This window comes from Aristolochia californica, unplaced genomic scaffold, assembly GCF_029961685.1.
Source record: "Aristolochia californica isolate CCGP_79_NKW_82.1479 unplaced genomic scaffold, dmAriCali1.0.hap1 SCAF_7, whole genome shotgun sequence".
Taxonomy (NCBI): domain Eukaryota; kingdom Viridiplantae; phylum Streptophyta; class Magnoliopsida; order Piperales; family Aristolochiaceae; genus Aristolochia; species Aristolochia californica.
The window spans coordinates 36,499,541-36,607,992 of record NW_027182268.1 but is presented as its reverse complement, the minus strand read 5'-3'; the positions used below and the strand labels follow the sequence as shown (position 1 = coordinate 36,607,992).

The following is a 108,452-nucleotide window of genomic DNA, read 5'->3' as shown; positions in this document are numbered from 1 at the left end:
GGCAGTATCCTCTTTCAATGCAACAGGTACTTCTCAGAGATTCAAAGTTACGGAACACACATTACATATATGGGGTGGTGATTTTCGCTGGTCATGATACAAAGGTGATGCAAAATGCTACAGACCCTCCATCTAAGAGAAGTAAAGTAGAGAAGAAAATGGATAAAATAATCTATGTACTTTTCAGTATCCTGATTACTATTTCTTCTGTGGGATCTGTGGTATTTGGAATCAAAACCCGGGAGGATATACACAAGGGGAAGTTGCGGAGATGGTATCTTAGGCCAAATGATTCCACGATATTCTTTGATCCTAAAAAAGCAGCTTGGGCTGGTTTTTTCCATTTTCTGACGGGCCTTATGTTGTATGGGTATCTGATCCCTATATCCTTATATATATCCATAGAAATTGTAAAGGTACTGCAGAGTATTTTCATTAATCAAGATGTTGACATGTACTATGAGGAAGCAGACAAACCAGCTCGGGCCCGCACTTCCAACCTGAATGAAGAACTTGGCCAGGTTGATACCATACTTTCTGATAAAACTGGTACATTAACATGTAACTCAATGGAATTCTTGAAATGTTCGATTGCTGGAACTGCATATGGCCGTGGGATAACAGAAGTGGAGAGGGCAATGGCTAGGAAAGCAGGGGGTTCAACTCTAAATCCAGAGGATGGCATAAGTAAGTCTGACGGGCAAAGACTACTGGTAAAAGGTTTCAACTTTAGTGATGGTAGGATAATGAATGGACAGTGGGTACATGAACCTCATGCTGATTTCATACAGAAATTCTTTCGTGTCCTTGCTCTTTGCCATACTGTGATTCCTGACGTGGATGAGGAATCAAATTATATCTCTTATGAAGCAGAGTCCCCAGATGAAGCAGCTTTTGTCATAGCAGCAAAAATGCTTGGTTTTGAATTCTACGAAAGAACCCAAACTAGTATTTCATTGCATGAGTTGGACCCAAGGACAGGAAAGAAAGTTGATCGGTGAGCTTTCAGGACCTCTCATCGTGACTTTCACTCTGGGGTTTCTATGATATTCTCCCAGTTCCCTTGTATATGCTGTCCATGACCCCATCCGAATTTCAGGTTCTACAAGCTTCTTCATGTTTTGGAGTTTTCTAGTTCACGTAAGAGAATGTCTGTCATAGTGCAGAATGAGGAGGGCCAGCTGTTGCTCTTGTGCAAGGGTGCAGACAGGTGCCAGTCTCTCTCACTCTTTCTCTCTCTTTCTTTGTGAATGAAAATGAAGACACTTATGGATAACCCTTTTCAAAGAATTACTGAATGGAAGACCTTTAGTTTTGCCTTTAACCAGAGAACCTTTTGAGTACTGTTTGTGATTTTACTAAAAATAAAGGTCAGAACCAAGGGGTAATAGATTTGTTCAATATTAGATGTGAGATTAAGCCTGAACTGGGCTGTCAAATGAAGTTCTTTAACAATATTTGGCAGAAAATTGCTTCTTGCCTGAGAATCAGATTGTAAATTAAGTTTAGATAGGATGCAGAATAGATAGAGAAACAGGTACCAACAGTTGGTGTCAAGAAGAAAGGACATTTGGGCATTGGAGTGACCCTTCCCCCTCTTATATTCATTACTTAAGCGATAATTACAGCCTGAATAAACATGCCTCTGGTGTTAGGCTTATGTTAGGCATTACAGTAAGTTATGTGTCTAAATTGCCCACAATATAAACTCTCCAAACACTCAACCACTCTTAACAATGGTTTTCCGACCTGGTGAGTCGACCCGTAAATCAGCCTGCTCAACTGCGATTCAGGAGATCACAGCTTGGTTTGGGGGCTTGGACTCTCTGTTTCATTATGGGCATGTCCCCCTCGATTTGCTCTCAGCGTTATCAAGTCCAGCTGTTGACCTGATCCGCATCGGATGTCTGACTCAACTTGGGCGGTCCAACCCTGGTTTTCAGTTGCCTGCATCGGTTCTCTAGTCCATGTTGAAATTCCATGCCCTTAACACCCAAATTACATGTATGTCATTACTTGATATTGCTGAGCTCTCTCCCACTCAAGTTTGGACATATATGTCAAACAATCTCAGTTGGTTATAGATATAACTCTTTCTTACTCGACACTTTTGTAAATATATCATCAAGTTGATTATAGGGGGTAGAAATTACACTCATCGCAACACTGCTAATAAATTGAATCAACTTCAATGTGTTTAATTTCTCATAGAGATTGGGTTGTTAGCAAAAAAATGACAACTTGATTGCCAGAAATTCTTACCTCGGGCTTGTCAACAAAAAACCTGAATTCAATTTCTAGAGATTCAACCCACATAAATTCAGGCACACATTGCATGGTATTAGGCTTCAACTCTTGACCTAATGCAAGGTATTAAGCTTCATCACTTGACATAATGCCCTAATCTCGTTTCCTCTTGACCCAACCACTATTTATTCTGCATTATACTGTAATGTATGCTTATTATATGGTATTAGAGCTAACCTAGCCCGTGTTTGTGTTCTATGTGGTCTGTGTGTGTGTTCTCTACAGGCCGAATACATATGTTTTCCACGTCTTGTGTCAGGTTGTTTGGCGTGATTGTCTTCACGGGAAGCTCCCATACAAGTTTTGCTTTAGAAAGGGGGCCTAGACATGTCAATGTAAAATCTGCTAGAAAAGCTTTTGATACTGAGACCTTTTCTCCAGTTCTATTGATATTTGGGTTATTCCTCTTGAAGTAGGACATACTTTTTCCAGGCGACTCTTTGAGATAGTTTTGCTTCTTTGAAGATGGAAAGTCGGGCCATAAAGTGGTTCTATTAGAACCAAAATAAACTTGGATTTGCTACTTCTTTTCCTAAATCCTTTTTTGTTCCTTAAGGTAGGTGATGTACCTTGAAGATAAAGAAAATTAAAGGGATTGCTAAACTTTAGCTAATGATATTATGGAGGCTCGTATATCCCTTTTCTATGTGGTGGCAACTTTTTATGTGTCATGTTTCCAAAATGTTGAAGACCTTAAAAGTTTTCAGTATATTCTTTTAAAGGTTGAACTGGTTTCTCTCTTTCTCTCTCTCTCTCTCTCTCTCTCTCTCTCTCCATGTCCAATGTACTGGACCATATGAAGCCATCAGTGTCTTTGAAAGGAATATGGATGAAAATGATGCTGGTCATTTGACCTGCTGAGTTTAGAAGAATAACATTAAATTTTATACCTTGACTTGAGGCCTCAAGACTTTGAACCCTTAGACAACATGTATTCCTGCACTCTGATAATATTTGCTAGTGATCTTATTTTTACTAAAATTTGTAATACGTGTTAAGCAAAAAAGTATGCCAAAATTGAAGTTCTTATATATTCTTTCCACGGATCCAGCGCAATGTTGGAAAGGCTTGCTGAAGATGGCCATGAGTTTGTTGATCAGACAATTGATCATGTCAAACAGTACGCCGAAGCAGGCCTCCGAACCTTGGTAGTTGCATACAGAGAGATTGCTGAAGAGGAGTATCAAAAATGGCAGAAAGAATTCTTGGAGGCAAAAAATTCTGTAAGTGCCGATCGAGATGCAAAGGTGGATGCAGCTGCTGGTAAAATAGAAAAGAATTTGATCCTTCTCGGTGCTACTGCAGTAGAGGACAAACTTCAGAAAGGGGTGAGTTGCAAATTTTATATTCTAATTGTTTTTCATCTTCCTTTAGAGCAAGCAGGTTATTCACTTAAAAGGTAATCAGACAATTAAAATCTGGTACTGGAGTCCCTTGCTTCGTAGTATTATCTGATTGTCAAAATACGCCTGTTGTTTAGCTGGATATCCTCTATCTAATCATGTTCATATGATGAATTTCTGAATTGTTTTCAAGGTTCCTGAGTGCATTGAAAAGCTGGCACAAGCTGGGATAAATATATGGGTTTTGACAGGCGATAAAATGGAAACTGCAATTAATATTGGGTCAGCTTGCTTAGCTTCCCTGTACCCGAATTTTTATTTTTGGAATAGTATTGACAGACACTAAATCTTGAGTTGTGGTACTGTGTTAGCATTTTAACTTGCTGGGTTCTGACAGCTATGCATGTAGCTTGCTGAGGCAAGGTATGAAGCAGATTGTAATCACACTGGATATCCCTGAAATTGCTGTCTTGGAGAAGCAAGGAAACAAGGAAGCACTGGCAAAGGTACTAAACATTCAAAATGTTCTTTATGAATCAATTTTGCTGTTTAAGAACTACTTTCTGTTAGTATTTGCCTCTTGAAATTATTTGTTCTATTAGGTTTCACATGAAAGTGTAAAAATGCAAATACATGAAGGACAATTTGAGGTTCATGCTGCAAAAGAAACTTCTCTTGTGTGTGCACTGATTATTGATGGTAAATCTTTGGAGTATGCTCTCACAGAAAGTCTGGAGAAACAGTTTCTAGGGCTTGCAATTGATTGTGCATCCGTTATTTGCTGCCGTTCTTCACCTAAGCAAAAGGCGTTGGTGAGTGGTTTATTTGTAATCACCCTCTCCCTTACTCCTTATATTGATTCTTGTGGACAGCTTGACATAAAAAAAAGTTTGATAGAAATGTAAAGTTATGCAGGTTACAAGGATGGTCAAGACTAATACTGGACGGACAACACTAGCAATTGGTGATGGAGCAAATGATGTGGGGATGCTTCAAGAGGCTGATGTTGGAGTTGGCATCAGTGGTGCTGAGGGAATGCAGGTTTAATGTCATCATCCCATAAATAGAGAAATAGAGTGGTCAATAGAATGTAGATAAGCATTTGCATTTTAAGACCCATGAAGTTTAGTTGTACAATTCTTGCCATTGGATACCTTTTTTTTCGAAACATGGATAGAAGTTTAGAAAATTTTGGAGCAGTATAATATAATAGCTATTTCATTAGCTAATTAAAATCTTTGTCTTCATCAATCTTATAAGGTTTTGTTCTTACCCTTGGAAAATAGTAAAATTAATCCAGCTCTATAAAACTGCAAATTATTTTGACTCGCTGATTTGAAACATACTGTAAGAAATATCACCCCAATAAGACTTGGGCACATGCATATGTATCATCAGTCCTAGCTACCTCCAGTAAATGGTGATTCTTACGTTCAACTACTCCATTTTGCTGAGGGGTAAAAACACAAATGTCTGATAAATAATTCCCTGTTCTTGACAAAAGACTTGAAATTTATGGCTCATGAACTTGAGGCCATTATCAGTATGCAAGATATGAAGCGAAACAGCAAACTGATTTTTTATTTTATTGAAGAAAAATTTGAATACATCAAAGGCCTCAAATTTTTCCTTAAGAAGGTAAATCCAAATACACTTACAAAAATCATCGATAAAGAAAATAAAATACCAATGACCAAACAGACTAGTCACAGGACTAGGACCCTAGATGTCTAAGTGTACAATGTCAAATAAATGGCTAGTTCTATGAGACGAGACTGTAAACGAACTTCTATGATGCTTGCCCAATTGACACAACTCACACTGAAAAGAATAAATCGAAGGAAAGTCTGCAAATACAAGTTAGTTTTGCTACAGACGGATGACCTAGCCGCAAGTGCCACTGTAGAGGAGAATTTGCGGTATGTAACACCTGAAGACTATTCTGCTGATGGTTCTCCAGGTAGTATAGCCGATCTCTCTCACGAGCGGAACCAATCGTTTTCCTCATCGCGAGATCCTAAAAACACAATGAGTAGGATAAAATGTGAGAGAATAACTCATTGACTTGGTTAGCTGACTAACCGACAACAAATTTTGAGGAAACTTGGGAACAAAAAATGCTGACTGAGGAGACAAAAAGGAAGCAGGAGTAATATTGCCTACTACTTGAATAGGAGAGGTAGAGCCATCTGTTTTTTTATGGCTCGTCTCTTGGTGACCCTGGGATTTCTGGTTTCGGAGGAGTTATTTCAGATCATTCCAACAATTAGCTTTTCTCTTATGCCGGCCCTCTAGGCATATCCGACTCTACGTCTGCAGAGTTACATAACCTCCTCTCTAGTCTCCGCATCTTCAGAGACAAATGCAGCGGGCCTCTTCATATCGAAGGTGACTCAAAAGTGGTTATAGGATGGTGTGAGAGTGCATCTCCTCCCCCGTGGCGGCATTGGAATACCTTTAGGGAAATTTTAGAAATTACCTCAATTGTTTCTTGTATTCGGACTCACATTCTGAGATCCGCTAATTCGGCAGCAGATGCGCTTGCCAGGCAGGGAGCTACCCTACAATCATTGGTTGTAAGGGACCTGCTCCCCCAAATTTTGTAGTTTCTCTCGTTTTATTAATACATCTTTTTCAAAAAAAAAAAGAAGAGGTAGAGCCATTTGCAAGATTAACATGTTTGACACATAGAGACTCTTTTAAATTGGAAAACAATGACAACATACCTGACATGTGTCTGGAGGCTCTTGAATCAAGAACCAAGGATGGTGATGAATGAACATGATAAACTACCATATTTGAGTCAACACTGGTAGAACAATGGACTGGGATGGAAGCATGAGCTACAGATGCTGAGGTCGAGGCAATAGAGATCTGGACCATGCGCTAAGCAATCTGCTGTTGTTGTTGTATCAATTGTTGCATCTCATTTGGAGCACTCAGAGTAATTTACATATGAGAATCTAAATTCCCACTTCCACTATTAGGAGTAGTAGAATTAGCCCATGCAAGCTTCTCAAACTTAACCTATCATCTGTCAAAATAATGATTATTTTTGCCACAATGAGCGCACTTCCTTTTTGACTTACCATCACCACGTTCTCTACCTTTGCCTGGGCCCTCTCTACCTCGGCCTCTACCTCTACTTTTAGAGGAATTTGTAGGAGTTGATGTAGTATTAGAAGCATTAAAAGCAATGACTTCTATTATCTTACCTCCTTTACCTATTCCAGGATCAATAGTATTCTCAGCCCACATAATCCGATTAAAAGTGGTAGAAAGAGTAGGAATTTCATCTGAAGCTAACACTTGGGCTTTAATAGCATCAAATTCAATACCTAAACCATCCAAATTTTTTGCAACAAGCAGTGGATTTTGTTGTTTGCTCAACTCATTGTCATCTGTAGTAAACAGATGATATATATTGATCTCTTGCCATATGCCAAGGAATGCACTGTAATATTCTGTAACAGTACAATTTCCTCTTTTCAACCCAAAAAAATCTGTATAAAGCTCATAAACTCGAGAGAGATTACTCTCCTATGCACATAAAGATTCTAGAAACAGCCACATAGCCTTTGTTGTCTCACAATTCATCACCTGATTTCTAAGAGTAGAATTAATACTATTAACAATCCAGGTCATAACCTGACTGTCCTCTGCCTCCCAATCATCATCTGGAGGCACAAGGGGATCATCTCGGATAAACTTCAACTTCTTTCTACCCTTAATTTGATTGACTTGGCCCAATTAAGATAATTAGACCTTGTCAATTTTTTCGAAGTAATCATGATGGTATCCTTTCCTTCAAACCCAAAATTTTTTCTAGCCCTGGCTATGAACTTCTCCTGTCTCAGCCATAATACTGATATATAATCACAAAATAACCAATTTAAGCTTCCAGATGATGTCCAAATTTATCACCAATGTCGGCCCCACTCACAAAATTAGTGTTAGGGCATAGAAATAGGATATGCACACGTCATCAATCCAATAACTAGCGATTCACAGCTATTTTTACCAAGATCATGTAAAAGTAGTAGCAATTAGGACTGACGTCATCAATTGGGTGATGATGCAGGCATCCAACACTGGGTTGGGTGACGTAGATCTCAAAAAACCAAATTAGGGCAATCAAAGTGTAGAAAATCCTTCAATGATTCATAAACACCAGTAAGATTAAGGTTATGGCAGAGAAGGAAAAAAAACTTAACTTTGATGAACCAACATAAAACCTTGTAGTTTTTCTCCTTCCAGCAGGTTGTCCTCTTAAAAAATATCAAAAATCTGCAGTAGAATGCTCTCAACAACGATCTATTGCTCTAATACCATACAAGATTTGGGTGAAGGAAGAGGAGAAAATTGAGAGAAAAAGGAAAAAGGAAAAGAAGAACTTTCTGAAGAGCCTGAGATTCTTTGTTTGGAACTGTGCACAAAATCTCAGACTTCTTAATAAGTGTTTTGAGTTACAAATTACAAAAATACCCCTATACACTTAATAAACCTTAATCTTACATCTCCTTATATCTCCCTAACTACACATCCTATGTACATGAAAACTTAACCACTGATATCGTTTAACATGCAGAATAAGATTACATAAAGAAAATTAACCACTGTATTGGTAAAATGACCAAAATACCCCTGGATGTATTTTCTAACTAAGATATTGTTGGATTTGCTGTTTATGTAGCATTCAGAGTTAGTAATTAGTAAATCCCTACGAGTTTTGAGTTTTTAATCCATGATCCCCCATTAAGGCCGTACAGTTTTTTTTCACCTTCTTAGTGTTATATATTACCCATTCAAACTCTTTAATGGCTTCTAAAATTCCTGCTGGTTAGGGTGAGATGTCCGATGGAGGCCATTGTCACTTCAGCTACTGCTCCTCAATATTGATAAGAACATGTATCTTATTCATGAGAATAATTTATTTCTTTTGAGGAATCTGATTTTAGTCGTGATTGGTGCTACATCCTTGTTGATTCAGAGTCATTTCAATCAGAGATATTTCCTGATAGTGATTGACCACATGAATCCTTATTCTGCTAAGTGGTCTTTCATTTGCCAGCTCCATTTGTTGGCTGGCCTTTCTACATATGTACCAGTTATTCCGTTTATTTCTTTTTCTTTCTGGTTCTTAACTGTCCATGATAAACCCTTTTAACTGGTGTACTATAGGATCTCCACTGGACATGCTCTTACTATGTCAATGACTATGATTTTCTCAACTTATAAATACTACTCTTGAGCTGTTCTCTAGTACTTCCATATCTAATTTTGTGAATGTTCACTTCTGCTTTCTCTTCCATGCCAGTCATTGTCGATTGGTTTCAAAATAATCTGATTTTTGTAAAGAGAATGGACAGTTGGCCAATCAAAATCCACCATGAAGACAGATCAAAGTTGTGTGAACTAATTCGACAGTTATTAGCTTCCTATGGTTGTTTGAATGAGTAGCAACCCTAAATGAGTCATCTGTACTGAGCACGTTGTTTATTTTGGTGGTCATTGATGAAAGATTTGTAGAATGTTTGAAGAGTATGAGTGGAGGATGTAGCATATCACTAGATATATTTTCCATTTTTGAAAGGTGTAATCTCGTCCTATTGTGATATATTAGTATCAAACCACCAATATGAAGTATAGACTATAGTGGTGTTTGGGAGAGAACATGAGATGAGTACCTCCTGAAAATCCTGTGTCAGGTCTCTTTAGTCATGCATTTCCTTTTTACTGATTTCACCTGAACATTTGACCTTATTGTTGAATCCTTATTTGACCTGATGTTGAATCCTTGTCATTTCATTGTGATTCATCTTTTTATGTTGTTGTTATATTCATATAAAACAGTTTTTTGCTGCAGGCTGTCATGTCCAGTGATTTTGCAATTGCTCAGTTTCGGTTTTTGGAACGGTTGTTGCTTGTACATGGGCACTGGTGTTATAGAAGAATTGCAATGATGGTACATATTAACGGTCTCGTGAAACTCCTATTTCATTTTTTGGGCATTCATTTGTTATGTTGATGATGAAAAATTAAATTACCACTCACGTAAATGAAAGATATAAAGTATCTTCAGGAACTATCAAATAGTCTGGAAAGAGTGCTTGTTTATTGAGCTTCTTTTAATGAAATAAATAAGATATCTTGAAGAACTATGAAGTAGTCCATTGGTAAGGGAGTCTGTTTATTGAACTTCTTTAGTTACCTCCTTTTCCTTTTCCTGTTATTGACACTTTGGCAGTAATGCATCTGTAGTTGTACTTGTCTATTTGTTCAATGTGGCTATCACTTACGGGGCAAGTACTTGGATGTTCTCAAACTGCTTAGAACTGAAGAAGACTGCTGATGATTTAAAACTTACAAATAAGTTAAGAAGTTGGATGAACATACTGGGTTCATGCTGGGTTCTTAACAAGTAAACTTATCGTGGTTAAATTGCTTTCATGGTGGTTATGAAGTTATTTTGTGCTTATGCAGATTTGCTACTTCTTCTACAAGAACCTGGCATTTGGGTTTACCCTCTTTTGCTTCGAAGCTCATGCATCATTTTCTGGCATGCCTGCTTATAATGATTGGTATATGTCTTCTTATAATGTTTTCTTCACTTCGCTTCCTGTGATAGCTCTTGGTGTTTTTGATCAAGATGTTCCAGCACGGGTTTGTCTTCAGGTATATGGTCTGCACTATTCAGTATCATATTTTGTGTTACTCTGGTTGTGATTGATTTTGTCTCAGATGCACACTACATCATGGAATCATAACACGAACTCAGGACCCAATTTGGCCCTGTGAAATCTAGGTCGGGTTCTTAAGAATTTTGAGTGTCCTGGGGAATTTTAGAGGACTCTTTTACCAGAATTAATGGTGTTTGCCTTTACTTCCTATGACCTCATTATTGTAAAAATGCCAGTACTTGTTGCTAGACATAACGGCTTCAGTTAATTTAAAAGTATTTCTTCAAACTAAAGAGAGGATAGAAGTTTCTCACCAAATTCATCTACTGCTGGGAGAATAATCACATCTACTCTTGGTCCTTTCTCATTGAGCTTGCAAATATGGATTCCTTGTGCTGTTTGAGATTAATGTTGCTTGAAAATATGGATTCCTTGTGCTGTTTGTGATTAAAGTTGTGGGAACTAAATTGGGGGGTGGGGTGGAACCAGATCTAAGGGCCAGGTTGGTTCTTAAGAAGCAGAAATCTACGGCTTTTAATAATTCAGACAACCTTACTGGCTATTGCTGTTTGACCACTCACCTCTTTGACAATCACCTCTGCTTCTTTTCCTTCCCTCCCTATTGTGTCTGCATTTCTTTATTTGGGGGGATGAAAGCTGTCTTTTCGTCTCTCCCTCAAGCCCTATGTGTTCAATTTCCAGAACTTTGCTTCCAGGAATTTCAGTAAAAAAGGTCGATTTTGAGGGTTTCCTTTTGCTGGACATTGGGTTAAATTGGGTCACAGTCACTCCTAAATTTCCCAATTCAACTTGCAAGATTCAAAATTGAGTCCTATGTGACAGTAGCATCAATTAGTATTGTGTGTAATGACAGGTTCTAACAAGAGAAGTTTGAGTGTAAAGAAACAATTGACTTGTGATCAGAGTGAATAGAGTTACCTGAGCATGTATTGACTTTTTTCTAGTGATCAGCTCGTCCATTACCATACTTAGTAATGCCATATTGTTGCTTTCTCGAAATTCATGGGACACTTATCAGGGCACTGTTCACCTCAGGTTTGCAGTTGTTTAGCAGTAGAAGAAGGTCAAAGTGAGGAAAATGGAAGTTGATTAAACAAGGGAAAATTATACATTTCATATTTGACTCATCACACATGATTAAATAAAAAACAACCAAGATCAGTCTAGTGGGGATTTACTGGGTACAATTGGCTTTTCACTGTTTATGGCTTGCTTGTGATTTTTTATCTATTACAATTTTCTGGGAATCACCAAAAGTCAAATTTGAATCCTTCCAGTGAAAAAATAAACAGAAACTAATTGATTGGTCTTTGTTGACTACTCAGTGGTGACTGAGTTTGTTTGTTTACTACATATGCACAAGTGATCTTCCAAAAGCCTGGAAAGCCACTAACTTGCAATGGTGTCATAATGTTGTTGAATTTCATCGAGCTGATTTTCACTTTCTTTTTCAGTACCCTTTGTTGCATCAAGAAGGGGCACGGGACCTCCTCTTCAGTTGGTTTCGTATCCTAGGTTGGATGCTCAATGGAATTATCAGTGCTATAATCATCTACTTCCTTGCCACCAGCTCAATCCTTCACCAAGCCTTCAGGAAAGATGGTCGAGTTGCAGGTTATGAGATTCTTGGTGTAACTATGTACACTTGTGTTGTCTGGACTGTCAATTGCCAAATGGCACTCTTCATCAGCTATTTTACCTGGATCCAGCACTTCTTCATTTGGGGTAGCATAATCTTTTGGTATATCTTCTTAGTCATATATGGGTTGGTCCCACCAAGAATATCAACTTCAGCTTACATGGTATTTGTGGAGACCTGTGCTTCAAGCCCTATGTACTGGCTAGCCGTCCTTTTCGTAGTGGTCTCTGCACTTCTACTGTATATCTCTTTCAAGGCCATACAGATTAAATTTTTCCCGATGCACCACGAAGTAGTTCAGATGAAACTTGCTGAAGGAATACAGGAGACTCCAGTTGGGTGTAGAGCCGGCCCTGAGTTGTCCGGAATTGGGCAACCGAAGTATACTTTAAGCTGAAATAGTGAATACGGCAGGTGTGTATATGTTTTCTAGTCGTTTTCGTTTTTATTAGACGAAGATTCGTGTATTTATGTCATACTACCAAGCTTATAATATATACTACTCTGTATGCTATTGCAGTAGCCTGTCTGGATTTGATTTTTAGCCGAACATTTGAGTGATGAAACAACAACGGTTTGAGCGGTGTTGGCTTATGATGTTGCCCTGCTTTTCTCCCATGAAAATATCAGAGTTGCAGTTCTGGATTCAGTTCCAAATTGCCCAGGCCTCCAATAATTTGTTCTCAATAGGACCTACCAGTGGAAAGAGTTTTTGATTTTATTTCACGCATGTGGGAATCTGATAATTTGCTTATTGAGGATCCTTATAGAAATAAATTATTAAGGTTGAAAGCACAATACCTCCTTCACCCTATATGGCGGATTAGTCTGTAATTTGCCATTGGGAAGTTGGGCCTACTCCTGATGAACCAGTAGAAAAGAGCCACCGCAAGTCACCCCTTTCTGGCTGGTCATTTGAAAATTGAAATCTTTCATGTTTCCATTGGCGAATTGCTTTGCTCACCACGTTGTAAATACGTATGAAGCTGAAACGGCCATGAAACATCTTAAATCTGTCTGTTTTGAGTATACAATAAACTTTTTTTAGGTGTACTTTTCAAATACTTTAAAATCCGTTGAGTAACTTTTAAATGAGTTTTATGCGGATTTTTCATGAAGTGGCTCACAACAAATGAAATATCCGACCTAGTACCTGTAACATAAATTAATTTACCTATCAAATGACAATATTAAGTTTCGTCTTTGAGAGCAAGACCCTATGTGTCATAAGATTATGGTTAATTTCTATGGGAGTGTATCTATGGGTGTAGCACCTAACAAATCATACTCCCGCAGTATATCTAATATATATTTCTTATGGGAAAGAATAATACTTTGTTTGTTGTAGGCAATTTCAATGCCAAGGAAGAACTTGAGGGGGACCCAAATATTTTGTTTGGAAATATGCGGTCAAGTACTTTTTAACTTCGGTAATGCCTTTAAGATCATCACCAAAGAGTATAATATAATCTACATAGACCACCAAAGCAACTACACCAATTGTCCTCTTAAGTATGAACATAGAACGGTCACAATGGCTCAGATGGAACCCAAATTGTATTAGTACAATACTAAATTTCTCAAAGCATGCCCTAAGATTCTGTTTAAGTACTAAAACTCAAAATCTGGTCACTAAATCGTGACTCTGTACTGTTGACTAACCAAGTCATCACTAAATTGTTTTTAGCCACCCAATCCTAACAAGTATAGGGGGATCGTCTATTATGTGTTTGACCATAATTCTGGCCCTCAAATATATCAAAACTGATCGTGACACGTAATACATTCTATTTAAATCATATCGTAGTTATTTGAATGAATTGAGAGAATTTTGCATCAGAGCCCTCATTGGTCCTTTGGACAACAATTTTCATGTTAAGTTAAGTCATTATACACCACAAACTACCACAATTTAGTGCAACAATGTGTCAACCAATCATATGAGAACCTTTTTCCCCATAATTTTATGCGTTTATAGTCAAGTGGGCCCCACATTTAAACCAATTAGGGCCATGCAATAGTAATCCCAATCAATTTCCAATGCATAATAATCTATTTCAACAATCAAAACTAGGAATTGAAGAATAAATAACTCAATTACATGAAATTTGGGTGATGAATGTAAAATCGGTAATGATGCAAGCAAGGTAAAGGGAGACACAAACAGTATTGAAGAAATTTATCAAATTGAGATCATTTAATGACTCAAAACCCCGATAATCTTTCAATTAGAAGTAGTTGCCGTGAACCAAGAGGCTATGAGAGGCAAAAAACGGAAAAAAAGTTTTTATCCTACCGATCTAGAAATTTGGGATGATTTGCCAAAAGGGTTGCTTAAGATTTTGATTCTCAAGGCTGACTATGAACTTGTCCGAAGTGCGACTTTTGATTCTAAAGGCTTACTTTGATTTAGGCATTCAAGACCCGAGTTTCAAATGAGCCGCGTTGAATCTGAATCAGAGTTACCAATCTTATCCTGCAAAAGATTACGCCAGGGGCAGCTCCTTAGCTGCCGTAAGCACCCGCGTCGTCGCCACCTTCCTCCATTCAAACTTCGGACTCTCTTTTAATTTCACGGTTTCGCTTCTGGAGAAATCTGAAAAACAAGAATAGTCGAAGGACGCACGAAGAAGCCTTCCATCCAATTCGACAGTTCCAGCATTTAACCAAAAAACAAACCCCGCGTTATCCTTCGTCAACCTCCAGCTTTTCGTATTGCAGACGATATTGTTTTTATCCTTTTTTATTTTATACTTTTCTAGAACGTCAAATCTGTTTCGTCCACTGCCTTGTTCTATAAAATCCCATTATTCTAATCTCGGCTGTATCTTCTTCCAGTGAAGTCATGGAAGACTTATGGACTACGGTCGGTCTCTGCATGAGCAAACCACCCAGAGAGGGAGAGAGAAAAGAAGGACGGTTTCGGAAGAATGAAGAAAACTGGAACAGAGTGGTTTCCGCATGAGCTAACTTCTTTCTCATCAATTCTTTGTGAACTCATTCATGGCATCGAATTCTCTTTGACGCTTATTTGTAAAGCTTTCTCCATAGCCCTTTGATTATTGCCTGTAATTATAACCCTTTTGCCCAAGACAAAATCATGAACTAAAATAATTATCTTGGAGGTATTGCCTTCAAAACATATTCATGCCTGGTTATATATCGATTTCTCCTACACAGAATCACACAAATCTTTCTTTATGATCCAAGTCACGAGGCACAGTTCATGATTCATCAGAAATGATTTTCTTTTTTTTCTTTTCACAAATTTACATTCCCCATCCTTTCACCTTGTAAAAGAGGTGGACAATTGTGTAAATTTATTATTTTTATTTTAAAAATATAAAAATATATAATTATATACATGTACCTATGAGCAATGTCATTCTAATGTATTAAAATAATATTATAAAATCATTATAAAATATATTCAAATAATAATATTTTATCTCAAATAGCCATTAAATAAAATTTAACTAAAATATTCTTATATATAATAAAGCATTGATTAATCAGGTATGTAATAACTCTTACCCATTTTGTTATCTATTTAATAAATGGGTCAAATTGCTTGAATACCTGATCAATAATATCAATAATATTTTTTAATATTTTTATTCTATTTAATAAGTAATAAACATAAAATTAAATAAACATACAAAATTGACACCGCTATTCAGGGGTTCCAAGCTCAATCTCAAAAGAATAAGATATTTTATATATCAAAGTGGTTCCGTCTACTCTTGTAGGCGGTAACTTTTCGCACCTAACAGATCGGTCTGTTGGTTGTATTGGCTAGCCGCTGTCATGGTATCAGAGCTGGGCATGTCACGTGACGATGGGCGGAGTGGGTGTCAGAGTGGTTTTGTCCACTCTTGTAGGCAAGTAGCGTTTTGCACCTAACAGATCGGTTTGTTAGGTGTATTGGCTAGCCGCTGTCATTATATATCACTTATTTACCTATTTACCATTCAGTAATAGAACAGGTAAATAAAAATAACTTAATTTTTTATAAAACTATAAAATATTAAAAATCGCATTATCAAAAACATATAGGCCTAAAAACAAAGTCATTTTAATATAAAAATAAAATCCTTAAAAGAATATTACAAAAATCATTAAAAAAAATACCTGAATCATGTTTTATCTCAAATATACAGGCAATTTGATAAAATTACCTAATTACATAATCGAGTAAGGATTTGCTTCAATTTTATTAATTTGATGAACGATAGATAAATTAAAAAAAATAGATAAATGGATAAAATTGACACCTTTATCACTATCAGAATCACTTGTTTGCTAGCGTTTAAAGTAGTATGTCCAAATCAACCAACCACCCAAGCTTGTAGATAAGAGGTCGGAGAGATAACTTCTCATTAAATTAAATTATATAATTATCACTCTCCTATCCCTAGTTCATAAAATCTCTAAATTAGGCTTGTTGATCTCTAAATTAGGTTTGAGTCCATATTATATATTAATTACTGTGTGCTCATTAACTGAACAAGTGGTCGACACTATAAAGGCTAATCACGAACCATTTTTCTTCTTCTCTAGCCTCATCATTCAAGTCTTGGTGCAGTTGAATGGACTCAATTCTCGCGTGCTCCTCAGGCTTACCCTTTTTTCTCCTCTCCTAACCCTGACAGATTTTTTCTGACCTTTCAACCCTTGGCATTCAAGCCACCCACACATCTACTCCAACGACCGCGCACTTAACCACGTCAACGGTTTAGCTTCTCGGACTCGGACTCGGACTCGGACTCGGACTTCGACGGACCCCACTTTGGGTAACGTTATCTGCTCCAGAGAAGCTTCTTATTCGAAAAATTAATGCGTCAACGGCTCAAGGCCTTTCCTTCCTCCCTACGCTTCTGTACAAAACATGGTTGTCCTTCTAGAATGTCAATCTCTCCTTAATTATCTCAGAGCCACGAGCCCGTTTGTTCGCACGTACTTAAAACCACGTCACGCGTTTCACCTGGTCACTCCATTGGGTCCCACTCACGTTTACGCACGTGATAGAAATCAGCCGAAACGAACGGGCGAGATCCTGTCCACCCAACTTTCAGATAATTAATAATAGTTTAATATTCGTTAATCCGGCGCATAAATTTCAAAAAACCATGGGTACTTAAGAACCCCACACTTGGACGGAGCAGATCAATTCTGGTCGCAAGCCGTGCATGTGTTTACACGTGGAGGGCCACCCGTCCTCTCGCATACACGTAAGGTCGGTGTAAGAGCTCAACAACCGTAACCGAGAGAAAGCAGAAATTGGATAATACGTGTCGGACGTGGAGGTGATAAGTGTATAACGGTATCAACAGGCTTTTGTTAGGACGACAATGCCCTCCTACGTGTCACGTCTAGTAGGTAAAAATCCTTTGTCAGCTTGAGTGGGGGCAGGGGAGGGGCGTAAACCGTAAAAGTGCTAAAGTGGTTCGAGTTTAGCGACTCGTGTGAGGGAGAAGGGGCTCAGCGTTAGCGAACAGTGAGGACCTTCTAGAAACGGTCCGCGAGCGTGTGGAACCTTGGGTGTCGTGGAATAAGAGCCGTCAAGGCGTCGAGTTCTAAGATTTTTCGCGTCACGCGTGATCGTCGCGCCTCCTTTATTAACGCGGTGGGGTAAAACGAATCCCATTAACCTTTGAGCTAGGAATCCTGGCTTCGACCCCAGCTTTCTCTCACGGATAAATAAGACGAAAGCGGAGTTCTGGAAACCGAAATCCAAGCCCATCTTTCTATCTCTCACAGAAGCCATTGAAGAGTAAAGCGGGAAGTTTTGCTGAAGATGGCCGACAGGCGTGAACGGTTTTCTCATTTATCGAGCTCTCCGAGCTTCAATTCTTACTCGGCTAATAGATTTGAGGAGATTGCAGCTAGGGTAATCAACGAGCTCGCTGCTGAGGAGGAATCGGATGAGTTTGGTGTAATCTCCGCGGATCAAGCTGCTCCTTCTTCTACTACTTCTTCTTCGTCTTCGTCTTGCCATAAAAAAACCGACGCTGCAGTGGAGGAAGAATCCAAAGCGGAGACGCCCGAAGAAGATGGCGAAGACCATGAGAATGACTCAGGTTCTGATGACTTCGAGTTTACCTTTGTTGTTCGGGATCCGGATGCGTCGCCGATCTCCGCCGACGAGATCTTCGCTAATGGTCAAATTCGCCCTATGTTTCCTCTGTTCAACCGTGATGTCTGGTTCGAGGATTCGACCGACGGCAAGGGCGAGAGCTCCGAGCCGCCAACCGCTGCCGTCCGCGTTCCTCTCCGCAAGCTCTTTATAGATGACCGAGAACCGGCGACGTCTTCGTCCGAGGCCGGCGAATTGGAAGCGCTTCCTGCAGGGTCATACTGCGTCTGGACTCCCCGGTCTGTTCCGTCGTCGCCCGATCGCTGCAAGAAGAGCAACTCTACCGGATCGTCTAAACGGTGGAGGTTCAGAGATTTACTTCATCGCAGCAGCAGCGACGGGAAAGAGACCTTTCTCTTCTTGTCGCCGTCGGCAGCCGGGAAAGATGGGAGGGTAGAAGCGGTGAAGGGGAAAAAGGTAGCCGCCGGTGAGGCAAGGAAGGCGAAATCCTCTGACAAGGCCGGGCCGATGGTGTCGGCGCACGAGTTGCATTATGTTAGAAACCGTGCGATCAAGGAGGGAGATCGACGGCGATCGTTTCTGCCGTACAGGCAGGACATTGTGGGCTTTTTCGCGAATGTGAATGGGTTGAGTAGGACCCTCCATCCCTTTTAAATTCCTTCATCAAGGGATGTTTTGCTTTTCTTCTTCCATGTTGTTTTCCCCAAACTGTGTAATTCGGTCCAAAATCAAAACTTGATAGCTAATTTATGGTTAATCTGCATAGTCCATACCTGTAGAAGCAGCTTTCTTTCATTTGTAGATATTTCCGGCTTGTTTAAAACTTCTTTTCTTCCTGTATTATTTAAAGTTTTTTTTAAACTTGTATGTCTTGTAGCATATAAATCGATCAAAGAACTTCAAAAAGTTCAAATCGCCTGTCATCTTCCTTCCAATTGATGCGTGGGTACGCCAGCATGAAGCAGCTTCGCATTGCCGTCCACATAGCGATGACCTGGAACTCATTAATTTGGAAATGTCCATCGTCCTTCTCGTCTTCCTCTCTCTTCCCATTCGTTCATAGTGGGATAAGATGGGTGGAAACTGGAAACTTGAAGTTTCAGTGCTTTTGCCTTTTCCGTCAATCTAATTGCTTTTGTCTTATTAAAGAAATTGCGGACGGAAAAGGGAAAAAGAACAGGAACTGGATCTTCCGCGTATCCGTTTTAACAAATCCTTCCTTCTGCACCTCTGCTGCTTATTTTAAAGCTGTAAAGAGTTCAAATGCGTAGCAGCATTATCCTAGTCTGCATAGGAAAATTCGAAGCCATGAAGCTGATTGTCCAAGTCAAGAGTCTCTCCTAGAATACAAAACTTTTGTCCGTTTGGTGAGCTACAAACGCTCTGAGCCAACTAATCAAATTAGATTGATTACTAATAGAAAACTGGGTTCAGTCTGTTCTTGTTGTATTCTTACCTAACGAAAACGATACTTGCTCCATCTGCCCCCGGTGCCATATCGGCCTCCTAATCACAGAAATGGGTTAAAGAAGTTTCTCAGAATTTGCTCCCTTTTCTGTAAAATCTGAATGCCCAATCTGCGGAATGGAATCGTTCTCTTCTTCCAGGAAGGGGAGAAGGCTCTTCAAGAATCTATGCAACCAGTCAAAAACCAAGAAAAAAAACACTTCGATTTGAATGAGCAGAAAGAGCCGCCGATAGCGCGAAGGAACTTTGCTTTCCGCTTTATTCCTAAGAGAAAGGTACCCACCACCTTTTCTTCAGAAGAAAATAAGGCCATGTTTTTAATTAATTTAACATTAATCTTGTGTCGTCTTGTACATGATTGTATTCTGTTAATCCCAAGCACAGCTCTGTGTGTTTTCTGGCTAATAGGTGTCCATTCAGTTTTCTCTCATCTGGACCACCAAAAAACAGTTTTGTTCTTGATCTCCTGCAATTAATAATGCAGAAAATCAGAGTTAATGGGGAAACTCAAGTTTCTCAGAATTTGCTTGTATTCCCTTTGTTGGGAAAGGGAAAAAGGCTATTAAGGAATCTACGAAACCAAGAGAAAAAAAAAAAAAAATAGAACAGTTTTGATTTGACTGAGCGGTGAGAGCACCTCAGAGCGCGAACCAGCTTGGCTGCTTTTCCAATTTCACTCGGACACAGACACAGTTCAAGAATCTAATGATGAAAACATTAGGGAACCTTTTAAACTAATTTAATAGTATTTTCCGTCGTATTGAAAGTAATTGCATCTGCCTCTTAATCTGGATTCTGAAGAACCATCACTCTACGAATTTGTATGGAAAGTTGAAAAAAAAAAAAAAAACAGAGAAACGTAAGCTGTTCTTCGCTTGTTCCTGTCCGCCTCTCCCTGTTCCCTACCATCTTTCAGTTTCAAACGGAGATTAGTGACAAGTGGAAGTGGGAGACAGAATTTTTTTAATAGACGGGGACTCCGTTTCTCCACATGTCATGTTCGGCCGATTGCAGTACGCGAGGAACGAGCCGTCCCCCACATTGAAATCAAAGTTTCAGAGACCTCCTCGGAAAGAAATGGGAACGATTGTGTGATCATGGCTGTATTACTCAAAAGCAGAAAAAAGGAACCAGTCGACTGGAGAGGTTAGGGATGTCGTTGGGAAATGCGTAAAGCCTAGTATGGGCTTTCAGCTTTCTTTCGCTTTCGGCATCGATTACCGGTCGGCAATGGGATTTGTCCGGGCTGCAGGTGCCGAAAAGCAGCCTCATTCCCTGGTTCCTCTTTATTCTGATTAAAGCTGCCCAGCAAATCTTCTTTTCCCCCCTCCTGCTATTGATTTTCTTATCCGATTTCCCTCCTCTATCGGCTCTTCCGAGTCTGAATATATTCAATTTTCAATACCTGGTTAATTCGAATAACAGATATCTCTCTGCGTCACTGACAGTCCGGTAACACTTTTTACTGATTCCTGGGTCCTTGTGGAACTCAGTCCTTAATTCTTGCAAATGAGACGCTCAGAAATGGAGCAGTTGGGGTCCTCGTTTTCCTTTTCCGAATCCCAAAACCGATAAACAGAGGTCTCAAATGTTGGAAATCTTACATGAAGAGGGCCCGGACTTCAGAGTCTGCCGTCTTTCCACTTTTTCAGAGACAGAGAGAAAGGACAGGTACCGGCAGACGAAGAAATCTCTCGGGCACCAAACAAAATCGATGTGGGCCATTGTACAGGCGGCCAATTCTTTTCCACAAGAAGAGGTGACAGGGAACGATCTCCTTTTCTCCTAATCAACAGAAGGAGAAAAAGAAAGGGTTGATCCGTGACAGTAACGCCGGCGACCACCACCGTCCACCTCGCCGTCAGCCGTTATTACTTCATAAATCGTGAACGGAACAGTTCAGGACCCGTCACCGAATTGGGATCCTGGGAATTAATAATGGTCAGGCAACTGGAGTGGAGCTGTTAATGGATTGACGTTAACCTGAATATCGAGATAGAGATGGGATTGATGTTAACCTGAATATCGAGATAGAGATTCTACTTCAATTATTCTCAGTTAATGGGTAATGGGTTATTCATTTGCTCCATGTCGGGCCTATATAATACGAATCGACCGAACTGGACGATCTCTGCAACTGCCTAATCACATCCAGTCTGGATTAGGGCTCTACACAAATGCATCATTGGATGATCTTTTGACGCTTCTCAAGTGTTGAAATCGATGGGTTGTTGGGAATGATCGGAAGGAAGAGAAGACCAAAAGGAAGTAAACAGATATCTGCAAGTAAGAACAGAATCAATGGCTGAGTACATCCAAAGTGAAAGAAATAGGTACGGTTCATTGCTGAATTCGGTATTTCCAGTTATGAAAGTGATGGGGGCAATTTAATTGAGAGCAGGTTGCACTTGGGAGATTGGTCACGAAGCCCCAATTTGGAATGGTGCATGAATTATTATCATGTTTCTTATCTCATATTTACTAATTATTTTTAAAATAATAATTATTATATTAATCTCACTTAGAAAAACTCAGCACGATCCAGATATCATTAAGTGGGCTTCATGTACTGGACGAGAAAACCCATTTGAACATGAAAGCCCATTTTGTAAAAAACTTCCTGCTCAATACCTCGTAATTGTCTCATATAAGAGAGAAATGGCGAGTTGCACGAGCTGACTCAGTTTTTGAAGAGATCAGTTTGTTCAGGCTCGAGTAATAACTCATAAACACTAGATTAGAATCGATTAGACATGGGTTAAAAAACTTGAGGTTAACTCAGGGAAGTCCCCTTTGGCCTTCAGGCGATTTCGTGGGAGTACAATTCGATGAATCATTTCTGGGTGCTCTTAACTCAGTTCCCGAGTCCCAAAGATCCTGTTCAATAGTGGCCAACTAGTAAATCCAAGTCATCTCCAATCCTTGCATTATCTCAAGTCAAAACCACATCATATAATTGGCATCGTTGATTAGTTCATCCTGCTCTTCCCATTTTGAAACACATTCTTTCTAGTTAACATTTAAATTTCTCCATTCCTATGCCAAGCGATTTTTCATTTACTCCATGTCTTAGCAATAAAAGTCATAAGCTGCCTTTCTCTACTTCATCTCTTATCTCAACACAACTACTTAGAAATTATCTTTTATGATGTCTGGACTTCTCCTGTTTTGTCACACGATGGTTTCAAATACTATGTCATTTTCGTTGATCACTTTACCAAATACATAAGGTTTTACCCACTCAAAAGAAAATTTGAAGTTTATGAAGTTTTTCACCGTTACAAAGCCATTGTAGAAAATTACTTCAAAAGAAAAAGTATCACACTCTATTCAGACAATGGGGGCGAATATATGGGCATCAAATATTACCTCTCTTTAAGGGGGGGTTAGTCTACAATGAACTTAAAATGAAGTGAAGAATTCAATTCATCTTAAATGAATTGATTCAACTTCAACTCATCCTAGGGTGTTTAGTGTAGACGAGTTCAAGTGTACTGGAAAACAGATTCTAGTGTTAGTGTCTCCAAATGAAAAGTAAGATATAAACAAGAGAATAAGTAACTTTTATAATATACTTAAATGGAACATACACCTAAACAAATAATTAACCAAAATAAACATGGTTACTACACTTATAAGTGATTTAATGTGTAGTATTAAAATATATTAATATCCTAATTAATGAAAAACTGTATTATATTACTTAATGATTACAGTTTATTATAAATTAATACAATAATTACCTGTGACTAGAATAAATTATTAAAAATTAATAAAAAAAGTAAAAAATAACATAAGCGAATATAATAAATAAATAAATTATTTTTTAATAACATAAGATACATTTTAACATTAAAACTCACTAATCTAATATAGTAATAAAAAATTAAATATAATAAATAAATAAATATATTAATTTATCAATAAAATAATATATATTTTTATATATTGTTAATTAATAATATATTGACACAAAATATAAAACCATCGGTTTAATTAATTAAATCAACTGGATAATTAAACCAATTAATGATTACAGTTTATTATAAATTAATATACTAATTACGTGTGACGAGAATAAATTATTAAAAATTAGTAAAAAATAAAAAATAACATAAGCGAATACTATAAATAAATAAATTATTTTTTAATAACATAAGATATATTTTAACATTAAAAATCACTAATTTAATACAGTAATAAAAAATATATATAAGAAATAAATAAATATATTAATTTATCAATAACATAATATATATTTTTACGTATTATTAATTAATAATATATTGACACAAAATGTAAAACCATTGGTTTAATTTATTATAGCAATGGAATAATTAAACCTATTAATGATTACAGTTTATTATAAATTAATATACTAATTACGTGTGACAAGAATAAATTATAATTTTTTTTAAAATTAAAAAAAACTAAAGCAAATATAGTTAACGAATAAATTATTTAATCGAACTGAATAAATAAAAAAATATTTTATTAATAACAGAATATGAATTTTTTAACGTAATTAATAATATATTTTTATAAAATAAAAAATGATTAGTTTAAATAATTATAAAAATGAGATAATTAACCCAAAATAATATATTTAAATATTTTAAGTACCAATCTCAAATTTATAATTTAATATATATAATTATTTTATTAATAAAATTGAATAAATTAATTTATATATATATATATATATATATATATATATATATATATATATATATATATATAAAATTAAAAATTTAGAAAAAACATGCTTCAAAATGAACCAAGTTACTCGTAATAATCCACAATTTACAGTATAAAAGCAAACGTTTATGCCTTGGAATATAACAACGAGTTCGTGCATTTAAAATCATCAACTTACTAGTCTAGTACATACGAACGACAATATACATATTCACAAACAATAAAGTACAACCATCAATAATCACTCCACATGCTAGTCGCTATGGCATCTCGAAATTGTGTGGCTCTAGTGGATTTTAATGCACGCCGCCTCCGCATGTTTGTTGATAGGTTGTCTCCAAATGTCATATGATCGAGGAGTTTGTTGTCTTCTTCCAGCCATTTATAATCTATATTTGAGACGGTCCTCATGAAATTTTTTTTTATCAAACAACCATTACCTGTCGTAGTAACTAGGGACACATGAAAACACAAACAACAAAAAACAAAACACCATGTGGTGGATATTTATAACACCCAAATCTCCTCACCACACGACAAGATCATTCTATATCACTTCAAACATATTCAACGACATTCTAAAATATTTCAAAATTATTCAAACTAATTCCATTGCAGATGACTAGAATAATGCAAAACACACTCATCAAGTCCAAATTCAACGAACACCCCTGGTAGAGGCCCATATGACTTCGCAGTCACTACGAACTGTACATCATCAGTGATGGGGGTCTGGTTTCGTTGGCTAATGGATGCCCGTGTAAGCAACTCAACCTTGTTTGAACTAGACTAAACACCCTAAACCTTAAACCCTAAACCCTAATCGAGAACCCTAAAAAATTAAAATGAACCCTAAACCCTAATCAAGTAAACTAAAAAAATAAAATAAACCCTAAACCGTAAACCCTAAGCCCAAAAAACCCTATCACCCAACAAATTGAGAAACCTAAATTTTGTTGAAAAAACCCTAAACCCTAATTCTAGACCTAAAGGCTAAACCCTAGACCTTAAAAACCCTAAAAGGCCCAAACCCTAACTATAATCCCAAAATTAAACCCTATCAAGATGAAATTGAACCCTAAATCCCACAATTAGGCTACAATCAAAACAGATTACGCATCCAAATTAAATCAAATACAACACTAAATCAATTGAAAAAAAATTAGGGTTTCGGCTTACCTTCTAAAATTAGGGGAAAACCATCGCCGAATGGGGAAATTGAAGCCCAATCAAAGAAATTGACGCCTAAATGTCAAAAATCGAAACCGAAATAGGTTAAATCGAAAGAAATCGAGGGGAAGGAAAAAGGAGCGAGAGCGAGAAGGGAGAGGGAGGCTAAGAGTCAAAAGAGAGGGAGGCCGAGAGGGAAAAGAGAGAGGGAGACGAGAAAGGGGGAAGGAAGAGGGAGGCCGAGAGAGACAAGGAGAGGAGATGTGTAGAAGAGAAGAAGGGAGAGGGGAGAGGAGATGCGAAGACGATGAGAAGGGAGTGCGAAGACGAGAGGAGGCAAAAAAAATCTTCGGGAGAGGGAGAGCAGAAGGGAAATGAGGGAATTTTTTTCCTTTGGGGGAGGGGGGGGGGGGGAGAGGGAGAAATGGACACGCGATTCATTAAGATGACTCGCAAAATAGGTATGAATCTGATTTTCCCCATTTTTGCCTGATTGAATTACCTGACGTGATTCAAATGAAGTGGAAATCATTCTACACTAACAACCTAGTCTAATGAACGGAGTAATGTAGGAGTAATTCATGTGCACTTCATTTTGGACTGACCCCCCTAAATGACATATCTCACCTAACCACTCCACCCCATAACCCTGAACACAATGGTTACTTAGAAAGACAACACAGTCACATTGTTATAACTAGTCTCACCCTACTCTCTCATGCCTCCCTTCCAATTACCTTTTGGTCTCATACCTTTTCCACTGTTGTCTATTTAATAAACATGATGCCAACCACCACACTCAATCTATCGACTCCCCATAAACTACTTTTCCAGAAAAGGCCAAATTATGCTAGACTTAAATTTTTTGGTTGTTTATGTTATGTTATCATTGGTTTCGTCCATATATATCTTACAAACTTGACCAAAGGTCTAAACCATGCGTATCTCTTGGATACTCGTTATCTCAAAGTACTTGTGTTTTGAACCATCTACATAAAAAATATTTGTTTTTGTCATGTCCAGTTTGTAGAATCATTATTCCTGTACAAATCACTTAATAGTCATCTTCCTTGTCCCACCTCCACCACTATAGATACTTGGATTTCGCCTGTACTCACTATTTCATCAACTTCGTCACCACAACCGACATCTCACACTCCACCTCAAGGGCGCCCTCCACTCATACTTCATTATGAAGATCATCCACAAACCTCTACTACACCAACACATCAAACTGAAACTGTGTAGCAACCACGACCCATCCAACCATCACCAAATGTTACCCATCAATCCATCGAAACACAATCTACCACCCAACATCGCATGACCACTTGGGCCAAAAACAACATCTACAAACCAATTCAAAAACTCAACCTTCACACTGACCTACTATCCAAAACTGCCCTTGAACCTACTTCCATGACCCATGCCCTCAAATATCATTATTGGCGTTGAACTATGTCTAAAGAATATGATGTTCTTACTCGTAATGGGACATGGGAACTAGTTCCTCCTGATGGTATCACTAATCTTGTTGGTTGTAAGTGGATCTTTTGAATAAAAAAGGTACTCTGATAGATCTATTGACAAATTCAAGGCACGTCATGTGGCCAAAGAATTTCATCAATGACCATGTCTGGATTACCATGAGACTTTTAGCCTGGTTGTTAAGCCTACCACCGTGAGACTTGTACTTAGTATTGCAATCAACAATGGTTTGTCCATTCGTCAACTCTATATCAATAATGTCTTTATTCGAGGCCGACTCTCAGAAAATATTTGTATGACACAACCATCAGGCTTTGTTGAGTCAGAACATCCAACCTACACCTGCAAACATCATAAAGCTATCCATAGTCTCAAACAAGCTCCATGAGTTTGGTATCATGAACTACATCAATTTCTTGTAGATTCAAGTTTCAAGAATTCTCACTTTGATACTTCCCTATGTACTCTCAATACTGGTAAACATGTCATGTTTCTACTGGTGTGTGTCGATGACATTATTATTACTGGTAATAGTAATGACCATTTTTCTCAATTTGTTGATTACCTCATCCATCATTTCTTTTTGAAATATCTTGGCTCTCTCTCTACTTCCCTGTAGTAGAGGTTACTTTCCGTATCAATGACATATTAGTTTCTCTACGCGGATACATCCAAGACTTGCTCAAAATGACTCATATGGAAGATGCTAAACCTATTCTTACTCCATTGTTGACTACCTCTTCATCACTTACCATGACCTCAGGCTCTCCACTGTCTATGGCATCTCAGTCTCGTGAAGTGGTTGGGAACCTACAATATCTCTCTCTCACTTGGCTTGATATTTCCTTTGCCGTCAATAAGATGTCTCATTTTATGCATGAACCGATAGACGAGCACTGGGTACTTGTGAAACAAAATTTTAAGGTATTGATGTGGCACACTAGACAAAAGGCTTCTTCTACACTGTAAGTCTCCCATATCTTTACATGGGTTTTCAAATATCTATTGGGTTGGCAATAAAGATGATTACTGTTTCACTAGTGCCTATTTTATTTATCTTGGGCGTTATCTTATTTCTACGTGTTTAGAAAAACAACACACTGTTGTTTGTTCTTTTACTGAGGTCGAATATTGATCAGTTGCTACTAACGGCTACTGAACTTCGGTGTGTGTGCTCTTTACTTACTGAAGTTGGTGTGACTTTACAATCTTTTCCTATAGTCTATTGTGACGATAATGGAGCCACTCAGTTAAGCTCCAATTCCATGTTCCATGTTTCACTCCATAATGAAACATGTAGCAATCGATTATCACTTCATCAGTGATCAAGTTTAATCTGGACTACTTTTTATTGCTCATATTGCTTTATACTCATTACAAAGTCATTGCCACGGTCACAGTTTCAATTGCCGGTCTTTCTAACCGTAGCCTATCTTGAGGGGGCATGACAAGAACTAACATAATCTTCCATTTGGTTATCTGATAAGATCATGTTTATATTTATTACATGTTGTAATTATCTCTTCGTGTAAAGCTTATGGTTTAATATTGTAAACTGTATAAATATTAGTAGTGTTTTTTGAAAAGTGGGAAGCACGTGGATCACTAAACCGTAATCAGTTCGCCACTAAACAGACACTGTTAGTTTTAATGAAGTAAATAATTATTAACTAAGACGTTAATTCGTTGTAATTTTTAATTATAAAGACCGGCTTGGGATGGTATAAACAGCTTCTATTGCGTCCATAAAACTGCCGATTCCGTTTCTCGTCTTATCTCGCGGGCATTTGTCGTTGCCGTTGCCTACTTATTAACTCCATTCCTCTTTTCTGATCAATTATTTCGGCAGTTTTTTGTCACCGTGAGGAGGAAGAAGACGACATGGCTCTCAAGCTGCACTTGCCTGCGGAAATCGGCGGCGTTTCATTTATGGATTCCGGCAGAGGAAGCCTACAGAAGCTTAAAGGTTGAATTCCTGTTGTTTTTCTCATTCGTGAAGATATTCCTCTTTCTTGTTTTTCGTCAGATCGACGACTTTCGGTAAAGTCGATGTTTTTTTTGGATGGTCATGTTTTTTTATGGTCTCTCGGTTAGCTCTCTTTGTACTCTTTTCTTTGCAACAGCTTCTGTTGCTCTTATAGTTCGGTTTTGCCTCATGCTTGATTTTTTTTTTCTCAGTTTTAGTCGGCGATTTCAACTAATGAGGAAGCTTAGCTGATATATTACCACTGGAGTCTGGAACTTCAGAAGCTTAATTTGCTATTCTTCTTACATGAGTTCTGGTGGAGAAAAATTCGGAGGCGGACTCATCTTTTTACTTCCTTTTTAATGGTTTTCTACTTTTCCTTACAACTAGTGCTTTTTCATAAGGATCCGAAACCTTCTTTTCACGTTTGTGCCTTTTCCTTTTCTATAAATTGATTCGACTATTTATTTGTTGGTGCCTATAGATGAGTGATTTTCTCGGACAGTTTGACTTCGTGAGTTTTCCATCGAATTACCTACATTAGGATGAATAGTTGAAAATGCAAATTTCGTTTGTTTTCCCTTGATCTTTAGTCGATAGTTTACTTGATGGAGAAGGATAGATGCTTTAAGTTTGCTTGGTTTACACTTTCCTATGTAGTAGTTGTGGCGCGTCTATATAATTGGACAATAATTTCCTCATTCTTTTGTTTCGACCTTTACTCTTCTTTCTTGTTTAGGTTATGTAAATTGCTTAGTGCCACTGTCTGCTTGATAATCCTGTCGCAGTTATGTTTGTTGATTGGAGAGAATTTGACGTGCTTTCTCTTACTTGATAGGTGGAATTGGCTTGAAGAAGGAGAATGGAACAGCTCTTGTGAGGAGAGCTCGTTGTTCGGTGCAGACCCCTCCTCCTGCTTGGCCTGGAAGAGCTGTTCCTGAACCAGGCAGGAAGGTGTGGAATGGCCCCAAGCCTATTTCTATTATCGGATCTACTGGTTCCATTGGAACTCAGGTATAGAATCTCCAGAAGCGTGAAAAGATGGTATCCCAGTTTCTTCTCTCGTTATTCTTGGAAACATTTCAAGGAAGCTCCTGTCCTGGATACCATCTGATAGACCAACAAACCTCTGTATAATGCAGTAGATTTAGTACTGTAGTCATTTTTTTAGAACTTCTTCATTATTGTCTCTTTGGGTTGGGCAGTTGTGACTTATGCGTGAGCATATTGTCTGGTCTTAAGTGGACACAAGCTTAACTGAGCTATGGAGTTTTGAATGCTCATCCTGTTTGTAGAATCGACATGCTCACAAATAAAAAGAAAACTTCTTGGAGAAAAATCATTTTGGGGGCTACTAAACTTTGTACCGTATTGGTTATGGTCCATAGATCAGCTTTGAGTTACGTCTATGGATATGATTAACCACTAAACTCTTATTTATTTGTTCATTTACTTGTATATTTATTCCCTTCTGTTGGCGTGAATTGTCTGAGCTTTCTTTCAAATGAGGAAATCCTCCGTAGAATCAAAACGAAAAAGTCATACAAGATGGTAGGATGGTAAATAAAGGGTCATCTCATAGAGATGACATTGATTTAATTAAGTTAAAGGTCTAGGGTTAAAACCTTAAACCCTAAACCCTAAGTTTAGGGGTATTATTGTAATATTGTAGTTTCATAAATCTATAAATAGAGCTTCAGGGGGAGGGTTAGGGATCATCAATTCCATAACCCTTCTTCCTCCTGTTTTCTCCCAATGGGTTTCTTTCCTTTTTTCTCCATGAGTTGAATTCATGGAGTCCTGAAAATCAACATGGTATCAGAGCGGAGACTCCTTCGCTGGCTCTATGAGAATTATACACTCTGTTGGCGCCGTCGAGCTTCCCGATGAAGAGCTATGAGTTGCTGTTTTTCGGAAAGTTGCCGTCGTCGACGTTCTCCTTAATTACCGGTGATGTCTCTTATTTTTTAGCATTTCCGTTTTCGTTTCGCCTTCAAGATCTCTCTGGTTTTTATTCGGAAAATTTCCTCACGAAGATATGGTTCTCTGGTTTTCCGCTCTTTGGTCGGGGAAGAAAGGCACTGTTGTCCTTTTCAAGTTTCCTAAGTTAGGAAACTTGAATTAAATCAGCGTATCCTGTTCTGCCAATTCGGACTTGCCCGAGTCAACTCGGACTAGCGAGCAATGAACCAGTTCCCAGCCGACCACTGTTTCAACACCATTAGACCGAGTCAAACTGACTTGGGCCACTTATTTTCTGCCTCGATAAATGTGCCCAAGATTTCGGCACGACTCACTGGGCCTCATGAACGAGAGCACCAACATGAGGGGGAGTGTTGGAAGATGAAGGCATATTATGCAAAAAAAAATTTTATACATCAGCAAGCTGGGAGTTCATGCGGAGTGTTGGAAGACAGGGCCCAAACCCATAAACCAAGGAAGACCCATGCATCCAAGAGATATAGAAGACGGGCTCAAGGCCCATAGATCAAGGAGCTACATCCAGCATGAGTGAAGGCTGGACTATGGAGCAATGTCTTAGCGGCTAGGAGAAAAACAGAGCAGGTCTGCTCTGTAGTCGTCGTGACAGAAGACGCTTTGTTGTCACCACAAAACCAAATATGCTCTGTCATCACCCGTCACCGAAGACTGTCTCAAATTAATCTCTGGTTCGCCGTGAGAGCACGGTTCAGAAGTGCTCTCGAAGAAGAAGACGACGAGACCAGATTTGACTTGGACCAAACTTGATCGAACCAAATTACCGAACCGGACTAAACTGAACATCCAAATCGGATTGCACAAATAGACTTCCGCTAATCGCACCTGATGGAGCGCTCAAGAAGAGTGGATATATGGCATATTTTGTCTCAAACCAAGCGTAGTATGCAGCAAGAACTTATACAACTCACTCACTTAGCAAGTTGGGCATCCGATATCTGTATGCACCAACTTGAGGGGGAGTGTTGGCGTGAGCTGTCTGAGATTTCTTTTAAATGAGGAAATCCTCCATAGAATCAAAACGAAAAAGTCATACAAGATGGCAGGATAGTAAATAAAGGGTCATCTCATAGATATGGCATTGATGTAATTAAGTTAAAGGTCTAGGGTTAAAACCCTAAACCCTAAGTTCAGGGGTATTATTGTAATATTATAGTTTCATAAATCTATAAATAGAACTTCAGGGGGAAGGCTAGGGATCATCAATTCCATAACCCTTTTTCCTCCTGTTTTCTTCCAATGGGTTTCTTTCCTTTTTTCTCCATGAACTGAATTCATGGAGTCCTGAAAATCAACGCCTTCCTTTTTGTCTTTTGGGGCAAGGAGGGAGAAGATCTTCCATATGCCTCTTTTATGCTTGCAGGGCAATATTTTGTCATTCCTTTTCTCAATTGTATTTGTGTTTCTTCTCTGTGTGTGAACTGTGCTTACTTAGAAGCCTTTGTAATTTGGTTATTTCAGACTTTGGACATTGTAGCTGAGAACCCAGATAATTTCAGAGTAGTTGCACTAGCAGCAGGTTCTAATGTGACTCTCCTTGCAGATCAGGTGATTGGGTTTCCCCTAAATAGAATAAGATTGAAAAGTTGAAGTTTTTGCAAGAACTTTTTCAGTGATAGTGTGAATGCTCAACTACTTTACTGTGTTGATTAGGTGAAAACATTCAAACCACAACTGGTTGCTGTTAGAAATGAGTCATTAATAGATGACCTGAAGGAAGCTCTGGCTAATACTGAGCACAAACCTGAGATAATCCCTGGAGAAGAGGGAGTAATAGAGGTCTGTTGTTTCCACTTACAGTTCTGTGGGCATTATATGTCAGTTATTTCATGTTTTCACAATTGTTTTTGAAAATTTTCAGGTTGCTCGTCATCCAGATGCTGTTACTGTTGTCACAGGAATAGTTGGGTGTGCAGGATTGAAGGTAAAGACATCATTGATTTCTTGATGTGCTTTCCTTGAAACGACTTCAGACCAAATAAATGCATTGAAAATCTACTCTTATGCTACTTCTTCAAGCTGATCCAGGAAAACTCTCAGAAAATTTTCTAATCTTACTTGCTGATGCACCTGTATTCAGTAAATTATGTTAATTTGCATTTTTGGGGCCAAAGGGCTTCTAATAATATTCCTATTATTTCTGTGAGAAGAGAAGCTCATATATATCTAGCAGGCGTCATGTACTGCTTGTTGTGGAACATAAATTTTCTCACAATGTTGATCTAGATAACTGGATGTCAATTGGAGCACTAACTAATGAAACTGTGGTTTGCTTCGTGTGCTGTTATTTCTTTGAAATAAGCTACAATTTGTAGTTACTTTCTTTGACTTGGTCTTATACAATGAGTTATTCTATGGAAAAGTATGTAATTACGGAAGTGGAAATTTAATGTTTCAGTGCCCGCATATATAACTATTTAAGTGGTGTATGAGAGGAGCCTCTTGTAAAAGAGTGTCAAGTGCACAGACAAATTATTCTGTCATTTTTTACTTGTTTTACAAAAGCGTTTTTTTATTTTTCTGTTAATTGTTTTTGATATTGATAAACAGGTTTTATGCCTTTACCTTTGGAATAGTAGAGCACTGGGAAAAGTTATTCCTGTCTTGTTTGATGATTTCTATTTTTTGTAATTCTAGCCTACTGTTGCTGCAATTGAGGCAGGAAAAGATATTGCTTTGGCCAACAAAGAAACCTTAATCGCAGGAGGCCCCTTTGTGCTTCCTCTTGCTCATAAGCATAAAGTAAAGATACTCCCTGCTGATTCAGAACATTCGGCCATATTCCAGGTACTACATTTGGCTTCAGTTTATTATAGATTCTATATCATCGAAGCCTGATGGTTCACTTATTTATTAATTAATTTTTTATTGAGAATGATGTGAATATCATAAAGAAAGATGGTTCACTTCATTGTTATTATTGCTGTTTATGACAATACCCTCTGTGGCTATTGATTGCGAGATATCAAAAGTGTTCTCTAAATAAAATTGAGTGTTTGTTGTTCAGTGTATCCAAGGCTTACCAGAAGGAGCACTTCGACGCATTATTTTGACTGCTTCTGGAGGTGCCTTCAGGTAAAAAAGTTGTAATTTGCTTAATAAAGTTCTGGTGCATTATCTATTATATATCCCAGAGGCTGACTGCCCTTCTACTAAACGAGCAGATGGCAATCTGTGAGTTCAGGTTTCTGATATCTTATCAAAGCTCATCATATAACAACATTTGATGAAGTTTGGAAATAATCATTTCCTCATTGCTTGCCTGTTATTCCATCCAAGACTCCAACTTACTGTTTGGAAGTAATTCTCACTGTTGATTCTTTCTAATGTGCTTTTCCGAATTTTGGATAAAATTTTGCTGCTAAAAGGGGGTAAAAAAATTAAATTTGGAAGAATTATCTGTTTCCTGGAGCTGTTTGTGGTAATATCATAGGGATTGGCCTGTTGAAAAATTGAAAGAAGTCAAAGTAGCTGATGCTCTGAAACATCCAAACTGGAATATGGGAAAAAAGATCACTGTAGACTCTGCTACACTCTTTAACAAGGCATGATGCTCTCTTCTCATCTCTTACTTTTTCGACTTCTGAGTTCCTTCATCTCTTTAAACATTATTGAATTTCTGGTTTGCTTAACAGGGTCTGGAAGTTATTGAAGCCCACTACTTGTTTGGGGCAGAATATGATGATATAGAGATTGTGATTCATCCGCAGTCTATCATACATTCATTAGTTGAAACACAGGTTTTGAAATGTTTTATTTCACTGCCTTCTTACAATGTGTTCGAACATTTTCTTTGTCTTTTGACAATAATTTAAAACTTTTAACTTGTTCTTCCTTTGGGTAGTTTGTTTTAATCTAAATCTGATGTTTGGTATCCTGATTTATGTTTTGTTTCCTCGTTTACTCATAATTTTTCAGGATTCCTCAGTGCTTGCCCAACTTGGATGGCCTGATATGCGATTGCCCATCCTTTATACATTATCTTGGCCGGAAAGAATTTATTGTTCCGAAGTAACCTGGCCTCGACTTGATCTTTGCAAGTAAAGATATTTTTAACTTCTATTCTATTTGTCTCAAGTAACTCAAATTTTTAGTCTTCTATAAGCCAATAAAATGCTTCCTGCATGGAATTAACCTTTCACAGGGACATCTTTTTAGAACCATATCATGCTGAAGCAATGTTCCTACTGCTAGTTGACATATTAAAATGGCCATATTAAGTTTGCTTAGTTCTTTGTTTTGTTATGCCAAAGTGCTTCACTACATGTGTTTTGCTCCAAAGTAAGTTTTGAGTGAAGAATAGCTTCCAAGCTACCAAAAATATCGTTTACTTAGACAACCTAGTATCTTTTTATTTGTTCGCGACTCTCTTTGGCATCATACTCAAAGATGTGCAATGCAGGCAGGGTTCATTGACGTTTAAAGCCCCTGATAATGTGAAATACCCATCCATGAAACTCGCATATGCTGCTGGGCGTGCTGGAGGTACCATGACCGGAGTCCTCAGTGCTGCCAACGAAAAGGCAGTGGAAATGTTCATTGATGAGAAGTGAGTTACCATTTAGTCTTCTGCTTTTTTATTGTTTTATTTGAAACTCAAGTTGCACTCTTAGTTAATACTTCAGTCGTTGCGTTCTTGTTAATCTGCTAGCTCTCGTAGATTTTCAGCTGTAGAGGCTTCCTATGCAAAACAATGTTCTTGGTCAGTAACAGTTTGCGTTTTCTGCTTCAGGATAAGCTACTTGGATATTTTCAAAGTAGTGGAGCTTACCTGCAACAAGCATATGCAAGAATTGGTGATCAACCCATCCCTTGAGGAGATCATACACTATGATTTATGGGCCCGGGATTATGCTGCAAATGTGCAGTCCTCAGATAGCTTGAGCCCGTACTCTGTTGCTGCGTGAGCCGTGTCCCATTGGACACTCTTTTCCACTTTCCTCCAAGGTATGCCCACCATTCTAAGCAACTTATCATATTCGTGTATCAAGTAAACAGACGAGGCATATGTAATGCTTCCATAGTTGTTAATGAAGGGGTTTTATATGATCATGCTTCTGCATCAGTTTTCCGATTTCGTGTCTGAAACAGTTTTCCTGAACCCATTTCAAACCAGACCTGTTTTTTTTGGTTCGGATTTCTAAGTCAGAGATCGAGGTCAAGTTCAAGTTTTTGACCCGTGATGATAGAAGCTCCAGCCCCAAAGGCTATAAGCTTAAAGTTTTTACACCACTCTCTCTAGTATGATCGGTATGATAGAAGCTCCGGCCACAGTTTGACCAATAAGCACGTTTTACAACTGTATACAGAAGACACAAGTTACATAAAGAGGCGTAAATAAAGCACAGGATAAAATCCAAAGGTAGTTTACTTGGGGACGAATCTGATGGGGCAAATAGAGAAAGCCACACGCCGAGCAGCAAAAGCCAACATAAACCGTTCATCTTCTGTTAACTGCCTTTCAATTACCTTTACAACTGTTGGATCCTGCAGTCAACGTTCCACAGGCAATAAAATCATTAAAAACTTTTTCCTATTAAATCCAGTTTTCATGCGAAATTGGACAGCCATCACATGTTTGAAGAAAAACTGAAAGCAGTAAACACCGAACGGAGAAGAAGATAGAAGGATAGTTGGCGGGATTCTTTCTTGGAGTGTCGTAAGGGATACAGTGGCCACCAATAAAGAAAATCTTTACCTTTATCTGTTGATGCGTAGGGACTGAAGATCTAATGCGGGCAATGTCTCCCACTCTAATGACGTTATTAGTATTACCCCGTTCATCAGTTTCAGCTGGTAATGATGTTGAGTGCCTCCACTGACCTCCAACTATAAATTTGTAATAGTACCTGCAAAATAGTGAACCACATTAGCGATAGAGATACCCCACTTTGTAGTCTTAATAAGACAGAATTTCTGCAAGAATTTCATAGTAGATACAGTAGCGTCGCTAGAGCAGAAAAGGAATGTCCACAGAAGCACTCAACCAGCTCACAGAAACAAGCCCAAGGAATTGCCCCCATGAGATTTCATCCAACAAAGCGTACAGATGCCAGGTGACCATATCCATCTTTTTACTTCATGTTCTCCAACTCAAACTTCGCAAAGGTTGCACACAACCTTCGCCGTTCAAAATATCACATAAGGAGCTAAACTGATTGTGATCACTTAATCTTTTAAGTCATATTAGAAGACAACATTCCTCTGCATATAATATGTGAATTACCTAAACTATGTTTGGTTTCATATACGAAAAAGAACAATAAAATCATCAAAATAGCTCACTTTAACTGTGTTATGATTGCCCTTCGTTCTTCAGATATTTTTTCAAAAATATAGTAGAATCAAGTTTTTTGCTGGTGTTTTATGTTTTATAACCAAACTGAAGACTGAAGACTTAAGTTACCAAAATTGGAGGTAGAAAAATTCACCCATGCGACCTAAGTTACATGTTCTCAATTTAAACTTCTTGTATGTACCAGATAGGAGGAATGTAACATACTTTCCTTGAGGAAGTCTAAGTTCGACTTCATGTCTGGGCCCACCCTTATGAACAGCCTTAATTGTATCCTTCCAATTTCCTGTGAAGTCTCCGATCAATTGCACCTCCTCGCCCTAGAACAAATACCATATATGAAGACAAAAGATTATAATAAGAGAATGGAATCAGAAAGTACTCCTGAAACTAGCTTACAAATGAAGTCTCATTAAATTCGACCTTTAAAAACTAGGTACTGCAATTAACAACTATCTACAACAATAAGAAGTCCTACAACATGAAGGCTTATTAAATTGGACCTTTAAAAACTAGGTACTGCAATTAACAACTATCTACAACAATAAGAAGTCTAACAAATGAAGTCTTATTAAATGAGACCTTTCAAAATTAGGTACTGCAATGAATCTATCTACAACAATAAGAAGTATTTCAACTTGCCTCTCTGCACCCATGGCTCCACACAAAGTTCACAGCATGAGTTGGAGGGCCATTGTGCCTTCCATTTTCTACCATAGCAATAAGGTCCCATGTTGCCCACACAATTGCTGGCCTGTATTAAAGAAAAACAAATGGAAATTTTTTATCCTTTTTACACAAAAGACAATTGCTGGCCGCAAGAAAATACTAAAATTAGAAGTAGATAACTCTTAGAACAGTTCGAGGTCACCAAGGAGAGGATTTTATATTTGAACTGTCATTTTCAAATCAAGGAAGAAATTCAAGTTAAAATGATTTTTTAATGCAAAAACTAGGTCAGTTATTAGTTTATAATGGTGCTTTTAAGAAACTTTTGATTATCCAAATAGCTGACGATCCATGTTGCCACTTTCCAAGTTTACCAGACCTTCAAGTCCCAATGAAAGCCAATATCCATACATCTTAGACACATAGTATAATCATCTGTATATAGCTAGAGATTTAGGTAAGGACTGTAAGAGGGCCTTAAGTTTTCGTTGAAACCTGTCAGGCCGGCAAGGATGCAGACCAGTGACAAAATTGTAAGCCGCATGAAGAGCTGTATCTTGGATCCAGTGTAAATAGGCAATAACACAAGCTGGGGATCTATCAAACCCAGTTGTACAAGTTACAAAGACTCTGAGATTCTTTCTAAGCATCCTCAACAAAAGCCCCACAGAGAAAGGAAGCTTCTTCCTCAAATCAATAGAATCCACTTCCCTGCAAAGACATTGTGAACATTAGAAGTAGAATAACAATTTACCAAGAAAACCTAAAATTAATTAAGAAGGAAACTAGGAGCAGTAAAACAGTTCGACTTTGTCAACATTTAAAAAGCCAAAATAAAAAATAAAAAATGGATAAGCTGATGACAGAGGCAAAAATAACTAATAAGAAGGATGATCTTGTGACAAAAAAATTCAGAGTATCACATCCTATCTTGTGAGTAACTTAGCATTCTACATTGACTGATCCAAACCATATACCAATGTGGTGCAGTCACCAAGTCGGATTTAATTGAAAGAAAACATACGATTTCTTAAATGTATTAGTAGGAGTTATCACATATATTTCTACCTCTGCACCTTATACTTAAAGAAAATAGAAAAGGAAATAAGATGACACGATCTTTGCTCCTCTGTAGATGATACAACTTACCCACCATTTATGCTATCTCAATGAACACCAAGTTCAAAATCTGTCAAGCAAAGATCCCTTCACATGTGATATAACCAGACTCCAAAGTAGTACAGTCAGCTGTAACTCACTTGATCAGTTGTCTAACCACATCAAGCAACCTTCATGATATTACAGTGGTCCACTACCCAGTTCCATTAAGATTCACCTGAAGTATACCACTCGATGAAGGTCATGGTCCCCTTAGTTCTAAAGGACACAAACGTAAGTAGGCCCTTCTGCTCAAGGTACTCTGTAAATTATAGTTGAGAAAAAGCACTGCCTCACAGAAACTCCAGATATCTTAGGGAAAACAAGCTTGTGCTTCACTAGCATCAAACTTTGCATGAGACAGTGCTAAATGCGAAAACATTAGTTGAACTCATGGGCAGAACTTGAGTCTTAATAATCTGTTTTAAATTCTAATCCCTTTTACTTGTAGGAGAATTGAAAGTTCTATTGAGACCTGCTTTCATCATCTTTGATAATTTTCACGTTTTTGAAGGCATCTATAGCTGGAAATCCATAGTGAATTTTTTTTTTTTCCCATGAAGATAATAAAGATAAGAGAGATAAACAGATCCAGCAGTCATACAGGTTCATTCCTAGCTTAGGACCTAGCATTCCGGTGTTATGGTGAAGCATATAATAATTACCTGACAGAATAGTTGACCATAAGAATATTATACTGGCGACATGCCTCATTAATAGATTCAGAGTTAATTCCCCAATTTGCACGCTCAGTTTCACTCTGGAAATTGAGAATTGCAGTGATCCCCTGAGGCAGAGATAGCTGAACTGTTAATTTTGTCACAAGAAAAGTTTCTGAAAAAATCACATTAAATAATGAGAGACAGTACTAGTAATGGCATTGAGTTTTTTGAATAGGACAATAACCTAATCATTATTAAAAAAACACAACAATAGAAATGGTGACAATCAGCCACAAGTTTGTACAAAAAATTGTAAATTGCAGTTGTGGAGTAAGTTGAGAGCCACCCTCTTATTTCATGTTTAGCCTTCCACCCTAAGCTCCATACTAATGACCATTTTGCAGGTCCTACATGCTTTTCTGTGTACCTGCCCACATTTCTATCCACCATCCACTACAGATAGGAAGATGTTAGAATACACATATAGCCGTAGTATGGTCATTTCCTATGAGTGCAAGTTTCTCATAAGGGTTGAAGTAAGTTAGGCTTCATATTATAAGTCTATGTTTCAATTTTCATTTAACTCTGAGTTGTATTTAGAGAGTTATGAGGGATATTGTAATGAGGAGCAATGTTGTCATTTTGTGTCATCATTACTTAAGTGAAGTAATTAAAAGAGGAGGCTCAAATTCTGAGCCCTCCACTCAACACAGCCTCTTGATGCTTTCCCTTCTTTCTTTCCTCTCAATTTTCTCCTTCTCAAACTCCAATCTTACAAATTTATACAAAAAAACATAGCTGCCTTCATGTTTACATCAAGAGAGACATACTGCTGCAAATGCTGCACATTCTTGGGTGGCATGCCTAAAGATATCTAATGAGATTATCTCTCTTTAACATGTTATGTCAGCATAGAAGTTCAACTAGCATTCACTATCAAAGCGATTCAAACATGTCCATATTACTGAAGGATTATCATATAGAATATGATGTAGAAATACAAGCACATACCAAATTCTCTGACAAAGTCTGCACGTCTGCATCTTTTTGAATACAAGACCCCACATAAATTTGCTCAGTGATCTATCAGAAAAATGAAAGAGGTAGGGAAGTCAATAAAATAAGGGATAACAAAAATTATTATGATCACTCCTACAAGGCACTTTTAGATAATATAGATAGTATTTACCTTACTGTAACGCAATCCAAGGGCATGGTTATAATAAAGCTCGCCTTTAGATCGATCCAGGGCTTTGATATACTCTTCTATGGAAAAACTCCCGAAAGTCCAATTTGCTTCTTCAGAATCTTCTTCAGAGAAAGTGCCAATAAGTGGACTCAATGGTTTAGTCAGAGAATCCCCAAAATTTTGTGTTTGAGAGTCTTTCTCCCCATTTGACTTATTTAAAAAGCTCCACCCTCGTGGTCTTAAGAATCTTGGAGAAAACATAATGAACCCGGACTTTCCACTGGTCTCAGAAGATGGTTGCATATTTGATGCCAGTAAAGTAGCATTCCAAGTGGCCAAAGGAACCCTGCCTCTATTGAATAAATTATCATAATCCCCTGTAAGAGGTAAGTGCTGGATAGGGAAAGGGGTGACAGGCCTCTCAAGGACTAGGCTAAAGGAACCTGTTTTCTCCTTCAGCAGCATCCTGAAAATGTTGGATGACAATATTCATTTGTAAATAGCAGAGAATTATCTGCCAATCATACTTAAAATTCATACCCACGAAAGAGCAGCTGTTGGCTGCAACTAAATTGGTAAAGAGTATCTTACTTGCTAACAGACGTTACTAAGTCAAGTAACTTTCTTTTGATGACAACATACAGTTTCTTCTCCTCTGTGTGCTTCAGAGAGACCTCTGCTTATTCATTTATTTACATCAGTTTAAATATTTTTGCAGCTTCTGCATTTTAGTTAATACAACAACTTATTTGTGTACTGCATAATATTCTCGGATTTTTCCAACTGATGGTCCAAGCAACTTAATACAAGAAAGAGGCCTTCTGATTTACCTTCACTTTTGCTTCCAAAAAATATTGATTCTATCTTCTTTGTGTGCTTCAGAGAGACCTCTGCCTACTTATTTATTTATATTTATTTAAATATATTTACTGCAGATTCTGCTTTTCAGTCAATGCAACAGGTTATTTACGTACTGCATAATACTCTCGGGTTTTTCCAGTTCAGCTAAATCGGAGACAGTTTTTTTCTGATTTACCTAGTTCCATTTTGCTTCAAGTAAATATTGACTCAAGGAACTTAACTAGTCCTTGAACTGCAAAAAGCTTGATTTAAAGTGGTTTTTGTTGGGTAAATTCCAACATCAGAGAGTTTAGACGTCATTGTTATAACAAGGAAAAAATTGGATGAAGTCCAAAATGGCCAAATTCAGCTATACTAGACATTACAGTAAAGGTGGCATCCAACAAAAAACAGTCATTATAAAAGGTGAAAAAAATTATTTTGTTGGAAAATTAGGAGGTTCGGCCCTAGAACAATGATGTCTCCTCTTACTTACTAAAGGATTTTAGTAGAAAGAGAAGAATAGAAGTGCATGGAATTAAATTCCTACCATGCTACAAGTTACCCACTAGTGAAGATAAGTCTCATACTGTGTATCGCCGAAGTCTTCAATGTCAATAAATCCACCGCCTGACATACTAGCCTTTTTTAATCTATCTCCCACCATAATTATTCTCGACTTTTCTGCATTGCCCTACAAAAGAAGCTTGATGCATGAGAAAATGCAGAAGTTCACACTCAGAAGCTCAGACAGTTGAAAATTTCATCAGAGAGATATTAAACAATGACAGCATGTCATCCTCACCATAATAGTGTGGCATATATGTATAGCTAATTTCATTGATTTAAAATGTTCAAGAGGAATAAGCAATAGGATCAGAGCTTCCAGTAAAGGTTAATACTGAGAGGAGCCATGCCCTACTATGTAATACCCCTCTCCCATGCCTTAGTATAACCTGTCCCCCCTATAAGAGTTTCTGGCTCCGCAACTGCTTCAGGCATCCTACGTAAGTAGAAAATCACTATGTAGAATCTACTATAAGAGGCTGCTACACCAAGGACTTATCTGCAAATTTCCATAGGATTTAGCAATTGGATCCATCCACGGTCACATGAGCATAATTCAACTTCCAATCAAGAGACCTTAAACTCAAAATCCTCATTATCAGAATGTCCTTACTAAATAAGCAGCCTATACACAACCCAAATTCAACAAGAAAATTTCCCAGACAGTTTCTCATTATATGAGGAAATTATGCATGTGCCATGTATCAGAAACTTCTTAATAGTAAGGAAGACAATTCATACTTTTTTTATGGCTCCTTCCCAGGAGGTCTTAGGTGGCTGTCACTCTTACACTAGTATTTCATACTTACATCACAATCGTGCTATGAAGTCTTTCCAAATGCTGAGCTTGGAAGAAATGGAAGAGATGCACTTGAAGTCTGTAGGGTGCTCATAACGACATCTCACTTATCCAAGCAGATAAACAGTAACTAGAATGTTGTCATTGGCAGAGTAGACTTGCTAAGCAAGTCGTTTAGAAATCTTTTTCACTAGAAAGAGGATACGGCTGCAATTGTCGGTTTTTCAACTGGCGTGTATGTGGTGAAACACACTGAATGACCCCGGTAATACTGATGCGAATGTAACTTTCTGAATCAGTTTATCAGCAGGAGAAGTACAGAAGAAAGTTGCACATACGCTATTATTCCCAATAAATTAATGTTGAAAGAATATGGATCTTCAGAGACCAGAGAAAAAGATCGCGAGGAATAATTCAACTTAACTACAACAGATAGCTAACAGAAAACCAAACAGACGAACAAATTAGAGATAATGCAGTTCAAACAGTTGAAAGATAAAAGTTTCTCACTTACTCCCCTCTTGAGAGCATGTACGAAGATATTCCCATCCACGGAAAGTGCAAAGCGAATTCCCAGCGGTTTGTCAAGAGTCACCATATACTGATTGAGATTCATCTTCGTCAACCAACCGGCCTCGGGACTGGACAATGCATAAACCCTCTTAATTCCATGGCCGGTAAGATGGCGACCTTTTTTGGTAAGTCTAAGCCCAAGTCGGGGGAATCCATCGAATGAACCCAAACTTGAACCCCTGAATTGCTGCAGCAATGGAGTCGTCCGAGCAGATACCGCGAAAATGGACGAAGAAGCAGAACAAGATCCATGGAAATCTCTGAATTGAGGAGACCGGGGAAGAACTGCCATGGAGGAAGGAATTCAAAATTTTCGCTCTAGAGAATCTGGACAGTAACAAACAACAGATCGCTTGATCATTCATTCATCAATGAGATTTTAGTTCCTTGTAATCGTATCTTGACATGGACGGAAAGATCTTTTATTTTGTTTTGTTTTTTTCTATTTTCGGTATTCGAATTAGATTTCTTTTAATTTGGTCTTTATGCATGGGGATTCGAAAGTAGGAAAGGCAGGTCATGCTAGGAGCAAGTACCGAGCTGTAGCGAGAGGCAGTTATGTGGCTCTGACTAAGGTGGTCCCAAGCAGCTGATCTCAAAGCCTCTTTCACGTGTGACCGTTCCCCGAGCCCTAAAAATAGTATTCTTTTACCTCTATACGTAATAAAAAATACATATAAACTAATTCGTAGTCGATGCCTACAATTTTCTCTATTAAATTGTTTACTACTTTGTATTATATCTGTATGTACGTATATTTTGTTCTTATGCACATGTAATCCTTTCCCATTGTCATCCAGAAACCAAGAAAAAACTTCAGAGTCCACTGTAATAAAATCACATGGCTTCAAGAGCCTCATTGCTTTGCTGTTTCTCAACAGCTTTCAAATCCAAATGCCTTTCTGGTTTCTCCATTGCCACTTCTATATCAGATGTTTTGACCATACTTGGCATGTCATCGGCTGCACTGTAGGAACCCATCGTCAATTTCTCCTTTTCACCCACCCCATTTGGCACCAATTGCTCATAACCTGATCCCGACGTTTGGACTGTTGGTTGGGGCTGTTCCACAGCAGACCCATTTTCTGGAATAACCATAGCTTTTGTAGAGCTTGATGTTTCATCTGTCACACTGCCTCCGTTGACCATTGATTTCTCGTCGTTGGATTGCTCCCTTTGGATTGCTGATTTTGGCTTTCGTATAGCTGCCGCAGCTTCTGGGATGACAACACTTGGAGGTTGGGGAGGCACCCATGCACGACGGATCGGGCGCTCTTCCCCAGTAGCAGGTTGTATTTCAGAGATCGTGACAGATTTACGCCGCCACCAAGGCTCGGGAGTATCACCTGACGGAGCTGAAGATTTCCCATTCAAGTGTGTAGAAATCCCATTAACTTGAGGCACAAAATCTGATGCTTCAACTTTTGTTTCAGGCTGAGGTCCATAGGTAAGGTTTTGCTGCATCTGAGCTGACTCCCATGGCTGTTTCAATTGAAGTAGATGACAAGGATTAGACAAACTACAGTTTTAACATACCTAATGTTATTATCGAGGAGATAAGATGTTACCATCACATCGCAAGGTCTTTCTCATGATCACTACTATAGCATCCAATACGTAGTGTATATTCACGGAAAGGGTTTGGTCGTAGACATATGACGAAGGTTTCAATTTTCATAGCAACCATTGCCCATCAATTTTTGAGATAGAAATAAATTATTGGACTTGGACATTGCTTTAAAACCATTTGTTAGATTGGTTCTACCTAAACATTATGAACAAATATAATCCTAAGAAGAACAGATCCTCAAGATGGACTAGCCCACACATCAAGTTTACCTGCTACAGAGTTCCAATATCAATTTGCCAACCCTAGCTTTCAGGGTATTAGGGTGACCAATTATGTCACACCTCCAGTCATTTATTAGGTTATCTTTTTTTTCAAAATGGACATTTTTTTCCAAAATTCAACTGGACCTTCTAAGACGAACATACCTTGGCTCTAGGTGCCATGTGAGGATTTGATGGGGGCTGATTAGGGTTAGGAGGTCTGTCATCAATCTCCTAAATGTGATATCAAAAGGAAGAAAACATTAGAATGTATCAAATACAAATGTAGTATACTACCAACTTCAATGCAGAAAAAGGTAGAACAAGGATACCCTGATTCCCGGAGGCTTTTCTCCCCTTTGTATCATGGCCATAATCTGAAAAAAAACAGATGGAGTTCGTTAGGAGGATTCTATGAGGAAGTGACTCATCACTAACATAACAGTTTGGACAAGAGCCACTAACAATATCGATCATTTAAAAATGGCCAAGGTCATAAAAACTACCTCCATATAAGACTTGGGATATTGGCCCACAGCAGGATTCGTTGATGCAGGTACTGATGAAGGCCTCTCTGGTGAGAAATAATAAGATATTAAAGAAAGGAACAGGAGAGAAAATATACTTCACATTGTGCCTTGCTACAATCCAAAATGACTACCTGAGAATGATTCCTCATTAGCTCTGCCATTAACCTTTGATTGCTGATAAAAATATTACTAGTGAGAAATCCAAAGGATTATCAATGTACAAATGTGCGAGTAGAAAGAGAAGGGAGATAGAATAAAAGTATAATCTTCAACAGGGGGAGCAGCTATACAACAAGAAGACCACAGAAAAGCACCACTCTAAAGCAAGAGAAGCACAAAAGGTATGTTTCATGCATCAGAAACAATCTAAGTTATCATAGAGTAAATAACAACCATGACTTGCAGCAAGTCAAATAGATACCACATGTGGATTACAATTATTTACACCAAATAAATGCTGCATTCGTATGAATATAGAAAAAACAGTTGCATTACTTGAGAGCTTTCAAATCCAAAGGTGATGATTCAAATGGTTCCATTAAATATATTAAATATCCATCACTTCAGCTTTAAGATGTTCCACATGAGCCTAACCAACATATCATGACTAACAATGCCAAGGAGGCTGATATCATATGTCAGAAAGGATGAGTATTCAACTATAAGTTACAATCTTATATTTGGAAATCCAAATCAGATCTCATTTTAGGGCTGCAAGAAGCATAACAGACTCATGCATATAAAATAAGTTTCCTCCATTGGCGTTTGTGCACTTTATATCAATTGCACACATCGGCTCTTCTTTTCTTTAGCAAAATTTGTAGATATACCCTGTTCCAGGAATCTTCTCGTTGTATTACGTAACCTAATCAACTAAACTTCTCACTGCAAATGATAGAGCAGCTTCGAGGAGGAAGATTTATGTAGCTGACACCAACATAGTTAGGATAAAGCTCTGGAATATGGCAGCAATTACGACTCCTTGCTAGTAGGTCCCTATTCAATGGCAAATGCAATATCATAAGATAGATTAAATGAACCTTTTTGGGCCTACTTTTGTAAGCAGAAAATATTATTACCCATTTACGGGTAGAAATATCAAAGGACCTTTTTATCACGACTTGTAAACCACCTCATCAAAGAAAAGAGGAGTTTAATTCACACACACACATCATGCATCCATACATACACATATATGTGTATAGAGAGAGAAAGAGAGAGCATCTGCAACGTAAGCCATGTAAAAGAGGACTTGTTTGCATTCATTCCTTTTGGGTAGGATGCAGTACCCAAGAGGACTCTTAGTGATAAATGATTCAAAAAACCAGGGCCTGTCTGCAGCTTTTATAGGAAGCTAATGATCCACATAATTTAAGCCATATCTTCTCTTTTTCCTAGGATTTACTAAAAACTTGGGTCATGTTACTTTTTACACGAAACAAAAACTGCAGAGCAATATACCAGCTTTCCTTCCTGTATAAAGACTCCATTTCTATTGACTGCATTTAGATATCATACTCATGATGTATTGGAAATGTAAAAGCAAGATAGCAAAAAGAGGGGATCAGCAGAAGGAAATAGTTCCCCTCCCATCAGCAACATAATGAGCATATTTCAAACACACATCTAACAAGCAGAGGTAGCATTTTCTTTTGATATAATAGAATCCAGAATGATGTCCATGTGAAGCTTTACAGACCGTATGCATGTGTTTTATTGCCAAATAAACACTGCAACTGAGATGAATACATCTAAGTCCATATGAAACTAATTTTACTTTCAAATCTTTTGCTCCTAAGTAGAAGAACTAGGTGCATTCTTGTGCAACTTACAATGAACTGGTATGTCACACCCAGGCTTGCCACATATTTATACTTTTCGTGCATGTAAAATAAAGAAAAGTGGACATTGAAATTACTAGAATTGTAATTTGACTCATAACTGATGCGGCAAAAAGTTAAAATTTGAAGATCATGCTACTTCAACACATACTGAGGTACAATTTAGATCCCAGATATCTAAAAGAGGAAAAAGATCTACCTGGGAAATGAGAGATCTCAATGAATCACTATTTGACCCTGCACATCATGGACAATCAACCAAGCAGCTTCAAGATAAATTTATCAAAATAACAGAATAAAAGTACTATCATAGCATCAATCTAGTGAGCTTGCCATTCATCATTGAAGACTGAACAATTTCCTCAGCAGGCTGCCTAACATCTGGCTGGTTAACTTCTCTTGCTGCCTCTAATTTACGAATGGCATTACCCATAGACTTCATTTCCTTCATTTGCACATCTAGCAAAGCCATGCAGGATTCGAAAAACTTTCTCTCTTCAATGAAAAAAAATAAAGGAAATGTCATTACGCTTGAATATCACAGTATCTCTTACAGAATCATTTACAGAATACTGGAATGACAAGAATGGACTGACCTTCATTTTTCGAATTTAACATATCTTGACTTGCTTTGGCCACATCAGCAGCTGCAACAGCTGCTGCTTTTGCAGCTGCTGCAGCTTCTTCAGCCAAAGTGGGTCCTGAAGCTTCTTTCTTCTCAAAATGATTCTCTTCCAACACAACATTACGAATCCAAGCCTTAAATCTGGGAACAATCACATTCTACACAGAAATATACTATAAGATATACATCAAAGTTCAGCTAGAAGGCATGGACTCAAGAACTTTCACTTCCCATCTTTTAGTATCTAGAGAGATGTGATCCAGAAATTTGACACACTTCCCCACTCTTATGGGAAGCAGACATGATGGACACGTTTAGGAACTCAAGAAACTAAAAAAAGGTCAATCATTGACAGAAATTCACTGTCACAGCTCTCAAACTGTTGATAAGAATAATCATGTGTCAAAAAAGGTAAAAAGCAACTAAAAAGAAAATAAATCTTTAAATACCTTCAAGAGGACTGCAGTTCCACAACCTGAAGCAGCAAGAATACCTACAGCGAAGAAAGCGTGGGACCACTGAAACCTGGACTGTTTTACAACAGGCATCATAGAAGTAGCACCAGGAGGGACAGCCACAGGCAGAGGAGTTTGAGATGAAACTTGTGGTTGTGTGCTCAGAGATGGTTTCAACTGGCCATCTGTTGGAAAAAAGAAGACATAAATTCATAAATATGAAAGATTCACAATAAAAACATAATGCGTTTTCCTCTTCTTCATGAATTACTCATTAAAGAAGAAAATTCCGTTCCTACAGAATTCTCAATACTGTCTGTCTATGGTGACCAACAAGCGAAAAACTTGAAACAAACCATAAAAGTACATTTGATTATGGATTTCTTGATGCGATGTACCTTGAGTTGATGTGGTCGCATTTGGTGGTGGGTCCTGTAATTTATATAAAAAATATTTATGTAATTAGACATCAAAGCGGAGACTAAATATAAATATCTTATCAAGAGTACGTTGGAAGTTTAACAGATAGACGAGGATGTTTCCTCACCGGCACACGGCGAAAAGCTTCATCTATTTCTTCCTTTGTAAGGCCTTTCCTTTCGAGGAAAGAACGCCTGTAGATGACAGGTGAACCCCTTACTTTTGGATGTGATAGAAACTTCACTGCGTTTTGCACTTGCTCCTCCCTCATTGGTTCTGTGTTCACAAAAGCAGATTTTGGGCTAGCTTCTTGTGTACCCTCCATGTTTATGACTTGCTCATTTTCACCCATTGGCTTTACAGATTCAGGAGACCCTGAATGCACAAATAAGTTCAATATGCATTCCTACTACTCACTATAATGAAAATTTGCCTCATGCCCAAACGAGTATAATTTCTCAAGCATTCAAAAAGACAAAAATTTTTAAAAAATGATGCCTCTGTGTTATTACTACATATTAGCATGAAAAAATCACTCTAGTTCAAACCTGGGCATGTGCAACATCAAAAGAATCCATGTTTAAATTAGGAAGTGCAAGAAGCAAGAAAGCTGCCGAGTATGTGCTCTAGATTCAAAATATGTAGTTCAATATGCACTCCTAATTAAAACACACAAAACCCTTGCACACATGCAGCCTCAACAAAAGTCATATTAAAGATGCTTTTATAAGAAATTAAAAAATCACAATTCCATGTCCTAGAGCATGCTACTGACGAAAAATGATTCTCTTCAGTGTTCCATGCCCAGATTTCTAAAAAAGAAAGTAATGGCCGCCAGGTTTTCATTCATTTAAGCCTGAATAGGCTTAGCTACACAAGGATATTTAAGAAGAGAAATTCATGAAATTAAGAAAATAAATTTTTTTAAATAACACTAAGAGCATTAGTAGTATTAAAAATAGCATTAGTGATAATAAGCAAAGAACAGAGGTTCATGTCTTTAGACATCAGGGTGAATTATGACTGCACAATTAATCAATATTCATGATCCTACTATAAACAGCACCTCATATTGCATCAACACATTTTACTATTAGTTAGCACTATTACAATCAATTAAAAAACCTAATTTACTAGCAACGGAAAGAGGAATATATGGATTTTACACTTGATTGAGTTCATAGAAGTACACGATTGAGCATCAGTAACATAGCCATAGTTGCTTAATACAACATCAACGGCGTTTCACCAAGTTAATCAACATCACACTACAAAAATTCAACTAGTGCCTGACAGGTCATCCTCAAAGACCAACATATGTTAAATGTTTGTCTTCATATCCTTGTCAACCGTCTCTCGTCCTATTTCAAGTCGATTAGATGAACATAAGCAACAATTAACACTTAGAGGATAAAACATAAAGATAATTCTTTTACCATATTGCATTAAGAATGTATACATAAAGTTCCGGAGAAAAGAAAAAAAAGAACTTTCAAGTCGAGAGATATACATCGAATTAAAAAATAAACTATTGACAGCCAATTTAACAAGAAGATACATACCATCATCCTTGTTGGAATGATTATCAGCTAGACTAGGAGTAGTTGTCGATTGACTTCCCATGCTCGGTTTCTATGTTAGTACTGATTTTCTCCCTTCAAAAACACATAAACAGACGCAGTGAACTAGTAAATCGAAAAAAATAAAATTAATATAAAATAAACAGATGAATTACGATCAGAGGAGCTGCCTGAAGATGACATAAAGAAGAAGGAAAAGCACAATCGGAAGGAGAGAAAAAGAGAGAGCGAGCATACAGTTATTACTCTTGAGGATGATGAAATCGATGATGTCAGACGGTTGTGCTCAGATCGAAGTGCTGAAATATCCCAAACGGAGAAACGGTGCTCAGTCTGACGGAGGGGACTCTCCTCCCAATCCAAATAGGAGGATTATTTGTGTTTCATCCACCGAAGTGCTAGGCTGCTCCGCGCGAGGAACCTTTGTTTTACTTAATTGTTATTACTTTTTATTCTTTTCACGAAATAAGTAAAATATTAACAAAATAGAACCATTCACAACGTAAAAAACGAGATCTCGTTTCGCGCGCCAGGTAGGGGTCGAACCTACGACTTTCTGCTTAGGAAACAGACGCTCTATCCACTGAGCTACAGGCGCTTATATGCTTGCTTTGTTATTCAATATTTTGACGTTGATAAAAAATGGGTCTCCATATGAATAGGAGGGACGAAGTGGATCCCATTGCCAATGCGGCATGCCGAGAGGATATCAAATTCGCAGCCGAGGATGTCTGCCAGAAACTCAAACGTATGAAGGGAAGTTACCCAGTCCCAGACACCTTCTCCATCGAACGATCATGGGTCAGTGGCAGCCACCATAACCCCCTCCGTCATGAGGCTATAGCATTTTACACAAAAGAAAAGCTCGAAGCGACTGTAATACCTGTCTTATCAGAGCATCTGGGATTGCCAGCCGTAAGGCAAGGACGAGTTGAATATGTACAGAAAACTTGGTTACATCGAGGGCAAGCAAAAGGCATGTAGAATAGGGGGCAAAAACAAAAACAAACCATACCAGAACTGACAAGAGATTTTGCTGCGTCTTCATCGTTCAACCCTCATCTCCATGGTTGAAGCTGAGAATGATCCGGCGATCGTTTTCGTTATCCGCTGGGTAGGTGTATAAGCGGGGGCAGGAACACGGCTAGTTGCACAATGTCGAACCTTACCTCCCTATCTCCATCCATCAAACTGCCCGTACAAAAGGCCAATACTAGACTCACTCCTTGTATTTTCTCCCGATTCGGCTCTTCTTCCTCCAACAACCCTCCGCGTCTCATCAGGAAAGCCCCTGTCTTTGCCGCGCCCGCCCCACTCCTATCCCCCTCCGCTCCGGTACCGCCGTCTTTCTCTATATCTCATCTCTTTCTTTCCGACTGCAAATCTTTTGCAAAAGCAACGTTGCTTTTTGAATGTAGGAATTGGGCTAAAATGTCGACGCTGTTTTTCCGGGACCACCCTTTTAATCACTGTGGGCCCTCCTCTGTTTAAGGACGTCTTTACGCCTCCATGAAATGTTCGCATTTAGAGACAAACCGTCTCCGGGTTTAACGGGGATCAACTTGTGGCTTCAGTGTCTGGATTTGTTCATGGGAATTTTTGTAATGATTATATATGGCCAGAAATAGAAAAACCTTTGGTTGGTTAGTTAACTATGGTTAACCAGTTGACGCGTGATTTAAAGAGTACAGACCACAAAATTCAATTAAAGAAAGAAAAATAATTAAAAAATAGGCCCATAAATAAGGTCTCCCCCTCCGTTCCTGTTTGTGCCTGTGGAAACGCGCCCGCTGCTGTCAGTGAACGAGTCTGGTTCACACGGTCCATCTCACGCAGTCCATCCCGTCCAGGCGATAACTTCGAGGGAAAAAGGTTTGTTCAGAATGTGAACTTTCTTTCGAGAAATTCCTTCTCTCCACCTTCGAATGGACGAATCTTCAGAAGTTTCTGCAATTCCTTCGTCCTTTCTTCTTTTATCCGGTTGTCGTCCCGACTGCTTGTTGTCATCTGAGGTCTGGACTGCTCGATACGGATCAGTACTAGGAAGTTTCGCAGATCTCTTGGATTGCTTTGCAAAATTGTAGAAGTTGTTTGGTTTGACTGGCGGGTGAACGAGGACTCTGCGACTTATTAGAGTTTTAGATTTTCTGGCGTATTTGATCCTGCTCTTTCAGTTCAATATCTGCTCGGTTCCTATGATTTTTATCGCTAGTTTTTCTTTACTTTGGTTTCTTTGCTGGTGGTCATTTCTTCTTCTTCGAACAAAGTGGATCATTTCTTCATTAATCTTTTGAATCTTAAAAAAAAAAAAAAAAAAAGAGTGGAGGCAACCTGGTTACGGAATATCCTTTTACTACGAAAATTACAAATGATACTGGAACAGTCTACTTGTCTTTAGAACATGTCCGTTTTCGAGTTTCAATTTTCCATAGTCGTAGATTTCCAAATCATAATGTTTCAGTTAATTCTAGTATGGATAATTATCGATTTCTTTGATGACTGTTCACTGCGAAAACTGCAGAAAGAAGAAATGGCCAAAGAGTATGAACAAGTTATTGAAGCGCTGAAGAACCTCCTCAGGTAAGTCGATCTCTTTCAAGTTTTTTTTTTTTTTGTTACTTTTATTTATTCATTTATTTCGTCTATTTATGTTCACTATATTCTTCGTCTGTTCAAATTGCAGCGAGAAGGAAGGATTGGAAGCCGTCGCTGCCCAGAAAATCGAACAGCTAACAAGCGACTTGAAAATGCAAGTGGCCGACACCAAGCCATTTAATCCGATAGAGAGAGTGAAAGTAGGATTTGAGAGTTTCAAAAGGGAGAAATACCTGTAAGTTTTAACCGTTCATCTCAATTATTGCAATGATACTTGATTCGTTCCGCTTATCTGTATTGATTCATTTTGTGCTGCACCAGTCAGCACTTCTTTCTGAGTCGTCGTAATGATGTTGAAACTTGAAACTTCTCCACCATCTGGACCTTCGCGCGTTTGTTAAGGCGCATACAGAGTCACCTGTGATTATATAGATTATGGATATCTGATGCCTTAAACAAGTCATAAGTCGTAAATCCATTAAAACGGACTAGAAAGTGCTTAGCGGAAAAAATAAAGAAGTCTCCATTGGATTTCAGTAGATCTGACCTACCTGTTATCTGTGTTGCATTTTTCAGGACGAACCCTTCCCTCTTTGGTGAACTTTCGAAAGGACAGAGCCCAAAGGTATGTTATAGTTACTCCATTACTTGCCTTCTTCTGTGTGAGAGCAATACATGCCCTTTTCAACCGAAGATTTAGGTCAAAATTATTCAACAAAATTGATTTATTTGCTCTGAGTTTGATCCTAATCGTGCGGGGAAACGTTTTAATTTTGTAGTGTACTACGACTTGGTTGTCTTCATGTACTTGTGATCCAGGCCATAGTCGTATAGTCGTATTCCAGTTAATATATATATATATATATATATATATATATATATATTCTGTTTGACTTTTTCCTTCGACTACCTCCGGCCTTCGGAATTTGCTGAGTATCATTTGGTAGATAAAATATGAATAAATGTAAACTTTTGAAACTGCTTGGTTGTTGTGTTCCTCCTACGCTTTTGGCTTTCGTTCCATGAGAATATAGAAGCCTTCTCGCGAATCCAGAGTCCAGCTTGTTCGGGCTCTTTCCACTTTTTTTTTTTACTTTTATGACAAAAAGGAAACACCGGTGACGTGCCTTTAGGGTTCGCCTATAATATATTCAATAATATTTGTGTAATCCTGATCTGGTGATCCGTCATTTACTTTTGGATTAGTGCCTTCTCCGTGCATCAATTCCTGTGTCTTAATAATTAATCTTGCGTTTCCCTTCTATCGCAATGGTGCTTTGGATTATTAGTAAGATAATGCTGTTCTCTAAAAGAAATGAAAAGGTCTACCTAGAAAATTGTACACACACTAAAGCACCAGTTTGAACCGATTGTATCCTTTGCAAACAGGGCCTAGTCAAATCTCCACTAATAGTTTACTGTATCATTGCATTCCAGCAACATCTTCCCTTTTTCTTATTGACCTCGTGTGTGTAAAATTATTTCAGTTCATGGTGTTTGCCTGCTCCGATTCACGTGTGTGTCCCTCTCATATCCTTGGCTTCCAACCAGGAGAGGCTTTCGTGGTCCGAAACATTGCTAACATGGTCCCGGCTTACGACCAGGTATTCAGATACTTGTTATATTGATGGAATCTCTTTTTGAATGCAATGTCTGAAAGTCGCACTAAAAGACCATGTTTTATTTTTGGTAATTGCAGTCTAGATATCCTGGAGTTGGCGCTGCCATTGAATATGCTGTCCTCCATCTCAAGGTAACGCATATATTTTCATCCTACGGTTGCACCAGATCACATGGTTCCACCTCCCATCGGATGGAAATGGAATCGCAGTTTGATCTAGCCTTGTACAAAAGTTCGAGGACCCACTGGAATTTTCTCTACAGTAGCTTTGGATATACAGCTTAAATAGTATCATCAGTTTGTTAGTTTGTTAATTAAGAGCATGTTCGGCAGGTGGAGAATATTCTAGTGATTGGGCACAGCTGTTGCGGTGGGATAAAGGGACTCATGTCTATCCCTGACGATGGGTCCACAAGCACGTAAGCACCACCTCTTTTCTTCCCTCTATTTTATCGGGACGTCAAGCTTTTCATCCTTTCTTTTGGACGCGTATGAGTGGTTACGCCTAGTCGCATTTGAAGTCAATAGTACCCACCAAATTACGGTTTTAGTTGGAGGGGACTTGGAATTCACATGCGACGCGCTGAAACTACCGAAAGTCTACGAAACCTGTCCTCTTCCAAGCGAAAGCAGAGCCACGTGCCTCGTTTGGCCTTTGCATCTTCATGAGTTTTGGGACGTGGTAGCATTTTCTGAGTCACTAAAACTAGTTGTCATTTTCATGAGTTTTGTTGTCATCTTTCAAGCTGTGTGTGTAACCTAATCGTATAATTTGCAGTGATTTCATTGAGGACTGGGTGAGGATTTGTCTCCCTGCTAAAAGCAAGGTGAAAGTGGAGTCCAGCCACCTGGCCTTCCCCGACCAGTGCACAGTATGTGAAAAGGTAGGGGGGACCAATGTGTTCGGCCTTTGGTCAATTAGAAATAAATTGAAATACAAACCATTTCCATGTGTGCTCTCTCTTTGTTAAATCTTAATTATTTAATATGGTTGATGGTTTATTGTTGAATTTGTGTACAGGAAGCAGTAAATGTTTCGCTAAGTAACCTACTGACGTACCCATTTGTTAGAGAGGGACTGATCAAGAAAACATTAGCTATACAAGGTGGTTACTACGATTTTGTCACTGGGAGCTTTGAGGCGTGGAGACTTGATTACGGACATTCTTCCCCTCTTAAAGTGGAGTGAGTTTTGGTCGGCCATGTAAGTTAGACGTTCCTGTATATTTATCATATCTAATGGTAATAAGATCGTAAAAAGGAGCATGGTTTCTCTGTTTTTCTTACATGGAAGGGAATTAATTCCATGGCTTGTTTTCTCCTTCAGTAATCTAAATAAATTTCAAAAGCTTCTTTCTGTGCTCTGTTGTAACTACAATGTGGTGTTTTTTTTGTGATTTCGTCTTTTGATCTGATCCCTTCCAACTGAAAAGGCTAATTGGACCAGTTTCTTAACTAATAAAGTTGATTGCACAAAGAAGATTTTATTTAAAAGTTGAAGCAGCAGAGCAAACAATCAATTAAATAACCTGAAACGGAAGAAAGGAAGATGTCATTCAAATTATGGTCCTCAAGACACGGTTAAAAGTTTCAGAGATCAGCAAGGCAGATTGAAAGCCTCTTTCTTTCCATTTTTTTTATTTAGGAAGGGAAGAGGCTCCATTGGTCACCTCATTGGACAGGCTTAAATCTACTCACATCGTTACCTCAAACCCATCTCAGGCTTTGTTGGGAGTTGGCCCCCTTTCAAACCTACTCCATTTCTCCCAACTTGTAGTTTCATTAATGAATATGGCTCTCAAAAACTCTTATAAAAAATAAGCCTTACATTACATTACATGTAATCTCTTTTGTCTTTTAAGGGCTGTTGTTAGAAACTTTTTCTATTAGAAAAAAAATCATTTTATTGATTTTTTTTTAATCATAGGAAACAACGGAAAAATTAATTATAAATTTTATATTTATTTTAAAAATAAAATTTTTATAAAAAATAAAAAATAAGAGGGTAAGTGATAAAAAAACACTTTTTTTGTCTAATCTCCTCATAGTTTCTTATTGGAGTAATAAAAAAACTTATTTTCTAAACCTTTTTAACATTTTTTAAATGTACGAGGAATCTAGAAATATCAAGAGGATAATTTTTAGTTTCCCCAAAAATGACAAAAAAGGTTAAAAAATAATTAAAATTTTGATGATATTTTTTTCTTACACTTTCCTATTACACACCCTTGATGAAATTGAAATTTTTATGGTCCTTTTAATACCCTTGGTTGAAAATTTATCTTCTAAGAAAACTAAAAATATTTTTACTAGGATATATATTTCCAATAAACCTTTAGATAAAATCCTATTAGTGCCTTGCTAAGAAATTACATGGAAATTTTTAAAAATTTCCAAGAAAAATTAAATGAACCTATTAGTGCATTTTCCTAAAAAATAAATAAAAATTAAGAATGAATCTCATACATTAGTATACTTATCTGATAATTTTTTAGTAAAATAAATTATTAAATACAAAATCCTCATAAAAAAATTGCCTTGTGCTAGAAGTATTATAGTATTAATTATCAAATATTTATTCAAAAATTTTCCTTGTAATTTTTTTACCAATCTTGGCTAAAAAATATTACCTAAAACATTATATGATTTTCTTGATAAGAATTTTCAAATAAAAAAGTGTTTTCGGGAAACATGAGACACTAATAGTCCATAAAAATTTATTTCTACTACAAATGCTTTTCCATCATTTCCTTAAAAAAAAAAAAAACACACTAACAGGGCCTATATGACATTCAGCTTGCAAGCAACAAGAGTAGCCAAATCCCATCTCTATTAAAAATCGCAAACTATGTTTTGTATCATCTTGAGGAAAACATGCTACTCGGATAACATGTCAAGATTTGTTTTGTTCTTTTTCTTTGAGAAATTTAATTTTTTTATTTTCATTCTTTAAGTTTTTTTAATGATAGAAATTTTAATTAAATAAAAAGGTGATACAAGGATTAAGAGGAAGTAACAGTCATAATGAACTGTCAGGAGAGTTTGCTTGATCACTAGCAGCTATGCACATGAGACCAAACACAACTAAAAAAATATTCAAAATCTAGCAAAAAATGTTACACAGTATATACTTTTATTGCAAATAAAAGTGAATAAACCGATGAAACAAATAATCTCATCAATATAAAAGAGACAGTAGTGGTCAACAAATCCTCAGACCCGATGATTTACAACATCAGGTATCAGGTTAGAGGATCTTGGAAGTAGAGAGATCCTAAAAAATGATGTTTCAGTACATCAGGATTTAGTAGCAAATAGAAATGATGCTGCCCACTTCTTTGGAGGAAAAGAAAGAACTACAAAATTTTACCCATGGGCTTCAAGTCCCTGGGCAGGTTGTCAAAATTCCCAGAATCAATATCTGATTTGAACATTGGTCTAACCCCAATGTGCTTTATGATGGATTCAGCCAGATGTTCCTTGTTGGGTGTCAACATTATGTAATTTGGATCAGCCCTTTGATAACTGCAATTGACAGGAAATGGGATGAGCAGAAGAAATCTTATTTTGCAAACTCTTTTCATCTGGAGTAGTTCAAGATGAAACCAATAATACTTGCACATTAGACTAGCCAAAAGTAAATTGGAGGTGATGGATGGAACCAAACCTGGCTTCTCTAAGATCCTCAATTCCAAAATTTACTCCCAAGGCTGTCTTCCCAGACACACGATCTCTGACAGCTGCAATTCAAGAATCACAAGTGATGTAAAATCCAGAATTCACTAAAGTAGATTAATCACTTGAGACACACTCAGCTTAACCGCTGAAGCATTTGTCCTCATTCCAAACTCTTATAAATCATAGAAATATCATTCTTTGATTTGCACCAAACTGCGAAGAATGATTACCAATTATATGGATGAGAAAGAATGGACCAATGACCCACAGATAACTCTTATAACTAATAGCCACTAAGTAGACGAAGGGACCATGGAACTTCCCACCAGCAAGGGATACCTGTTATGCTAAATGACAAAGAAGGCTTCCACCATGACTTGAAAGCTAAAGCTATAGAAGATCCACGAGGACCCAACTTTCCCTGAAAATACAACAGAATAATTATTTAAACGCCAAGAACTGCTTCCTCAGTTGAGGGTAGAAAAGTAAGCACAAGTTGGTTTACCTTCACCAAGAAGTTTTTATTCGTTTGCCATGATGCGCCTACCCTAAAGGTGGAGTCTTCAGTGCTTTTTGACAATTCAGATCCATCAGCCCTTCAGGCAAACATATAATATAACTCAGCTACCTCTGTTAATGGTAAAGGTTTAATTAAGGACTTCTTTTTTAACCAACATACCTTGTCTCCAACTCAAAGCCAACATCAATGTAGTTTGTAATTCCAACTATATCATCCCCTTCAAGTGGGTTTTTCACCTATCAATTTCAATCAAAGCATGCGTTTCATCAGATTCTAATTTTTCATGTACAGGGGCCTGGAGATGCCCATTTCTCATGCCTATCAGACTGAAACTCAAAAGAGCCTAAACCAACAGATATGAAAAGAGAATTCAGAAATACTTGAGGAAAAAGAACCCAACTATTCTTTTATGCTTCTAATGGTTAATTTTACTAGAAAAATTAGAGAAGATTGATAAAAAAATGAAGAGAGAGAAAGAAGGCCTAGGGCAACCAAGTGATTGGCAATGCTCCCAAAGGATAAAATGGCTCTAACATAATGAGATGCAAAGAGCGAGTGTAATGTTTAATTATATGCATAGGTCCTTGTTCAAAATGTTGATTACACACGCACACAACACACCCATACACGAGATTTGAGCCCAAGGCTGCACACTAGAATGCCCCCATGTGGAAGTTGAGCCAAGAGGCCCAATCCACAATTACATGCATAGACGCGTAATGGAAAAAGTAAACAGTATGAATGATAATAGCAGTGATTATTTTTATGAAATCAACCTGACTAATTCCTGTCTTTGTAGCATCATTTTCTTGTTCAGCTACAAGTCAAAAACCTCTCTAGCTCATTCATAGTCAATGTTTTTTTCCTTCTGGAACTTTTTTTTTTTTTTTGAATGTTGATTACAAATGAACACTATGACTATACCCCACAAGTGAGACTTGAATCCAAGACCTCAAAATAGAAACCATCCCATGTATCGATTGAGCCAAAGGCCCAATCCACTATTTGCACAATAATCTGCAACTCTAACTAGCATTTAGTTTCATAATAGCCTTGACCCGTCTCACTGGATGGATCCTTCCATCACTTGAACCATTGTAACAAGGTTTCCATGTAATGCCTTCCATCTATTTTCAATTCATATGTCCAGTTTCCCTAACACAAAAGTACCTAGAAGAAAAAGACCACAACCTTTAACCTCAACACTTTCGTATACTTTTGGAGAAAATAATAGAATAGTGCAATGGAAGAAGGAGCCAAGTATAAGCCAGAAATATACTAAAAAGAAGACTGAGAAACATACCCTTCTTTGAACCACCACATGCTGATAAAATGATGCAATCAGCTGCAAAATTGAGAAATTTGCACAGGAGAAATCACTACATGACCAAGAATCTCAACAGAAAATTTCTAACATGTAACAGTATGGAACTTTTAATGCTTCGTAGGTGCAATCATTTGCTAAGATGTCTCAGTATTCTCAATATGTTCATGAACCTTGGCCAAGTATTGAAAGCTTTATCATACATGGCCATTAAAATTGGATGTTATCTCAATAGTTGATATGGAAGGAGACTATGCATCCCAACCAATCACAGCTTCAACAGAAAAAGGAAGCTTGTCCATGGACAGACATGCATTCCACTGATTTCTTATTTTTGTATCCTTTTCTTTGAATGGCAAGATGTTCTACTGACTAAAAATGGCTTAGCTGATGCAGAACATTAAAATGTGGAATATTTTGCTGACGAATATCTAAGGACAAGAGATTACCCCAAAGTCACTCATAATTAAGGAAAAAAAGAAAAAGATTCAATTAAAAAGGCCTGAATTTCCTATTTTAGGACAAGTCAAGATTAGAAAGTCTTAAATGAGAGTTTTTCTCTAAATTGCTCTTTCCTATTTCAAGCTTGCTAAAGTTAGAAGTTTTATTAGACAAGCAGCTTGCTGATTTTATGAAGCATTACTCAAATAGCAACTTGCTATTTTGGTTACAAGCTCCAATTAGAAAGTCTTTAGCTATTGAACAAAGTTATGGTTTTTGCTTTCTCTTGGATAAACAAAGTTATGAATTTTTTTATCTCTTGGATAAAGTTATCCTTTGTATTTTTTGTTTTGTTTGTTATTTTTCTTAATAGCTGGAGAAACCCTAGTTTTTGCCCTTCAAGTTTTAGCCATCAAACTTAAATTCAGATTGTAGCTATTTTTTGTGTGTTGCATTAAACTTGTTAGCCTTTGAATTTAAACCACCATGTTGCTTGAACTAGTATCATATGGATCTATTTTGGGTCAAATTCAAGGCATCCTTCATACAAGTCAAGAAAGTTGTTGATCTCATTTCTACACTGAAAATATGGAGGCAAATCAAAACACACTTATACGTGAAGAGTTCCAAAAATCTCAAGAGGAGTTCTGGGCAAAGATGGTCAGTAGTTTGACTTAATTCTTCAACAATTTTCAAAGCTTTATGGAGTTGGAAGTTATCAAGTTGGACATAAATCCTTGGAATTAGTAACACCTCCACCAGTTGATCCAAGCCACCCATCACCCATGAAGGGCTCACATCTTAGTAAGTTGTTTTATGAGCAAGAATTGAAGACCAACAACGTAGTTTTTTCTCTCACTCTGTTGAATACTACTCTAACCAAAGGGGATATCAGTAATTCCCAAACATGACCAAGGCTCTATTGAACATCACTCTACACCAGAGGAGATTTCAGTTATTCCCGAATGTGCCCAAGGAGTTCTCAATGAGTTCCAAGATGAATTTCCCTCAGATTTACCACCTGTTTTAGCCCCGACACGAGATATTTAACATACAATCGAGTTGATACTTAATTCTACTTTGCCAAACAAGTCACATTATCAGATGTCACTAAAGGACCATGAGAGTGAGAACTGAGGACTAGTTTCTTTTCAGTAAGGGGAGACTGATGCAGTACATAACAATGTGGAAGATCTAGCTCAGGAATATCTAAGGATAAGAGATCACCCCAAACCCCTCATGTTTATGGAAGAAGAAAAAAGAAAAAAAATCAATAAAAAAGGTCCAAATTTCCAAGTTTCAAGAATAAAAAGTCCTAAATTAGAGACTAAGTTGCACTTTCCTATTTCAAGCATGCTGAAATTAGAAGTTTTAACCAACTGATTTTATGATCAGCATCACTCAAATGGCAACTTGCTATTGTAGCTAAAATCTCCAACTAGAAAGTCGTTTGCAATGAATAATTTTGAATAATTTTTTGGTTTTTGTTATTTCTTGGATAAAATTATCATTCCCCCCCCCCCCCCCCCCCCCCCCCCCCCACCACCACACCCACCCTTTTTTCTATTTTCTTACTATCTATGAAACTCCTAACTTTTGTCCTTCAAGTTTACTCATCAAACTTGAATTCAGATTTCAATTTTTTTTAGCTGTTGATGAAATCTAGATTACCCAACTCTAGAGAAAACATTCAACTTGTAATTCCTTGATTTAAACCAATATATTGTGTTTCTCAACAAACCAATTGATCTTTCTTCTGGTTTTCTTCTGCCGCCGCCCCTGCCCCAATGTAGTCCCCTCCGACAGCTTCCTTTCAGTTTGCACATAAGAAGAAGTTGTGAGATAGGAAGGAAATAGGAGAAGAAGAAGGAAAAGGAGGTCAAATCAGATGATGCAATCATCTACTCCTGCCCCCCAATAAAGAAAAGTATAACATTTCCTCCATAAAATATAGGTTGTGTTGGATTTTGGGTTGAGATCAGTTCCATGCCAAAATGAATAGCCACTTAGGAAATCTATTGCTCAATTTTATAGTCTATTAACTTTTCTTTTCATTTTTCAATGTGGAAACTTTTTTCCACTCAACACTCCCCTTGGCCTGAGACGTGGGTGCAAACCCTCTAATGGGGCACACTAACTCCTTCATGGAATCCACAACACGCATGCTCCTACATTTTGGAGCCCACAACATGTAGATAACCTGGGTAGCACAAACTAGGCCTTAGCTCACACACACAACTTACTTTGATACCATGTTGGTTTTATGGTTGAGTCCAGTTCCACCCCAAAATGATTAGCCATTTAGGAAACCTATTGTTCAACCTCATAACCCATTAACTTTTCTTCTCATTTTTCAATATGGGAATTTTTCCCACTCAATATTATGTAAATAGTATGGTAACAAAACCACTATAAATTTCCCTTTTTTAGTTTGACTTTATTGTTGTAGCTTGAAAGAGCCAAGGCTCCATAAAAAACAATGTCATAGTCCACAGGTAGTGCATACATATCACCTCGTCAATAAAGCATGTAATTGTTTCTGAAACAAGAAACTAATTTGACACTACATAATAATCAGTAATATATTGTCTTCTTTTTTTTTATAAAAATACCAGAAATAAGCAGAACATAGTTATGCACAGGAGATACTGTCAGCAGATAAAAGTGCTCTTGGAACTAGTCAATTTATTTGGAATCAAATATCAGATAATTAGAGTTGTTTCAAACCTATAAACTCAAGGTAGATGTGAGTTTAAAAGAAAATGTGAAATTATGAGACTAAACCTAATAGTTGCATGGATTCCATTTCTCTACAATCATACTCTCAAAACAAAATATGTATCAAGCTTTTCTTTAAAGAACAAAATTAACTTTCATATATTTGACCTAGTATCCATGTCAACATAGTGAGGCCAAGAACTACATAAATATGCAGAGAGAGAGAGAGAGAGAGAGAGCAGACCTTTGAAGTATTAGCAAGTTCAAGTCCAAAATTAAATGATGGGGTAAGCGGACTAGATGTACCAGAACCATAGCCAATGGCCCAGCTATAATTCTTTAAGTCTTTGAATCTTGATGCAACATCAGCTTCAACTGAAAATAAAAAGGAAAAAAAATGGTGAAAGAAGAGAGATGGTTTATTTATAGGTGCAGAAAGTTAGTAAGTAGGAGTATTCCCTTTAAAACCATAAAAATGAGTACACTTAGGCATTAAAACAACAAACACAAAAAGATCATGATCAAAGATACATTTTATGACTAAGGTTCCTTCTTATATATGCATGCATAATTGGACACCCACACCAAAACTTCTTAACCTTTTAGAAAATCATGAAATTTATATGACAAACAATCACTCCATTATATTCAAGATAGTGCGTATTTAGGATTTACATGATTATGAAACACTTAAACTTCTGGATCTTAGAAATAGAAAATATTACCACAAAAACCAAGCAGAAAAAAGTTAGACCTCCCGAAAAGTCTTACTATAAAAGCTCCTGTACAGGACCTTCATAAAAAATAAAAATAAAATTTGAAGGGGGATGGGAAGGAGGAGGCCCTCAATGTTTTTTCTTCAAGTTCGTGGATTAGATTCTTAAGGATAATATAAATCTTTTTTCATAAAAAAAAAGAAAGTAGAACCACAAAAGATTTCCCTTTGAGCCATCCTTGTAGTTGATACCTCATTCACACCATAAAAATCAACAAAAAAAAAAATAATACTCCAGATTGGCTTTGTTATTAATTATGCATTAACTAATTATTTATTATTTTACTAACATATTTATTGTTTTAACAATGAATTAAAATTATATTTTATTAAATGAATAATTATGAATTTTATTCTTAATTATTGAACAAACTCATAACTTCAAGTTCATCATTATATCATCCATAATTTAAACTATCAAGTACTTTATTCCTTTTTATTAAATAATTTATGGACTTTAATCTAGTAAATTATTTTTTATTCATTAATATTCTAAGTGAAATGATTTATTACATTTTTATCATTTTAATAATAGTAGCATGATAGATTTCATGGGACCACCACTCATTTATAAGTGCATCATATCTTATTAACACCTAACTTTCAAAATTTTGGATTTAGTTGAATTTCACTAACCAATTTTTTTTTTTAAATTTCATAAAAATCCATAGAACTTTAGAAATCCTTATTAATCTATGAACTTTAAAATCCACCTCATTTTCAAAATCCAAACTAACTGCCCTCCTTACTTTAAGTAATCAACGTAGAGCCTAAACAACTGATAGACCTCAAAAGCTAGAATTCTTCTCCTTTGTCTTATCAAAAATTTCTTTTAGAATAGCTCTTAGGAGTTTGAAATCTATCCATGTCTGATCCATGAAAGTCATTGAATGCACATGAAAGCTAAAGCTAAATAAATAAGAACATTTCAAATTTGGAAAAGCTTTTCATAAAATGAGTTCACAAATCATGAAGGAACACACCACCTTGTTTGTTGTACACATGTGGCTTGTACTGCATTCCTACATTTAGCATGCCAAATTTTGCCACTACCCATGCACTCCTTGGGAACTCAGCAGCCACTACATATAGATCGAAAGAATTTTTTTAGTGATCTCAAATTCGTTCATGACAGCATGCTGTAAACATGCATTTCCTAAAAACAAGTGACAAACAGATTGGGTAAAGCACAGCAGGCAATCTATTAAATCTTCCACTTCTGCGTATCAGCTGGCACAAAACCCCCATGAGGCCATTGCACCTAAGGGTCAATCCAAAACAACAACAAAAATAAAAAAGTTATAACAATTAGTGGTATACAGGGGAGTGGCACCATCGTTGTTCCAATTGATAACTTTTCTGACCCATATCTCAATCCCATGAAACCATAATCCTCTGAATGTATCCTGCATAAGCAAGAATCTTAGAATAAACAACAGTATCTGCACCCTGTAAACATTTGAAAGAAAAGCAATGAGATGATCATGTAAAACAAATAGAAATGTGATGATGCTGTATAATTCCCAGACAAGTTATTTCACTTTTGACTGTTGAATAAATAACAGATGCTTCAAGATGGAGACGAGTGATCACCTAGAAAAAGTTCTGAAACTGAAATAAATGAATGGACAGCAGCATTCGGAAATAAACTCTTTCACTTTTGAGTAATCAATAAATTATAGATGCTTCAACTTCAAGATGAGTAAAGACACTAGAAAGTTCTACACATGAAACAAAAGAAAAATAACAACGTCACAGACCCATCTCATTGTAAATTCACATTTCATTCCAGCAGCAAAAGATAGGAACTGAATAAGTTTTGAACTCCAAAATACAGGTCAAAAGGAATCTAAGGGTGAGTGAGATTGCCAAGGAAAGTTTAGGGACAATGTGAAGCAATCAAGTGTTATTACTGTGCTGGAAGAGCCCCTGAACCAAATTTTAGCTATGGCTTCTGTACATGCTTGCCTTAGGACAAATTTCACTTATTCTACGTACAGGATCAATGCCTTCTAACAAGACAGCTCAGATAGAAAAATCTTCCCTAATCATAATTAACTTCCTTTTTGGTATCAATTTAAACCATGCAAGAAAAGTCAGTTGTTTGTCATGAAAAAGTCGTTCATGTGCATAGGATCCAAACATCTATAATTTCTGACAAAAATTGATAGTTCATGTGACACTTTTGAAAATATTTGTGGGCCAAATTGAACACTAATTGAAATTTACACGAGCTTATCATCCTCAAAAGTGCTGGCCAAACTGAAGTAGTTTTTTTCCCCTTAACATACCAAACTAAAGTTGTTAACAAAAAAAAAAAAGTTGGCAAGTTGCTCAGGTCTGAACAATTGAAATCCATGGCTCATACTATTTACTACTGCCTCCTCCTGAATTATACCATAACAAGAGGAAATAAAAAAAACGAAAGAAAGAAGTAAAGTCTCCAACTTAGTCCATATCAAATTAAGTAGGTTTATAATCCTCAAGGGCCAAAATACCATCAGTTAGAAAAAATACCATCAGTTAGAAAAAAATTAAATCACTGATTACTACATGGTTCACAAGACGAAAACCTTTTCTAAGAAGTTAAAAAAAGCTTGAGCAGATAAGTACAAGAAACATGTATGTTTGAAGGGGAAGATTTGGTTTAGGTTGTTTTAACTCCAGAAAGAATTCCCATAGGTGGACTAGGTAAATTGTGATTCAAAAACTCAGGCATTGTGAAACGGTACAAGAGACCAATAATATGCATACATAGTGACGCACCCTTTTCACACACAAACTTAAGATGTATTCAATGTGAAACACTTATAATTGTATCGTGGGATAATAATGACGTAGAAGCGCTAACTCAAAGAAAAACTCTCCCAGCCTAGGGTGAACAATGGAGCTATAGATGACAATTCTAGAAGAAAACAATCTAGCAGAGGAAAAGAAAGAACAATTGAAAAGACTCGTTCTCATGAAAACAGCTTAGAAGATCTGCAAGCATAGCAGAAAATAACAGGGCAGGTAGTAGTTGTGATCATTGAAGTTGCCTAATGTGACCAATTTATTTTAGGAACTCGCTATTTCAAAAAGTGTCATCTCCTTCGGAGATTTTTTTTTTTTTTTGGGGGGGGGGGGGAGGGGGGAATATGAGAAATACATTAATGAGAGAAGGATGTAAAAGACAGGCAAAAGGACAAATTCGATCTCAGTTTTTATTTATTTATTCTTCTTTTAAATAACATTTTGAAAAAAGTTTGGCTGATTTTGACTTATTTTTTTATGGGACGTATTTCTATTTTAAGTACAGTTCTCAGACAAGTCAAAGTCCAATTTTAGTAGTCTTAAGGAATAGTCCCACATAGATTAGTGAGTACAAAGATCTTGAGTTTATTAGTTGCGAAAAAGGTTTCCTAAGTTGGCTAGTCATTTTGGGATGGGTTTTGGACCCAACTTCACATGGTATCAGAGCAGGTACTCATATGTGGGCCTACACCTAAACAATCCACTTGTAGAGCCACAAAAGAGAGCCTACACCTAAACTACCTACTTGTAGAGCCACAAAAGAGAGCCTACACCTAATCTACCCACTTGTAAAGCCACAAAAGAGAGCCTACACCTAAACTACCCACTTGTAGAGCCACAAAAGAAGGCCTACACCTAAAATTATCTACTTGTAGAGCCACCTAAACCTAAATTATCCACTTGTAGAGCCACGAAAGAGGGTCTAAACCTAAATTATCCACTTGTAGAGCCACAAAAAGGGCCTACACGTGAGGAAGAGTGTTAAGGAATAGACCCACATGGATTTGTGAGTACAAAGATCTTCAATTTATTAATAGGCTTCCTAAGTTGGCTGGTCATTTTGGGATGGGCCTTGGACCCAACTTTACAAGTAGGTTTCCTTTTAAATATTTTAAACATATATTTCCTTGTAATAATTTTTTTAAAATTATTTCCTTGTAAATATTATGTATGATGAAGCTACAGAAAACCTCTCCAAGCCCTGGACAACAAATCTTACTATGCACTCAGTTAGAAAATTTTCTCTCTTCTGTTTTACTTTTCTTTGATGCAGATCATTTATTGTGGCAATAGTAAAAAAAGTAATATTGCGTGAAATGCTTTCTGTTTTTTGTTTTAACAGTTCTAAAGTGCATTTTCCTTTCCCAATGCTATCTACTGCTGCACTACCTGAAGGCATAATAGCAAAAAACGATAATGAATAAAAAAAAGGATAAGAAGACCAATGCCAAAAAAAGTTCATTATATACAACATGAAAACTGCAATAATTAGCTCTTGGAGACAAATAAATCAACCTATTTCAGAAAATTTAGAACAAATAAAAAGATTAAAAAGGAAAATACCTCTTCCTGAGCATCAAGGGGAAACTGGAAAATGCTCCCACTCCATACTGAGGGTAGTAAGCACATGACCGCAAACGTAAAGCACTGAGGAACAAGAGATAAGACTAATTATTAGACCAAATCCAAAAATAAAGCATGAGAAGTATAACTCTGACTAACATAATAGTACTTACGGATCAGAGTTTGAGACAAAGAGGTCCATGAAGGTATGTGGGTCATCCAAATTTCTGAAACGAAAAAATATTTGATAATCTAAGTCATTAAAGAAAATGTCTTCGTATACACAAATAACTTTGGTTTACCTTTGCCAACGGAACAATGCGTTTCCAACAATTTTCTCTTGGCTTTTACGATCAAGTGGACCTGACACCTAAAGGGCATTAAGGAAGAGGAAGTTTTCTTTGACTGCTACCAAAATAGTGCAATCCAAAAAGGCATTAAAGTAATTCATCAGCTCTCTAAAATAACAAAAGGAAATAGAAGAATAAAGTTTTATAGGGGGATACAGTAGCGACCAAATCCACATGGGGATCATCAATTGGTTTTAGCATAAGCTTTGTGCTAAACTGTCCAGCTTGTTCAAAGTAATCCTCAAAGAGACATCGGAGGGCAAGCTTGCCAAATAATAAGTCGTATGATGGTTCCAACATCCTGCATTAATTTTTTTTTAGAAGTATCATAAATTTGCCTAAACCACGAATTAATATCGTAATTATCCACATACAACACGAATACACAAAGACATAATGCTATGAAAAAGCATGAGCAGCACTGTCATCTCAATTCAGAACCAGGACATACTTTCTAACCATAAATGTCTTTTAAAAAAAACATAAATGCACATTACAGTAATTAGACAAAACATATAATCGTGCATTGCGTTGTTGTCCTCCCGCGTATCAAAAGGGAAGCATTTGACCACTAATCTAGAGACGAAAAGAGCACCCTTCGTTGCCACAGATAGAATTTACAAACGAACTAGAAAAAAAAAAAAAACAACACAAGAAGAGTCTGGACAGGCTAACCTTGTTCTTGCCGCTAGAGGCGGGAAATCGAATAACGGCGGGACCAAAACGACCGGCGGCGGTGGCTCTTCCTTCTCAGTACCTAAAAAATTGCCCATTTTCTTCCTCTCGGCTCTCCCCCACAGAGATGATGAAAAACGTTCTCTTCTTGCCTCTTCAACTCTACTCTGCGATCACAATTCCCACCTCCACCTCTAACAAGTTCCCGCAGCTCCAGTATGTGCAAGTTCTGCCATCCACGCGTCGTAAGCAGCTGTTAGCCTTTAACGGAGGAGGCTGGTTTTCCGGTCTCGATTTCGCGCGGTGGATGGAGGGCCGCACCCCTGATGCCCGGTCCGTATGGGTATTGCCACGGGTCCAATGAGGACGAATAAGGCGGTTCACCTCTCTTGGGTTCGGCGGTTCGCTTCAAATATTGATCGGTTCACCCCTCTTAGAATATGCCATTCTCACCGTGGTTTCGCGACTGGGCAGCGGCATCCGAATCGGCGGATCCTAATCCCGAGTCAAATGCGGCGAGTCAGGTCATACCGAGTCACCGTGTAAAATTCTATTGAGCGATCCTAACTTGTCTGACACAGTAGGTGCCTCCCTCTCGTAAAAAGGGGTCCCCTTCCCCCTCAGTTTGCCCAACAAGAGAATTATTGGATTACACATAAGCTTGTACATGGGTTGGAGCCATTGTTATTTGATGATTGTATGATAATCTTTTCAACCACTTAAGTCTAATTTCTCTATCTTCTACTTTTTGTCCTATAGATGTGTGTTGGTGCCTTTTGGGACTGTGACAAATAGGAACCAAACTAAAAATATTATTTGATTGCAAAAAAAAATTATGTTGCTATGTAAAATTTAGGGGATAATGTTTATCTAATTTTTCGTTGTCCAGAAAAAGAAATTGTTTTTAATTTATTAAAAAATAAATAAATAACAGATGCAGGTAATAAGAAAAATTGGTCAAAACTTGAAAGAGACTTTTTTTTTAATGAAAATTGGTTAGAAACCGTTTGTGCCACCACAAACAAATTTTTTGCCCTTGAGCAATTTTCTCATTAGAAAATTTTCCTATTGAAAAACTTCCTTTGATCGGTTTTTTTTCGTTTGTGTCATAATATTATGCTAAAAATAAATAAATACATTTTATTATAAATAATAATAGTAAAATTAAAATAAGATGTAAGGGCGTGTTTGGAACTCACAAAAAATAAAAGAAAATAACAAAAAAATTATTTTTATTGCAGCAGAGAATCATTGAGAGAAAATAAAATAGAGAAAAAATCATTGAGAATCATTTTCTCTCTTAGTTAGTAAATTTTATTATATAATGATGGAATTTGGAGAAAAAATAAAAGAAATTTTTAATCGTTATAATTTTAAAATTTTACTATTTTTTATTTTCATTTTATACAAGAGAAAAAAACGACTTATTTTCTTTTATTTTCTTTTCTCTTCCTTTTTATTTTGAGGCAGATTCTTCACCCCATTGGAAATTTCAACTCTCTTTCCTGCATCATTCCGCTAATCCCTCTCCACACAAGCGCAATGCAAGGCTTATAGGTCGTATGAGCAAAACCGCGCGCCCACGAATAGAACCGGAGGAGCCGGGCAGGATCGACATCTCCGGACTGGAGCGCAGGATCGGGAAAGCAAGTGGAATCCTACTCCAGGTGTGTGCCGCGTTATGGGACGAAATAGAATCATCGATTCCGTGTTATGCGAGAAACGGGCGCAGGGAACGCGGGATCTACAGCGGCTTCCTTTCGGACCAAAAATTTGCGAGGACTTCAGGCTACCGTTTTCTTTCAAACTGCGTCTGCAGCTGTAGCTCAAATGAAACGGCTAGAGGCGCGGAAGAATACAAAAAGAGGACATGCCGCATTCCCCGAATCGCTACTGCTCCGAACGTCCGGACGGGAAGGCCCGACTCTCCTGTCACTCTGGACCATCCTACAAAGACTAAAATACGAACTTTTGCCTCATCCAGTGATCGCGATTGCTTGCCGTTTCCAGCGTTTCAACACTTTTTTCGTTTTTCTCTTTTTGGGCTTTGCGAACTTCTGACAACTGATTCTTTTGGCTTGCCAAAGTTGACCTCAGAACCCCCTTTTGGTGAGAGGCGTAAGAGAAGCTCCGTCAGGCCTTATCCCCTTTTTTAAAAATGTTTTTTTTTTTAAGAGAATGTAACCTTTTTATTATATTATTAGTATGGTCATAGTGTTCCAACTTGGCAACTTAACTAGTGAGTCGACTGTAATCCGGACGAGTCATTCGAGTTTGACCCGTAACCTAACTCAACTTAAGACATGGCTCTTACACTGCTCTATGACTGTCCGCATTTTTTATTTTTATTTTTATAAAGTTTATTTTAAATATTGCTCTCTGCACTCGCTTTTAACGGAAAGAGCTCTCATGGTATTTACACGACCAGACGAGTGACGACAATGAGATAACAGTGAACGAACAAAATGAAACGCACGGGGCGCGTACATGAACTTCGAAAGAAGAACCTTCTTCCTCTGTTCGTTTTTCATTTTTTCGAGGTTGTAACTGAGAAGAGAGCCGCCGAGAGAAGGTTAGATGCGGCGCCTCGGAAGAATAGCGTTTTTTCCCGATTAAAGCAATTCATAGAATCTCCTCAGACGCAAATCTTGCACTGATCACGTCTCTGTGGTGTCGCCTCGATGGAATCGATATCTTTGCTTTTCTTTTGATATGTATGTTCCAGGCTTTCTTAATTTATTTATTTATTCATCTTCCGTGTTTTTTTATTCCTTTTATTCATTACCTGGTCAGATTCATTCTGTTGTTATTGTCGAAAATATAGCGATTCAACTCGTGCGTGACTTTTTCTAATAAGAGAAAAACAGAAAAATGTTGCAGCGCGTTTTCTGCGACTTTCTTTAATGTTTGTACTTTATTTTTCTGTTGCTCATTGTCTTGCGGACAATTGTGTATAATTCTTCGTGTGATGGGAGACTCGTGATTGTCTGTTTTCCTGTTGTCGGATTGGAGGAAGTTTGCACTCAAGTAGATATATTCTAATTGTTTTAAGGTCCTTTTTTTAATTCTAACTTATTTATCGTATCTGCTGTATTTGTTCTTTCTCTAGGTCATGGTTTTGATTTTTGCTTAATATTTGGAGTCTCCTCTGTCTGTACGTCTTGCTTAACTTATTTCTTTACTAACTCATTATTTTTCTTCTTTTTGAAGTGTAAGTGTAAGTAGAGGTGGCATTGAAAAATAAGGAGATCACTGATTGAGTCATCTAAAGCCAGTTCACATCTAAGCAGCTTTGTTAGTAAGTTTCTTACCCATTCTCTGTTTTATAGCAAATTCATCTATATCTTTTTTGTAATTCTGTTAGTCTCTTTATACACTTTTGCGAGTAAATGCTTTGTAATAAAGTTTGTTCTATATATTTGGTAATCTTTAACTATAAGCCTGTTGCTATCTTTCTCATTTCATCCCATTCCATTTATAATATCGATTCGAAGTAATTACCGAAGAAAGGAACACACTTTCAAAATATGATAATGACATTTCTCTGATAAACACTGATTAACTGTATGAAAATGAACTCAAGTTGAAATGGTTTCATCAGTCTCACTACTAGAGGGCATCTCCAATCCCAATTCACCCATGGTTTTCCTCCTATCCAGTTTATTTTGTTCAATTCCATGATATATCACAGAATCTTTATATTTGATAAGAAACTGTTTTCTTTGAGCCTATACACAAATTCTGCTATTCTCTGGACGTTCTTTTTTACCTTTCTTATATTTATGACTTTGGCTGCAGCATAAAATAATGGCAACCAGTGTGGTCACGGGTAGTGGTAACTTGCATTTTGGCCTTTCCTTCAGTACTGGGAAATGCCATAGACAAATTTCATGGGTCTCTCCTGTAACCCTTAAGAGATTCATGCGGACAGACCTTTCAAGGTATCCATCAAACTATAATCCATCAATCATGCTGGTACACAGAAATAGTAATGTCAACTATAATTGTTTTACTCTGTAGTAAAAATTGTTTCTTTCTCTGCCTGTTAAACTAAATCCAAGGAAATATTCAAACTGTATAATAACTAGCAATTGTTGGATATAGGCTTACTCATACTACCAACACTTTATTGCTTTGAAATATTGGAAAACTTGAAATTTCTTATATCCTTGCCCAGATTTTGCAGTCTATGTAAGACTGTCCCAAAGTCAATTTAGAATCACACATGCAAAGTAACCTCCATTTTCTATTTGTATAATGTTTATATGTTTTTAATCATGTATCAGCCTTGGAATCTAATATCAATTCAATGGTATTCTTTTTTGACTTCTTCTCCAGGGGATGTGGAGTATCCAGTTTCTTGCAAGTTGAGGAACACAACTCTTACATATCCTTATTTGGAAACAAGTCTAGTCTTGTTAGAAATGTTACTCAGTCCTGTTTGGAGGATAACAGTGCCACAAAATATTTTGATTTTATAATTATTGGCAGCGGTGTTGCTGGTCTTCGCTATGCTCTAGAAGTTTCCAGGCATGGATCTGTTGCAGTAATTACTAAAGCTGAGCCTCATGAGAGTAATACCAACTATGCACAAGGGGGCGTTAGTGCTGTCTTGTGCCCTTTAGACTCGGTTGAGAATCACATGAGGGATACCATTGTTGCAGGAGCTTATTTATGTGATGAAGAAACTGTCAAGGTAAGCATCAATGGTGCAGATTTTTCTATGTCAACTCTATTTTTTCATCTCTAACCCTAAGGAGCTTATTGATGTAAATTTTCTGATTGTCTATGCATTGTATCCTGGAAGAATAAACTCAATTTGTTTCCCAAAGATTGTGTGCTCTGAAGGTCCAGATAGAGTTAGAGAGCTCATAGCAATGGGTGCGTCCTTTGATCAAGGAGATGATGGAAACTTGCATCTAGCCAAGGAAGGGGGGCACTCCCACAATAGAATTGTTCATGCAGCAGATATGACCGGAAGGGAGATAGAGAGAGCATTACTTAAGGCTGTTGATGATGACCCTCAAATTTTTATGTTTGAGCACCATTTTGCAATAGACTTGCTCACGACAGAGGTATTTTTACATGTTGTTGATTTATTTTTTTATTTTTTTAAAAATATGTTGTTTATTTTGATGCTTAGATTTACTTTTTTTTTTAAATCCTGTCACTAGAGTCTTATTTCTAAGCTGTGAACTTTGTTTATTTTTTATTTTTGTTCAGGATGGTTCAGAAACTCATTGTCATGGTGTGGACACTCTAAATACCGAGACTCAACAGGTCATATATGGTGTCTTTTTGAAAATTTTCCGTCTTTAGCCCTTTCAGCAGTGTTTCATTTTTATAGTTGCAAATTTTCCTTAATTAAGAAACTTATCTGGATGCATGTAATCTCCAGGTGGTTCGGTTTGTATCAAAAGTGACATTACTTGCATCAGGAGGGGCTGGACATATCTACCCTATGACGACAAATCCACCGGTACTGTATCTCACTTTCTTCCTTTTGATGTTATTGTTGCATTTTGTAAAAAAAGTTAACAATTGATATATCCTGTTCTAGTTGTCATATTGTCTTTCTAAAAATTAATAGACTACGGCGTCTCTAAGCTTGCTGATGTTTGAACAAGTTTCCAATCACAAAACTTGGGTTTTGAAACCAAGATAGTACTAAATATGGCTTTCTTGCTTCTTTGCTTATGCCACGGACTTAGGCAGCTCCTCAAGAACAACTGAATAAGTTAGCCTTTTTGGCATCTGAGAGAGAAAAACATGTGAAGTACTTTTGTCTTCAAAGTGCTTATTGGCACTTTCCAGTTGGGCGAGAAATTATCTGTTCTAATCTAAGATGGGTCCTTAAACCTTTTTTATATTGGTCTCTTCTTTCTTAGCTTTTTTGTTAGCAGCAGCGAATTCTTCCACTATGTCCAGAGGCTTTAGCAACTTTTTCAATCAAAATGGACAATATATTATACTCATAAGAACTCACTTGGTTTTATCTGAACTTCTGCCTGACCTTCTGGAATGACGATAAGGGAAAAGGCTCGTTCTTTAAATTTTTAAGCAATGACCAATAAAGACAATATGTTATAATCAGTTAAGAATTTACTTGTTTATCATAGCTGCTGCTGCACAACTTTTTTGAATGATGATGAGGGAAAACGCTTGTTCTCTGAATTTCCTAGCAATGACTAACAAAGTATGAGCTTAATTTGTTAGGATTAAGATACAGTTGAAAAACCATTCATGTATACTTTTGAGTTAGAAATTGGCAACAAACTATCCTTGATACTGGCTTCATGTGCCACTATGCAACTTCCAAGTCTCCCCTCTTTGAAGCAGCTGAAGAATTGGATCTAGTTTTTTGTGAGATTGGTGGAGTTGTTTCCAATTAAGTGGCCAAAATTTTTGTAGCCATGATCCTCAACCTACTCATCGAAAAAAACCTGAGCTACTCTACTGATTCCTTGTTATTTAACAGGTGTCCACTGGTGATGGTATTGCGATGGCGCATCGGGCCAATGCTGTTATCTCCAATATGGAGTAAGTGTACTTTGACAAAGACAAGCCTGCCAGATGTTAGGAACTGAGCTTTCCTGATTTGCTGATTCGATACTCCAATTATCACTTTTGTTGGTGTATGAAATCCATTGGGTTCGGAGCCACTCAAATTCTGTCTGAATTTAATATTCTTCATGTTATTTCAGAAATCAAGTCATATACCTGCTGTTTATCTTGCATGAAGTGTTATTGAAACAAAGATTTCTCTAGTGGGAGATAGAATTTTTACAAATCTATGAAGAAGATCTAAGTAAGTGTTTGCTAATTTTTGGCTTTTCAGGTTTGTGCAGTTCCACCCCACTGCCTTAGCTGATGAAGGCCTTCCTATAAAACCTAAAAAGACTCGTGAAAATGCTTTTTTAATCACAGAAGCAGTAAGAGGAGATGGTGGCATCCTCTACAACCAGGCCATGGAGAGATTTATGCCACACTATGATGATAGAGCAGAACTTGCTCCAAGAGATGTTGTTGCCAGAAGTATAGATGACCAGCTAAAATTGCGGAAAGAAAAATATGTGCTGCTGGACATCAGTCATAAACCAAGGGATGAGATCCTTTCTCACTTCCCAAATATTGCTGCAGAGTGCCTAAAATATGGACTAGACATAACGTGTGCTCCCGTACCTGTGGTACCTGCTGCTCATTACATGTGTGGTGGGGTTCGTGCTGGGCTTAATGGAGAGACAAATATAAAGGGCCTCTATGTGGCTGGTGAGGTTGCATGTACTGGTTTGCATGGAGCCAACAGACTTGCAAGTAACTCACTACTTGAGGCACTTGTTTTTGCCCAACGGGCAGTTCAGCCATCTATAGACCATTTGGCTCAATCCAAGATTGATCTTGGCATTTCAAAGACATGGTCCCGGCCTAGTCTGCCCTTATTGCTTGAAAGTGATCTGTTGGAGGATATTGTTGGGATGACAAGAGAAACACGGAAACAATTGCAATCTATTATGTGGGAATTTGTAGGTATTGTGAGGTCCACAAGCAGATTAAAGACGGCAGAGTGGAGAATTGGACAGTTGGAGGCAAAGTGGGAGGATTATTTGTTTCGACGAGGGTGGGAGCCTAGCATGGTGGGGCTGGAGGCTTGTGAGTTAAGGAACTTAATTTGTTGTGCAAAATTGGTTTTGAGCAGTGCTCTTGCAAGACAGGAGAGCCGGGGGCTTCATTTCACAGTAGACTTTCCGCATCTGGAAGAAAGCAAAAGGCAGCCCACGGTAATATTCCCCTGTTCGCCCATGAAGGTGACATGGAGTTCCCAGCAAGTCCATAGGCATCTTCACTGTTGAAAGGAGGTCACTCCCGTTGGCCCTTCTTCGACTGAACTATATTATAATTGATTCGGCATACCAGTTAAAATGCTAGTTCAAATTCAAAAAGAGGATGAGATCCGTTTGTTTGAAGATACAAAAAGGAATAAGCCATACAATTATTTCTCTTAGCTGATATAAAATTCATTCTTTTTGTCAGTTCTAAGGACTTGTGTTACGTTGATTTCCTCATTTGCTTTTGGTTGGTTGATTATGTGCACATACAACATGTATGCAGAGAAAAAGAATTACAGGTTATGTCTTCTTTGTTTCAAGGAGGCTACGAGCTTGTAGTGTCTTCAACTGATGAGGGTCTCAAGGGTCATTTGTCTTGAAGGTTGCCCAGATACGGTCATAGAGGTACGTTACATGGACTACAAATGAAATTCTTAATCATCATATACATCATTTCTGCTCTAACGTAATTACTTGAGAATAACTCTTTATACCTTCTTGAGACCAATAATCATGCTTATGCTAAGAATGAGAATAAGTTTTAGAAAATAAGACAAAGTGGACACCTATTTTAGAGTTTAAACAACAAGGAACTATGGATTATAATCCTACCAAGAACAAGACAGGAATAAAAGGAAGCTTTCTGGGGTTTTCCTTTAAGAAGATTGGATTTTATCATTATTAAAACGTGTAAACTCAACTTGTTACAACCATTTCTCACTGATGCATCACTTATTTGATCACATCGTCTGCAAAATAGCCCACAAGTAACCCCTCCGAAAACCATGTAAAAACAAAGAGTTTTGTCCTCTTTGGGGTGTTACTGTACCAGGAATTCATCTGGAATTGGTTATCGTACAACCAAAATGAATTTGGGAAAGGGGAGCAATTTTATTGTCTATTCTCCTCGAAATTGAACAAAAAACAAAGAGACAATTCTGCTTCACTCCCCCTGAAAGACTGAGACAGATGAACAGCAGGCTCTCTTATTTTCTTTTTCTTTTTGAAGTTTTCTGGTAAGTGTTTTTAGATATTTATAAAATACTGTATACAAAAATTAAATGTATTTTTATAAATTTAAAAAAAGAAAAATATCCTAAGAACATGAAGAATGCAACTATGCAAGAGATCATAAAGAACATAAAAAATTCACTTTATCCAACTCAGTGTACTTGGATTAATCATCAAGAACATGATCAATCAATATGGATTGAAGGCATTGATTATTACTAAGTAATACACAAGTAGTTGCAAATCTAGGAACAAAATGTAAGAGATTCCAAATTTTTGCAAACTCTCCTGTACCTGATTAAGAGTCTATTTGGAACTCCACGAAAAATAAAAGAAAAAGAGAATTTGACCATTATTATTTCTAAAAATAGTTAATAAAAATAAAAAATTGATCATTATCTTATTTTTATTAACTATTTTTGGGAATAATAATAATAAAATGTTTTTTTTTCTTTTTTTAGGGATATTAAAATCCTTTATTATTAGGTTTCCATATGATACGGACAAGGGTAGCCCATAAATTGACATGGTTAAAATCAAAAGTCAAATCTAACCTCGTCAACATTATGCATTAGAGGGTACACAACATTGTCAACAAGTTCCTAATCTGCAAGGACTAAGATACCTAAGAAGAGTCTTAATTTTGGGGGGGTTAGTCAACAAACTTCAAATCTGAACTTGAACTTCAAATTCATTTCAATCATCTACATAAACTTCAACTTCAAATTTGGTATTAGTGTGGACGAGTTCATGTGCACTGGAAAACAGTTTCTAATGTTAATGTCCCAAAACAAGAAAAATATAAAAAATAAGAGAATGAGTAACTTGTAATAATATACTTATATAAAACATAATACCTAAACCCAAAATTAGGTAAAACAAACATGTATAATTAAAATATATAAATATAATAATTAATTAAATTAGATATTATATTATTTAATGATTGAAATTTATTATACATTAATACGGTAATTACGTGAGCCAATAAACTATGCACATGATTAATAAATTAAAAATAAAGTTAAAAATAACATAAACGAATATAATAAATTAAGTTATTAATTTATTAATAATATATAATATACTTTAACATAAAAAGGAATGATTAAACAAAAAGAATTGATTGAATGCTAACTTTAACACACTACATATTTTTATGTATTGTTAATTAATAATATTTTTTGTTAAATTTAAAACCATTGGTTTTATTAATTATAAAAATGGGTTAATTAAACCAATATTATTTTAGTAATAACACAAGATGAATTTTTTATGTAGTATTAATAACATATTTTCACAATAATATAGATTTTTTTTTTAAATTGAGTTGACCCGGATTAACTCAGCTGAACTTGGGTGGGTCTGGTCCAAGACTCGGGCAGAACCAGTGGTTTAATTTTTCCTAACTTAGGAAAAATTAAATTGGCGTCTTCTTCCTCATGGCATTGCGACGAAGGCGGCCCTGGGGGGGACGCTGCAAGGGCTGCGACGGAGACGATATTGGGCATTAGGAGGCCGGAAGGTACAACATCGTGTTGCGACGGAGATGTCGGGACAGACCGAGAGGGAGAAGCGAGTAGGAGAGAGAAAAAAAAATTCGGCCTCCAGCGACTACACGTCCTGCTCGCTTCATCTAGATGATTCGTAAAATACTACGGAATCTAAAATCCAAAAATTAAACTGTGGGTATTATCTATAGATTCATCAACATGAACCGGGCATTGGTGCACCACTAACTACGTCAGGGGATGAACTGAATAATATGGTTAAACTTCATCTCCTAATTCAAGTTGACTAACCCGCCTTTGTGTAAGAAACCGATGTGGATGTAACGATCATCGACAGTAGGCTCAAAGGAGCAATGATCCAATGTTACCAAGTGTATATATAAAAAATTTAATTACAGTAAATGTCATTTCACAAATCTGTTGACATAGGACGGATGTCTTAAGAAATTTGAAGATGGATATTGGTTAGGATGAAATAGTGTTGACATTGAAATGTAGTAGAAGTGACTCAGAATCTTCTTCCCCCACTGCGTTTTGCAAACACGAACCTAGTTCGTAATTGGTTGGGGAAAAAACAAAATCCAGAAAAAAAGACTAATTAATCGATAAAAAAATGGAGTCATATAGCGCTTGAGAAAGGCAAAAGTCTTGTCGGCCGGTGCTTGCTTCCCTCACCAGTCATCAACTCCTTACAAAATGAGAAGCCTGCTAACGAGACAAATTGGCGAAAATAGCAGTGGCTTGGTTTTCCAACTCCTTTCTGTAAAACTAAACAAATAACTGCTTTTGCATCATATAAACTGACTTAATTTCCTATGAATTGGATCAAAATCTTCAAATTTCCTTGTTTTACTTCGCATTTACTTATTATCCACTATAGGATGGAGCTTCAGTTAATTACGTCCCTCATGTTGTGCATGGAGTACAGTGTACGTGGAAGAAGACAACTGATTGACCGGGCCGCCTTCGTGTTGAATCCATTATTGATGGCGGCGGAGATAAGAATGACATCGCCGAACACTTGCGCTCTCGCCAGTAAGAAGTTTTCATGTTCGGATGTTGGAAAGAAAAATTCTTGATTGGAGGCTGCGGGCTTCGCGACCAAATCATCATCCGGTTAGCGCTCACTGCTCGGTCACAGTCTAGAAAATCAAGACTCTTTCAGCTCTGCAAGAATTAAAATATCCTTTCATGCTGTGACAATGTTCAATTTTTCCAGATGAAACAGGGCCGGAGCTCGATTCTCTGAGATCTGAAACATACTTGTTCCGTATAGCAACAAAAAACACAGTCTGGATCTCATTGAATGCTGTGATCATTTTGTCAAACGTCTCTTCTTTTGCTCATACTTTTCTATACGTGATTACGCGCTCTTTCAATTTTGAAGTCTTCTTCCCCGCGAGCTTCGTTCACTGATCACGCTATATAAAGGGCTCCCTAGTCACAATCTTTCCCAAGTCGAGAACCCAAGAAGAGCAGAGAAGTAGTTACTATCCAGTGGGTTTTCGTTTTCGATTATCAACCATGGTCACTATTTCTGGTTCGAACATCACTTTAGGATTAGTTATCATATTGCTACTCACCATCCTCTCTCCGGCCTCCGCTCAGCTCTCAGTGTCTTTCTACGGTAGTACGTGTCCCTCAGTCTTCGACAGTGTGAAGGCCGCCGTTCAGTCAGCCATCAACCGCGAGGCTCGCATGGGTGCGTCCATCATTCGTCTCTTCTTCCATGATTGCTTCGTCAACGTAAGTAATCTTATGGGTTGTTGTCATGCTGTATCTTCACTATTCGATCTAAACCAACTGTATAATATAGCGTCTGTGTTCATTGTGTTTTCTGCAGGGTTGTGATGGAAGTGTCCTGTTAGATGACGCGGGTTCGTTTGTTGGAGAGCAGACTGCCTTCGCTAACAGAGGCATTCGTGGATTTGATGCGATCGATAGCATCAAAACCCAAGTCGACCGAGGATGCGGGCGAAGTGTGGTGTCTTGTGCAGATATTCTAGCCATTGCAGCGCGTGATTCTGTCGTTGAAGTAAGTAAACGTAAATATAACTTCGTAAGAAGCATTCACCCCAGAAAGTCTGGTTCCTCATGCTGATAATTAATATCTAAATTATCATTGACGGCAGCTCGGAGGACAATCTTATTCGGTGCCATTAGGGAGGAGGGATGCGAGGACCGCAAGCAGAGATGCAGCGAACAGCGACCTCCCCGGACGAGACGATGACCTCGACGTGATCATCCCGAAGTTCAGTAGAAAGGGATTCAGTGCAAGGGAGATGGTCGCCTTGTCGGGCGCCCACACAGTGGGTCAAGCTAGGTGTCTCAATTTCCGGAACCGGATTTACAACGAAACCAACATCGACCCTGCCTTTGCAACTTCTCTACAGGCGAATTGTCCTCGTGCCGTAGGAAATGGCGACGATAACCTGGCTCCCTTGGATCCTCAGAGCCCTAACCGTTTCGGGAACAACTATTTTCAGGCTTTGACCAATAGAAGAGGTCTGCTTCACTCTGATCAGGTGTTGTTCAATGGCGGGTCTACTGACTCCATCGTCACCTTGTACAGCAACAACGCCAATGATTTCTCCACGGATTTTGCGAACGCCATGGTGAAGATGGGGAATTTGAACCCACTGACGGGCAGCCAAGGAGAGATTCGTGCCAATTGTCGTAGGCTTAACTGATTTTTTGCTTCTCTATAACGACGATTCTTACGAAGACTTCCTATAACTCTCTCTCTCTCTCTCTCTCTCTCTCTATGAATTAAGCAATAAAAGATCGACAATCTGGCTGAGGAATTTCATTAATCCCTTTAAGAATGGAAAGCAAAATACAATAATCAGATTTCAAACAAATGCTCCACCCTACGTGATATCCACTCCAACCATTTCTTCCTTTAAAAAATGAATATATACATATTATATGGCTCCATGGATCATCTTTATACCTTAATAGCAGCTTGTTCACCGATGAGATTAGTATTGGTCGAAGTGGTGTCAAGAAGCGTTTCAAGTGATTTGGCTTTTCGGCTACTGGCTCTACCTGCTTCTTTAAGTAACTCTGCCAACCTCCTCTTCTCATCGTCTACCTCCGGGTTCGCTGTTCCCAGCTTCTCCTCCCTTATCCCAACCACATATTCCAATATCTCAATCGCATCATCCAATCTGTATCAAAAGTTGCACGCATCAAACAACAACTATATCAAAGAAAATGATCTTTGGAAGTTGCATATTGTCCTCTTAACAGGTCCATGCATCTAACAAAGCCCTGTGTGCATTCTCAACCATTCTTTTTCTAGGCATTAGTTCAGTGAAGACCCATCATTTTTTACTTCACTTTCCTCGTATAAAAGTTACACTCGTTTCTAGAAATAGAATAAAAAAAGTGATTCTTTAGAACATAAGCGGCAAAAAAAGAGGTCAGATGAAAACATGCATGCAACAAGAAAACCTAAAGCACAAATGAGAAACTAAATAATTAGTTTACCTTCCCATTGCATCATAAGTACCAGCTAGATTGCTATAAATTCCTAGTGTCTCTGGGTGATACGGTCCATATTCTTGTTCCAAAATGCTCCTGGCTTCTTCGAAAAGATCTGCAGCCTCATTTATTGAATATCTCTGTACACATACTAACCCCATTTGGTTAAGGGCAATGCCAAAGAAAGCAGATTTCTTCTTTCCACTAGTGCGAAGCTTTTCAATAGCATTCTTAAAGGACAAATAGGAATCTGAATACTTCCCGATCATGTAATACACTACTCCCATCTGCGCTTCAATCCCAGCAATTGTGCTTTGCTGGCCTGGGGCATTGTTGTATATTTTTAAAGCCTTTTCAAGCAACTTGAGTGCCTGTTCAGGCTCATTCATAGACTCATAGATGGCAGAAACATCAGTTAGACCACTTCCAATCTCCTCACCAGGGATCCCAGGGGAAGGCTTACTGTAAATGCAGAGAGCATTCTCACAGTAAGATTTTGACTCCCTTATTTTACCGGTCTTGTTATATAAATCTGCTAAACGGACAAAGATTGAAGCCACAGTCGGATGGTTTTCTCCTTTGGTGGACTTGAAAGCAGTAAGGGCTTTCTGATAGGCAAACTCAGCCTCATCGTATCGAGCCAAAGCTAGATAGGTGTCCCCAATGCTACAGTCCACTGAAGCCACCTCTGCTTCCTTGCCATGGGAGACCATGGCCATGCTGGTAAGAACAAGATGCTCAAGAGCAGCCTCATGATCTCCTTTTGTATCACAGATCAGACCCATTAGCCTCCTATCTGCAGCCTCTTCAAGAGAGGCAGGTGTACCATTATCTTTATGGATATCAAGAGCCGTCTGGCACAAATTCTGGGCCTCATCAAACCGAAGTGCTTGGACGTGGGCCTCAGCTACATAACGGCAAGTCTCCCCCACCCTTGGATCCTTTTCTCCCAATACTTGCTTCTGGATTTCCAGGCCCATCTTGTAACACTGTATGGAATTTTCAAGTTGGCCGATCATTGCATGAGTATCACCCAATTGCATATGGCCAGCAAATTTAGCAAGAGCATGCTCCTGACCTTCTTGCAAGTTGGGAATTTCAATTGAGTGCTCAAGATAGGGGATAGCCTGACTGTACTGTCCCAAGCTGCAGTATATTGCTGCTACCACATGCAAACACAATACCAGCTCTAAGCTTGGTTTCCCATCAGCACATATTTCAAAAGATTTTGCTGCTCGAAGAGCAAAATTCAGAGCCTTCTGGGGATTATCTCCCGAGGAGATCAAATCTCTTGCATGCTTGAGTAGGAAAGGTCCAAGTTCAGGGTTGTCGAGTGCTACTTCAGCTGGATCTACAGTTCCATTGTGTAATTTTGATGCTCCTAAGGTAAAATTCTTTTCTTTTTTGTTGGAAGCAGCACTAAAACTCAATTTTCTTACGTTTTTTTCAGTCTTTACCTCTGTAGGAGGCTTTATATTGGACCCTTTACTCTTTATACCAGATTTTACTGACGGCTCAGCATCCAACTGCAGCTGAGATGGTTTTCTTGAGTGTCCAGAAGAAACTGACTTATGACCAGAAGAGTGGGTCTTCTCTGACGTTGCACTTGGAGAGCCATTTTCCTCTTTAGAAGTTGCATTCTTTTCAACGGGCTCCTCTTTCTCTGACTCCTCTTCCATTATCTCTAACACCCTCATATCTCCACCAACAAGATGGCATAACTCAGAATCAATCCTTGATTCATCACCCTCAGATCCAAAACTTGGCCTTGATGGGGACCCATCAGCAGAGCTTTGCATTTCACAGACGTTATCATACAACCGTTCAATTGAGGTATCCACACAAGCTTCTTCAGGAGGATTAATAGCCTCGCTTCGAGGGCTGTGAGGACTAAGAGTACTCTTTGTCAACTTATTTACAGAAGAATTTTCTTTGAGTGTGGGGCTCACTCCATTTACAGCCCCATCTTCATTTTTACTGTCCATGAAAATTCCAGGCATTTTACAGAGTAATTGCCAACAACTCTTCAACTGTCAATAAAATTTATAGAAGCATAATTTGCATGCCATTGCAAGGACAATAAAAAACACCTTCAGTCAGAGGATAATAGAAACAACATATTGAATTTTTAATAATGAACTATTTCAATGAAACCTCAGCAATGTGATAAAGATTGAGTACGCTAGTTTCTTTCTAGACAAGACCAATCGCCACTACAGCAACTCCAAGGTTTCATTGCAGATCACATCAACAACCAATGAGACAATCACTTGATTTACCTCCATTTTCAGATCTAGATTACACAATAATAACCTCCACAATGAGACAAGTTTGTCATTACTAATATATTTGACATCACAAGGAATTCAGAAAAAAAGTCACCAATTTAAAATGCATTAACATGCATACAAGAAAAAACCTTCACCAATTGAAAGAGCATTAACATCGCATAAAAGAGAAAAGCTTCATTATAATGACAATTCATCTCTTACCGACTAAACTGAGTGGGATCTCAACGAAAAGTATAACATGGGTACACAACAATGCAAGTTACCGCAGTCATAACCATAACTGTTGATGCAGCTTCAACCACAGAAAATTTACCTTTCTCAACAGGTGAATCAGATTTCAAAGACTTGAATAAATTATGGAGGTAGTGAAACTCCTACATCTCGCACAATATTTACTGACGGATTGGTAAAAGAACAGAAAGCATAAAGAAAACATTTCTCATCTCTTAAGATAATATCATGGTCTGAAAAATCCAATCTACTCATTATGCCACCCAATGCCACTTAGGAACCGCCAACAGAGAAACAGTTCCAATCCAGAGAATCAGGCAACAAGATAAAGCACGAAACTCGAGCAATTTTCCCAAATATAACCAGTCAGATCTTGTCAAAAACTGGACAGCCAATGCCGTTCTCAGACAGAGAATAAAAACTTCAAAACAACACCAATACACTTAGAAAACTAACCACGGTGCTTACAGTTTCTTAGCGAACTTATCCAACTGCTACAACAACCGGAAGATTACAACAAAAAAAAAAAAAAAAAAAGAACAAGAGAAAATGGTCGAAAGAACACAGCATCATATTGCTTGAAGAAGATTAATTCGATAATCCGAGTGCATACCTCAAAAGTAGATCTCCATTTTAGGGTTTTGGAAAATTTCTGGTTATCCACGGAGAGAGCAACGAGACAGAGAGAGAGAGGTGCTATATACGAGAAGCAGGAGAATGACAAAGGAGGCAAATAACTAAACCCCGAGGGCAAAACAATAATAATTCAAAGCTATTAAATAATGAATGGCGATGCAGAGGTGGAATGTCGAAGCGAGAGACGGCGACTTCTCCACCACCGCCTGCAACCGCCGCTCGCACGCATTTGTCTTCAGCAAAAGAAATGCCGGATCTACCCTCGGTAGTTGCGAATAAACGCGGTTGCCCGAAGCTTATTCCAGTCAGACACTGCCAACTGTCTTCCGTCCCTGATCCAGTAATCCAGCCGATGTACGCGCCGCCCGATCTAAAAAATCAACGAACGCAGAAAGCTCCGACATCGGACCGACAATGATGGAAAGTTCAGTTTCCGGCAGAAAGTCACAGGAGCTGTGCTTGTATTTTCTAAAAGGACAGATATAACCTTCTGATGATTTGGATAAGACCTGGGACATGAATACGAACATTACCAACCTCCATTTGGCAGACAAGCGCGGAAGAGAAAAGCTCTCACCACCATAAAAACAAACATTTTAACCTTTTTTCCCGCTTCAGTAATAAACAGTGACATGATTATCCTGCGGCTTTCCCTCCCTTCACATGGGAAGGGAAATAATATTAATTTTATCATAAGAAACGACAAAATTCTGAGAATCCATTTATAACCTAGGATTCCAATCTGCTATCGAGAAAGTTTCGGCAATAAGAAAGCTGAAGCAGATCGTCCATTCGAAGCATGACAGGGAAAAGGAAAGGCGACCTTAGAGAGGAGAGGGACGGAGGAGAAAATGCTCAAATTGCTCATACCAGCCGACAGAGAATTGACAGCCAAACGCATTGTGCGAGAGGAGATGCCTTTCATTCCCTCTTTTCTGAATCCAGAAGTCACAACTCTAAACTTCTCATCGTCGGGCGGGTCTGGTGGATGCCCGAAAGTATCCACAAGAACCAGTTCTCCTTTTCTGGACATCTCCGCTAAAAACTCCCTGTGTTATCGCCTCGGTGGCAGGAAAGGTAATCGCCGGGATTCAAGAGATACAAATCAAACACAAACGAAATGAGAGAAATTACAATAATTTTTTTATTAATAATTTAAGGTAGATTTAATTTTATTTAATTAATTTAATATATAAAAATAAAATAATTTAACGAAAATTTCTTTTATAATATCCAAATACTTAATCAAATTGATAATTTTTAATATCTAAATTCTCACTCTTAAAATATTAATTAAATATAATATTAAAAATCATAAATTTATGTAAATAAAAAGAGTATTTTATTATATAAAATTACTTTTATATATTTAATTTTATAAGATAGTTTTATTTAACTAAACAAAAATATATTTTAACTTGTTTTAAATTAATACACAATTAAATTAAATTAAGATTAATTAAATAAATAAATATAAAAATAAAATGATAAAATAAATTATGCGTTACTTTTATAATATCCAAATTTTAATCAAATTATTAATTTTAAAATTTCTAAATTCTCACTCTTAAAATAGTCATTAAATATAATATTAAAAATAAGGAATTTATATATAAAGGGTGTTTTATTATATAATAATACTTTAATATATTTAAATTTTATTTTAGATATTTTTAATAAGCTAAAATAAAATTTAACTTGTATAAAAGTAATAAATAAAATTTAAATAATTATTTAATTAAATATAAAAAATAATTAAACAAATACTTGATACTTAATCAAATTTTTACTTTTGTAATATCTAAATTCTTACTCTTAAATTAAAAATAAAATAAAATATTAAAATCATGAATTTATATAAATAAAAAAGAGGATATTATATTATATAAAAATACTCTGATTGATTTAGTCTTTATAAAATAATTTTATTTAACTATTCTTTTAATAAATTAAGATAAAATTTAACTTATTTAAATTAATAAATAATTAAAATTAAATTAATTTTTTAATGTGATTAAATGTATTAAATAAAACAAAATACTTAATTTTATAATATCCAAATGCAAGAGTGAGAATGTACAATGAGCAGAAAGAGAGTGATTGGACGAGTGACTGTGAATTCACTAACTTTAAGGAGAATCAATAAAAAACGTCCTCTTATATTCCACTACAAAGCCACATTATCCTCGTCCACAAATTCATACACTTTAGTCCTTTTCGTTAATAATGAATCAATAAAAAACGTCCTCTTAAATATGCTAATGACAGAAACTAGCACAAACAGGAACAGGCAACCAAAAATTCTCTGTGAGAAAAGAAGTTTATTACAATAAACATCACCAGAAAATGACAATCACTATAAGATGATGGATGATATGAGATAACAACCAACCCAAAATATTTCCTACCTTCTTTTGGATTGACAATTCCACAATCAGGAGCAAAAAGCTCCGAATCGTCCAGACAGCTTTTACTCATTCGGTGGTTTGAACCAATCCAGTAAGAAAGTCATCTAGAATTCTTTCTAGTTTTTCTTTTTATCTCATTTGGGAAGGTGAACAGAGCAGACCTGAGGCATCTGCTCCAACTACAGCAAGATCACAAACCGAGCAGATTTGTCCTTCAATTGATGGCACAAACCTAGACCCACAATAAGGGCATGCCACGTCCTTCTGCCCCCTGTATATTGGTACAAAAGTAGACCCACAAACTACAAACGGGTTTCTGAAGTCATAATTCAGCTGATTAGCATCCTTCATATTTCTCTCTGTACAAGCCTGCAGGACTTGTCGAGCCCGCTTAACCTGGGCTTCATTAGTCGGGTCTGTCTCCAAAAGCCTACGTGCAAAACTGGCTGCGGTGTTGTAGTTCCCACCCTTAAAGCAAACGCTCATGGCACTGACAAGCACAAGCCTCAGATGAATCCTCTGGAGGTTGCAGTGAGTGAAGTAAGCTGCCAACTCCTGCTGACGGATCGGGTCATCTTTAAGTTCCTTTCTTTTAAGCTCCATTTTTAAGCCCAAAACATATTCTTTCGCAATTGTGATCAACTCCTTAACTTCATCCACTTCTCTCCTTGACTCAACAACAACTACAGGAATGTGGTGCAAAACGGTAAGGAAAAGCTTCAGAGCTTCACCAAACTTACCCTCTGTGGTGAGCTTGTAGGCACCTCTGAGCTTGTCATCTAACTGTGAAAAATTGTAAACAAGTGCAGGTGGGTTCCGCACATTAGGACTCGAATTTTCAGTCCATCCTTTCTCAATAGCCAAGGGGATCACGGGTGCGGAAGTGAAAGCACGCAGATATGTATGACTCCCAGTGTGAAGATCCAAGAAGACAGACTTCAATGGAGCAAAGTTCTTTATGCCCAGTTGACGACTCAATAAACGCATTGCAGTATCAAAATTGCCTGCTGCTGCATGTTCACTGGCAAGAGATGACTTCTGAACCCAGATCTGGCTAACAGGCATACCTTGGGTGGGGGCAATAAAAACCGTGGACCGGGATACAAGAGCGGTTTTGGGGGTATCAACTTCAGGTGGTAGCTCAAGATCTTCAAGATCCCATCCCCCTTCTTCATCACCTTCTTCATCGATCTCCCCATCGTCAACTACCATACTAGCATCTCCATTTTGCAGGCCATCCACACCAACAAGGTCCAGGTCATCACCCCAGTCAGGCACTGCACCCTCTTCGTCTTCCTCAGGTGCAGACCTGCCAACATTGTCAAGACCACCTTCAAACATACCTCTCATAACCCTTAATAAGGGCCAATCTCCACCACACAGAATAGGTGGAGGTGGCACAAGAAGTGAAGGAACCTTTCCTTCAGGAAGAGATGGAACATTGTCCCCCAATTCAGTTGCAATTCTTTCAGCATCCTCACTCAGCCCATGGACAGCAGCAGTAACATAAGCGAGTGGCAAGTGACCCACATTCTCCAAAATCTTCACCCTCTCACGAACATCACCAAGATATAGGGCATTATGGAACTGACCCATCACATCATTCTTAATCTCAGCTATTTTCAGCATTTTGGAGAGCTTCTCTATGTTACCTGTGACAAGGTAAAGAAATGAAAGCCTGTCAAAATTCTTTGTCCTCTGGTAAGCATATTCAACAATGCTAGCATTACCCTGCCGAAGGGCCTCAACACCCAACCTGTACCAGTGATCTTTCTCATCAATTTCCTTTGCTGAGGCTACAGCTATTTGAATATTACCACTTTCTAGTGCTAAGTTGAAGCGAGTTCTCTCATCTCTAACAAAATGAAGGGCCACTTCTGGAAAACCTTTTTGCTGAAGATAGGCAATCATAGCCTGGCCACAGAGCTGGGAGTTTCTAATCATATTCATAACACGGTCATGTCTCTTCTTCATCAAAGCAAGCTTGAAGACATATTCTGTTGCATCAATTACTATCACACGGTTCCGTCCATCGCGATCCAAACAATAAATAGTGTTTCCTGAAACCTTTGTAATGTAAATTGGAACATCAAGAGTCCTGATTATTCCACTGTCACCATTTGGAAGGTAATACTTGATGTGGTTTAATGTGGTATAAATGAATACACCATCATCAGCCCATGCACCACTCTTTACCCGAATAGTCTCGTGCAGAGTACAACGATGGACAAGCCTCTTACTTGCAATTATGATGGCATGTTTGCTTAATAAGGCTACACATTCCATGTCATTGGACCAAACAACATACTTGACAAATGGTGTCTGAAGATCTCCAAGAATAGTTCTCTGCTGAAGATCAAAGATGATCACCCTGTCCTCAGCCCTACAAAGCAAATTGCCAGTGCCAGCATAGAAAATAGCATCTGCTGCAAAAGGAAGAGTGCTTTTCTTGACAATTTCATTCTTTATATTCTTCACCAACACTTGGTTGCTACTCTTGTCAAGCACTGCAAACCTGTTGCGTGCCACAAAAACTGCAGAACCCCCAAGTCCTCTCTTAGCCTCTTGCATATTATCTCCTCTGCCTGCACTATCTCGTGGTACAATATATAGTTCATAGGATCCACCATCCACATCTGAACAGATCAAAACAGCATTCTCAGTGGGGCTGTAAGATAGTGTTCTCGGCCCCTGGTTCAAGCTGGTCGACCCAGGTCGTCTTATTGGGATAACTTGGTTGTCTTTTTGAGATGAGAACTCAAAAAATCGAAGAAATCGATCTTTGACATAGTATAATGAATCTCCACTGACAGAAAATGCAGGCCTTTCTCTTTCCAACTTGAAGACAATCATCCCACTATCATGACCAGCAGCCAGAAGATTCATCTCAGGATGGGCAGCGAGAATCCAGAACCTATCATGCTCCCTCCGAAATGTCTGAACACCTGTTCGTTTTGTGACATCCCACACACGGATGCTTTTATCCTCTGAGTTGGATACAATAATGTCCTGTCTTGCATGGAACATTACACAAGAAACATTATTCATGTGTCCTCTCAATGTATCCACTTCCCAAGCCTTTGTATCTGAAAACAAAAGGAAAGTAATAAGCACCTCTGCAAGATATCATCTTCCATCTACCTCAACCAGAAGTGTTACTAGGAAAAAAAGTACTAAAAGTAAATACATAAATCTTGGTGCATCCAAAGAATTTTGATTTTCCTAGATGCTGTTTCTTTTAAAAAAAATAGGAACATGATTTTTCAGATTTTACAACAATTATTCTTTGCAATAGAATTAAAAATAACCATATATGATTAAAATGAAATAAGATAATATTTTGAAACCCAGCCGTTAACACTATGTGTTGCTTTTGTGGTCCTTTCTGAACCTCTTTATTTTAGTGAACAGAAAAAAAAGAAAAAAAAAAAGAGAGAGCGAAATGTTACAGTTGCTTAATCGTAGCTTTTGTTGGTATATAACTAAAACCAAATGAATAACCATACCATTTTTATCCAAAAAAAAAAAAAATCTAAATACTCTTGGGTGTGGTTTTAGAGAATGAAAAAAAAAAAAACAAGTACTACCATTCATTCGCCACAGCTTCACTTGACGATCATCTGCACCAGACACAATAAGAGGTAAATTAGGATGAAATGCAGCCCAGTTGACTCCACGATCATGACCTTCCAACACATATTTCACTACAGCATCGACTCCTCCAAATAAATCTGAATTCATCTGACTTAAACGCAGAATGTCATCTGCAGGAGATACAGTCTTCTTCCTAAGAGCTCCTATATCCCAAACTCGAACAGTCTGATCCAGTGAAGCAGATACAACAAGATCCTCCTTCGGATGAAAAGAAGCACACATGACATAGTGATTGTGACCAGTTAAAACGGATATGCAAGTGCGTGATTGCCAGTTCCATATTCTGATTGTTTGATCATCACTTGCACTAACAATCCAAGGGTACTCGTGATGAAATTGGACTGTACGAATGTAATCCAAGTGTCCAAGAAGTGTAAATAGACAACGGTGCATCTTATAATTCCAGACCTTGATCTTGTAATCATCTCCTGCAAAATCAAATATTAATAGCGGAAATAAAATTTCAACATACAAAATGTTCAGTCAGTTCCTAGCCTATAATGTTCATAAATTAGACCACTTATGTAAATTAGTGTTTAGTTTAACTTTATGCATATTCTGTCAGAATTTCTCCAGAAGTGTGCATGTCTCATAGAGTATTAAATGATTCATGTGTATTTTTTTAATTTGCATTCATAGAAGGATCATGTAGCAAAATCAGTGGAATGCAACTTTTCCAGTTCAGTTCCCATCTGTAACTATTCACAAAGCAGACCCTCTCCCGTCTGGGCGAACCAACATTACTTCCTCACACTTGCATAACAGTCTCAAATGGATTATGCAAAACGTATCCCTCAAGTACCATGAAACCGGATCAAACTGCAAGATCAATTTCATAGCTCATTCACAGAGAAACTTTCTCAACCATGATAAAAAGTAAATATCAGCTTCCAGTTACACAAAACGCAATAAAGTTGGTACTTTCTGATAAAAATGTATTAAAATAAGTATGAAATGAGCAATTTCAAGAGCCAAAAGTCGTAGGGACGTTTTAAGTTATACAAAGAGTGTAGAAGCATGAAATTTGAAGCGAATTAACAATGCCAAAATTTTGAATCTAGATCTTGCATATTGTCGTCCCAAATGAGCCATCCACTCCCCCCCTATCCCGAACAAGGCATTGCCCAAAGGGAGGAATCTAAACAGGGACTTCAAGTAGCCTTTAAAGTAATATAAAGTAAACGGTTATGCATTAAATTGAATATGAGTCAGAACCATCTCACGAAGTTATGCTGGCAACAAAAAGGGAATAGACACTGATCTAGATTCTACTAGAAGGACAGATGCAAAAGGAAACTATTGGACGTAAAGTTTGACATGGATAAGTAACATGTTTTTCTCGCTTCCAAACTACAAACACTTAAAAAAATAGCAGAAAAATCTGCAGAAACTATTTCACGCCTGACTAGACCTAAATTTTGACACAGATCAACAGTAAAAATACCTTCAAACGTAGTGATCAAAAGTTACCCCACCAGCATCAGAACATCAGAAAAATTCAGCAGAAAGAAATGGGAGTGCGATTCTTTACCGCCGGATACAAAGAGCGGCTGAGTTTTGTGAAAATGGACACCGCGAACAGGGCCATCGTGCTCATCGAATCGATCAATTAAGGTCCCCATCCGATAATCCCAGAGCTGGATCACGCCGCTGTGGAGACTGGCCAGGATCCATGGTCTCTTAGTGTGAAAACTCAGTCCTTTAACTCTATTACTCTTGGTCTCGAATTTCGTCAGCATCTTCACTGCCGCGGATCAAATCGCAGAATTTCCTAAAAGCCTAAAGAGATCACAGAAGGGGTAAGTGGTAGCATCAAAGGAACCATAGGAGGAGCAATCAACAGCTCAATTGAGTGATCACAAAATACCTTGAATCTCAGAACCTGGATCTGGGACCAGAATGATTGGATCCGCAAGTGAGAATCGCGCTCCGATGACAGAGAACTGGTTAGTATCAAAATTTTCGGCTTGGCACCGATCCCCGCCGTTGGAATGAGGGAATGAGAACAGCGGAAGAGGAGTAGAGGGAAGAACTTTGTCCCGGATCTGGTTTTGGAAAAGGAAGACGGAGGTTTTGTGCGTGTTGCAGATCTGGTTTGGGGCCTTACACGAAGCCGAGGCCCAGTGTGCAAAGGGTGCCTGAGAGACGTATACGAGGAGACGGGAGCAGACACAGAGACGCCTCTAGGCCCAATTCAGACCCCAATAGCTGATGGACTCCATTGCAATGAAGTGGCCCAGTTATTCTTCTTTAAATAATAAACAGGATCGCATTCTAATGTTTTTATTTTTGGGGTAACAAAAAAAGTGGGTTTTGGCTGGTGTGTCCAATGGGCTTTAGGATGGATTGGCAGCCGAGTATACGGATATTTTCGAAAAAAAATCTATGCTAACGAGTCGGTTCACGAGCTTAGAAAATCTCAAATTTGGTTATACTTAAGAGTCATATTTCAAGTTTGACCACGAGCCGAGCTAGTAAAAACTGAAATGAGTCGAGTTCAATCAGTTTGCAAGTTGTTTTGGCTTGGTGCCCACTCCTAGCCACCACCCTAAGGAAAGTAAAAAAATTAATTACAATGTTTATGTTTTCACTAGAAATAAAATATTTTTAATAAAAATAAAAGGGATTGAAGTAAGAGGTACTGATTTATTTTTTCCATAGTTGAAACTCATTTTCCTATATTATTTAAAAGATCTTAAAAACCAGATAAATCAAGAGGAAATTTTTACTATCTCCAAAAATAGTATAAATACTAAAAAATATGGGTCAAACAAAAAAATTTCCCCTAAGAAATTTTTATTATTATTTTTTATCGGTAGAAACATGCCCTTTTATGTTAATATCAAATTACTCCTTTTTTCCTCTTCCAAGTTAAATTTTATAAAATTTTCCACACACTCTTTAATAATGAAACAATTGAAAATTGGATTGACAATTGTGACACCCATGCCCTAATACTGTATTTTTTGTTGTTTGGTAGAAAACATTAGTGAAAGAAAATAAAATAAAAGAGAAAATCACTCTCTTAAGTAATAATTTTTCTCTTAATAAATGATAGAATTTAGGAGAGAAAAATATTTTTTAATAATCAAAATTTTAAAATATGACTATTTTTCTTTTATTTTCATTTTACATGTGTGTTCCAAACTGGTTAAGATGACTCTAGTTGCAAGAGATGAAGCACCAATATAAGTAGCCAAATGAGGTCTGACCGTTTGGATCTAGGAGTGAATTAGAAAACCCTTACAAGATGGCTTATCTTCCTCATCAAATACCACAAGAACAAATGCCAACCAAAACACTAATTTACCATAACGATTAAAGGACTAAAGGTTTGATTCAATACGAACAACAGATGAGGGTAGTTGCAACTCAGCCTTCTTATCTTCCTCATTATTGTTCCAATTCATGGACTTGTAGTAGCAACCATATAATATCATCTGGATAACACCCAGAACGATGCCAGAACCATTTGGAATCTACAAATCAATGGAGAGCAAAACTGAGTTTACTAAATCTCAACTCTTTTTTCCGCAATTTTGTAAGTTGAATACGTACCTCCAGAAAGAGATCAAACTCGATTAATCCATACAAAGTCCAACAAATGTCGTTTCAAAATCCGTCAGAGAGAGATAGAACGACATGTACTTCACACTCTTCGTCCTTATTACAGTTCTCTGTGAACAAAGAAAATTTTCAAAAGATTCATTCTGGAAAATAAACCGAATCATCGTCAATTAGAAAGAGTACTATAAAAGGATAGTCCCACATACATTAGTGAGTATAAGGATCCTGTATTTATTAGATGGAGAAAAGGTATCCTAAGTGGCTAGTCATTTTGGGATAGGACCTTCGACCCAAATTTAACATGGTATGAGAGCAAGGTTCTCATATGTGAGCATCCACCCAAAACTATCCACGTGCCACCACGTGAGGGGCCTCTACCCAAATTTAACATGGTATCAGAGCAAGCCTAAAAAAGGAAATTACGTTTTCTATAAATCGAGTCCAAAAATATGAGTTAATAAATAAGAAATCAATGGATGAGAATTAGGGGAGAGAAGGAAGAAGAAAGATTAGTACCAATAATGTCGATTATATTCCTAATAGCATGAGTGGTAACCATTTTAAACCTGTTGAAAGAAAAAGAAAAAACAGTGTAAAAGAGATAACATAACAAATCTGAGATGGAAGAAAGCAGTGGAGAGAGAGTGGAGAGATGGAAATTTACAAATCTGAGCGGAAGAAAGCAGAAGAAATCAGACTGAAAGAAAAAACTTTCTGAGAAGAGAAAGAAGGCAGTAACTTTCCTAAGTGGCTAGTCATTTTGTTAACATCTTTCGGTCTCTTTCTTTCTCCTACGTAAGTTTAATTCTCCATGATTCGTCAACCTTCATTTTATTCTAAACAAGTTACTAAATTATTTTGAGGAATTTTCAGGCCAACATTTTACAAAAATTGGAAGAAAAAGGACACTAAGCAGTTCAAAGTTGATCCTTACCTAGCCACGGTTTTAAGTTGTGCTCTTTGGATCTTCTACAGTCTCCCCATTATCAACACCAACAGCTTCCTCATCCTCACCACGAACGGGATAGGTTTTGTCATAGAAGCCATCTTTCTCATAATCTATTTCACTTATTGAAACAAGAAGCAGAGGGTAAAACTCAACCCATTACCTCTCCCTGATCATCGATTGAATCTTATAATTTGATACTATCATTACTGCTTGTTTTGTACAGTTGAAGATGATCTTGGTTTTGCTCATCGAATATGCGTTCATGGCACTCGTAATCAGCCTCGTGCTAAGCTTGGCTCATACTCACAAACTAAGAATACACATAGTTGGAATCTTATGTTTGATTTTCAATTGTGCGATGTACGCTTCACCTTTGACAATAATGGTACTTGTTAAGTTTGGGTCGAAGGCCCTATCCCAAAAAGACTAGCTACTTAGGATACCTTTTCCCCATTTAATAAATACAAGATCCTTATACTCACTAATGTATGTGAGACTATCCTTTTACACGCCCCCCCCCCCCCCCCCCCCCCCCTCAAGTGTAGGCACGTGGATAATGCCGATTATATTCCTAATAGCATGAGCGGACACCCTTTTAAATTTGTTGAAAGAAAAAGAAAAAAAAGTGTAAAAGAGATAACATAACAAATCTGAGATGGAAGAAAGCAGTGGAGAGATGGAAACTTACAAATTTGAGCGGAAGAATGCAGAAGAAATCAGACTGAAAGAAAAAACTATTTGAGAAGAGAAAGAAGGCAGCACGATTGGGATGAAGTTGAGATTACGCTTAAAAATCATGCAATTTGTGCTTTTATCTCCTGTGCCTCTTATCTTTCCCTCGACATTTTCATTTTTTTTATCTTCACTGATAACCATCGACATTGCAAGTTTATCATCAACCATGGTCAAAGTAAAAAAGGGATTATCTAACTGAGAATTTTTTTTTTCTGAATTATTAGATAAAGCAAAAGTTTAATCTAGGCGTAATTGGTTAAAATTCAGTTTTTAATCTACACGGAAATTCAATTACAAGTTTATCTTATCTTAATGTTTAGGTTTGATGAAGTACGAACTCAACTTTCTTATCTTCCTCATCATCGTCCCAATTTGTGGACCATTGACACTGCAATTTTATATCAACTGGATGGCACCCAAGACGATGCCAAAACCATTTGGGATCTAAATTCAGTTGAGAACAAAACTGGGTTTACTAAATCTCAACTCTTTTTTCCGCACTTGGGTAAGTTGATTATGTATCCCCAGCAAGAGATCGAACTCGATTAAACCATACAAAGTCCAGCAAATGCATTTAGACAATTGGTAAGAGAGAGAAAGAACAACATTTACTTTACACTCTTTCTCCTTATAACAGTTCTTTCCAAAAAAAAAAAAGATCAAATTACTTGAGAAAATTTTTCATAAGATTCATTCTTAGGTGAAGCATACATCCACAATTAAAAATTAAACATAAGATTCCAACCATGCGTATTCTTAGTTTGTGAGTATGAGCCAAGCTTAGTACAAGGCTGACTACTAGTGTCATGAACGTAGCTTCAATGAGCAAAACCAAGATCATCTTCAACTATACAAAGCAAGCATTAACGATAGCATCATTTGAGGAAAAAAGAGTAAGCATAAGATTCAATTGATGATGTGGAAGATCTAATGGGTTGAGCTTTGCCCTCTGCTTCTTGTTTCTATATGTGAAATAGACTATCAGGAAGATGGCGTCTCTGACAAAACCCATCCCATTGGAGGTTAGGACAAGGAAGTTGCTAGGTTGATGATGGGGAGAAGTTCGAAGATCCAAAGAGCCAACTTAAAACCGTGGCTAGGTGAGGATTAGCTTGAGTTGCTTTAAGTGTCCTTTTTCTTCCAAATTTTGCAAAATGTTAGCCTCCAATTCCCGAACTAATTCAGTAACTTCATTAGAATAAAAAAAGTAAATAATAATATGACTGAAAAATCATGAATAATATAACTTATGTAGAAGAGAGAAATAGACTAGAAGAAATGACATTTCCTATAAAGTGATAAGGGATTATGTTAAACACTTAGCCAATACTACCCAAAAGACTGACCTGTTAGGAGCGGAAGACATAGGTACTTAACCTAGGACCACAACATCACACCCACCGTCACGAGCTGACGACCACGGCTGCATCACATAGCGACGAGGTTCAGATCGGGATCCCATACTCCCTTAAGGTCCTGAATCCGGGCGATGGATCACCTGCGCCTGATGGGAATCAAACTCGTGACGTAGCCCCTTCTCTGATACCAAATGTTAACCACCTAGCCAATACTACCCAAAATACCGGATTGTTAGTAGCGGAAGACATAGGTACTTAACCCAGGACCACAACAGATTGTCTTCCCTTTGTATTTATTCTTATCCCTTCGGATTAGGAAATAAGATCTCCATGATTGTATTTATCTCTATTCAAAATTGTATAAATATCACTCTTAATCAATACAAAGGTGTGGTTCAGTTCAGCATCTCATATGCTTGCATCTGCCATCCTCCAAAAAACATTCCTCTTCCTTTGCCTCTCCACCTAACTACCTCTCTGCAGTGCCCTCTAACAATTCAAGTTGAACCGTCTTTCCACAGAACAGGATCGTCAGACCTAAGTTCAAGGAAATTAATTCATCCCCAAGGATACCTTCTTGCTTGAGCATGTGCCAAACAGATAAATCAAGAGGAAAATTTTACTATCTCCAAAAATAGTATAAATACTAAAAAATATGGGTCAAACATAAATTTTTCCCCTAAAATTTTTTTCTTATTTTTTTATCGGTAGAAACATGCCCTATTCTGTTAATACTGTATTTTTTGTTGTTTAGTATAAAACATTATTGAGTGAAAAGAAAATAAAAGATAAAATCACTCTCTTAATTAATAAATTTTCTCTTACAAAATGATAGAATTTGGGGGAAAAAATAAAAATTTAGTCATCAAAATTTGAAAATATTACTAATTTTCTTTTATTTTTGTTTTACTATCTCCATGTGTACCAAACTGGTTAAGATGACTCTAGTTGCAAGAGATAAAGCACCAATATAATTAGCCAAATGAGGTCGGAAAAGTTGATACATAATTCACATATATCAGTGTTACATCCATCATTATTCATATAAAATATACAATAACAAAAGATTAATACTCAATACCATGTATCAAATTGTTTGTGAGACGCAACAAAGTACAGGTTTCATTCTATGAGAATAAAAAATGTGATAGTTACCATACCGTTTGGATCTAGAAATGAATTAGAAAACGCTTACAAGATGACTTATATCTTCCTCATCAATTACCACAAGAACAAATGCAAACCAAAACACTAATTAACCAGAAACACTAAAGAAGACATAATCGACTAAAGGTTTGATTCAGTACGAACAGCAGATGCAGGTAGTTGCAACTCAGCCTTCTTATCTTCCTCATCATCGTCCCAATTCGTGGACTTGTAGTAGCAATCATACAATATCAACTGGACAGCACCCAGAACGACGCCAAAACCATTTGGAATTTACAAATCAATGGAGAACAAAACTGAGTCTACTAAATCTCAACTCTTTTTTCCGCAATTCTGTAAGTTGAATACGTACCACCAGAAAGAGATTAAACTCGATTAATCCATACGAAGTCCAACAAATGTCGTAAAAAAAATCCATCAGAGAGAGATAGAACGACATGTATTTCACACTCTTCATCTTTATTACAGTTCTCTACGAACAAAAGAAAATTTTTAGAAGATTCATTCTGGAAAATAAACCAAATGATCGTCAATTAGAAAGATTACCGTTATCGTCAAAGGTGAAGCATACATCGCACAATTGAAAATCAAACATAAGATTTCAACTATGCGTATTCTTAGTTTGTGAGTATGAGCCAAGCTTAGCACAAGGCCGATTACGAGCGCCATAAACGCCGCTTCGATGATAAAAACCAAGATCTTCTTCAACTGTACAAAGCAAGAAGTAACGATTGCATCAAATTATAAGATTCAATCGATGATCTGGGAGAGGTAATGGGTTGAGTTTTACCCTCTACTTCTTGTTTCCATAAGTGAAATAGATTAGGAGGAAGATGGCTTCTATGACAAAACCTATCCCGCTCGAAGTGAGGACGAGGAAGTTGTTGGTGTTGATAATGGGGAGATAGTAGAAGATCCAAAGAGCACAGTTTAAAATCGTGGCTAGGTAAGGATCAGCTTTAAACTGCTCAATGTCCTTTTTTTCCAAATTTTGTAAAATGTTGGCCAGAAAATTCCTCAAAATAATTCAGTAACTTGTTTAGAATAAAATTAAGGTTGACGAATCATGGAGAATAACTTACGTAGGAGAAAGAAAGAGACCGAAGGCAATGACGTTTCCTATAAATCAAGTCCAAAAATATGAGTTAATAAAAACGAAATCAATAGATGAGAAATAGGGGAGAAGAAGAAGAAAGATTAATACCGATAATGTCGATTATATTCCTAATAGCATGAGCGATCACCATTTTAAACCTATTGAAGTAAAAAGAAAACAACAAAGTGAAGAAAAAGTCTAACCAAAAGTTGCAGGACAGGAGAAAGAGATACTCAAGAGGATGGCTTCGAAAATCTAAGCGGAAGGAAGCAGAAGAAGGAGAAATTGTCTGAGAAGAGACAGAACGCAGCTTTCAATAAATACCATTGGGATGAAGCTGGGATTACACTACTATGCAAATTGTGCTTCCTCTTTCCCTCAACATTTTGTTTTCACCGATAACCATAGACACTACACGAAAATTCAATTACAAGTTTATCTTATCTTAATGTTTATGTTAAAATTTAAAGTCATGTAAATCTAATACTAATATTTTCTATTTCAGTTGGACCTGGTAAGATTTCACATCACGTTTCACCCATACATAGTCCAGCAAATGCGTTCACACAATTAATCAAAGAGAGAAAGAATGACATTTACTTCACACTCTTTCTCCTTATAACAGTTCTCTGCGAAAAAAAAGACCAGATTACTTGAGAAATTTTTCATAAGATTCATTCTAGAAAATTTGTGAAAGGCGAAGCATACATCGCATAGTTGAAAATTAAACATAAGATTCCAACCATGCGTATTCTTTGTTTGTGAGTATGAGCCAAACTTAGCACGAGGCTGACTACTAGTGCCGTTAACGTAGCTTCTGAGAATTTTCAATAAAACATTCACCACACTGACGGGGTGAGTAGATTTCATATTTATAATTGATACAAACTGTTACAGCCTAATTTGAGAGATTTACATTGATTTGATTTTTACAATACATGAAAGAATGAAGCTTGATTAGCTCCTATAATTGACGGTCTAGTGTCTCTGTAAGGAAGCCCTTAAACAGGGCAGGTAATCTCAATCAGCTGAGATTATGGCACAAAATCTTCAATGTTGTGATTCAGGCACAGGATTTGGCACAGGATCTTTAACAGCCTCCAACAAGCTAAGCGTCGGATTAGGACAGACGTGTAGCTTGAATCGAAAAAATTGAAAGAGAGTCTGAGATACACTTTTTGTGAAGATATTGGCAACCTGTAAGTGAGAGGGCACATACTGAGTGTGAAGTTTTCCAACAACCACAAGTTCACGAAGAAAGTGGATGTCTAACTCAACATGCTTGGCCCGCTTGTGAACAACCAGATTGGAACTCAAAAAGATGACACTTTTATTGTCACATAACAGAAGAGGCTACTGGGGAAGAGAAACTTTGAGATCACGAAGAAGATGCGTGAGCCAAATAAGTTCAGCGACAGTGAGGGCAAGAGCATGATATTCAGATTCACAGCTGGAACAACAAACAGTAGGTTGTTTTTTGGCACTCTAGGAAATTAAGTTGTCTCCAATGTAAATAGAGTAACCAGAGGTAGAACGACGAGTGTCAGGACAACCGGCCCAGTCAGCATCAGAATTAACAACTAAAGCCCTAGGAGTAGCAGATGGACAGAAGGAGAGGCTAAAATGGAGAGTACCCTTGACATACCGAAGAATGCTCTTGACATCAAGAAAGTGGTCAACAGTGGGCAACTGTAGAAACTAACTGACGGAGTTGATAGCATGCGCAATAGCGGAGCGCGTGATGGTCAGATACTGAAGAGCACCAACAAGAGAGCAGTAAAGTGTAGGGTCCGAAAAAGGCTAACCATTAGACGATAGATGCTGAGAAACAACCAGAGGAGTGTGAATAGGCTTGGTGTCAAGTAATTGAGCCCGAACAAGAATGTCACGCGCATATTTCTACTGGCTGAGAAATAAACCATCAGTGGTGGTGTAGCTTCAAGACCAAGGAAGTAACCGAGAGACCCCAAATCCTTAGTAGCAAACTCAGAATGAAGCTTGCAAGTAAAGCTATTAAGAAGAGAGGAGTTGTTGCCCATAATAATAATATCATCAACATAGAGAAACAAATAAATGATGTCAAAGTGCCAGTGGAAGACAGAGTAAAGTGCTGGCACGACTGCAGTAGAAACCAAGCTGAATGACTAAGGAGCTGAATCGCTGAAACCAAGCACGGGGTGCTTGCTTGAGGCCATAGAGAGTTTTCTGAAGCTTGCAAACATGATGAGGGAAGTGAGGATCGATATAGCCCGGAGGTTGTTCCATATATACTTGTTCAGTAAGATCACCATTGAGGAAGACATTCTTGACTTCCAGTTGACAGATAGGCCATCGATGGGTAACAACAAGTGATAGCACAACACGAACAGTGGTAGCATTGATGACAGGGCTAAAAGTATCGGTGTAGTCAAGACCTGCAACTTGTGTGAAACCCTTGGCCACGAGACGGGCTTTGAGACATTCAATAGAACCATCAGGAAAATATTTAGTCTGAAATACCCATTTAGAACCCACAATATTGGTGTGAGCAGGTTGAGGGACCAAAATCCAGGTACGATTATGTTGTAGAGCTCGAACTTCTTCATCCATAGCAGCAAGCCTAGCAGGATTCTTGGCAGCAGATTTGAACCATTTAGGTTCAGTGGATGTCAGAAGTGAAAATAGATGAGCAGAAGATCCAAAGAAAGCAATATCGGTCGAGCGACGGGGTTTCAAAATACCAGCTTTGGCGCGTGTGACCATGGGATGGGATCCCAATGGAATAGCAGCAACAAGAGCAGTAGGAAGCGGAGCAGTGGAACCAAGGGGAGTAGGATCAACGGACAGCAGAGGCTGTCCTGTGGGAAAATTAGTGGCATGCAAAAACTCATTCATGGGATTAGTACAAATAGCACACGAACGAAAGTCGGATTGAGTAATATGCCGGGATTGGGAAGCCGGAAGAGATGGGGGCATGACAAAAGGAGAGGAACTGGGTTCAAGAAAATTGGAAATTTGGAGAGAGGATAGTGGTTGAGCTTGGGAAGAAGCTAAGGATGGGAAATAAGTTTCATCAAACTTAGCAAGTCAAGTGATGTATATCCTAGAGGTGATGGGATCAAGACAACGAAAACCTTTGTACGAGGAAATATATCCCAGAAAGAGACAAGGAAGACTACACGGAGATAATTTATTAGGCATATAATCACGTAAACATGGATAAACAAGACAACCAAAATGATGAAAATTTTCATAATTTGGAGAAAGACCATAAAAAATTTCAAAAGGGAAGTTAACCTCCGAAAAGTGGTGTGGGCAAGCGGTTGATGACGTAGGCGGCATTGCTAAAGGCGTCAACCCAGAAGCGAGGAGAAATGTGGGAATGGATAAGCAGAGCTAAACCAGTTTCAGTTACATGACGGTGTTTTCATTTGGCACGACCGTTTTGTGCAGGGATGTATGGACACAATAGTTGATGATGAATTCCAGAAGTACGGAGGTGGTGTTTAAAACAAGTACTCGTAAATTCGGCACCACCATCACTTTGAAATTTTTTATACGAATAGAATGTTGGTTTTCAACAAATTTTTGACATTGAAGAAAGGTATCATAGAAGTCAGATTTCAATTTTAATGGATAAAGCCAAGTTAAGCGAGAATGATCATCAATAAACAAAACATAGTAAACTGACCCCAAATTTGATGTTACGGGTGAAGGACCCCATATATCGCAATAAATTAAATTTAACACATGAGATGACCTTTTTTCATTGCGAAAATAAGGTAAATGATGACTTTTAGAAAGTTGACATGTATCACATAATTTCGGAGATGGCAATAAGGAAGTAAGAAAAAGCTGGCCTTTTTTACTTAATAAATAAAGAACCCAATGATGAACATGTCCTAAACGAGCATGCCATAAATCATATGAAGCATGAAGAGATTTATTTTTGAGAACGAAAATAAAGGCAAAATTTCCACGCTCTAGCACATATAGGCCGCCATCACGATTACCGGTTACCACCACCTTTCCTGTTTGGTGATTCTGAACAATGAAAAAATCATTAGTAAATGTAACGGATAAAGGAAAATCATTCGTTAATTTACTAATAGACAAAATATTTTTAGTAAGATGGGGAACAACCAAAGCATCTAACAATTTAAGATATGGTGAAGGAGAGAGGTGACCGCTATGAATAATAGGTAGAGACGCACCATTCCCTACAATTACACGATGCTTACCCATGTAGCTGACAAATTGATCCAGGGAGGAGTGGGTCGGGGTAATGTGGGCCAAGGTCCATGTGTCTACGAACCAGACCGAAGGTTCATTTTTGGACATAGAGCAAGCCGAATTGAAGGCTTCAGTGAGGTGTGCTGAAGAATCGTGTCGAGCGTAGCGTTGCCGACATCGATCGGCATAGTGACCCTCCATTCGGCAAATTTGGCATCGTGGTGGTCAACGACCGTGGCTGGAGGTTGAACGGCCTTGGCCGTGGCCGGAATTGCCACTCTGGCCCTGGCCGTGACCGTGGTTGGAGAAGGTGCTCTGGCCGTGACTAGAATGGCCGCCATGGTTGTTGTCGCAACCACGTTTCTGGCGAGAAGATCCATCGGAGCGCTGAGAAGGGGCTCGATTTGCAGTAAAGGCAGTGGTGGAGCTCGCCGTCGTCGAAGGCTCTAGGGATTTAAGGAAAATTTTGAAGCTTTCGGTGCTGGACACAATTTCGAAAAAACATGGGAGGGGATTTTGGGCCATTTGGGCGGAGGAGAAGCCGGAGAACTCCTGGTCGAGACCTCTGAGGAATCAATGAGCCTTGTCGGTGTCATCAACAGGACGACCGATGGCATGGAGTTGGTCAAACAGTGCCTTGAATGCACGAGCGTATACAGTCACCTAGCAATTTCCCTTTTTCATCAATTGCAGATCATCCTTCAGATGAATTTCACGAGCTTTGGAATGATGGCTGAAGGTGTTCTCCAGGGCAAGCCATACCGCACGAGATGTGAAGAGGCCGACGGTTTCGACCATAGCTTCTTTGGATAGAGAGGAGAGAAGCAAATTGAGGAGACGTTGGTCGGTTGATGTCCACGCCTTGTGTTTGGGGCTGGGAGTCTGAGAGGTTGGAGGGTCGAAAAGAGGTGGTGGCAAAAGAGTACCATCCACATGACCCAGTAGGCCTTGGCGGTCGAGAAGAGGAAGAAACTGACTCTTCCATAGAAGATAATTGGAAGACGAAAGTTTGATAGTGACCATGTGAATCAAGGTGTTGAAGAGAAGAGGATCGGAAGTGAGATCAAAAGCCATTTGGGATCACGGGATGTTAATCCAGGTATAGCTCTGATACCATGAGAATTTTCAATAAAACATTCACCACACTGACAGGGTGAGTAGATTTCACATTTATAATTGATACAAACTGTTACAGCCTAATTTGAGAGATTTATATTGATTTATTTTTACAATACAGGAAAGAATGAAGCTTGATTAGCTCCTGTAATTGACAGGGCAGGTAATCTCAATCAGTTGAGATTATGGTACATAATCTTCAATGATGTGATTCAGGCAGGCACAGGATCTGGCACAGGATCTTCAACAGCTTCAATGAGCAAAACCAAGATCACCTTCAATTGTACAAAGCAAGCATTAACGATAGCATCATTTGAGGAAAAAAGTGTAAGCATAAGATTCAATTGATGATGTGGAAGATCTAATGGGTTGAGTTTTGCCCTCTGCTTCTTGTTTCTATATGTGAAATAGACTATGAGGAAGATGGCCTCTATGACAAAACCCATCCCATTGGTGGTTAGGACAAGGAAGCTGTTAGGGTTGATGATGGGGAGAAGTTAGAAGATCCAAAGAGCCAGCTCAAACCCGTGGGTAGGTGAGGATCAGCTTGAATTGCTTTAAGTGTCATTTTTCTTCCAAATTTTGCAAAATGTTAGCCTCCAAAATCCCGAACTAATTCAGTAACTTCTTTAGAATAAAAAAAAGTAAATAATATGACTGAAAAATCATGAATAATATAACTTATGTGGAAGAGAGAAATAGACTAGAAGAAATGACATTTCCTATGATGTTATAAGGGATTATCTTCCCTTTGTATTTATCCTTATCCCTTTGGATTAAAAGATCTACATGATTGTATTTATCTCTATTCTAAATTGTATAAATATCACTCTTTCAGTTCAGTGTCTCATATCTTGCATTTGCCATCCTCAAAAAAATATTCTGCTTCCTTTGCCTCTCTACCTGTAACTCCCTCTCTACACTGCCCTCTAACAATTCAAGTTGAACCATTGGTCGCACTTCGTGTCTTCCATCGCTACTCCACGCCATCGTCGCCATCACAAAAACTTCATAGTGCCATCACCCGTTGCCGCATCTTAGCCTCCACAACTACCGCACTCAATCCCCTCCACGTAGACGGCTGAAGCTTTCGCTTCTCCGATTGTTGCCGCTAACACTTCGGCTTTCCGCACCTTTTATCTCCCGCTTTCTAACTCCGTCCGCCTAGCCCTCTCCCACCGCGTCCCTAGTTTGACTCAAATCCCGTCTAGCCGATGGTGAAGCCCTTTACGACTGCT

At 37.8% G+C, this 108,452-nt stretch overlaps 11 protein-coding genes and 1 non-coding gene across 18 annotated transcripts in view; 6 read left to right on the top strand and 6 right to left on the bottom strand.

Annotated features, from left to right (window-relative positions):
* The window catches only part of LOC137935898 (probable phospholipid-transporting ATPase 8), a 15,277-nt gene extending 2,690 nt beyond the window's left edge, over positions 1-12,587 (top strand). For 2 of the 4 annotated variants that reach the window (XM_068780299.1, XM_068780298.1), the window contains exons 4-13: positions 1-997; positions 1,100-1,210; positions 3,359-3,635; positions 3,844-3,932; positions 4,048-4,156; positions 4,253-4,462; positions 4,548-4,691; positions 9,517-9,615; positions 10,134-10,325; positions 11,806-12,587. The exon at positions 1-997 is cut by the window's left edge and continues 343 nt beyond it. In XM_068780299.1, coding sequence (XP_068636400.1) covers positions 1-997; positions 1,100-1,210; positions 3,359-3,635; positions 3,844-3,932; positions 4,048-4,156; positions 4,253-4,462; positions 4,548-4,691; positions 9,517-9,615; positions 10,134-10,325; positions 11,806-12,387 — 2,810 coding nt within the window. In that variant the 3' untranslated portion in view covers positions 12,388-12,587. The remainder of the gene's footprint in view (positions 998-1,099; positions 1,211-3,358; positions 3,636-3,843; positions 3,933-4,047; positions 4,157-4,252; positions 4,463-4,547; positions 4,692-9,516; positions 9,616-10,133; positions 10,326-11,805) is intronic. The other 2 variants (XM_068780300.1, XM_068780301.1) reach the window with 2 other exon arrangements.
* A 5,068-nt stretch (positions 12,588-17,655) lies between these two features.
* Positions 17,656-18,954, top strand: LOC137937060 (uncharacterized). Its single transcript, XM_068782095.1, has one exon. It carries the CDS (start codon positions 17,788-17,790, stop codon positions 18,739-18,741), a length of 954 nt encoding a protein of 317 aa, XP_068638196.1. The 5' UTR covers positions 17,656-17,787; the 3' UTR covers positions 18,742-18,954.
* Positions 18,955-28,669: 9,715 nt separating this feature from the next.
* LOC137936020 (1-deoxy-D-xylulose 5-phosphate reductoisomerase, chloroplastic-like) lies at positions 28,670-35,923 on the top strand. The gene is made up of 12 exons (XM_068780510.1): positions 28,670-28,876; positions 29,715-29,890; positions 32,336-32,422; positions 32,528-32,653; positions 32,736-32,798; positions 33,512-33,661; positions 33,882-33,949; positions 34,308-34,419; positions 34,510-34,614; positions 34,793-34,914; positions 35,277-35,423; positions 35,607-35,923. Exons 1-12 carry the CDS (start codon positions 28,792-28,794, stop codon positions 35,779-35,781), a joined length of 1,416 nt encoding a protein of 471 aa, XP_068636611.1. The 5' UTR covers positions 28,670-28,791; the 3' UTR covers positions 35,782-35,923.
* A 166-nt stretch (positions 35,924-36,089) lies between these two features.
* LOC137936019 (phosphoglucan phosphatase LSF1, chloroplastic-like) lies at positions 36,090-44,071 on the bottom strand. Its single transcript, XM_068780509.1, has 10 exons — positions 43,568-44,071; positions 42,278-42,381; positions 40,848-41,313; positions 40,670-40,741; positions 39,662-39,783; positions 38,334-38,549; positions 37,812-37,923; positions 37,377-37,489; positions 36,573-36,723; positions 36,090-36,361 (listed from the first exon to the last, which is right to left on the bottom strand). Exons 1-10 carry the CDS (start codon positions 43,916-43,918, stop codon positions 36,242-36,244), a joined length of 1,827 nt encoding a protein of 608 aa, XP_068636610.1. The 5' UTR covers positions 43,919-44,071; the 3' UTR covers positions 36,090-36,241.
* A 270-nt stretch (positions 44,072-44,341) lies between these two features.
* Positions 44,342-51,282, bottom strand: LOC137937711 (peroxisomal membrane protein PEX14-like). 2 transcript variants are annotated; one of them, XM_068782835.1, is made up of 13 exons: positions 51,145-51,282; positions 50,890-50,982; positions 49,455-49,702; positions 49,306-49,339; positions 48,902-49,092; positions 48,424-48,610; positions 48,161-48,322; positions 48,027-48,064; positions 46,118-46,160; positions 45,963-46,030; positions 45,789-45,833; positions 45,622-45,690; positions 44,342-45,108 (listed from the first exon to the last, which is right to left on the bottom strand). In XM_068782835.1, exons 2-13 carry the CDS (start codon positions 50,948-50,950, stop codon positions 44,464-44,466), a joined length of 1,791 nt encoding a protein of 596 aa, XP_068638936.1. In that variant the 5' UTR covers positions 50,951-50,982; positions 51,145-51,282; the 3' UTR covers positions 44,342-44,463. The 2 variants fall into 2 exon arrangements, with proteins under 2 accessions (XP_068638936.1, XP_068638937.1); XM_068782836.1 differs by having other exon boundaries at positions 51,154-51,282.
* A 150-nt stretch (positions 51,283-51,432) lies between these two features.
* On the bottom strand, positions 51,433-51,505 carry TRNAR-CCU (transfer RNA arginine (anticodon CCU)). The gene has a single exon. It is a non-coding gene; the product is annotated as a tRNA-Arg (tRNA).
* A 1,153-nt stretch (positions 51,506-52,658) lies between these two features.
* Positions 52,659-56,409, top strand: LOC137937718 (carbonic anhydrase 2). Of its 2 annotated transcripts, none has more exons than XM_068782845.1 (9): positions 52,659-52,779; positions 53,429-53,487; positions 53,591-53,737; positions 54,079-54,127; positions 54,990-55,106; positions 55,202-55,255; positions 55,457-55,542; positions 55,902-56,007; positions 56,145-56,409. In XM_068782845.1, the coding sequence occupies exons 2-9, from the start codon at positions 53,438-53,440 to the stop codon at positions 56,310-56,312; spliced, it is 777 nt and encodes a 258-aa protein (XP_068638946.1). In that variant the 5' UTR covers positions 52,659-52,779; positions 53,429-53,437; the 3' UTR covers positions 56,313-56,409. The 2 variants fall into 2 exon arrangements, with proteins under 2 accessions (XP_068638946.1, XP_068638945.1); XM_068782844.1 differs by lacking the exon at positions 52,659-52,779 and adding an exon at positions 52,818-52,919.
* Positions 56,410-58,284: 1,875 nt separating this feature from the next.
* On the bottom strand, positions 58,285-70,254 carry LOC137937712 (uncharacterized). 2 transcript variants are annotated; one of them, XM_068782837.1, is made up of 14 exons: positions 69,961-70,254; positions 69,442-69,586; positions 69,238-69,305; positions 69,109-69,162; positions 68,936-69,019; positions 65,900-65,985; positions 65,563-65,661; positions 64,049-64,179; positions 60,625-60,666; positions 59,481-59,557; positions 59,307-59,397; positions 59,141-59,222; positions 58,791-58,863; positions 58,285-58,648 (listed from the first exon to the last, which is right to left on the bottom strand). In XM_068782837.1, the coding sequence occupies exons 1-14, from the start codon at positions 70,056-70,058 to the stop codon at positions 58,480-58,482; spliced, it is 1,299 nt and encodes a 432-aa protein (XP_068638938.1). In that variant the 5' UTR covers positions 70,059-70,254; the 3' UTR covers positions 58,285-58,479. The 2 variants fall into 2 exon arrangements, with proteins under 2 accessions (XP_068638938.1, XP_068638940.1); XM_068782839.1 differs by having other exon boundaries at positions 65,566-65,661.
* Positions 70,255-72,548: 2,294 nt separating this feature from the next.
* On the top strand, positions 72,549-77,936 carry LOC137937710 (L-aspartate oxidase, chloroplastic). The gene is made up of 9 exons (XM_068782834.1): positions 72,549-72,674; positions 73,171-73,258; positions 73,759-73,901; positions 74,299-74,656; positions 74,793-75,035; positions 75,184-75,240; positions 75,359-75,439; positions 76,439-76,500; positions 76,799-77,936. Exons 3-9 carry the CDS (start codon positions 73,768-73,770, stop codon positions 77,808-77,810), a joined length of 1,947 nt encoding a protein of 648 aa, XP_068638935.1. The 5' UTR covers positions 72,549-72,674; positions 73,171-73,258; positions 73,759-73,767; the 3' UTR covers positions 77,811-77,936.
* Positions 77,937-81,832: 3,896 nt separating this feature from the next.
* LOC137937717 (peroxidase P7-like) lies at positions 81,833-82,998 on the top strand. Its single transcript, XM_068782843.1, has 3 exons — positions 81,833-82,054; positions 82,152-82,343; positions 82,441-82,998. Exons 1-3 carry the CDS (start codon positions 81,833-81,835, stop codon positions 82,996-82,998), a joined length of 972 nt encoding a protein of 323 aa, XP_068638944.1.
* A 188-nt stretch (positions 82,999-83,186) lies between these two features.
* On the bottom strand, positions 83,187-87,580 carry LOC137937709 (protein KINESIN LIGHT CHAIN-RELATED 3-like). Its single transcript, XM_068782832.1, has 3 exons — positions 86,930-87,580; positions 83,801-85,824; positions 83,187-83,478 (listed from the first exon to the last, which is right to left on the bottom strand). Exons 2-3 carry the CDS (start codon positions 85,792-85,794, stop codon positions 83,256-83,258), a joined length of 2,217 nt encoding a protein of 738 aa, XP_068638933.1. The 5' UTR covers positions 85,795-85,824; positions 86,930-87,580; the 3' UTR covers positions 83,187-83,255.
* Positions 87,581-89,095: 1,515 nt separating this feature from the next.
* LOC137937708 (coatomer subunit alpha-1-like) lies at positions 89,096-95,081 on the bottom strand. Its single transcript, XM_068782831.1, has 4 exons — positions 94,882-95,081; positions 94,546-94,793; positions 92,948-93,442; positions 89,096-92,446 (listed from the first exon to the last, which is right to left on the bottom strand). The coding sequence occupies exons 2-4, from the start codon at positions 94,751-94,753 to the stop codon at positions 89,490-89,492; spliced, it is 3,660 nt and encodes a 1,219-aa protein (XP_068638932.1). The 5' UTR covers positions 94,754-94,793; positions 94,882-95,081; the 3' UTR covers positions 89,096-89,489.
* Between the last annotated feature and the right edge of the window lie 13,371 nt (positions 95,082-108,452).

Bases quoted from the DNA above. Each gene is read 5' to 3' on its own strand.
- LOC137937717 (XM_068782843.1), top strand. From the start codon at position 81,833: ATGGTCACTATTTCTGGTTCGAACATCACTTTAGGATTAGTTATCATA. The intron at 82,055-82,151 runs GTAAGTAATCTT...TGTTTTCTGCAG, and splicing joins TCCATGATTGCTTCGTCAAC to GGTTGTGATGGAAGTGTCCT. The intron at 82,344-82,440 runs GTAAGTAAACGT...CATTGACGGCAG, and splicing joins CGCGTGATTCTGTCGTTGAA to CTCGGAGGACAATCTTATTC.
- LOC137937712 (XM_068782837.1), bottom strand. From the start codon at position 70,058: ATGGGCAATTTTTTAGGTACTGAGAAGGAAGAGCCACCGCCGCCGGTC. The intron at 64,180-65,562 runs GTGTGTTCCTTC...TTTTATTTTCAG, and splicing joins TGTGTACAACAAACAAGGTG to TTGAAGCTGATGTTGCATCA. The intron at 59,223-59,306 runs GTAAACCAACTT...TTGTATTTTCAG, and splicing joins ATAAAAACTTCTTGGTGAAG to GGAAAGTTGGGTCCTCGTGG.
- LOC137937711 (XM_068782835.1), bottom strand. From the start codon at position 50,950: ATGGGAAGTCAATCGACAACTACTCCTAGTCTAGCTGATAATCATTCC. The intron at 45,834-45,962 runs GTAGTTTTTATG...GTTTTTTTTCAG, and splicing joins ATCCCAAGTCTTATATGGAG to ATTATGGCCATGATACAAAG. The intron at 45,109-45,621 runs GTATGTTCGTCT...CAATTGAAACAG, and splicing joins ACATGGCACCTAGAGCCAAG to CCATGGGAGTCAGCTCAGAT.
- LOC137936020 (XM_068780510.1), top strand. From the start codon at position 28,792: ATGGCTCTCAAGCTGCACTTGCCTGCGGAAATCGGCGGCGTTTCATTT. The intron at 28,877-29,714 runs GTTGAATTCCTG...CTTACTTGATAG, and splicing joins AAGCCTACAGAAGCTTAAAG to GTGGAATTGGCTTGAAGAAG. The intron at 34,615-34,792 runs GTTTTGAAATGT...ATAATTTTTCAG, and splicing joins ATTCATTAGTTGAAACACAG to GATTCCTCAGTGCTTGCCCA.
- LOC137936019 (XM_068780509.1), bottom strand. From the start codon at position 43,918: ATGGCAGTTCTTCCCCGGTCTCCTCAATTCAGAGATTTCCATGGATCT. The intron at 41,314-42,277 runs GTATGAGACTTA...CAACATTTTCAG, and splicing joins GAAGACTTCGGCGATACACA to GATGCTGCTGAAGGAGAAAA. The intron at 40,742-40,847 runs GTAAATACTATC...TTTTTCTGATAG, and splicing joins TTGGATTGCGTTACAGTAAG to ATCACTGAGCAAATTTATGT.
- LOC137937708 (XM_068782831.1), bottom strand. From the start codon at position 94,753: ATGCTGACGAAATTCGAGACCAAGAGTAATAGAGTTAAAGGACTGAGT. The intron at 93,443-94,545 runs GTAAAGAATCGC...TTGATTTTGCAG, and splicing joins GCCGCTCTTTGTATCCGGCG to GAGATGATTACAAGATCAAG. The intron at 92,447-92,947 runs GTAGTACTTGTT...TTTTGTTTTCAG, and splicing joins GAAGCTGTGGCGAATGAATG to ATACAAAGGCTTGGGAAGTG.
- LOC137937709 (XM_068782832.1), bottom strand. From the start codon at position 85,794: ATGCCTGGAATTTTCATGGACAGTAAAAATGAAGATGGGGCTGTAAAT. The intron at 83,479-83,800 runs GTAAACTAATTA...CTTTTGATACAG, and splicing joins ACTTATGATGCAATGGGAAG to ATTGGATGATGCGATTGAGA.
- LOC137937718 (XM_068782844.1), top strand. From the start codon at position 52,833: ATGGACGAATCTTCAGAAGTTTCTGCAATTCCTTCGTCCTTTCTTCTT. The intron at 53,488-53,590 runs GTAAGTCGATCT...TTCAAATTGCAG, and splicing joins GCGCTGAAGAACCTCCTCAG to CGAGAAGGAAGGATTGGAAG. The intron at 55,107-55,201 runs GTATTCAGATAC...TGGTAATTGCAG, and splicing joins TGGTCCCGGCTTACGACCAG to TCTAGATATCCTGGAGTTGG.
- LOC137937060 (XM_068782095.1), top strand. From the start codon at position 17,788: ATGGCCGACAGGCGTGAACGGTTTTCTCATTTATCGAGCTCTCCGAGC.
- LOC137937710 (XM_068782834.1), top strand. From the start codon at position 73,768: ATGGCAACCAGTGTGGTCACGGGTAGTGGTAACTTGCATTTTGGCCTT. The intron at 75,241-75,358 runs GTCATATATGGT...TGTAATCTCCAG, and splicing joins TAAATACCGAGACTCAACAG to GTGGTTCGGTTTGTATCAAA. The intron at 75,440-76,438 runs GTACTGTATCTC...GTTATTTAACAG, and splicing joins CTATGACGACAAATCCACCG to GTGTCCACTGGTGATGGTAT.